Here is a 144,179-nt window from a genome sequence, read left to right on the forward strand (position 1 = left end):
CCATAAGCTTTGCCAGCCGCCCTTTCCCATACTTATTGGTGTATTCCAATATATGTCAAGCATTTTATGTCATTGTGCTGGGTAATGAATATCATCTTTTCTTCTAATGTTATAGTGTCTGGCATTGTTGTACCTCGAAAATTGTACAGTATTATGACAAATTTGATTAGTGACTATAAATGTAGAGTGCTTCTGAGATAACATTCAAGCGATTTTTCTCGAAAAAGGTGCATCCTATAATTTCGTTTTTAAAGCGTTTTAGACAAACAAAAAGGACGAATAGAATGGTGGACCTTATATTCCCTTGAAGGTGCTGTAATATGTAGTAAAATTAACGCTACTACAATTACTCATATCATTACTCATATCATATTGATCAAAAGTTACTAAATTTAGCTATTTGAAGAGATCAGTATCATATTATTTCTATTTCAGTTTTTTCAGTCTATAGAGTCAAAAATATAGAACATTGTACCCTATATTTTGCCTCTATTTTATGTGCTAAATTAATTCTTAGCGTCATTGTATTTGTCAAACAGAACAGAAACTGCTGCATTTTTCTAAATTAATACAAAGACCATTTGCAGAGAAACAATTAATAATTGTTTGTAAAAATGACAAAATTTTTCCAAAAACGATTTGGAACATTTTGCTCTATTCCTAGAGTTCAGTTCATTTGCTGCATTCTGTTATTCCATCGGTTGTACAGAACTGAGTATATTGTGTTTTTTGGAAAGAATTATATGGAGTTCTCAACTTTATTCAGATACACTTCCAAACTATTCTTCATGATGAATAAAAGTCTATAAACAGCACCTCTCAGGGGAAACGGTCGCATTAATAGTGGCTCTTTGGAGAAATTTCACATCATTTTTCCTAACAAAATCATACATGTAACCCAGTTTCAAGTTCATCTTAAAAATGAGTAAGAACGTACTTACATTATTCAGCGTTCCTTCTGTCTTTGTCAAAAGGATTAACTATACGTTTGTGGCATCTGCAAAACGATTGGTGCATAAGTTCGTAGCGCTTTTGTTTTGTGTATCGGTATTCCAGTGGCTATGGTTTTATTCATCGATTTTAATTTTTTCTTTCTAGTTCACTGTTGCTATTTGAGGTCGCATATTGTCATTTCGCCATTTGGAAATGGTGGTGCTGTGGGCGCTAAAAAACATAGTGCCAAGTGGAGAAATCGGAACATTTCCGACATATTCTTCTGTTTGAGTTCAATAGAAGGGTGACATCAGCGGAGACAGCCAGAAACATTTTCACCCTGTATGAAATTAGTGCCACTGGACAGAGCACCGCAAGAAAATGGTTCTCTGTTTTAAGAAGAATCGTTTTGACATTAGTGACTCTCCACGTTCAGGAAGATCTTCGGGGTTTGATGAAGATCGTTTAAACTTATTTATCCACAGTGATACAGGGCAGGGTACTGGAGAACTATGAATGTGATCAACTGTGATTATTCCACCGTCGTGCGACTTCGCATGCCATGGGGAGGGTTCAAAAATCGGACGCATGGGTGTCGCATGGTCAGAGCCAGAGTCACACAAATCAGCGAGTGGCCATATGTGCATCTCGACTTGCTTTTAATCAATTGGCTTGTGAACAATACCGATCATTCCTTTTCTGTATCGTTACTAGTGACGATAAATGGTGTCTTTACGCTAATAATAGGAAAATAAAGGAATGGTTGAGTCCACACAAAGCAACAATTCCTCATACAAAGACCTGCGCGCATCCACAAAAGTCATTGTTATGCATCTGGTGGAACAGCGACGGTGTGGTGTACTAAGAACTGCTTTCCCGAGCTGTAACTATCACCAGTGACAGTTATTGCCAACAACCAAGACATCTTGCAGACACATTCCAACAAAAATGAGCAGAAAGACAAGAGTGAAGTGGTGCTACTCGACGATAACGGCCAATCGCGTTGAGCAACACTGCGAAAAAACTACTGTACAGGAGCTGGGTTGGGAAGTCATTCCACACTCACCTTATTCACCTGATCTTGCGCCTTCAGATGTTCATCTTTCCCACTTTCTATTGAAAAACCTTCAAGTAACTTCCTTTCCGGATAAAAATGCGCCCCGAACACGGCTCGACGAGTTCTTCGCAACAAAACAACGTGGTTTCTACTACCACGGAATCGAAAAGTTCCCAACGTTGGTAGAATGTTGTAAATAAATAAGGGGAATATATCACTAATGACTAAAGTTTCTGTTACGTGTACCTGTTGTGTTCATTAAACTTATGGAAAAACGGACTTATGCACTAAGCTAACACGTCTGTTATGAGGAAGGTCATTCACATATAGGATACACCCAAAACTGGACCCCGCGGGACACCGTTAGAGATTTATCTACTTGTCTCTAAATTTAAGCTGTTTCTGTTTTGTCATTTAAAACTCTTGTTGTGTCCTTTATTATCCTCTTTATAAACTAATGTTATAACAGAAAAAGTACGAACCTATGATGTTATGTTGTTAAAGGCCGCTAATACTTAGTGAGTAAATACTTAAATGATAATCCCTCTTGAGAAAACCATCCGAAATCCGAACTGGTACAGAATGGTTAGGTAAGTTGTAGAATGGCTTACCTGCAGAGAACAATAAAATCCTCGTCTACGTCTACATGTAGTGAAATTACTAGTTGACAGAAAACCTGAGACCGCGCGACCGCTACGGTCGCAGGTTCGAATCCTGCCTCGGGCATGGATGTGTGTGATATTCTTAGGTTGGTTAAGTTTAAGTAGTCCTAAGTTCTAGGGGACTGATGACCTCAGGAGTTAAGTCCCATAGTGCTCAGAGCCATTTGAAATATTTTTGAAGCCCTGAGAGCAATAGGTATTCATGAATTGGTTGCAACACTTGAATTATGCCAGCGTATAAAAAGTGAATCAGACAGTTACTGAATTCGCAAGTGAAAAGGTCACTGTGGCCTAGATTTAAATTTGAAAGTTACACAAGAGACCTGTACGATCCGTTTGTCCAGGTTGAAACAACTACTGTTTGCGGATGTGTAGCAGGTAAGGATGACTAACAATGAAAGCATTTCTTATTAATGTAACGTTGGCAAAACTCACGCTCATTACAGAATTAAAGAATGAAGTCAATGTAACACGTTCAGTTTTTAAGTCCTGACTTTGTAATATACAGTATGTTCTTATTCAAAACCTTTCCTCTCGCAGTTGAATAATTAATAGTAACATATAAAATGAGCTGTTTTATATTTGAGCGTGTATTATGCAACGCCGGTGGCGCTATCCCACGCAGCGCGGCAAGCACCGCTTGCTGCCTTGTATGAACTGTTACGTATCATAATACGCTCATCGCAAGAGTAAACTTCAAAAGTTAATAGTTACGGCAGTGCCACGATCCCACGCGACGTGGCAAGCAGTGCTTGCTGCCCTGCCTGAACTGTTACGCGCCACAATCCGTTCATCGTAAGAATAAACCTAAAACAAATAATTACTAACGTGATGATTTACCACATGCACACCGGTGCCGCTACGCTCCTAGAAGCAGACCCCACTTATTTATTAGATATTCTATTGATAAGTTACGTTAAACGAAACTTTTAAGATATTCAAATGCATGGACAGCCGTCAACGCTATTCTTAATCAAGCTTTAGCAATGTAGTTTTTATTTCAGAAATCGTTTAGTCACTGCAGCGTTGTGCTCTGATCGTCGCGCAGTATAAAAATGACTGAGGTTGCTTTCTGTTACGTAGTGAAACACGCGCGTAGATGCATGGACAGCCGTCAACGCTATTCTTAATCAAGCTTTAGCAATGTAGTTTTTATTTCAGAAATCGTTTAGTCACTGCAGCGTTGTGCTCTGATCGTCGCGCAGTATAAAAATGACTGAGGTTGCTTTCTGTTACGTAGTGAAACACGCGCGTAGAAAACGCTTATAGAGTGCTGAGAAATAGGCTGTTCTTAATGTTTTTCATAAATTTTCGTAGATAATCGGCTTTGAAGTTTTCCTACCATTCTACATAATGCACACGTCAAAGAAAGTCACACTGACTGTTTAGCATGCCGGCACGGTCCCTCAGCGTGTTCGGTCAGAGGGTTTCCTGCCCTCTGTAATGAAAACAACTGCGATAATGGATCAACGACGAACTTGAATGGGTGTCTTGCGACGTCCACCCCGAGCAAATGCAACGAACAGAATCACATTTTTAAAAAGCGGAGTCGGTTGCGCAGTGGAATGTGAATCAAATTTATTATTCGTCCACGAGACTCAGAGGGCCATAGACACGGGTTCCCAGGTAGATGCCGTGTTTCTTGACTACCGCAAGGCGTTCGATACAGTTCCCCACAGTCGTTTAATGAACAAAGTAAGAGCGTATGGACTATCAGACCAATTGTGTGATTGGATTGAAGAGTTCCTAGATAACAGAACGCAGCATGTCATTCTCAATGAAGAGAAGTCTTCCGAAGTAAGAGTAATTTCAGGTGTGGCGCAGCGGAGTGTCGTAGGACCGTTGCTATTCACAATATACATAAATGACCTTGTGGATAACATCGGAAGTTCACTGAGGCTTTTTGCGGGTGATTCTGTGGTATATCGAGAGGTTGTAACAACGGAAAATTGTACTGAAATGCAGGAGGATCTGCAGCGAATTGACGCATGATGCAGGGAATGGCAATTGAATCTCAACGTAGACTAGTGTAATGTGCAGCAAATACATAGAAAGAAAGATCCCTTATCATTTAGCTACAATATAGCAGGTCAACAACTGGAAGCAGTTAATTCCACAAATTTTCTGGGAGTAGGCAATAGGCATAAAGTTGATCGTCGGTAAAGCAGATGCCAGACTGAGATTCATTGGAAGAATCCTAAGGAAATGCAATCCGAAAACAAAGGAAGTAGGTTACAGTACGCTTGTTCGCCCACTGCTGGAGTACTGCTCACCAGTGTGGGATCCCTACCAGATAGGGTTGATAGAAGAGATAGAGAAGATCCAACGGAGAGCAGCGCGCATCTTTACAGGATCATTTAATAATCGCGAAAGCGTTACGGAGATGATAGATAAACTCCAGTGGAAGACTCTGCAGGAGAGACGCTCAGTAGCTCGGTACGGGCTTTTGTTGAAGTTTCCAGAACATACCTTCACAGAGGAGTCAAGCGGTATATTGCTCCCTCCTACGTATATCTCGCGAAGAGATAAAATCAGAGAGATTAGAGCCCATACAGAGGCATACCGACAATCCTTCTTTCCATGAACAATACGAGACTGGAATAGAAAAGAGAAGCTATAGAGGTACTCAAGGTACCCTCCGCCATACATCGTTAGGTGGCTTGCGGAGTATGGATGTAGATGTAGATGTAGATTCGTGAGTTGGGTCGAATGTCCCGTGTACCATTTTTTTCTCTTTCAACTTGAAATACCTACTTCTCGTAATTATAAAACTTATAATCATTTTTATGAATAATGCACGTCTTCTTGTTTCTGATTACGTATTGGACGCGAAATTCTTGTTTCCGTTTCAAATACAAATTCTTAATTATCGGTGTTTTATGAAAGACCGTGCATAAAAGTTGTTTAAATTAAGAAATCATAACAATTTCATTTTTAGGGCAAAAAAGAAAAACCAAATCCTCATTACTTGGACTATGTACATAAGTACCGTAGAAACATGAAAAACTATCATTTTCACAGTATCGAGCACATCTTACAAATGCTGCATTTTTACATTTGCTACTGTACCATTACAATATGAACCCAACAGAATTGATCTGGAGCCAAGATGCGGGATTTGGCCCGAGAAGTAACAAGACTGTCAAGCTGTCAGACATACTGGAACCAACGCACGCAGCTTTTTCACTCGTCACTGCCGAACGCTGGCCGGATATAGAACGGCTCGTCATAAAAGAAGAAGAGAAAATGTTGCGCCTGGTTGGCTTCGTGGAGTCCGTTGTTGATAGGCTCGTTATCAACGTAGCAGGTGACACTTCCAGAACTGAAATGTATTTGTCGGATTCGGATAAGGAAGGAGCTAAGAAATTACCAGACGACTGACTGTAATATCTTCAGTGGCTTCAATACTCTCTTACGTTACACACAGCTTATGCAGAAAAATTAACCTATGGTTAAGTCAGGAGTTTTCATCATTCTTGTTTTTAATTACAATAGTATGTTAGCTAAAAACGATGATGTGTTACGGATTTCGTCTAGTCGTCTAAGGAGTGTATTGTGGGAGATTTGCAGTGTATTATTTCATTCTGCTTAAAAATTAAATGACATTCGAAGCTGTATTGCTCCTTTGCTCGTCTCTTTTTACGTGTGAACTGCAGCTTGCCACGTTACTGCAGGCCAGCTGTACCAGCTGACCGACCAGTGCTGTCAAAGTTAAATGTGCTGGTAAAGCTGCTATCTCACATTATCGAGAAGTCGATGTGCGCATAACACACAGCACAAAACGTACTCTTATTATCGTACTGAACAGTACTCGAGACAGCTTGGCTGCAGTCCCACGTGAAACGGAAATCCAATGAGGTTCCAGCAAACGTGGAAGAATACATAGTGCAATGTTTACATCAGGTTTATTCTTATGATGAACGGATTATAGTTTGAGTGCGTTCCATGGCCAGCTGAGTGTTCAGTTGATAAGCAGCTTGTTTTGTGAATTTTTTTGGAATGCTGTCCACAAATACGTCGTGTTGTGCAGTTGTTGAATGTTACAATAGCGGAAGTAAGACTGAAGGCGTAATTTATCACGGTTTTCTAAAAAAATGTCGAACTACAGCGTAAGTGGATTGCTCGTTATAAATGAGAAGATAAAATTAATGTTAAAAATGTAAGAATTTGTTCTGAACATTTCTGAGAAAGGTATTATAAACGAGACTTGCAGAATGAATTCTTAGGTCTACCTAAAAGGATTTTGCTGCAGGATAATGCTGTTCCGTCTCAAAAACTACCAAACTGGCACAGAAATAAATTGGAAACTGCAGGTCTGAGCATCTCGAATGTTACCGATGGCTTTGTAAGAGAGAGAGAGAACGTCATCGTGACGAAAAAAAAAAAACCCTCAACATTGAAAATTCTGTCTCCGAGAAAAAGTAATCTGGACAAGTCTAACAACTCACAATTTTGTAACAACGTACACTTTTGTACTAATCCGATAATTTCACTAAAAGACTAGGAAATTCAAGAACAGGAGAAAGAATTGGCTAGTTTGAGGATTGCAAACGCTCTACTCGAACACAAAATTAAGTCTATGAAAAACGATGTGGCACTCGGACCGCACAACAGCATGGTTCGCAGCTTGTTTCCAAAGTGGAAGCAACCTGTGTATTATGACTTTGATGTTGCAACGTCTAGTGATTTGTTGCAGAATATCATAAAAGAAGTCGAAAGTGCAGGAACCCATATCGTAGCCGTTGCTTGTGACATGGGAGCAAAACATTTGAAAGTGTGAAAGCAGCTTGGCTTGTCTACGTCGAAGAGATTTTTTCGAACTCTGTTGATCATACCAGACAGTCTAGATTTTTTTTTTTTTTTTTTTGGTTCCACATTTGTTGAAATTATTAAGAAACCATTTTGTTGGTGATGGTGCCACTTTGGCTGATGGTAATTTGATTACAAAAACTGTGATAGAAAATCGTCTTCGACATCAGAAAGGTGATCTTTCGATCACTCATCACACCTTAACGTCAGAGAACGTGATCGTCAGAATGTCTGAATTGCTGCTCAATTACTTTCACACCGCACTGCCCAAACTGTGAAGTATATTCTGGATGAAGATCGTGAAGGAAGCTTTGTTGAGCTGGTGGTCTATATTTTGGATGTGCTGAACTCGAGATATCCTCAAGATCATAAACCTCCACTTACAGGCTGTTATTCGTTTAATATCACAAGACTGGGAAAGTCTCTAAAAAGATTTCGAGAAATTTGTGCTAATGTGGGAATAGGGAAAAGAAAAGAATTCATTATATCAACAAATTCACTTTTCGGACTCTATGATGATGTGAGGAATTCTGGAGCAACTGACATGTTGACAGCCAGACTGAATCAAGATTGTCTGGAAAATTTCTTTTCTAGAATTCGAGGCTTTGGTGTATTTTAAAACCATCTCACACCTTTCGAGGCGAAAAACAGGATTCGTTCATTAATACTGACCGGAAGTGCAAGTGAAATACCTTTGTCTCTTCGTGCTTCGGCTACAGAGGACAGACATGATAATTTTGCTGTTGAAAACCACCTCACACTTTCTGTTGAAACTGAGGAAGACTTTGCACGTTTTCTCTCAGGTGATTTATGCGTCAGAATAACTGATAAATCATTTGTCGTCGCTACACTTGATCAAAAGTTGATGTTAGATTTCGTGCATAGTGATTCATTGTGTAACAACGAAGACGTGAGCAATCACGCTTAATAATATCTTGCCGGATTCATGGATTGTAAGTGCGGAAACATCGACAGCTCTTTGGGAAATACAGTAGGAAAGTGTGTAATTAATACAGAATTAAGTCTGAAGCAAGACTGGATTACTACTATTTCAAAAGGCGGCCTAATTTCTCCCTCTCATGATCGGTTGGCTAAAATATGTGATCTAGAAAATATATTTGCTGCTTTTCATCGATCAAACGTTCTCGTTATAGTAAAGTGATGGGAACCTTAGCAGATCAAATACATGTGAAAATTCCCCAACGTAATAAAAAAATAGTTCAACTATGCGTCAGAACAAGAACTTTTATTCGCATTAGGCGTTTAAACAAAAGCGCTAAAACTGATCCAATGAAATGGAACTCGCCAAGAAAGAATGTGCTCTGGACCGCGTCGCCTTCAGCATCTTCGACGTAGCTTCAGCGTCTACTTTGTGAGGTAAGTTTGGAAATTATTGTCATTTTATTCACAAAAAATATGTCTCAAATAAGCAGTAAGCAATTGTAAAACATTTACAGTACTTAGATGCCTAAAACACGAGCGTGAATGCGAACTTCGCCCACTAGTTTTGCGTGGCGATATATCGCCATTGTTGCTATAATCATTGCCGCTGATATTTACGCATTTCTTTCGGGAACTTGTGTGTAACATTAACACTAAGTGCTGTAACCCCTGTCAGCGCAAAACTGCTGAGTTAAATGGGAAGAGAAGAGACGTGAAAAATTTATTTTGTAATCTCCCGTTCACTACAAGCGGAGACGGCTGCCGGGTGACGTACCATGTCGCTGACCGATGAAAGTGCGCAACCCTATCTGGCATACCCATCTTATTCTACGTTCCTTGCTGAAAAGGCTCTTACACTAACCCACGTTAAGAGAGTAAAGAAGAAAGATTAAAGAACAAACAAGTTTTATTCTTGCGATGAAAGTTGTAGGGAGAAATCGGGCAGGTACAGAGAGAAATACAGTTTAACATGGAATCCAATGCACAACTGAATTTTTGTCACATTTCACATACGTAAAACCTGCCAGTGATGAAAACCATGTTCAGTGTTGGAAATGCCCGCGATCGAACCTTGAACCTTTCCAGTTGCGTTTGTACATTTAGCTAAATAGCTTCCTATATAGCTACTATGCTATATTCTTGTATGAAGACGCAGGCAAAAACTAATAGAAGAAGGTAATTGGAATGACTATTACTATCCTTATGACTACACATTGTCTATCAACAAGAGCAAAAAAAAAAGCAAGATGGCTTCTATTATGTGACAGGCCCTCCTAGTTCACATTCCCCTTATTTTCTAGTCATTCTTTTGCTTTTTATCATTTTATTGTGTGCCTCCACAACCATTGAATTAAAACGCTACGGCTGAAACACGACATAGAGAAAAATTTATTTAACGTTATAATATAGTTTCAAATGTGAGTAATAATGCTTGCCTTGCTACAAAATCTTGCTACAAGGAAACTTTCATGATATTTGCTCTATGATGTATATATTTAAAATATTGGATTTGTTTGCTGTGTGTGCTACTTTGCGCATGACTGGTCATTTATTTGTGCAGAGAAGGATCGGCTATCTCCATTTTCTAGAATAATCTGCGACCCACGCGTCTTCGCTTCTTTCACCTTCAAATGAGAAATACCTACATGGAATTTATACTTGTAAAAAGAAACAAACAAGCAATGTCTTTGAAATAACCGACAGTTGTTCCGCCCACAGTGATCGCATTCGTGGGCGGACATCATATCTCAGAGATAAAAAAGAAAAACATAAATGAAAAGCACCAGTTTGCTTTTGTTCTACAATATTGTAGAACAAAAGCAAACTGGTGCTTTTCATTTATGATTATAATGTTGTTCTACCAAGAACCGACGGAAGATTCTGTTAATATAAGAAAAACATACCTATGGAAAGGTCATCCGCGACAATTTTCCCAGAGCGGTCAGAAATATCTTCCGGGAACTGATTCCTTCGGCCTGGGGACTGGGGGATTTTTGTTCATTACGTAACCAGATAGTCCTTTCGACGTAAGTTCGTTCGTGCCTCTAAAGCGTGCGACGTTTGTTTTGCGTGATGAACATATCCGTTTCTTCGTCTCGTCCGCAAAAAAGAAAATAAACAAGCGAGAAGGCGCCAGCGCGAACAGTTCATAGTCCGTCACTCTTCGTCCATCAGCAGAGGACTTGCAGGTTTTCCACACTGCGTCAACGGTTTTGACGTCCGGGGAACGCCCAGACGGCCACTACTAATATAAACAGTGTCGCTGGAGAACTGGCGTGATGTGAAACACAGTACACTGTGGTTTCTACAGGCAGCGTGTGAGAATCTAAACTTATTCATGTGTTGGAGTTTTAGCCATCAGATAAATTTCTCAGGGACAAGGAACTATCTCCATTGCCTCAAAATTTAAAAAGTATATCTCCCCGGAAAAAAAGCAAATGACAGAACGGAAAACTTTCCTTCCAAGCATTAACATTCCCATATTGTTTGGATCTGTCTGAGAAGAATCGAGATTCCTGCAACAACTCTTTTTCCCACTTCGTTTTGAGCGTGAACCGTGAAATTATCAGTGGCAGAAGCGAAGAGTAACATCCACACCTACACATTCTTAATATTATAAACTACCTTACAGTTGCTTGCAAAGTGCAATACGTTCAATTTAATTTGTGGTCACAGGGGACGAAAAGCAATTGTGTATTCTGGTATCACAGGATCCACATATTTCACATCACTTGCTGCAGCAGCGGTAAATTCTATCTTCCATAAAACAGTTCGGAGACGATCAGCGTTAGTACGTAACTACAGCACGATGTTTCACCGATTCCTGAGCACCTCTCATTTCCATCTTCTTCTCTGTCATTGTCCCTCCCATTTCTGATGATATAAAATACGGCTTGAAAAGTGCGAGACTAATTAATTTTGTTGTTATTCTATATTATTACTTTATTATTGTTATTATTATTATTATTATTATAGGAATTATCAATAACTTATTATTTGCGATGTAGTTATGTCTCGAAAGTATACGTAAGCGAAACACATACACGTACAGAAATTGTGAAACTTTATAAACAAGGTTCAATAATAGTTTCTTCTATGTCCAGTGTAGCAGAGGGCGCGAAGACACTAATCTAATCAGGCTAAGTAAAACATAACATCATATTAATAAGTATGAAATTTACCGCGGCTGATCGACGTGTTTACAGCCATAATATGGTTACCGTTATGTTCCACACATTTTGACGTCAAAATATCAATTGCTTTATGTACGGTAACTACGTTGCAAATTTAATCATCCGGGAAACTGCTTACCGTGATGGATTTATAGGAAAATCGGGTAATTTTGGGTCAAATGTAATAAAAAAATATCGAAATAAAAATCTGATATAATCCTTTTAGTTTTTCCGATAGATGCAACAGGTATAAAGGTCTTTGGCTTCCATGGCAGTCGGTAACGTTTTGATACCATTCACTATCATCCTCTTCATGTGAATGTCATCGATGCTATAAATGTTAAAAATTACTCGCATACTTCAGAAAATTCGTCACATTTTTCAACATAGCCGCACCTCGATAGTTTTTACCCTTTCAGGTTATGTTTCCGTTGCCTGTCATAGCTGCTTCACCCTGTAGAATCTGGATCGTAGAATTGGCTTTGTGTGCGCCCTTAAAAACAGTTTTCAACCCCTAGTGGAGTGTTTTAAGACGTATTTCACTATAAAAGCGTTTTTAAAATTTAATTTATGAAAATCTGAATTTGGCTCCTCGATTAGAAATTAATAAAGAAAATGTTTCACTGTTTTTGTCAATTCAGTCCCGATGGTGGTGAAACAGGGGAAATAATTTGTGAGAATGTTTTATTATGCACGTATTTTTGAACCAAAATGTATGAGATTTTGTATTTGACTTTTCTGTTAAAAATTAAGAAATACGCATTTCACTGTTTTAGAAGACTCGGTTCCTAATTGGGTCAAATGTTTTATGAAAATATTTGATTATGAAAGCATTTTTAAAGCTAAATCTATGAAAACTGGTATTTGGCATCACCCTTAGAAATGAAAGAAAATGTATGTTTCACTGTTTTGGAAATTCAATCCCTGCTGTATTCCCATCATATGTCATGAGAGGGCTCAGTTTTCAATATCTCATATACCATAAACATATTTAAAATACTCAACCACCCTAACTCGCTCATACCTTCCGTATGGATATTCAGTGCACGTGGCGCATAAGCAACAGTCATAACAAGGCATCTGTCAAGGTAAAGTTAAGTGAACTCACCTAGTTACAAAGATAATATACACCAAACATATACCTACTCATATGTATAAGCTTCTTGGTTTTTGGCAAGATCAATGTGTAGTATCAAGGAAGGCCCCTTGAGTCGCATAATATGCTATGGCGAAAATTATATGTGAATTGCATGTCAAAACCTTATGTGTATTTCATCACATATGGATATGTATATTACATCACGCTATAAAGTATAACACTAAGAAAAGCATAGCCAGTATCCAGATGACTGTAACGACGTTTCGGACTTCTGCTTTCTTCGTGGGATCTGTATGTACCACAACCAGTAGTAGACACAGAGTGATTCCCCCCTTCCAGCCTTGGATACAGCGTGGCAGTCTTTCCGATCCTGCTTCGGAAAGTTCCTGGATGTCAGTCACCACACAGCATGTGAATTCAGGCGGTGTTCACATACCATTTCTCACTGCGGCTACCACCACTTCTCCTGGCAGGTTGCGACTGTTCCGTCTCGTTGTAGTTACTTTGTCCCTCCTCCTTAGGAATAACCTTAATCTGACCGTGAAGCATCGGACTCTGTAGCGATACGAGCGGCGTGCAGCAGTTGCTTAGAGATTATTTTAGCGGGGTACTCGTCACCTGTGGTCTATGTATAGCCGGCACAGTAGCTCAGCATGTTCTGTCAGGGGGTTAACTGCCCTCTCTAATAAAAAAAAACTGAGTAAACGTATAACGAGGCACTTGAACAGATGTCATGGGACATCCACGTTGGACAAATGCAACGAACATTAACGAACAAAAGGAGATAAGAAAAAAATGGGTAGCGCCTTTGATTCATAAACAGAACGTTTTCGGTCTCGGGTTCGAATCCTGCCGCTGCATAAATTTTAATCAATAATCAGCATTGGCGGCCGAAAAATTCCGGCATAAGCAGTCACCGTCTTTCTGCCAACAGCCTTGTCAAAGAGGGCGGAGGAGCGGACGGACGTTCAGGACACTCTCTTGACCTAGGGGTGGGAAACTGCCCCGAAAAGCGAAAGAATCAGCAATGATCAACGGCATGAGGATGCAGAAAACAATGGAAACCACTCCATTAAAGACACGTAACGTGTATCCACAGGACATGTGGCCTGTGATTGAAGAAGTGTCAAGGTGTGCTTTATGTATGACCAGAATCTCTTTGAAATTTCTGTCAGATTTCGAGACAGATATTCGTTGTGGAAATTACTAAAAGCATCTCACACTGAAGGACGTGCTATATTTCGAACTTCTGCAAAACTTTGCCAGTCTTGGGGATTTTGCATTCTTTTAAATTTGGCATGCTTTTTTCGTTGCTTCTGCTACAACGATGTGACCGTTTTGTTTACCTTGGGGGATCAGTACCATCACTTATTAGTATATATGGTACATATCTCTCAATTGCTGTCGACGCTATCTCTTTGAAATCATTGCACAACTTTCCTACGCTTACATGATCAAATCGGAAGGATTGAAGACTGTCTCTTACAAAGGCGTTAAGAGCATTTTTATCAGCTTTTTTAAATAGATGTACTCTGCGTTTCTTTTTGATGGTTATAGGTGTTACAGCATAAGCTCCATTGGCAAAAGAATCCGGAATAGTTCACCATTCGGATCTCTGGGAGAGGACTGCCAAGGGGGAGGTTACCATGAGAAAAAGATTAAATAATCAACGAAAGGATAACGTTCTACGAGACTGGGCGTGGAATGTCAGAAGCTTGAACGTGGTAGAGAAATTAGAAAATCTGAAAAGGGAAATGAAAAGGCTTCGTATAGTAGCAATGATTATATACTAGGGGTCAATGAAGTGAAGTGGAAAGAAGACAAGGATTTCTGGTCAGATGAGTGTAGGGTAATATCAACAGCCGCAGCAAATCGTATAATTGGAGTAGGATTCGTTATGAATAGGCAGAGAGTGTGTTACTGTGAACAGTTCAGTGACAGGGTTGTTCTCATCAGAACCAACAGAAAACCAACACAGACAACGATAGCTGAGGTACACATGCCGACGTCGCAAGCTGAAGATGAAGAGATAGAGAAGGTGTATGAGGATATTGAAAGGGTAATACAGCTTGTAAAGGGGGATGAAAATCTAATAGTCATGGAGAACTGGAATGCAGTTGTAGGAGAAGGAGTAGAAGAAAAGCTTACAGGAGAATATGGGCTTGGGACAAGGAATGAGAGAGAAGAAATACTAATTGAATTCTGTAATAAGTTTCAGCTAGTAATAGGGAATACTCTGTTCAAGAATCACAAGAGGAGGATGTATACTTGGAAAAGGCTGGGTGATATGGGAAGATCTCAGTTAGATTACATCATGGTCAGACAGAGATTCCGAAATCAGATACTGGATTGTAAGGTGTACCCAGGAGTAGATATACATTCAGATCACAATGTAGTAGTGTTGAAGATTACACGATAGTCAGGAAGAATCAATGCGTAAAGAAGTGGGATACGGAAGCACGAAGGAATGACGAGATGAAGTTCTCTGAGGCTACAGATACAGCAATAAGTAACAGCTCAGTAGGCAGTACAGTTGAAGAGGAATGGAATCAGTAAAAAGGACCATCACAGAAGATTGGAAGGAAAACGTAGGTACAAAGATGGTAACTGCGAAGAAACCATGGGTAACAGAAGAAATACTTCAATTGATCGATTATGTAGGAAGTACAAAAATGTTTCGGGAAACTCAGGGAATACAGAAATACAAATCGCTGAGGAATGTAATAAATAGGAAGTGCAGGGAAGCTAAGACGAAATGGCTGCAGGAAAAATGTGAAGACATCGAAAAGGAAATGATTGTCGGAAGGACAGAACAACCTTCCGTGACATTAAAAGCAAGGATTGTAACATTAAGAGTGCAACTGGAATTCCACTGTTAAATGCCAAGGAGAAAGCGGATAGGTGGAAAAAATACATTGAAAGCCTCTGTGAGGGGGAAGACTTATCTCATGTTACAGAAGAAGAAACAGGAGATCCAGTACTAGAATCAGTTTTTAAAAGAGTTTTGGAGGACATAAGATCAAATGAGGTAGAAGGGATATATAACATTCAATCACAATTCCGGAAATCATTGGGGGAAAGTGGCAACAACTATTCACGATGGTGTGTAGGATGTATGAGTCTGGCGACATACCATCTGACATTCGGAAAAGCATCATCCACACAATTCCCAAGACGGCAAGAGCTGACAAGTGCGAGAATTATCGCACAATCAGCTTAACAGCTCATGCATCGAAGCTGCTTGCAAGAATAATATACAGAAGAAGGGAAAAGAAAATTGAGAATGCACTAGGTGACGATCAGTTTGGCTTTAGGAAAGGAGGGAGGCAGTTTTGACCTTGTGGTTAGTAATGGAAGCAAGACTAAAGAAAAAAAGGACACGTTCATAGGATTTCCCGACCTGGAAAAAGCATTCGACAATGTAAAATTTTGCAGGATGTTCGAAATTCTGAAAAAAAGTATGGGTAAGCTATAGGAAGAGACGGATCATACACAATATGTACAACAGGCAAGGGGAATAATAAAAGTGGACGACCAAGAACAAAGTGCTCGTATTAAAAAGGGTGTAAGACAAGGATGTAGACTTTCGCCCCTACTGTTAAATCTGTACATCGCGGAAGCAATGATAGAAATAAAAGAAAGGTTCAAGAGTGGAATTAAAATGCAAAGTAAAAGGATATCAATGATACGATTTGCTGATGACACTGCTATCCTGAGTGAAAGTGAAGAAGAATCATATGATATGCTTAACGGAATGGACAGTCTAATGAGTATGGATGGAGAGTAAATCGAAGAAAGACGAAGGTGATGAGAAGTAGTAGAAATGAGAACAGCGAGAAACTTAACATCAGGATTTATGGTCACGGAGTAGATGAAGTTAAGGAATTCTGCTACCTAGGCAGTGAAATAACCAATGACGGACCGAGCAAGGAGTACATCAAAAGCAGACTAGCAATGGCAAATAGGGCATTCCTGGTCAAGAGAAGTCTACTAATATCAAATATCGGCCTTAATTTGAAGAAGAAATTTCTGAGAATGTACGTCTTCAGTACAGCATTGTATGATGGTGGAACATAGACTGTGGGAAAACCGGAACAGAAGAGAATCGAAGCATTTGAGAGGTGGTGCTACAAACGAATGTTGAAAATTAGGTGGACTGATATGGTAAGGAATGAGGAGGTTCTGTGCAGAATCAGAAGGGAAAGGAATATGTGGAAAACACTGATAAAGAGAAGGGACAGGATTATAGGATATCTGTTAAGAGATCAAGGAATGACTTCCATGGTCGTAGAGGGAGCTGTAGAGGCCAAAAACTGTACAGGAAGACCATCCAGCAAATAACTGAGGACGTAGGTTGCAAGTGCTACTCTGAAATGAAGAGATTAGCACAGGAGAGGAATTCGTGGCGGACTGCATGAAAATCAAACCAGTCAGAAGACTGATGACAAAGAAAAAACTCTTCAAAAAAACAGTAGTCCAAACAAACTGTTGTTATTGTGGTCTTCAGTCCTGAGACTGGTTTGATGCAGCTCTCCATGCTACTCTATCCTGTGCAAGCTTCTTCATCTCCCAGTACTTACTGCAACCTACATCCTTCTGAATCTGCTTAATGTATTCATCTCTTGGTCTCCCTATACGATTTTTACCCTCCACGCTGCCCTCCGGTGCTAAATTTGTGATCCCTTGATGCCTCAGAACATGCCCTACCAACCGGACCCTTCTTCTAGTCAAGTTGTGCCACAAACGCCTCCCCTATTCTATTCAATACCTCCTCATTAGTTACGTGATCTACCCATCTAAACAAGCAAACTACCACACATGAAACAATTGATTGAAATTTTAATATTAAGAGATGAGGAGTTACTAATTGAGCTGATAATTACTTTACCACTTTGAGGTGATGTGATGGTGGAATATTAACACAACAAACGGAACACATTAGGAGAAATATTCTAAACCTTCTGCGTTTACGATTATTAAATATTTTAAATATAAAACACTTTAGACTCAACAATGTGTAAATAACTAATATTCAGTAATTAATTTTATAATTAACCTACACTGGGCTGACGGCACAGTGTGCTCTGTGGTAGTTGGGGTTTAATTATAAGTGTAAGAAACATTTATTTCTGATAAATGACAGTGTGCAGAAATTCACTGTATACTAAACATATGAAAGACAACGTTTACTCGAAAGTGGTGCAAACCCTGTGCTGATGTTACTAATAAAATTCTCTTTCCACGCAACGAAAGTAGTGTTTTCGCTCGACTTTAGTCACTACAACAGCCAATGGCGTTGCCAGGTTGCTAACAGTGGCTCCTGCCCGATCAATGAAGTTAAGCAATGTTGAGCCTAGCTAGTACTTGGAAGGATGGCCATTTGGAGGAAACCTGGCGCCATTGGGCACGCATATCGCCGCCGTGGCATCCAATTGGAAGACTTGCACCAGACTGAGCTGCAGCACGACTTTTTTTAGGCACCACGGTACCTTCCCACATACTGCTTAGTAATGGAAATGGCTCTTGCCTTTTGAAGTCTGCTTCAATGTACATTCCACAGGCAGATGATATATTTAGTAATAAATCTGAAATCTTACTTTTAGCTGATTGAGTCGCATTAGTTAGTGTAAGAACATACTGACTTTAGATAGTTGACAAGTTGATATCGATGATAATACATGTATCGTTACAGAGTGCCCTAGCGGCTTCCAAGCGGAATTTGCTTAAGAAAACTGTTGAGAATACCTCCAGGTGTTTTTCAACATTCCTGAGTCGCCAAGAAGTCCAAACATTAACAACAGCTCATTTGTTCTTTAAACCCCCGCACAAGTACCTCAGGTGTTTGAATTCAGTAGCGCACATCAGCTGTCGGTCAGCTTTTAAGCAAGATAGCCCTTTCAAAGCAAAGTACAATACTTGTAAACTGTATCTGTGGCTTTTGGAAAAGCTTCATGATAAAAAGGTGCGATTTACATGGACCCTTCTGTACAGAATTTCAGGCCATTGATTTGTGCGGCTCACCTGCACCCTTTTGTCCAGAGTATCAGGCAGTTAAGTAATACAGATGTATCTTACAATGATCAGATAATGCTCACCATTCTATCAGTAACAACAACAACATCCTCACGAACCATATGCTAGATAATCCTTCTCCAGACACATCCATACGAAATGGCAGTCCACAATATTCATCTATGACGGTTGTGTTGCTTCTGCTTATTATCTACTTTCGCCTACTCACATTCCATTAGGTTGTCGTATTATTTTCGTATTTCTTGGATTCCAACAAAAAACTCTCTTTGCCCAATTACCATCCACTCACCTGGTTGTGTCCCACTCATTTTCATTTCATATTCATTATCATTACAGCCACAAACACGTCTTCCTCTCCAGTCTACTTCATGATCCATTTGTTTATTTTTTCTGTCTCCCTAATAACTCTCAACATACAACTTCATAGTGTTCACTTAGTAAACCTGAATTTTAAAACGATTTTCGCATTAAATATCCATGCCCCACAGCTGTAATTAAAAGTTGAAATATACACTGATCATTATTATTTCGTTTCAGACAAATCAGAAGGTTAGTTTTAAAAGCGTGAGGCCAGTTTCACCCCTCTGTTTATTTCTTTAGCCTTTAATTGAGTTGTTGTCTTCAAAAGCCCTAAACACAAAATCTCAGCACCTTCATCAATACCTTCATTGTAAATCTATTTAGCTACCTTCTTCATTATTTTAGTATCATCATAACTGATTCTAATTTCGTCTTTAGAAACTTGGTCTAAAAGGTTTCTCCTCATTGTCCAAGTTTATGATGAGTTTTTGCAAACCCATGTATGTGTGTAAAATGTTGCCCTGACCCAGAAAATTAATTAAGAGCCGGACACGCCTTTCAGACCCAAGCTGTAATTAGTGTGCACAACTTTAATGGTGGATGTGGCTGATTTACAGCCCCAGCTACAGCTATGGATTCTAAAGTGAAGGCTATGGATCCTAAAGTGAACGATTGCATAGAATCTTTTTTTAATTTGGCTGTAAGGTGATAACAAAAGCAATCTTTGCCTAAACACAAGAATTTATTCAAAGTAAAAACATAATTAATCCTACCAGAGCATCATGAAAAGATATGAAATATCGTTATGTAAACTAGCGGGTTTAGTGGTTTTTCAGCGTTACTTGAACCACCAAGAAAGATGCCCCTCTGACACAACCGACACTCTGAGAATTATTTTCGAATTTTTTAATCCAAAAGGAAAAACAGTGACTGTTGTCCTGACAGTTGTACTGAGAAACTCATATACGCACCAAAGCAATGCTAGAGCTGAGACAGGTTATCGCAATTACTTGACCAAATGTGGACCAAGAGATACCTTATTGTGATGCCGTTGCTAATTATGCTCGCCATAACTATTCACCAACAGACTTGCAGAATGCCGTCATCGTGAGAGTAGCTCTGTGGTAGAGGATGATGGTCGCACTCCCACCCAGTTACTCTGCATCCCCTCATCTGCTAAAATATGCACTACTGTCCGTCTCCAGTCATACTCACCTGATATGCACAAGATGCGCGTAACTTCCTTCTTCGAAATAACTCTTTCAGCGTTCAGAAGATACGTACACTTCACCATCTCTGAAGTAACTCCTTCGGTGTTCAGGAGATGTATATGTTTCCCTGTCTCTGAATGAAAGCCTCCAGTGTTCTGGAGATGGGTATGCTTCTACGTCTCAGAGTGAATTTTATCTTCCTAGCTGAATCTTGCACGGTGCTATTTCCTCCCACCAAACAGGACACGTCGTTAATAACAAAATATGCATACTCGGTTGGCCAATAGCAAGGTTTCTTCAAGCACACAAAATCCCACCAAGACAACGCATCATGATAGAAACGCAATGTAATACTCCATTCCACCAAAAAACTGCCGCTTTGGCTCCATCTCCATGACGTCACCAATATTTTGACCAATTGTGTGTTTATGGACCTAGCAATTAGCCTTGCATCAGACGTCCTCCGAAAGTAGGAAATTGTTCACGAGAAGAGGCCATTATTTTCTGCAACCTGTGTTTCTTCCGAGAAGCATAAGAGATTATTTCCTGACAGTACTTTCCAGAATAAGAGAACGTTCCAGCTTCCTGCTGATAGAGTCACTCTTCAGCCTCAATGCGAGCTCCCCCCCCCCCCCCTCCCTCCTTGGCTCTGCCAGCATGCCAACTTGCATGGAACCAAACCCCCGAGGCTCCCACCTGGACTAACGGCAGAGAGCCGCTTTATTTCGCTTCAGTCTCTGCGCTGCCTGTCCCAAATCCAGTATGCTTTACTTTCCCATGCACTCACAGAATGCATACCGATAACAAGAAGTTCCTGCACCATGTTAAATACAAAGCTAAGAAGCTAGAAAGAGCTCAGTATGTACAGTTACTGTGATTCGATATATTTTAATAAAAAAAAATTGCTGTCGTGTTCTGCACCACTATTAGTCCCTAATTACTGAATCGCCCTCATATCAAATGGAAAAATGATACAAAATGGCGTGCCATGTTTCAACGTTATTACATTAAATCGAGTTAATTGCCTTCTTACAAATGTGATATTCAGTTGTGCAGTCAGCATGGTTGGTTTGTCATAAAGTCAAATTTTAGTGGTTGTAGCATGGTAAGTAAGCACATTGGTGGGAAAAAAATCGCAAAACCAAAAAATAATTAATATAGAATAATGAAATTTTGGGAATACATTTGTGTAGGTGACATATGTAAGTGAGAAACATTGCAATATCAGAGGTTTAAGAAATGCGTGAGATAAGCCATTGGAAATATGAAATGCTGGTGTGCATCCTTACACCTACAAATTTATGAATGTCATGAACATTGCAATTGTATGTTTTTTCGGTCTTCTGTGGGTGCTTCTGAGAGTGCTTAACTTCACCTACAAATTTTGCTATTAATTCACCAGTAAATTTTTTTTAAAAACTGATATGACATACATAATTCTAACATTGATTATGTCAGAGCAGTATTTCCTTCGGATCTAAAAAGGTTGAAGCAGGAGAGTGTATGATCGCCATTGACAAGTTAGTGGTGCAGTGGGCCAGTTTTATTGCCACATCCATACACATCGTTCGGTGTCTAGGCCATGGTGATATTAACTGACCAGGAATCTGTCCACACAATGATACATTTATTTGTGGTAAGGGAACACACTACCAATTAACAGTGTTTTTAATAACAAAAGTCTGTGCTCTCACAATCATGTGACAGCAGTAACAGGCATTGTACAATATATCTTCTTGAACACTGTTCACAGAGAATGTACACTCACCAGTGATAGAGCATGTTGCTTGATTGTGGGAAGGCTAGGAAATAGTGGATGCATGAAACCGATAAATGTCTTCCCAAAACGCAGGTTGCTGTGCACTTCACAGTTGCATTAAAACAATATGTACAAACAGACAGCTGTAACTAAAGGATCCCCTGTGCATTTTGGGTAACTCTCATTAAGCTCGATCCAAGTGGCTTGTAGCATGCAGAATCAGACTTCCATTGCACAGCTCATACCAGCATCTGCATTGTTTCCTGCTCGCCCATTCCTGCTCGCCCGTGTGCATCGCACAATTCAAAAATTTGGTCTAATGGTAAATCGGCAGGCGCGCCATTGGATAACAGGCACTGCTAGCATTTATTAACTGTAACTATGACTCTGGTGTTAATGCATTCCTCAGCTCAGTTGCCACACAGATCCCCCTTTGGGGAACAGAGCTCTGGAGCTGCGAGAAGGCGCCAGCAAACAGCTTGTGACTAGTTTGTTTAGAATTCATGCACTTTGTGGTGCCGTCACATGAGTGCGATAGTGGTGGGTTGGTCCATGGTGGCTGGGCAGTGGCCGTAGACATCAGCACGCAGGCTGGCAGAGCACGTCGTGGTTGTGTACGCATGCAGCTGGCTAGTGACAGTGGCAGCAGGCTACACGTGGTCCATAGCCATATACGATTCATCTTGGAGGACACTAAAACACAAGCAAAGTCTAGTTAGCGATTAATATAACGAAACAAAGCGCTCATAAGTTACACAGTTAATGCAAGGTAAAGATATAAAACAGTCACTAATTAGCACTGTTTTTAGTCCACTGACACAGTCCAACATGGAAGCAGGGTGTGCTACTTGATCCAGCCTCGATGCTCGAGACATTGGAGAACAGTCTTAACTCACATAAGCAGTGTGTTATTGCAACACAAATGTGGGTCTCATAACTGGGATGGAATAGCCCAGCGACACAGTGGTCGAAGTCTAGAGTTTGAAGGGAATGCAAACATGGAAACCAGCATGGCAGTTGATCCAGCCTCAACACCTAATGCAGCAGAGGCACAGGGACAGACCCATGTCCAAGAGCTGCAAGAGACAAGCTGCAGACGATATGGGAGATGATGACTGGAGATCAGCTGATGATGTGGCCTGCTGGGGATAGGGTCTCTACAGCAAGTGGTGGCTCAGGGGTTATATTCTACATCTGCTGGGCCACATGTGGGCTGTGTCACATAACCTGACATTGTTAGTTGTGAGACAATGGAGGTCTGAGGCCAAATAATACGAGGTGTGACAATAAAGTAATGAGACTGATTTTCTTTGCAAGATGTGGTACCTATGCAGGCTTGTGTAGGCACAATATCTTTGATCTTGGTCTATAAGCTGCATCTAGTCCAAGCGGCACATCGATGCAAGTGCTCAGTTGTGAGTTGTGCTGTAATAAGCTAACATGTGTTTTGTGTCTCTTGTCATGGAAATGGAAACGTATAATAAAGCGCAACGGTATGCCATTTCTTTTTGTGTTAAATTGGGTGAAAACGTGACGACAACTTACATTAAGCTTCAGAAGGCTTTTGGAGAGGAGGTTATGTCAAGAGCTCAAGTTTTTCGTTGGCATAAAATGTTTAGTGAAGGCAGAACAAATGTTGAAGATGAAGACCGCAGTGGACGACCATCAGCCTCACGGACAGATGTCGACTTGGTGGGTGCGTGAACTCGTACGATCTGATCGAAGATTATCTGTGAAAATGATTGCAGAAGAACTGAACATCAATCGAGAAACGGTTCGTCTAATAACAACTGAAGATCTTGGTATGAGAAAGATTTGTGCAGAAATGGTACACAAAAATCTCAGACCACAACAGCGAGAAACACGGAAAAATGTTGCAGCCAATCTATTAGAGCAAACGGAAATCAATCCAGAATTGTTGAGCCGTGTTATCACAGGTGATGAAAGTTGGTTTTTTCAGTACGATCCAGAGACAAAACGCTCAAAAGGATCACCCACACCAAAAAAAGCTCACATGTTTAAGTCAAAAGTGAAATGCATGCTTGTGTGCTTCTTTGATTCCAAGGGAATTGTTCATAAATAGTGGACAAACAGTTAACCAATATTACTACAAAGAAATTTTAGAAAGACTTCGTAAAAGAGTTCTTCGTGTCCGTGCCAACATTGCTGATAATTGGATTCTGCATCATGACAATACGCTATCCCATACTGCTCTGTCAGTACAGCAATTTTTAACCTCAAAACAAATTTCAGTATTACCGCAGCCACCTTATTCACCAGACATCGCTCCATGCGACTTTTTTCTATTTCCAAGAGTCAAAACGGCGGTCAAGGGACACCATTTTCAAACAACACAAGATGTCTAAAAAGCTGTGACGAGGGTCTTGGAGGATATTACAGAAGATGAGTTCCAGAAATGTTACCATCAATGGTAGAAGCGCTGGAAAAAGTGTGTGCAATCAGAAGGGAAGTACTTTGAAGGAGACAACACTACACTTGACTGAAACGGTAAGCAACATTTTTTTTCACATCAGTCTCATTACTTTATTGTCACACCTTGTATATTCAAAATGACGGCTGAGTTTTCCCCATACCCCTATGATGTCACAACCACTCCACTGCCGGGTGGTGGTGGGATATTTTTATGGGAAAAACGTCAATTGGGTACCTCCACTAACCTAACTCCCCCACCCCTCCCCCCACTCATACGACGTCTCCCACCCACCCCCTAGCCCCTCCTATGATGTCACCTCTGTAAATGGCGAGAAACTGTCAGTCTCTGTCCAGCTGAGGAAGGTTAGGTTAGCGTACTTTAATTATTTTTTATGGGAAACGGTAATTCTGTTATTGAAGAGGAAGGCAGGGTATTTATTTCTTTCCTTATTTATTTATGTATAGCTCAGTTGTCTACCTCCAGTAACCTACCTCAGAGTCGTGCATGTTCGCCTTGACGTGCATTGCCTGAGTGAGCTAGTTCATACAACACCCACCAGAGGGAGCTGTTAGCATCCCCACTTATCCTGCCCATTCCTAAGACAATCACCAATCCCACCTCTACCCCTCCCTGGATATAGCGGAAAATAGTAAGTATCCATTCAACTGCTCGAGAGAAAGGTTAGGCCTTAAGGGAGGTATAGCTTTGACATGAAAAATTTCGATTTCAGTGCGTGTCGAGTTGTAGAGGTATGAAATATTTTACGTGGAAAAAATTAAGTCCATTCTTAAGGAGGACACAGATTTACGTGGGAAATTGATATTTACAGATCTACACTCGTCATGAAGAGATGTTTCCGATACTTCGCTCATTATCAAATACTATATGGTTATGGAATGAGGCTTGCTTCGCTTTCGACTGCCTAGTTTCATACCTATTTGAGATAAGCTGTTGCATGTCTCTCTCTCTCTCTTTATCAGCCCAACAGGCCCAAGAGTTCCACAAGCCTGTTGTTCAACTGCGAGGTATACTGGCGCTCTACATATTTCCCGTCTTTATTTGGTTGAGTGAACATCGATTGTAAAGTATTGTTTGTACCAAAATGGTGAAACACCGCTAGAGGTGTTTTAATGCCTTAGATGACTTTGTAAAGTTTAAGGATGATGTGGAATCTGTTATATCATTGACATCGGAATTCGTTACAAAATATGAGTGAAACTACCAGTTTTCTCTGTTTTCGAGTTTTCATGTACAAATCATCACAGACAAAATAAACTTCTGATTACTCAGTGGCATATAGCGTATGCCACACCAAAATTCTAGCTCTCTAGTGATGTATTTTCCACTCTTTACATTCTGAATTATACTGTGCAGGTGACTGGTAGCACACTGCTAAGCGGTTGGTATCGAGAACAGTACGTAAATGGTATGATATTCCAGAAGACCGTGTGAAAATACATTAAATCTGAGAATTGTCATATGCTGCTCGATGATTTCAATATAAAAGCATCACAAATATATATATATATATATATATATATTATTATTATTATTATTATTATTCACGTTTGGGCCCTACTGGACCACGCGAAGTACAATCACGGGGCATTCAGTTATTTTCTTTTAGACTTTCTCTCTGCCCAAATTGTTTTCATTCTCTCGGAATGAGCTCTTTTCCTTTCATCAGACCATGTGGTTCCAGTTTTCTTTGGTTTTTCAGCTTGACCAACTACCCAGTCATTAATTTTTTGCCCAAATAATTTTCTGTCTTGAATTTCATCTTGTTTTATATCTGCCTCTTTCATGTCCTCTTTTATAGCAGCAATCCATTTTATTGTCTCAAATTTAGCTTTACTTCGATTTTCGTAGAATTCCACTACTTGTTTAGTTAGTCTGGTAGCATCCATTCTTTTAATATGCCCATAAAATTTTAATCTGCGTTTTTTCATATCCGAATATATGCTGGTGTATTGTTGAATTTCACTATTTGCTCTTAGCCTGTATGTTCCTTCTTCAGTATATTTTGGACCTAGAATTTTTCTGATTACTTTTCTTTCTCTTTTTTGGATTTCTTGAATGTCCTTTTTTCTGTTTAAAATTAGCGTTTCAGCCCCATAAAGGCACTCTGGTTTTATGACCGTGTTGTAATGTCTCAATTTAGAGTACCTCGAGAGACATTTTTTGTTGTAGATGTCTTTTGTAAGTCTAAAAGCTGTCTCCATCTTTTGACAACGAATTTCATTTCCAATTTTTTCTAGACCAGTCTCTGAGATTGTTTCACCTAAATATTTGAATTGCGAAACTCTTTCGATTTTTCCATACTTAGTTTCCAAAAGTTTGGGTGCCACTTTGTTGCTAGTCATATACTGTGTTTTTTCAAATGAGATTTGGAGACCTACTCTTTCTGCTGTTTCTTTAAGAATTTCTATTTGTTTCTGAGCAATTTGGATGTCCTGCGTTAGAATAACCAAGTCGTCTGCAAAGGCCAAACAGTCTATTCGAATATTTGTTCGTCCTAATTTCACTGGTTGGTCAATTTTGAACTCCAATTTTCGTTCGCGCCACTCTTGTATTACTTTTTCTAGAACGCAGTTAAATAGCAACGGAGAGAGTCCATCACCTTCCCTCACGCCTGTTTTTATTTCAAAGGATTCTGAAATTTCTCCTCTGAACTTTACTTTTGATTTTGTACCAGTTAGCGTGTCTCTGATAATTGCCGTGGTTTTAAGATCCAGGCCTTGTTCTTTCACAATTTGGAAAAGAGATTCACGATCCACTGAGTCATAAGCCTTTCTAAAATCTACAAAGGTACAAACTAGTTTTTTATTGTAAATTTTTTAATGTCTGAGAATTAGTTTGAGGACTAAAATCTGTTCTGGGCAAGATCTATTTGGCCTGAAACCTGCTTGATATTCGCCAATTTTCCATTCAAGTTGTTGTTGTGCTCGGTTCAGAAGACATTGCGAGAGGATTTTGTATGTGACTGGAAGAAGAGAAATTCCTCAGTAATTATTAACATCAGTTTTGTCTCCCTTCTTATGAAGTGGGTGAATCAAGGCGGTTTTCCATTCATCAGGAATTTTTTCAGTTTGCCAAATGTTTTGCATGATTGAAGTAATTTCTTTAACGGTTTTTGGACCAGCTGCCTTTAAAAGTTCTGCAACAATTCCATCTTCACCAGATGCTTTGTTGTTTTTCAACCTATGAATTTCTTTAATGATTTCCTCTTCATTTGGTGCAAGTGAAACTGGATTGCATTGTTGGGGAATTTTTGGTGGAAATCTTTCTGTGGGCTCGGGGCAATTTAGAAGATTCTTAAAATATATATATATATATATATATATATATATATATATATATATATATATATATATATATATATATACTGGACTTGTCGTTCGTCACAAGGCACCCCATTCAGCTGTGGACAGGGCCGACGAACCCTCGCGCAGTCTGCAGTGGTCCCGGTCTATTTCATAAAAGTCGCACAGTGGCTGGACACAGTATTCGAAGCTACTCCTGGATAATTAGGTAAATTTCGTGATTGTCATTACCATGGGAATTTTTTTCGAGTAGGACAGCGTATTGTTTTCGTTCACAGTTTTCTAGTGTGCCTTTTGATACACGTAGCCTAACAGTGCAATGGGTGTGCCAGTGCTGAGACTCGTGGCACACAGATGGCGCGGTGTTCAGCCCGGGAGCAGGAATTGGCAGTTGATGCTGTGGGGAGCGGGGGAGCGACAGCCAATTCCTGGGGGGGGGGGGGGAGGGGCATTGTGAAAGTATGCTGCTGTTCTAGACCAGTGACAGCTTCTCTTTGCTGTCGTTCATCTGTACACAGGAGGCTGAGTGCATATTGTGTTTGGATCCTGCAGAATGGACCATGTCACTCTCGTGAAATGTTAAGATGCCTCCTCCTGCTGTCTCACATGGGAGCCACTTGGAGCGCCACCTCTGGTGGCCGTCAGGTATCATGACAGTCGGCACGTGCGTTGCAGCTCTTCTACAAGCCACAGGCACATGCAGGGCAATGAATAAACTACACCACCACCCAAACAGGATGTGTCACCCCCCCCCCCCCCCCAGGCAGTCTGGAACCTCATGCTGCGCCATGCTGTGTGTTAAATATGCAGTTACAAGACAAGCATTGTGTGTAGTAGTAGCTTTTAACCGCCACTGCTCTAGCACCCTGCAATTTACAAAGTTTTTTTCATGTTGTTTTATTATATCCCATAGCATATGATTGTAATTTACATATGATGTGGTGTTACTCTTTGTGCAGCATTGATGTTATTATCAGTAGCAGGTATGTGTAGTCCTATATTGTGTCACCCTCTCTCTTATACACCTAACATCTTCTAAAAGACCATTTCCTTACAACAAAGTCCTCTACAGTAGCACATACCAATTCCTGCAGACCACGTATGTTCATGGCACTTTGTTGCTTTAGAAATACTGCCTGTGATGCCTCTCAAGCTGTTAATTTTGATGTAGGAACATCAAGCACAGTGAGTAGTTGCTGCATTAACACTGCTGCTGTCAAGGAAGGGAATGCCAAGACAGGATGTGTCATACTTAGCCGTCAGCTGTCCTCAATGTATATGGCAGTTTGCTGCACAGCTTCCCCCACTCTATTTGAACGGGCCTCACATTCGAACCTCACTAATACATTCTCAATGTGCACTATAACTTTGGGGTCATTGTCAGATGCTACCCAAACATTAACATGCAGGGACCCATTTGTGGTTAAATGATGTGTACTGGTGAACGTTAACATCAATACAACAGTCTGACATTGCATAGTCGTTGTCTACCAATCCTGTGACCCTTTTTTCTTATGACTAATGTGTGAAGCAAAAGCATCATAAGAATGCTGCGAGGACCGTGTAGGGAGGCATACTCCATTCGAAAATATGATGGAAAAAATCTCTGGGAAATTCGACGTACTTCTCCCAGAAAAACAGAGGTATGTTAGAGTATTAGGAATGTATACAGGCAATATTTTACTCGGTCGGCGTTTGAGATTGGGATGGAAGTGTAATCTATAATACTGGTTTCATGTACCCCCAACCGTGCACTGTACAGCCGCTTGCAGTGTATTTGTTTTAGATGTGGAATGTTCATCACAGGTGATGACGTTGTCTGCAGGTTGGGGAGAAGACCTGTGGGGAGGGGGCGGAGTTGGTTGTTGAGCTGAAGCCTACCTAAATGTATCGCACATTAATAAGATTAGAAATACCGTACACTGTCATCGGAAGTGTTGAGTGCCCTAAAATGCTTAGCAGAAAGCATCAGGATCAAGCAGAGGTAAATGGATATGTTGGTTTCGGATTCATTTGTTGTAATCGTTAAGGAGAGCAACCCACGCACTAGGAACTGAAAAGTCGGTGAGCTAAAGCAGAGTAATATGTTAGGATCAAATTCATTAGCGTGAATCGTTATTGGACAAGTGATCTATAAACTAAGAAGTGACTGTCAAGGTAGTGAGTAATCGCGATTGCTACGAGTATGTCACCTAGAGACTATGGCACTACAATTCGGATTGAACTGTGGCTACAAAGTGGTGGTATATACTTGGGAAGGGGTGGTCAGCAGACAGGAAGTTTGCTATTGTTCACAAGACCAGTGTGTTTCGGTTTGCAGAAATATTTCTCCTCAGCACTAAGGAATGCCATTGAAGTTTAACGATTCATGCAGTGTTCTAGACAGGAATTTTGTCTATAAATAACTGGTTTATATAGTGTAGGCTCAGTACTTTGTTTACTTTTTGTTTCGTCACGTAAACAATACAGGTTACATAGTTTTTGTTTCTCCAGAAGTTTTGAATTAGTATCCGAACTTTAGGCCTAAACTTCCTTAGTAATTTAATATATTAACTGAGTAGTCTACGAAGTTATTCTTGTTTTAACTCACACTAAAACTAAAATTTGTTTTCCATGAGTGAGATGTGTATGACTTTCCGGGATTGTTAGTTCCGGGGTGTGATGTGAGGGTTGTTGCAGTTTCTTTCATGAGGGTGACTGTAGTGGCGTGGGAATTAGGGAAATAAACAATGCTCATTGGTTGTGTAGGGTTTGCTGTAGAGATAGCAGGAGGAGAAGATTTCTGCCCTTAAGACGGAACTAGATAAAGCGAAACAAGATCTGGAAATGTTAAGGGGGGGGGGGAGAAGGGAAAAGAGAGGTGGAAAGTGACAACAGTTTATAGAATAAATAGGAATACAACATTCTCAGACAGTGTAGTTGTGAATGTGGAAAACAGGTTTGATCTATTGTCACAGTTGGAAACTGATGAGCCACAAATAGATGTAGAAGTGTTTGAAAAGTAAGAAGTCAGAGAAAGCTGTAAAAAAGAAGAAGGTTTTGTTGTTAGGTAGTTCACATGGTAGAGGTGTTGGACAACTGTTGCAGGACGAGCTGTGGTCAGGTTACCACGTCACAAGCTTTTTTAAACCTAGTGCAAGTCTGGGTCAGGTGATAGAGGATGTAGGTTCACTTTGAAAAGACTTCACAAAGGAAGACACCGTCTTAATAGTGGGTGGGGCAGTCAACAACATAGATAGGACCCTAATTATTCAATTGAGAGTGGCCTGGTGAAGATAGCTTCAGCAACAAGACATACTGGTGTTGGCCTTGTGTCTGTTCTGAGGCGCCACGACCGGCCTCATTTAAACTCTTCTGTTAGGAGAGTTAATTTAGAGGTGGAACGGCTGCTTGGATCAGATATGGGGTCTCATATCAGTGTGGTTCCTGTTGACTCTATAAGCAGGTGGGACTGTACAAGGCATGGCCTTCATCTCAACAGGAAAGGTAAGGGAAAACTGTCTGGGCTAATACAAATAACTTAAGAGGGGGGGGGGGGGGGGGACTGTCACAAGTGGTAAAGTACCAGTGGTTACAAGTGACAGATCAGCAGTTTCTTTTAGGATAGAAACAAAAGATGTTCAGAGACAGGCTGAAAATGAATTCACATTGATAAAACAGGAAGCCAGAAATGAGATTTTAATGTACACAATTCATGCAAACAGCATCTGATTGAAACTAGAGTTATTCAAAAATTGGCAGGAAAATTAGGTTCATCCAGTTGTAATTCAGCCAGTGCACAAAATCAGTTATCACTGTTGCATCAGAATATCTAAGGACTAAGGGGTCAGCTTAAGGAGTTGCTTATTTGTGTTGAAGAATTAGAGTTGAGCTGGTCGTAGATTGTATTCCAAAAATGAACAGCATAGACACAGAGGTGATGACACTTTCTGCAGGACCTGACTACCATGTTGCAGGACAATGCTCAAGCTGGTCGTAGATTGTATTCCAAAAATTAACAGCATAGACACAGAGGTGATGACACTTTCTGCAGGACCTGACTACCATGTTGCAGGACAATGCTCAAGCTGGTCGTAGATTGTATTCCAAAAATTAACAGCATAGACACAGAGGTGATGACACTTTCTGCAGGACCTGACTACCATGTTGCAGGACAATGCTCAAGCTGGTCGTAGATTGTATTCCAAAAATTAACAGCATAGAGACAGAGGTGATGACACTTTTTGCAGGACCTGAGCACCATTTTGCAGGACAATGCTCAAGCACGTATAGTGCAAGCTGTTACTGATTTGTTTGACTGATAGGGCTGCTAAGTGCTAAACCATCTATTGTGCTCCCCTGACTTAAGCCCTCGTGAGGTCAACTCGATTTCTAAGCTGAAGGAAACACTTCACGGCATTTGCTTCAGAACTGCTACAAATTCGTCGGGCAACAGACCGCGCAGCTTGAACTGTCAACACGACTGACACTGCTAAGAGTATCCTACGACTTCCACATCGCTAGCAGCGGGTTATACACAATGCTGGTGACTACTTTGAAGATCAGTAAAACTTTGAAACTCATATCTATTTTGTACGAGCTGTAAATAAATAGTTGCCACTATTAAAGTTCCAACCCTCGTATATGGGAAATTGATATTTCCAGAGCCACAATCGTCATGACTGGCGTTCTATGCATTTACTGTCTTTATTTGGTTGAGGGAACATTGATTGTGATGTGTTGCTTGCGTCAAGATGAAGAAACACTCGTGGAAGAGACATTTATTGGTCCTCTAGACATGAGAAACGATTTATAAGTATTAAAACCTTAGATGATTTTGTAAAGTATAAGGATGATCTTGAATCTGTAACGTCATTGACATCGGTATTCGTTAAAAGATATGAGTGGAACTACCAGTTTCCTCTATTTTCGAGTTTTCACGTAAAAATCTTCTCAGGCAAGGTAAGTTTCTAGCTACTCAATGATCTGCAGCATGTACCACGCTGAAGTTTCGTCTCTTTAGAGACATAATTTCCATTCTTTACCTTCTGAATTATACTGTGCTGGCGATTGGCAGCTTACTGCTATGTGATTGATATCGAGAACAGTCGCGTAAATTGTGTGATATTCCGAAAACAATGTGAAAATACATGAAATTCTGGGTATTTTCATAAGCTACTCGATCATTTCAGCATAAAAGTATCACAAATATCGTCATTTTTTGTCGTGTAAAATTAGATATTGCAGTTGATATCGCTAAATTAATTCACGATTGATGAAGCAAAAACGTAGTTTTTTGACATGTAAAATCCCTTGTTCGACTGTAAGGTGGTGTGAACCGTGACGTCACACTTGTCTGTCAGAGTGAGACAAATCTCTCTCTCTCTCCCTATCTCTCTCACACACACAGTCTCACTCACACTCTCTCACCATCCAGCAGGTCTTTTCCCTGGACATGTTGTTTGTTACAAGATACCCCACTCAGGAGTGGACAGAACCAGCTACCCCTCGCACAGTGTACAGCGGTTCCGTTCCATTTCATGAAAGGCGCACGGCAGTGGGACGCAGTATACGAAGCTTCTTCTGGATAGTGAGGTAATTTTCGTGATTCTTGTTAACATTGCAATTTTTTTCCTCCCGAGTAGGATGGTGCACTGTTTTCGTTCACAGTTTTCTCGTCTGTAGGTTTGTGCCATGAATTCCATTGTCTTTTGATACATACGGCCTAACGGTGCAATGCGCATGCCAGCGCTAAGACTCGTGGCACCTGGATGGCGTGGTGTACGGCCCAGGAGCTGGGACTGGTGGCTGACTCTACAGATGGCATCAGCTAGTTATGGCGGATATGTGGATAAGTCGGGGCGTGTCTGTAAGTTTCTTACTTTCCCGGTATTTGAATTTCCCACAGCGTTCGTGAGATGTTCTAGACAGGACTTTTGTTTACGAAGGACTGTTTGGTATTGACAGGTACACTACTGGCCATTAAAATTACTACACCACGAAAATGACGTGCTACCGACAGGAAGAAGATGCTGTGGTATGCAAATGATTAGCTTTGCAAAGCATTCACACGAGGTTTGCGCCGGTGGCGACGCCTACAACGTGCTGACATGACGAAAGTTTCCAACCGATTTCTCAAACACAAACAGCAGTTGACCGGCGTTGCCTGGTGAAACGTTGTTGTGATGCCTCGTGTAAGGAGGAGAAATGCGTACCATCACGTTTCCGACTTTGATAAAGGTCGGATTGTAGCCTATCGCGATTGCGGTTTATCGTATCGCGACATTGCTGCTCGCATTGCTCGAGATGCGACTGTTAGCAGAATATGGAATCGGTGGATTCAGGAGGGTAATACGGAAAGTCGTGCTGGATCCCAATGGCCTCGTATGACTAGCAGTCGAGATGACAGGCATCTTATCCACATGGCTGTAACGGATATGCGACTGCTCGAGATGCGACTGTTAGCAGAATATGGAATCGGTGGATTCAGGAGGGTAATACGGAAAGTCGTGCTGGATCCCAATGGCCTCGTGTGACTAGCAGTCGAGATGACAGGCATCTTATCCACATGGCTGTAACGGATCGTGCAGCCACGTCTCGATCCCTGAGTCATCAGATGGGGACGTTTGCAAGACAACAACCATCCGCACGAACAGTTCGATGACGTTTGCAGCAGCATGGACTATCAGCTCGAGGACCATGGCTGCGGTTGTCCTTGACGCTGCGTCACAGACAGGAGGGCCTGCGGTGGTGTACTCAACGACGAACCTGGGTGCACGAATGACAAAACGTCATTTTTTCGGATGAATCCAGGTTCTGTTTACAGCATCATGATGGTCGCATCCGTGTTTGGCGACATCGCGGTGAACGCATATTGGAAGCGTGTATTCGTCATCGCCATACTGGCGTATCACCTGGCTTGATGGTACGGGGTCCCATTGGTTACACGTCTCGGTCACCTCTTGTTCGCATTGACGGTACTTTGAACAGTGGACGTTACATTTCAGATGTGTTACGACCCGTGGCTCTACCCTTCATTCAATCCCTGCGAAACCCTACATTTCAGCAGAATAATGCACGACTGCATGTTGTAGGTCCTGTACGGGCCTTTCTGGATACAGAAAATGTTCGACTGTTGCCCTGGCTAGCACATTCTCCAGATCTCTCACCAACTGAAAGCGTCTGGTCAATGGTGGCCGAGCAACTGGCTCTTCACAATACGCCAGTCACTACTCTTGATGAACTGTGATATCATGTTGAAGCTGCATGGGCAGCTGTACCTGTACACGCCATCCAAGCTCTGTTTGACTCAATGGCCAGGCGTATCAAGGTCGTTATTACGGCCAAGGGTGGTTGTTCTGGGTACTGATTTGTCAGGATCTATGCGCCCAAATTGCGTGAAAATGTAATAACATGTCAGTTCTAGTATAATTTATTTGTCAAATGGATACCCGTTTATCATCTGCATTTCTTCTTGGTGTAACAACTTTAATGGCCAGTAGTGTATTACCCCTCTCTCTGCTGGGAGAGCCTTTAGCATTAATGTCAGAATGCTCTGGAAGCAGCCATGTTATTGAACGTTGCTGTTGAAAGTTTTGACACTGGAGAGTTTAGAGAGCTGTGTCTCTGAAAGGACATTGTCTGAGAAAATGATCGACAGCGTCCCTTATTTATGAACGGAGAGGACCACACACACACACACACACACACACACACACGCACACACATAGGTGTTGCAAAAGTGTGCTATTGTTCTAGACCGGTGACAGCTTCTGTTTGCTCTCATCCGTTTACAAAAGTCAGGTTGAGTGCATATTTGTGTTTGGATCGCATAGAATGGACCACGTCACTATTGTGACATTGTAACCGGACACTTCATGGTGTCTCATATAGGGGCCGCTTGGAGTGTCCCGCAATAATTCTGCCAGTGGCAGTCAGGTAGTGCGAGAGTCAGAAACTTGTGTGGCAGCTCCTCCACAGGCTTCAGACAAACACAGGGCATTGAGCGAGTAGCAGCACCACTCAAGATGATGCGTCTCCATACGGCAGCGCAGGACCTCACACTGTGTCACATTGTGTGTTAAATACACGATTATGAGTGTTGTGTGTAGTAGTACCTTTTAAAATTCACTGTGCTAGCACCCAGTAATTTACAAAGTATTTTGTGTTGTTTTTATATCCCAAAGCATATGGCTGTAATTTACAGGTCTAATGGAGTTACTTTTTGTGCAGCTTAGCGTTATTACCAGGAGCAAATACGTGCAATCCGATCTTTTAATAACACTGCAGTTCTTATTTCTCCGTGATTTCTATTTGTATACCACTTTTGGGGGTTGTTTCAGTTATCGTTTCAGACCAAGTCTTTTTCTCGACAAATCACAATTTGAGGAAAAAGATTTATTTCGATTTTTAGATCAAGAGAGCGTCCTATGCAGGATTACTATTTATTCTGAGTCCATCTGCTACCATTCTTGGGTAGTACTGTGAATTTTTTTCTAGCAGCATATACTAGTTGTGTTATATCGTCAATTTTGAGACGTATGGCGAATTTAGCCACTCATTGTGTAGCACTGACGTATAGATGTGTAATTGGGAGCGATTTTCAATTCAGTTTTCCACCAAAAATAAATAAAGTACACTAGAGTAACCTAACCTGCAGCTCCTGCAGCACAACACAGCCTGACCATTTCCCACCATTTCCAGGGGAAGAGTGGTGGTGGTGGAGAGCAGTTTAATGTCATATGAATGGAGGGAGGAGGGAAGGCCAACAGTGCACTCTGGTGGATGCAGTGGGAACTAGTTCAGTTGGCCCTTGCAGGTCACGGAGAACACACGTCTCCAAGTTAGGTTGCTGGAGGTACCCCAATTGAGCTATAAATAAATAAATAAAATACCCTGTCTTCTCTCCAGCACAGAATTACCATTAAACACTAAAAATAAATAATGTACACTAACCTAACCTTCTTCTCCAGCAGCTAGACACAGATTGTTTTCCGGTATTTCCAGAGATGACATCATGGGACGAGTTGGGGTGATGGCATCTATGCACCACCAGCGAGTGCAGGTATGTGCATGGGCTTTGCTGGAGGGCCTCCCTGACTAGTAGAGGGGCAAGTGTTGTCTGTCAACACATCATCTTCAGCTGTGTTGAAGAAATGATCAGCTGCTGGAGTGGACAAGACGTAAGCTGGCCTGACTTGGTTGATCAGGGCTTTAGTCAGCATTCTGTTTACACTAGATGTCGAATGTTGCTCATCATGGATGGTCACATCTTGTGGGTCCGAGTTGAGCAGCTAAAGTGGTGACAACATTATGTATGTAATCACTGTAGATGAGTATGTACAAATATTTTGCTGGTCTCATGCCATATCGGTGCATATGGTCAGAGGCCAGCCATATGGGTGCACAGACATTCTACCAATAGTGGGTTTATGGGCTCATGTGATGGTAGTACTTCCAACATGAAATCCTCTGGAATGGCGAGTTGTTGTCTGTAGTTGAGATCAGCAGTTTATTCACAACCTGAGTAGTACCACTGGGAGTGCTTCTGTCCAGATAGTGTCAAGATAAGTTAGGGTGGCTTTCAGCCCCTTATGGAGCCGCTCCACCATGCTATTAGACGCTGGGTAGCAGCTAGTGGGTCTGTGCAAATGAACGTCACACTGTTGTACGATGTGTGTCAACAGCACTCACTAAAATCAGCGACTTTGGTCTGCTGTGATGTGACTGGGGCATCCAAAACATGTTATCCACGTGTCAATAAGGGCAATGACGATGCTCTCGGTGGTGATGTCCGCTACAGGTGCTGTCTCCAGCCAATGAGTGAAATCGTCCATTGTCATTAGCAGGTACCACTTCCTATGGGGCAAAAGAAGCGGGCTCACAGTATCAATGTGGACATGCGCATGGACATGCACAGAGGGAACATGCAAAAAGTGATGTGTCACATCAGGCAAGGCGCTACAGGTGCATGGATGTGCCTCCTGACTTTGGCACAATAACATGCAGTACAAGTGCGTGCCCATTGACAGAAGTCTTTCCAGAATCCTGCCCAGATGAAACATGCAGCGATCAGCAACACAGGATGTGACATTCCATGGGAGCAGTCCAAAGCACTGTGCTAGAATTTGTCTGGGAGAAACAGGCAGTGCGTGCCTGTGGATACGTCGCATCTTATCTTACAGGTGGAGCCATGAATGAGCACTAGTTCAAATCGTAGGCCATTTGAGGCCTAATGCCAGAGGTTGTCAGATGTTTGTCTGTCTTCTGTTCTTGGTCAATGTCCTCAAAATTCACAGGAGGGGAGACAATGGCACAAGCATGGGACAAGCAGTCGGTGATGGTATTGTCTACCGTGGAAATTTGGCGAATGTCTGTGGAGATCTGCGACATATACTCCGACTGCCAGGATTGGTGTAGCGAACATTTGCTGTTGTTGACACATAACATGTGAGTGATGGGCTTGTGATCGGTGTAAATAATGAAGGAAGGGGCTTCTACTGACAGGTGGAAGTATTTTACCGCCTCCACAGGTATCGATTTCATAAGAAGAAGCTGAGTGGCTGCCAGCTACCAGTGATGCACTGCTGAAGCACTGCACGTATGGCGGTCAGGCTAGCATCCACAACTATGTCCACTTCACGGTCATACACTGGGTGAGTGAGCTGTGCCACTTCCACTTCCACTTGTTTTCAGCAAAGCTTTCTTCCACTGCATCCGTCCAGCACATGGGAGTCCCATCGCAGGAGGGCCGTGTTGATCAGCTGTCAGCAGTTCCCGCATAGTGGCACTTTTAGGGATATGATGCCAATAATAGTTCAGCAAGCTGAGGTAGCGGTGTAATTCTTCATGTGTCTATCGATCTGCTCGAACACTGTTCCTGGTGGATGTACACTCCTTATGGAGCCTCTCCACCTTGCCATTGGACGCTGGGTGGTAGCTAGTGGTTCTGTGCAAATGTACGTAACTTAGTTGTACGATGTGTGTGAACAGCACTCACTAAAATTGGCGACTTTGGTCTGCTGTGATGTGACTGGGGCATCCGAAACATGCCATCCACGTGTCAACAAGGGCAGTTACGATGGCCTCAGTGGTGATGTCTGCTACAGGTACTGTCTCTAGCCAATTGTCCAATTGCCCAATCACGCAACTTCATGAACTCAGTAGCTCATCCTAGTAGCAAATCCTTTTCTGTTACTTTCATAAAGCAACATTTCAAATCTGCAAGGCAGTTTCCAGTTTTAATCTTCAAGGACAATGATGAAAAAGGAGTTCGAATTTTGCTTTGCACATCTGCAAAGCAGCAGAGTGAAGAATTAATTTTTAATAGTGTGTATTACTATAAAAAAAAAGCAATCCGTCTTCAGGCCACAAGTGGCCCATCGGGACCATCCGACCGCCGTGTCATCCTCAGTTGAGGATGCGGATAGGAGGGGCGTGTGGTTAGCACACCGCTCTCCCGGTCGTTAGGATGGTTTTCTTTGACCGGAGCCGCTACTATTCGGTCGAGTAGCTCCTCAATTGGCATTACGAGGCTGAGTGCACCCAGAAACATGGCAACAGCGCATGGCGGCTGGATGGTCACCCATCCAAGCGCCGGCCACGCCCGACAGTGCTTAACTGCGGTGATCTCACGGGAACTGGTGAATCCACTGCGGCAAGGCCGTTGCCTGTGTATTACTATACAAGAATATAAAGTTTTATCTAAGTTGTCGTTACAAAGTCTACTGCAGAACTGTCACGATCGCATTCTGTTCTTGTCGTTTCTGGCTGTGGGTGATTTTCTCTGATTGGACTGAACTGGTAACTGCCTTCCCGACCCGCAGGGCGCCGTGTACTTCGCGGTCGTGATGAAACGAGACGGACAAACGGAAGGCGCTGATAAAATTATCCCATAAGCGTTGTGAGGAGCCCGAAATAAGCTCGACCCACGTGGCCTGCGTTCAAGCAGAATCAGACTGTTGAAGAAAATGGAAGGCGCTGATAAAATTATCCCATAAGCGTTGTGAGGAGCCCGAAATAAGCTCGACCAACGTGGCCTGCGTTCAAGCAGAATCAGACTGCTGAAGAAATTTCTACACCATGCCGTTGCTGAGCTCGCACTGGCCCCCCGCTTTGTGTCCTGCGCACCTGTGCACATCGCACCGTTGCAAAAATTTGGCCTAACGGTAAACCAGCGGGTCCGCCGGCGGATGCCGGGCACTGCTAGCTTGTGCTGTCTGTAACTACGGCTCTGAAGTTCATGCATAGCAGCGCAGCTCCCACGAGGTCATTTACAAACGAAGTACTTCATTTTTCCGAACCCTTCGATTTGTCTTTATCTTTCTGTGTTTTTCATAAGCTTGTGCTATCGGTACATCAGCAACAAGTTCCTATGGTAGTCTCCAGCTCGCTGTCGCTACTTGCAGATTCCAGATCATTTACGATTACATCCGAATCGTCAAAATCTAACCCTTCTTCACTATCAGACGGACAGTCTAGGTCCATGAATTCTTCATAAGTCATCGCATTACGTCATCAATGGAGGTATGAGACCAAATAATATATTGAAAATGGGTTTTCTCCATACCCCTATGATGTCACAACCAACTCCACTGCGGGAGGTGGTGGGATATTTTAATGGAAATAGGTCAATTGGTTACCTCCACTAACCTAACTCCCCCACCCTCTCCCCACTCATATGACGTCTCCCACCCCCTCCCCACCTATGATGTCACCTCTGGAAATGGCGAGAATTGGTCAGTCTCTGCCCAGCTGCCAGAGAGGAAGATTAGGTTAGTGTACTTCATTTATTTTTGATCGGTAACGGTAATTCTGTTATTGAAGAGAAAGGCAGGGTATTTATTTATTTATTTATAGCTCAGTTGGCTGCCTTCAGTAACCTAACTCAGAGCCGTGGATGTTCGCCTTGACGTGCATTGCCTGAGTGGGCTTGTTCATACAACACCCACCAGAGGGAGCTGTTAGCCTCCCAACTTATCCCTCCCATTCCTAAGACAATAACCAACCCCACCACTACCCCTCCCTGAATATGGCGGGAAACAGTAAGTCTCCATTCAACTGCTCAAGAGAAAGGTTGAGCCTTAAGGGAAATCTACCTTTGACATGAAAAATTTCGATTTTAGTGCATGTCCAGTTGTAGAGGTATGAAATATTTTATCATCATCATTTAAAACTGATTATGCCTTTCAGCGTTCAGTCTGGAGCATAGCCCCCTTCTAAAATTCCTCCACGATCCCCTAGTCAGTGCTAACATTGGTGCCTCTTCTGATGTTAAACCTATTACTTCAAAATCATTCTTAACCTAATCCAGGTGCCTTCTCCTTGGTCTGCCCCGACTCCTCCTACCCTCTACTGCTGAACCCATGAGTCTCTTGGGTAACCTTGCTTCTCCCATGTGTGTAACATGACCCCACCATCTAAGCCTGTTCGCCCTGACTGCTACATCTATAGAGTTCATTCCCAGTTTTTCTTTGATTTCCTCATTGTGGACACCCTCCTGCCATTGTTCCCATCTACTAGTACCTGAAATCTTCCTAGCTACTTTCATATCCGTAACCTCAACCTTGTTGATAAGGTAACCTGAATCCACCCAGCTTTCGCTCCCATACAACAAAGTTGGTCGAAAGATTGAACGGTGCACAGATAACTTAGTCTTGGTACTGACTTCCTTCTTGCAGAAGAGAGTAGATCGTAGCTGACCGCTCACTGCATTAGCTTTGCTACACCTCGCTTCCAGTGTACTTCGCGGTCGTGATGAAACGAGACGGACAAACGGAAGGCGCTGATAAAATTATCCCATAAGCGTTGTGAGGAGCCCGAAATAAGCTCGACCAACGTGGCCTGCGTTCAAGCAGAATCAGACTGCTGAAGAGATTTTTACCCCATGCCGTTGCTCAGCTCGCACTGGCCCCCCGCTTTGTGTTCTCCGCACCTGTGCACATCGCACCGTTGCCAAAATTTGGCCTAACGGTAAACCAGCGGGTCCACCGGCGGATGCCGGGCACCGCTACCTTGTGCTGTCTGTTACTACAGCTCTGAAGTTCATGCATATCCGCGCAGCTGCCACGAGGTCATTTACAAACGAAGCACTTCATTTTTCCAAACCCTTCGATTTGTCTTTATATTTCTATGTTTTTCATAAGCTAGTACTGTCGGTACATCAGCAACAAGTTCCTATGGTAGTCTCCAGCTCGCTGTCGGTATTTTCAGATTCCAGATCATTTACAATCACATCCGAATCGTCAAAATCTAACCCTTCTTCACTATCAGACGGACATTCTAGGCCCATGAACTCTTCATAAGTCATCGCATTACATCATCAATTTCCAAAGTACAAGAATGACTCCACTAAACACTTGAACTGGGACAAGAAAGTAGAAGAAAGCAGAATGAAGGAAACTCTAATCTGTAATCATTCGAGTGTGGGTAGGGGCATTACTACTCACTGTTACACATATGAAGACAACATTTATTCATATAGTATGCCTGTATTAGTAGAAATAGAAGTTGATCTGGACAGTACACTCTCCAAGGGCTACAGAAGCATTATATATAATTTTTACGTTCGTGTGTTCTTGCTTACAACTACCAACAGTCATCAAAATAGAGCAAGGTGCTTCAGACTGAGAATGCTGCACAGAGCAACACACATTGTCGCATCATGAACTCATTAGCACATTCTAGTAGCAAAGTCTTTTCTGTTACTTTCATAAAACAACGTTTCCCATCTGCAACGCAGTTACCAGTTTTAATCTTCAAGGACGACGATGAAAAAAAGAGTTAAAATTTTGCTTTGCACATCTGCAGAACAGCACACTGAAGGGTTAATTTTTAATAGTGCGTATTACTATGCAGGAATATAAAATTTTATCTAAGTTATCATTACAAAGTCTACTGCAGAACTGCCATTATCGCATTCTGTACCTGTCCTTCCTAGCTGTGGGTGATTTTCTCTCATACACTGTGGTGTATTTGAAGTAATCAGCGGAACTATATTCACAGTTCATCCTTTTCCTGTTTTCCTGGTGGACATTACTTATGTTTTTGTGTTATTACCAAGTATGATTCTTGCTCTCCTACATTCCTTTGCTGTTGTAATTACCTACAAGAAAGCTTATTTATTTCTTCCTTCCACTAATGAAATGAAGAACACATTTTGTGGAGTCTCCCCTGCTCATACCACTTGCTCCTAGATATCTCACAGTTTTATGCTCAGGATAGATTCTATAGAACTAAAACTCCGTCCTAACAGGCTTCGGAAGGCACATACCGTCAGCACACCGCACTACTGGCCGCTAATTTTCAATCAGATAATTCTCAATTGGGGTCTCAAGTACACCCCCCCCCCTCCCCCTTGCCAACAGCACTCAGCAGACTCGGATTCTCAATTGGGGTCACAAGTACACCCCCCCCCCCCTTGCCAACAGCACTCACCAGACTCGGACAGTTACCCATCCGAATGCTAACCAAGCCCCACCTTGCTTAACTTCGGGGAACTGGTGTTACCACTTCGGCAAAGCCACTGCAAGATTCTGTAGAGGTCATGGTTAAATTATCTTGCCTCTTTGTCCTCACAGGAACGGCTAGGGTGGACATTTCTTTTTGGTACTTTACTATCAGTTACATTCATATAGATGTAATACAAGAAGTAGGCGATCTCTCTCTTAGAATTTTCCACAGCCTGTTTCTTTTTTGAAAGTAAATGTGATTGGTACGCCAGTTTAATCTAGATGTTTCTTTATTTGATTAGTTACTGTTAAGCAACTGTACAGATAGAATCGCATACATATACTAATTTGAAATACCTCCTCTAACTTTAATATCAAAGTAGTATGAAGACACTGAAATATATTTCTGTAATTATAATATTTTTGTCATAACGGTAGATTACGAACAGCGTCTATGGAAATTCAGCATCCAGTTTTATTCGATTTGCATTCCATGGTCTATCCAATCATTCTCCTAGCTATGCAGCATTTGATATTGTGACACGTGGACTCAATTTAATGCTCTAAGCCGCGTACGATGACGCAGAGTCTGCATGTGTTACGTCACATGTGATTACATTACGCTCTGAACGAAAAGCGTTTTGTAAACATGCTGTCAGTAACAAGCTTCGGAACAAAACAGGACTGCCCTGCTCCGCATATGCTCTGGCTATGACGCGATTTCGTTATGGCCTCGTGTCTCGACTGCGCATGCGCTACAGGCACACGATAAACTATCTCGCAGTGAAATAGGGTGTGCGGTAGCGATTCAGGACAGTGTTCGCTACCAGAGCGTAGGTCTGTGATTCCTGTCAATGTCTTTGACGCTCAAGCTATATATGTATAATCTTTGATACCGGCGAATCTGTGATGTAAACAAGAAGTCGTCTGTCAAATATTGTATTGTTCGTTGCTTTTGCTGGAAGAAGAATGGACGGACACCAAAAAGAAAATGGAATGCCATACAGTAAAACTGGTGAAAGAGACCAAGATGAAGTGAGTTTGGCTGAATGCCTCTTTATTTATTTATGTTTATTTATCCAAATATCAGCTCACAATGATATAGGGTTTGTCAAGGTAATAACAGTGCCAATCAGTAGGCCAAAATATGACATACAGCACACATAACATGCGTTAACAGGATATGACAGTATGATAATCCTTGATGATGGTGACAACAAGTGTGTTGTCATTCTGTAGGTCTTATTGTATCGCGAGGTATTGTGTCATAACATCAGACGCATCTCTGTGTAAAAGAAGTAAACAACCGCTTGTAACCGATCACATTATAGCCAAGTTTACAGATAAATTTGCAATGTGAATGTAAAGTGACTTGTTCCGCACTACGATTAATCATGTAAACGATTCATGGAACATGAAACTAACCAGCCAGTCTTGCGTGACGCGTTGAATGACTTTAGAATTTTTAAAATAGAGACTTTATTTTGTACACACAGTATTATACACAGCACCATGGTATTAAATACTCACAGTGTTAAATGATGATCTCATCGTTCATAAATTACTCAACTGAGTAATGGCAATTTTGAGCCAGAGGTTCATATACCTTTCGCTTCAGTCAACCCATCTCCAAGCTTAGCATGTCTCTATCCTTGAGTTTATTGTTGACGTTCATTCCCCATGTACTTGGGTGTATGGTGATAAACAGTTTTAGGTGATGTGTAAGGAAGCATGAAAGTTTCCGTGTGTCTAGTGTTGTATGTATGTCTGAAATAGTTTTCTTCCATTACCTCAGCACTAGGGTGTGCAAAGATGATAATCTCAAATAAGTGCAATGCAGAGATAGGTAATTATTTTTAGGTTCTTGAAGAGTGGGAGACAGGATGTTCTCGGAGAGGCAGAACACATATTTCTAATGATTCTTTTCTGAAGTAGTAGGATTCCTGAGTGTGACATGAATTCCCTCCTCCTACCCCCCCCCCTCCCCTTCCCCACACACACACACACACAAAATTAAACCATTTCTAATTTGGATTCAAAGTAACTAAGGTAAAGCATGTTCCTGCTGTTTATGTCTGTTGCACCAGACACCATGCCCGCAGTGAAAGCAAGGCTGAATAGAATGAGCGAGCTTCTCCCATAATTTGATTTTTATGTATGATATTGATGTCACTGATTTTTGGTTAATTGGTTTTAAATTGAGTAAACAGGGGGTAACTTTTTGAAATGTGGATTAGGACTTGTGTTTTTGCCCTTGGAAGGTATGGAAAGTTTTGTTTGTTTAGAAAATTCATTTGAACTGGTACATAGTAACGTTCTTTCAGTAATAAAAATATGAAGGTACTGGCATTTCTGTGTCTAACAAAGACTTTATATAATTACTAGTGTTTTTATTGGGTCAAACAATTTTTAAAAAATAGACATTTATTTGGCAGCTATTGTAACCCCACATTTTCATTTAACTGAAATATGTTGACTGGAGATGATGATTGCAGAATTTTATTGATGAGATTCATTAAGGTGAGGAAATGGCACTGATAAGAATCTGAGGATGAGGAAGTCCCATGTTTTATACTTTCTAACATTTATGGGAAGAACAGAATTTTTGGCAGTAAAGAAGTGTCAGATTCCACCTGTCACCTTTGACCTATGACATCTTCAAGGTGGTGGACACCCCTGTTCCCAGTGTATACAAAGTGGCAACTGTAAATTCACAAAATACACCCATGAACAGAGATATTTAACTGTGCAAAACATTTCACTTCAGCCATAAAATGAAACTAATGGGGCAGAAAGTAAACGGTCCTGGGTGGGGACAATCTAAATATAGAGTAATGATGTCACCATTCTAGAACAATACTGAAAAATAAACACAAAATCCTCGAGAATAAACTGAACAAAAAGAACACAAAAAAATCTGGAAGCAAATGTTTCATTTGACCTGTATAGCTCAGAGGAAACCAATAATATCGGGTACCTTCCCCTGGGCCTTCTCCACCCTCCCCCCCCCCCCCCCCACACACACACAAATAAAATAACCATTACTGAAATCCACTAAAAACATTGCCACCTATACTTGTAGCCAGTTCGAGCAGCAGAAACTTGGCTCTTGTCAATTTGTCTGTTTCGCCAAGTGGCCAACCAACCAATGACTAGTGAACTTCGTTGTACCATCCATGGAAAGGGGGGAAAGATGGAGGGGGCAGCTTTCAAACCATTAACAATGCCACGGACTAATGATTTCAAAACAAAAAATAAATCAGTCGCCTATAACTAATGACACTGAAACAACATACTGCCAAGGAAACAAAAAACGAACACCCACAACATCAAGTAGCACACAACACTAAGGTTAGTACCTCACTAACATCACTGACAATTTATAAATAAGCACCACACTCTTAGAGTGTGCAACCGCTTACTCCAATACATCCTTTGCAAACACAATCCATTTCTAATGCACTGTGCCTCAGTGTCATCATGCAACACAACTTAGGTATGTCACTGTTCAAAGCAGGTGGGTGGAATTGCACCCATTCATTGACCCAAATTTCTTATTAATTATTGTTTTGTGTGCATATTATGTACATTTTTGTGTTTCTTACAAAGCACACACACAAAATTTTACTAAGAAGTTTTATCTAGGCATTTGTTGTGGGTACTTTTATTTTAAAACCATGACAGTCATTATGATAGGCCACATGTCATAAAAGAAATTGGCACCAGAAAGTTTTGTAAACGTTTGGAGTCGTCATGGTGCTTAGCAATAAAAGCTGTATCATAGTGCTTAGCAGTGAAAGCTGTATCAATCATAAGATATGTAACTGATTTATACCCACATGAAAATAGTAGATAAATTTATATCACCATATTCAGAAAACTGTGAAACAAAATAATTGAAAGTACGGCCTACTATTTTAAAGTTGAACTTACACCATTGAGAAGTAAGTGAAAGATAATTTATTGTATTTCATACCTTTGCTTCAAAGTTACTGAAACTGGTTAAATTGTTGTTTAATAAGGTATTTTCCTTTCAGAAATTATTGCAGCCCTTCAAGTACATCCTACAGGTTCCAGGGAAGCAAATAAGAGCAAAATTAGCTCATGCATTCAATTATTGGCTTAAAATACCAGCTGATAAATTGAATGCTGTTGGAGACATTGTTCAAATGTTACATAATTCAAGTCTTCTGTAAGTATACTTTAAAATACAAAATGCAAATGAGTCAGTGTAAAGTAGTATTCTGTAAAAACTTTTCTAATATTCTTTCAGTATTGATGACATTCAAGATAATTCTGTACTAAGGCGAGGAATACCTGTTGCTCATTCAATTTATGGGGTAGCTAGCACAATAAATGCAGCAAATTATGTTTTCTTCATTGCTCTGGAGAGAGTATTAGGGCTGGGTCACCCAGAGGCAACCACTGTTTACACTGAGCAACTTTTGGAGCTTCATCGTGGGCAAGGTATGGAACTTTATTGGAGAGATAATTTCACCTGCCCTTCAGAGGAAGAATACAAACAAATGACTATCAGAAGTAAGCAATATTTATATTTATTGTTTTTAGTATTAAACATAACTTGCATGAGTGTAGTTTGCTCAACACTTTCATTGAACTGTTGTAATTAGTTGAAGAATTCTGTTAGGTAGTGCACACCTCTTCAGGTCAGCTATGACAGTAGTACGTAGAGTAGCAAATGCAGATAATGGGAGAATGCTGACTTTTATCGGGCATAATATTTTTTATGCTATACCTCTTTATAATACACAATCTTCTAGCCAAAGATTTGTTGGAACACCACAGTGCTTTACTATGCATGGTGCTACTAGAGATAGAAAGCTGTTGCCTTCCTCCAACCTTTGAACTGTCTTACCCACCCTGTTATTGACTTTACTCATTACTTTCTGTACTAACAACCGTTGCCAAAGGTGAAATAAGTGATAAGTCAGACAAATATCCTGGTATCGTCAAAACATTTTATGTTGAACAACTATACAATGGTGGTCCAAATTCTTTTTATTGTAGCTTCATTTGTGGCAGTGGCTGACCTCTGTCTGAATTCTAATTATTTTCAGAAGAACAGATTCCTTTTTTCAACTTTTTTATTGAACTACAACTTTCATATAGGTCTGATATGTATCATGCGTTGATTGTTCTCAACTACTAGAGCAATAACAAGTCATTCTATTATACTTCCCTATTAACACACTCACTCACTCTCTCTCTCTCTCTCTCTCTCTCTCTCTCTCTCTCTCTCTCTCTCTCTCTCTCTCTCTCTCTCTTGATGTTCACACTTTCAAACTGTGGAAGAATTTTCTAAAACAGTTCTCTGCTGTACTACTACTATATGGCACTTGAGGAATAATATCCTGAAAATTCAATCTTTGATTCATAATCAGTTCTCATCTCCTTGATTTGTGAACATGTTTAGGTATGCGTGGTTCAAGAGCAGATACATCACAGAAAAACCTGATAATTATTTCTTTAAAATTGTGATACATATTGTAAACTGTGGAATAATATTCCAATAATCAGGTGTGTGTGGTGCACAGTGTGTTTGTGTATGCAGCACATCTTTGCAATAGATAATACAACGTCCCCTCATTATTGCACCAACTATCAAAAATAATGCAACACAACCTAAATATCATAAAATAACAAAATAGATGTCAAGCAGCCAAAGAAATTAAACAAAACAAACAACAAACCTTTAATACAAAGACCACGAAAAAACTAAACGGTAGTAGCTTCTCGGTACCTTCACATTGGTTATACCCGGACTCAACAGAGAGTGAGACCTTATTTTTCAATTAAATTTTTCAGGAGCCCATCTTTTATGGTTGCACTGTGAAATTGCAACCAACACTATATTTCCATGTGTGGCAAGTGCCATACGGTGGTGTACAGAGTGCACATGTCCTTCCAACTTATATCTGACTACTGCATCTTCGGGGTGTAACTTTATCATATGTGGTTGAATTTGTTGTCGGATATACTGTTAGGTTTACTACACATGAACTTTTTACCATTTCAAAAACTTTGAGGTGAGAGGAGGATTTCGAAATATTTCAAAATGTTTAAAAATGTGATTGCACAGTTGTAAAGTACAGTAGCAACTTGTTATATCTCCTACTCTTTCAACTGTATGCTCAAAAAGTTAACAACTGCAGTTTCTTTGGGAGGGTTTTCACCATTTCAATGGCCATATTGGCACATATAAAAAAATGTGTGCCTCATATTTTGACCTAGACTGTAACATATTTGCAGTGTATCGGAATCAGAGAGTGGCACTTGGATAGTGTTACTTGCGAGTCAAATGCTTTTCAGAAATCAAGAAATACTGCATTACCTATTTGCTCTGATCCGAAGCTTTCAGTATGTCATGTGAGAAAAGTGTGAGTTGGTTTTCACATGATTGATGTTTTCAGAAGCCATACGGGTTGCCATTGAGGAAGTCATTCTGTTCAAGATATCTCATTATGTTTAAGTTCAGAATATTTGCTAATATTCTACAACACATTGATGTCAAGGATATTGGATGGTAGTTATATGAATCATATTTGCTACCCTTCTGGTAGAGGTGTGTGATATGTGCCTTTTTCCAAGAACAGGGCCATTTTTTTGTTCAAGACTATAGTAGACTATAGTTAGAATAGGGGCTACCTCAGCCACACATTCATTATAGAATTTGACAGTGATTCAATCAGGGCCTGGAGCTTTGTTCAGTTTTAATGATTTTAGCTGTTCATCAATACCACTGACACTAACACTTATTTCATTCATCTTTTCAGTGGTAGGAGGATTAAATTTGGGCAGTTCTTCTGGGTTTTCCTCTGTAAAGGAACATTTGAAAATAGAGTTAAGCAGTTCAGCTTTTGCTTTGCTACCTTCAGTTTCAGCTCCTGTCTCATTCGCTAGGGACTGGACGCTAACTTTGGTGCCACTAACAGCCTTCACATATGAGCAGAATTTCTTTGGATTTTGTGAAATGTCATTTGACAGTTTTCTGCTGTGGTGGTCACTGTAGGCAGCACACATTACTTTCTTGACAGCCAAGTGCATTTCATTCAGCATCTCTACCTATAGCTCTATGCTTCATTTTACACCTTATGCAGTAACCTCGGTTTCTTTAGAAGTTTCTTTACAGAGGTTGTATATCATGGAGGTTCCCTCCCATTATGAACTTTTCTACTGGGTACATATTTATCCAGTGTGTGGTCAACTATTCTTTTAAACTTGAGCCAGAGTTCCTCTATATGCTCCTGACCTGTGCTAAAAGTTTCAAGTTCCTTACTGAGATATAACATTACTAATTTTTTGTGTAGTTTACTGAACATACATATCTTTCTGCTTGTTGTGTACCAAGGCCCCTAACGTTGTCATTGTAGGGCAACAATTTATCAGGTAGCGCCAGAAACACTGTGAGATGCTGATGAAACTGTTATATGAAGAGAAATTTTCTCATTAGATATTTGTAAGGTAATTCAGAAAGACAAGGAAAAAATTTCTGCTTAGTGTAATTAATGGTGGCTCTCTTTAAATGTTAATAAGTGCAGTACAGTGTGAACCTAAACTCTATCAATAACAGTTCAGAGATTTTCTGGGGATATTTTCCGAATATTTTGGTGTGAGGGACTCTTTGATCTCACATGGCTTGTTATAGAGTAATTGGAATTAATTTGATTTCTTACCACCGTTTGTCTTTGCATCTCTTCTGCATTGAAACTACTGTGTGTGCACAGAAGTTCAAATATTAGTGGTATGTGCTCTGTATGTTCTTTGGAAATAGTCTTGTTCTCTTCACTCATGATACTTACTGTTGACAACAGTAATACCCACTTTACTTTTTACTCTTTGCTTTAAAGCTTGTAATTAGTACTGCTCACTTCTCATCTTGGTTTTTTTCCCATGGAATGCTAGTTTTAATTAAGTCATACAGACCTATATGAATAGGTTTATTTATGCAGATAGGCTGCTCCACACCTTATTTATAGGTTCTCTAAAGGCAATAGAAGAATAGCAGAACAGCACTATACTGAGCTGTTCCTGTGGTAATGGCAACAACATCACACTACTTTTGTATCTGAACTTATTCTGTTTTGTGTTTTACATTTTGATGTTGGCATACTACAAGGTTTTTCACTATTGCGTGGGTACTTTCACAATAAGAAAGGTAATTGGAGCAAAAAACCTAATAAATCAAAATTATGTTGTTATTCTGCTATGAGCCTCTGCCAACCATGGGATCGTTCTACCAAAATGCTCATATTATATTCCTGAACAGTTTCCAAAATTTAGTGACTGTGTTCAGGTTCACCTTGCATTGTGCCTGTAACAAAGAGAAAGGACCTAGTAGTATTTGATTACAGGTTTAGTGGCAAACATTTGAAGGATGTCCAACTTTTTAAATATATAAGAGAAGGCTGGCCAACCATTTAAATGTGTAAGAGTAATATTAACAAGGGCATGCATCACACCTATTCGTCATCAACGATTTTGTCCAAATTTACAGTAATTGCACGGCTTGGCCAGAAGTGAAGTGACAGAAGTGGAAGCTCTAGATGGTCAAGCATTTAGAAAAAAATGCGTTTGTGATGCGAGTTGGGCAAGGCATGACCCATTTACCCTATTGGTCAAAAGTTTTTGGTCATCTATCACAACTGTGGCTTTGTGGTTAAAACTGTTTCGAATATTCTATCATATTCCCATTATGATGATAAAATACTTTAAGTAAAAACATGTAAAGACTGTGCACCTGAGTTTTGTATTTGACTGGTTGTGTCTGTGTATTTGATCAGGTTCATACAATATTGCTTGCTAATCGGGCTGAAATTGAAAAACATGCTGTAATTGGAGCTCTGCACCCGCAAGGTTATTCTACTAGGATCACAGCAACAAAAGTTGGCATAGCCCAATCTAGTGTCCATGGTTTGCAGCTCTTCAAAGAAATTGCTGCCAATGCAAGTGTTTCACAGCTTGGAAGACCACTGCTAACATCATACAGGGGAAATCAATTCATATGTCTGCAGAGTAAATGTCAGAGGACTCAGACTACTCACGAAACTCATGAGGATGTAAATAGTATACAAGCAGCTCCAATTTCTGCATCTTTGTGAACAAGATTTATAGTGGTACATATGGAGTTAAAAGGAAACTATATTATGCAAACAAAGTAGGGTGAAAAGATGTCATTGGGCACAGCAACTTAAAAATTAGTGTGCAACTATGGTCCAAGATGTTCTTCATTGGCAAATCTGCATTTGAAATATTTGGAAGCCATTGTTGGTTGTTTGTCCACTGCCTTCATGGAGAATGTATGAAGAGTCAGTGTGGGACATCTATGGTGAAGCATGATGTAAGGTTGATCATGCTGTGGGGATGTTCTGCAGGTAATAAAGTTGGTGATCTAATGAGAATAAATGGAACATTAAAGAAGAAAGGTTATCACAGGATACTGCTCAACAATGCAGTTACATCTGGCAAGAGACTTATTGGTCACAGGTTTGTTCTATAGCAGGACATCGATCCCTAACTTGCTTTTAAATGTGCATATGGTCTGTCAGCAGAAAAGAAGGAGGTGGGGAACTGAAAAATATGATTTGGCCAAATAATTCACTTGACTTAAATCCCATTGAACTCATGTTGGATGAACTTGACAAGATCTGTGGAATAGTTTACAGACATTGTGGACTGCAAAAACACTACAAAATCTTATCTCTAGAATGCCAAGAGTTTGTGCAGCTGTTCTGAGGACAAAGGGTGGACCTTCCGAGAATTCCTGATGTTATTCTAAACAATGGATCCATTTTCAAAACTTCATATTTATTCAAGTACAAAGCCAAAATGAACAAGCTCTATACCAATGAAAAGAGAAAGTTTCAAAGTTTTTTTTGTAATGTTTTATATCAGTTTAAGAAATTTAATTCTCTGTAATTAATTAGTTTTTAATAGTTATTTAATAATTAGAAATGTGATACATTATAAATGTTCAGTGTGGCCACCACTGGCTGCACAGTAAACATCTATGCAGTAGCCAAACTCGTCCCACACACACGAAAACATATCTGTGTTACTGAGTGCACGGCAGCAGTGATCCGGTCCCGCAGTTCATTCACAGTGATTGATAGAGGCTTCCTTCACATAACTGGCTGCTTCTGAAACTATCACCACCTGCCTGCCAAAAACTTTGAAACTTCGTCTTTTCATTGATATAAAGCTTTGTCATTTTGGATTTTTACTTGAATACGTACAAATTTTTGAAAATGGGTCCATCATTTAGAATAACCCTGTATTTGTTGCTGTCTACTGGGGGTAGGAGGGTGATTTTTTTAAGCCTATCTCTCCAAGATGAAAACATTTATTGAGGTTTTTGATCAAATTCTTTACCTAATAGTAAAAATATGTATCTCAAGATTGTACTAGCATAGTGCATTTGGGGCAATCACTTTAAAACTGCATGATGGCAATCCCAGATTTTTATTTCCCTTTCCTTTTCATGCATTTTTGTGAAAATATTAATATCATAATACAGTATATTGAGAATTACTTTGGTTTATTTGCAGTGTAAGTAGCGTAAAAGCAAAAATAAGAAAATATTTCCGCAAAGGGAATCAATCCCATGATGCTTAGGGTACCACTCAATACTCTTTTGGCTGTGCCAACCATTGCCTGGAGTCTGTACACTACCATAAATGACTTATGCCTTGCCCAGCACTCACTAGACCATCTGGGGCTCCCCCTTTTTTCACTTTCATTTCTGTCAAAGCCCTTCATATACCATAAATTTGGCAAAATCAGTTATGCCAAATGGAGATGGTCCCCTAGTAAGAAGTGACATGAAATGGGATGAACATGTAATCATGTAACAGAAAACTTAGATCTATTGGAAGGGCCCTAGGAAGGTGACGTGCATCTACAGTATTTCTCCAACATTTGGAGTCCTTATAAAGTAGGCAAGACAGCAGTGCAGGGGCATATGGAGGTTAATTTTTTCTTCATACTGTATACATATGTTGTAGGACAGAAGATCACTAATACAGGTATGAACTACTCTCCACAGTGCAATGTACAGTGGCATGCGGAGTATATAAGTAGCTATAGATTTATAAAAATTTCTAAATAATTCAGTGTTTTTCGAAAAGATTTAGACAGTACAGATGAAGAACAATATGGAAACCCTTAATGTAAGGAGTCAAGTTAATGGCACATGTACATAAGTCACACAAGACAGCAATTTGGCTGCAGAGAGAACATTAGAATAACAAAAAGTTGAATATTTAGAGTTTTGAGGGACTTACCATAGCAAGTAGTCAATGAGAAAAGATTAATACCAGATGGAAGGAAGTGAATGAAGCCATCAAACCAGTGTGAACAGTGATGTTGAATTATATTTTGTTTTCAAGGAAAGTGGTTCACTGCTGTTCTTTAGTTGAGAGTGAGGATGGCTTGTGATTTTAAACTAAACTGCTTGGAAGACACCTTATCAGTACATGGTCTAATAGTTTTCCTTGATTTGGTGCAATACCACACTGAAGATCTTTTGAATCTGAAGAGATCTCACAAATATTGCTTTCATCCTTCAAATTAAGTGCAATTCATGCAATTTCACTTAAATGAAACCAACATGTTACATTGTTCATTCATTCAATGCATTAAAAAAAGGAAGCAAAGTTCTGCAGACTAATCTTAACTGGCCATTCAGCATGGACCAGCTGCCATGTCAGCCTCCACCAATGGCACCATTTCAATGTGATGTGGAGTGGTACAGGGTCAACTCACTGCTCTCCCAGCTATTGCCAATTTCCAAGCCCTTTGAGCCAGCCTCAATTTTTTTCTGCCCAAGTAACTCCTCAGTTGCCATCACAAGACTGAGTGCACCTCGTTCCAGTCCTCCTGCTGAGAAAAAATCCCTAGCAGTTGTGGGAATCATACTCAGATCCTTTTCATAACAGTCACACTGACCACTTAACTACAGAGGTGGGCATTCAGTGCATTGGGCACCCCTTGAGTTGTCATTGTGGAAATATTTTCGCTACAGAAAAGTTCCAGAGCTCATGTTACAGATGAAAGTCAGCTGTAGCAGTAGATAACAGCGTTTCAATCTTTGTTGTAATTTTATATCAACCAAAAAAAAGAACTGACAAATTTCTCTTTATGTGTCAGAGATGTAATCTGATTTGTTCTGGCCTGGTTAATTAGACAAAACTGAAATATAGGCTGTCACTTTTTTGCAGGCACTACATCTACACTCCTGGAAATGGAAAAAAGAACACATTGACACCGGTGTGTCAGACCCACCATACTTGCTCCGGACGCTGCGAGAGGGCTGTACAAGCAATGATCACAAGCACGGCACAGCGGACACACCAGGAACCGCGGTGTTGGCCGTCGAATGGCGCTAGCTGCGCAGCATTTGTGCACCGCCACCGTCAGTGTCAGCCAGTTTGCCGTGGCATACGGAGCTCCATCGCAGTCTTTAACACTGGTAGCATGCCGCGACAGCGTGGACGTGAACTGTATGTGCAGTTGACGGACTTTGAGCCAGGGCGTATAGTGGGCATGCGGGAGGCCGGGTGGACGTACCGCCGAATTGCTCAACACGGGGGGCGTGAGGTCTCCACAGTACACCGATGTTGTCGCCAGTGGTCGGCGGAAGGTGCACGTGCCCGTCGACCTGGGACCGGACCGCAGCGATGCACGGATGCACGCCAAGACCGTAGGATCCTACGCAGTGCCATAGGGGACCGCACCGCCACTTCCCAGCAAATTAGGGACACTGTTGCTCCTGGGGTATCGGCGAGGACCATTCGCAACTGTCTCCATGAAGCTGGGCTACGGTCCCGCACACCGTTAGGCCGTCTTCCGCTCACGCCCCAACATCGTGCAGCCCGCCTCCAGTGGTGTCGCGACAGGCGTGAATGGAGGGACGAATGGAGACGTGTCGTCTTCAGCGATGAGAGTCGCTTCTGCCTTGGTGCCAATGATGGTCGTATGCGTGTTTGGCGCCGTGCAGGTGAGCGCCACAATCAGGACTGCATACGACCGAGGCACACAGGGCCAGCACTCAGCATCATGGTGTGGGGAGCGATCTCCTACACTGGCCGTACACCACTGGTGATCGTCGAGGGGACACTGAATAGTGCACGGTACATCCAAACCATCATCGAACCCATCGTTCTACCATTCCTAGACCGGCAAGGGAACTTGCTGTTCCAACAGGACAATGCACGTCCGCATGTATCCCGTGCCACCCAACGTGCTCTAGAAGGTGTAAGTCAACTACCCTGGCCAGCAAGATCTCCAGATCTGTCCCCCATTGAGCATGTTTGGGACTGGATGAAGCGTCGTCTCACGCGGGGTGCACGTCCAGCACGAACGCTGGTCCAACTGAGGCGCCAGGTGGAAATGGCATGGCAAGCCGTTCCACAGGACTACATCCAGCATCTCTACAATTGTCTCCATGGGAGAATAGCAGCCTGCATTGCTGCGAAAGGTGGATATACACTGTACTAGTGCCGACATTGTGCATGCTCTGTTGCCTGTGTCTATGTGCCTATGGTTCTGTCAGTGTGATCATGTGATGTATCTGACCCCAGGAATGTGTCAATAAAGTTTCCCCTTCCTGGGACAATGAATTCACGGTGTTCTTATTTCAATTTCCAGGAGTGTATTTCAGGTTTAGACAAAACCTCGTTCCCTGGACATGTATTTCCTAATTCTTTTTTGTTTAAATAATATGACCATCTGAAAAATTATCATGTTAAGTGAGAGTTCACTTATGAATATTGAACCAGAACTTTTAATTCTCAGTCTATATTAGAATAAGTTTGTGGCAGTCAACATGACTTTCACATAGAGTAATCCTTTGCTAGTGTGATAAGTGGAAAGTTATAATGGTCTTGGAGTTGCTGGGTATGCTGCTTCTCAGATCAGAAGAGAGGAAAGAGGTTATTCCTTCAGCAGGACCATTGCTAGTGAAGTACTTAACTTTACATATTAATGTTTGGATTTGTAGCTGCTGTGCTTTCTGGTGTAGATCCACATTTTCCATTTATAGCATCTACTGTACTAGATAAGGTTTTGTGGAGATTTAGTAGATTTCTGAAGATGTTTTCTTCACATTCCATGCAATATGGTGGAGAGCTGTGTAGCTGTTTTCAGGTTGATTAATGTGTCACTGTCTTTTTATATCTTATCCCAGAAGTCGTGAGGTGGGTGGTGGGTCGAGACCATGGTTCAGAGTCCACTATTTGCATTCATTTTGTTCCATTTCAGCAAGCCCTATACTTATTGTATTCATAGAATATTTGTCATATTGAAAATTAACAGGACCCGTCTCCAAGCTATAGCATTGTGCGTTCTTCCATCCATCCTTTTCACTGAAAATTGAATGACACTTGTGTAGTGAATTATTGTCTACTACTTTATGACTAGAGAAAAGCAGCAGTCATGCCTAGTTGACTAAAGTGATGCCCAACTGAATCTTTGTTGTTATATATAAGATTTGTCCCGTAACTGCTTTGTGGACTAGCTTGAAGCAACATCAGAGTAAAATGTATGAATAAAAATGCATGAATTTTAAAATGAGCATTACCTTTAGGTAGGAAAAAACATAAATTCTCTCTGAATCTAAGTCTGTTTCATGTGTACATAGTGTTTATAAATTGTGCTATACAAAGAAACAAAATTAAGTTTGTTCTGTAATACTTTGTGTTACTATTTATACATTTTAAAAGTTGACCTTCATTAGAGTAATAGTTTCAGGATGAAGCTAAATATTTTTTTTTATTTTACAGAAACTGGTGGATTATTTATGCTTGCAATTAGGTTGATGCAGCTCTTTAGTGAAAACAAAGCTGACTTCACAAAACTGGCTGCTGTATTAGGATTATACTTCCAAATAAGGGATGATTACTGCAATCTGTGCTTACAAGAGGTAAGAGGAATTTATGTGTTTGGATTGTAATAGAACTGTCACATAACTACAGTAAAGAAAAATATGACTTTTGTTGATGTTCATTGCCTAAATTATGTAACCATTTTCTCCTCTTTATAATGACACACACTTATCAGAAATGTGTATCACAGCAACATACATTTTCATAGTTATGTAACAAATCCCATTCTCTCTTGTTGTCTGTATGTCATGATCAAAAAACATTTGTTAGTGTTTATTTATTTGTTTATCTATTTTTTAATCTCATGAAATGGTGTGTAAGCAAAGAAGTTGTCTTTTGTTTCCCTGATAGAGAAATAAAACTTGACATTTGAAGGAAAATTCAAATTATCAACAATTGTAAATGTACAAGTATTGTGAAATCTCATTTTTAGAGCACTGAGCTTCTTTATTCATATTTTCAGGCTCATATGTTTAAGGCTGTCTCGTAGTAGGAAGATAACAGATATAGTGCCTAAATAGGCTGTTCCAGCTCACATGCCCACCAGCAGACACAGGCCCAGGTGGGCAAGGGTGGGTAAACAGCTAATGTGCGGGACATCTTGCAGCTGGACCATAGCGTATACAGTTGTGTACAGTCAAGGATGGCCACACTGCTTGCGCAAAATGTGTTCAGTACAACCATCTGGCAGCTAGCCTACACTACCTGTCTCTTCCTGCAAGCACATTGAGGGGCAACCATGGGGGCCCTTGCCCCATGGAGCAATGTTGGAACAGCCTAGCCAGCCTACAACATGTTTCTAATCGTGAATAACTCAGTAACAGTTAAAAGTACTGTTATTGCATCCAGCACCATCATTGAACATCAGTGATCTAATACATGGTCTAATAGACAGGCAAGCAAACAAGAATGGACTTGCAGCTAAGCGTGTTGGTGATGTTATTTCTCAAAGTTAAAAACAAAAATGCACTACGGAGCGAGGTGCCTTAGTTGTTAGCACACTGGACTCGCATTTTGGAGCACAACGGTTCAAACCCATATCTGGCCATACTGATTTAGGTTTTCCATGATTTCCCAAAATCAGTTTAGCCGAATGCTAGGGTGGTTCCTTTGAAAGGACACAACCGACTTCCTTCCCCATCCTTCTCGAAACTGAAGGGACTGATGATCTCATTGTTTGGTCCTCTCCCCCAAACCAGCCAACCAACCAAACATAATAATAGTAATAATATTAATAATAAATACCTATCAAGACCAAAACTAGCTTAGTAAGGCAATACATTGTAAGTTTCTATTCAGAAAAGGCAGCTTGCAGTACAAAGAGAGGAGGATAGTAAATGCCATATTTTCAGAGTCATTGTCACTTAGTCAGAAACTAGGTAAGGTGAGGGAGAATAGAATTCTCAGTGAGGCCAGAGTAAGGGAGTTGACTTTACAGTAGCTAATGAGGAGAACTGGGTAACAACAGACATTTGAAAGGGGAAGTTCTGTACACACGTGATTGTTCAACATTAAATATGGTAATCTTATTTTCCTAAGGAAACTCCAGTACAGTTGAACTGACTGAACACTGTTCACATTCACTATATAATTTTGAAGTTGTGGCTGACATTAATAGCCTTTCCAAATTAATCTTTTCTCTCTGAAATAACCAACGTGCTTGTTTCCAACAAGTCAAGACCCAAAACTGTTGGGAAGCTTCTTGCTCATACCACACTGCTTCCAAATCACCATATAACTGGCTAGGGAATAATTGACTACTAAGAAAAATCTCTTGAAATAATAAACATCACCTATAATTCAAATTTTGATCTGTTGAGAACTAATATTTCCACATTTCATCCACGAATCTATTTTATTGCTGTAATTGCAGTAGGAATTGCCTCTAAAGGACTGTTCACACTGCATCCTGGGCCAAGACATGCTGGAGTGGGCCATGATGCACTGGGCCAAGACATGTTGGACTGGGCTGTGATGCACCGGGCTGTCAAACCTGTTGTTTTGCGTTGCAGTGTTCACACTGACGACCAGGCCATGAGCGGATGTCAAGAGCTGTGCCATGCCCAATGACATTCACAATATTTAATATTTCCAGTGCAGGCCAGTGAAGCTATGCTTCAGCTTCTGCAGTGAACATGTCAGATGTCTCATGTCTGTTTTCATCAGAAATGTTGCTGAACAAGTTAATCTTTTTAAAGTTGTTCCTTCTCATTTCACAGTCAGTGAGGTAAAATTACAACTGTTGTAATGATACACGAAAAGTTAATTAGCCCATCTACATTTACTGAGTCCATCTACTTTCATACATCTATAACAATAGGAAACTAAAGAACCATATTTTCTTACTCACTGTTATTAATCATTAAAATGATGAAATTGAAATGTAAAAACCTTAATGACAGGTACAGAGAACAACTTAAAACTTACCAAACTGAGGTCAGGTGGTGCAGGGACAAGCCCATCGAAACGCAGTTTCACCACATGAATTTCGTAATATATCTTAATTCTAAGAGCTGTCCACAGTTCCTTGTCAGTGGAAACAGAAACAGTGACCCAAATGGCATTATCTCAAGAATTTTCATCTATCAGTCTGCGCGCCTCACAGTATGAAGCAAATCATTCTGAGAAGTTGTTACTGGCACCAGTCGAATCATGAATAAGAAAGGAAAAAAATAGTGGGACTCAATAAACTCTCTTCCTCTTCAGAGGAAACCATTTGTTAAAATAGAAGTGCTTGACTATAATGAATTGAAGGCAGTTGGTTCTGTACAAAGTTCTACTTGCAAACAATGATTGTTGTACACTAATTTGTCTTGCAGTGTTGTTATTTCGAACTTTTCTTTTGCTGTTATACTCCTGTGAAAATTTGCATTCTGTTTCGAAATGTAAAGAAAGGAACTCACCTATATTTATGTATCTTTCTATGGGCGAGTCCATAACTTGATGAGTCACAGCACTGTGAAATCAGTACCAGTAAAAGAATAGTCATTGATCTGTGCAGTAGCACAAACTGACTGATGGTGAATAACTGAAGGCTGCACTTTATTATGTATGACCTTGCACATCAGCTGTCGAAGAGTGGGTGCCCTTGCTGGTGCAGGTCAGCCCGTTGGTGGGGGGAGAGGAAGGAACAATAACATGCACACTTGCATCAGTTGATCAGTCAATAGTAAATTGTTCACCTGCTCTGCAGTGTTTGAGAGTATGCTGAACCCGGCCATTATTGTTTCTAATGACCTCAAGGTTGACAGGCATTAAACCATAATTTTCCTTCCTTGATTCTGTTAAAATAGAAAAATCTAAATGGAATCTCCTTAGAGAGAGAGACAAGATTTTAATAATTTCGTAAGATGAGATCAAGCAGTTCAGAGAGAAGGCCATTGAAATACAGTTCCACTTGCCCATGGTTCATAATATGAACTTCCTATTAGAAATATTATTCATAAGAATATACATATTTTTAGATTGAAGGAGACCACTCACCAAAGAGCAGAAGCGTTGAGTCTTTGATAGGCAAACACAAAAAGAAAGAAAACTTGCTATCTTTTGGAGTAATCGTTTTTCAAGCTCAAAAGCTAGCAAGTTTTCTTTCTTGTGTTTTTCCTAGTCAACAACTCAATGCTTGTGCTTGTACTTTCCTTTAATCCAAAAGTGCATACACTCTACCAGAACTTTCCTACATTTGTTATTCCTAAGAGCTTTCCACTGTTCTCTAAAAGTGGAGATAGGGTCTGCCTAAACCACAAAATTATTTCACCAGCTGCGACATAGTCACACATACGAACAGTCATCTAATACTATGAAATGTTTTTTTTTTTTTTCTTATTTTTTTTATTATTCCTGTCTTTGATAACAATATCAGTACTTTTGACGATGACCGGTTTCAGTCCGTAATGACCATCCTCAGAGCTTTTCTAAACCATGTCCTAAAGTGATAAGGCCATAATGGCATTGTTAAAATATATAAATATAGTCAGCACAGCATTGTCACATAGATCTAGGCTAAGGTGTAGAATAGGCAACATCGTCCATACAGTCATTATTGCTACTGGCTACTTCAGTAGCCAGTAGCAATAACGTGGCCTATTCTACACCTTATTTTGGAGAAGAGAGATTAAGCATTGCACAGTGTTTGCTATGAGAAGTAGACAAAATTGAAAGAAAGCTTTGCAAGTTTTTGAACGTTTTCCGTGAGTTACAGCTGTTGATTTTCCTTAAGGTCATGAGAAACATAGGCCTACTTAGAAAAAGATTAGAGGACATGAGGGCCACAAATTGAACTGCACTAAAGGGAGACAGTGATTTTTTTCCAGTTGTTAAACAGTGTCCATCAATTTTCTATTCTGCAGTAACTTATCTCAGAAGTTGCCTTTTGCCAATCATATAAAGATTGAAACTTCCGGGCAGATTAAAACTGTGTGCCCGACCGAGACTCGAACTCCCGAGTTCGAGTCTCGGTCGGGCACACAGTTTTAATCTGCCAGGAAGTTTCATATCAGCGCACACTCCGCTGCAGAGTGAAAATCTCATTCTGCATATGAAGATTGTTAGAGAAACCATATAACAATTTTCCACAGGAAAACAACTCTGGAAAACTGAATTCAGTATTTTGGCATTCTTTTTATTATCTGTTTCAACACCAGTATTAATAAGCAATTGAATTGATGATTTTGATCCTGTCTAAGTTAACGTTCTTTCCTTTACTGTAGCAGATTTTAATCACAATCCACATATATAAGATTCTGTATAGATCATATGAAAGAACACTCCTGAGAATGACGTTCTTGGATAAACATTTTCAGGCTTCATGACATGTCAGTTCAAGATAAAACCTCAAGATTTCAATGACTACCACATTTTCTTAGTCAAAAGCACCTAGCTGCTCCCTTGGTGGCCATATAGAGCGCATGGACAGCTTCTAAATGTTTGGTGTATGTTATACTTACATCAGGCTGCCATAGTGGTGTCAGTGTCTGTGCTGATGGTGCCACAGCTCCCATAGGAGTGTAAAAAGTTTGGCGAATTTCTGTTTCTTTTCAGTTTCGAGAGCTCGTTTTCATGCACCACTGCTGTCCCAGATAAACTTAGTCTTAGATGTTCTAATTTCTATGCATCTTTAATAACAGAAACACAGTATGTATAAGCCTGGGACAAAAGTGTCTTCAAACAGTATCTTGTGCTTATTTTTGAGGTATGTTCAGCAGCTGCTGATTTCTCAAATTCGTGATTTTTTTTTTTTTTAAATCTCCTGTTGATGCTGTATAAAGCACTTTCAAATGATACAGATGGGCTTCCCAATGCTTCCACACGCACAGGGGGTATTATAAATCTCAGTGACCCCGAGGCTGAGACTGGCCTTAACCAGTTGTAGCATTTCCCAAATAGATCTTAATTCTAGGACTATTCCTAGGACCCTGCCTGTTTTACTATATGTATTATTGCAGAAATGAAGGATCACAGTAAACGAATCATCATTTGATTTTTCAGTGTTTCCACATTTATGTTTCTTGGAGAGTGCCAACTTTATATCACATGCCCCATAGGAATTCTGTCATAATACATACTACAGATGATTCATTTTGGAATCCAAGTGATCCTCATCACAACCAGTTTTATCTTTGTATGCCAGTACATTTAAAATGGCTTTCTTCTGGACTGGATGGTTGGAGGCTTACACTCCGAGGTATGGATCAGTGTATGTCAGCTTGCAGTACAGATTGGCTGAGTTGCCCCTCTCATGTTTGTTGTTCCGGAACATCTAAAAATGGCAACTTTCCTTCTCTCTTTGTCACCCCAGTCTACTGGATGTTTGGGCATAAGTACCGTATTTCATGGCTCAAGGCACTGCTGAAGAGCTTTGACACCATGTGGTCATTCCATAAACATGTCATCTACGTAATGATAATGTGAAGATAGACAAAATAGAGCCAAATTTAATTAAAAATTAAATTAAATTAGAATGTGAGAGAATAACTTCATCTGGGATAGTGGAAACAATCTTGGTGATGTGTGGACTGAGCTCAATACTGGGAAGAAACAGAGAAACAGACTGAGTTTTTTATGTTCCCATGGGAGCGGTGGTGCCACTAATGCAGACATTGACACCTCTGTGGCAGCTTGATGTAATTATAATGTCTGTTGACCAGTTAGAAGCTATTGCTTTGCTACATAATGCCACAACAGCAGTAGCCACAGCACTCAGCTGCTCTTGGCGAAGACAGTGATGCTAATCATTGAAAGCTTGAAGTCTTATTGGGAACTGATGTGGTCAGAAGTTCAAGAATGTCATTAGACAGAAGAACCTGTTTATTCATCTATGCTTCTAACATCGATCTGTTGCTGGATTGTGGAACGTGTTTTTTTATCCTCACGCGTTAAGACCCCTACAGAAAAATTAACACTTATTTTTCAAACAGACATCTTGGAAACCCGGTGCCCTCTGTTCATCCTTGAGAACCAGAGCACTGTGGATAATCTAAATTTACATAATGGTTTATGCCAGGTTCCCTGAATTCTTGAAGGTATTTGATAATGGCCTGCACTGTTAGTGAACAGAATGAAACCTAGTGGAATGTCAGACTGGCTTTGTGATTGGATTTAGGACTTCATGGCAGATAAAATTCAGCACATCATTTGTAACCACCACCAGAACTATACTGCAGCACGCACCAATAACTGTCTTGTTGAATATAAGTGTAGAAGTGAAACAGTCAATATTGTGAAATATAATTGATGGAACATTGATGAATTGAAATGATATAACAATAATTGGACATTATAATACAGGATGACACAGAAAAACGGGAACATTTCCACAATTGAATAAAACTAGAAGTGATGAAGGAAAGAAATTGCATTCATAGTAATTGAAACCTTACATTCTGAAACCTTACAACTTTGCCATGTACGAAACATTGATGGCATTTATCATTTTTTAAAATTAAATGCTTTAGGTGGCGTCCTCCTGTACGAATACATTCGTGAAATCTCCTGTTAAGATTCCTCATTGACTGCTGCAACATCTCAGCTGGGATACTGTGAATTGCATCCTGAATTCTCTGCTTTAACTCATCAAGGGTTCTTGGTCGAGTCGTGTAGACTTTGCTCTCGAGGTAGCCCCATAAGAAAAGATCACAAACAGATAAATCCGGTGATCTAGGGGGCCAGGGACTGTTATTGAATCATGAGATCACACAGTTACCAAACAATTCTTGCACATGTGCCATTGATTACCGTGCAGTGTGTGATGTCACTCTGTCCTGTTGAAACCAGTCTTCTTGAACGTTTGGAAAGTTGTACAATTCAGGTATAGCAAAAGTTCGTGACATCTCCGCATAACAGTCAGGGTTGACAGTTATTGTGTTTCCGTGTTCATTTGCAAAAAAAAATATGGTCTGATAATCACATGTGATGGAACACCACTCCATAGTGTCTCTTTACTAGCATGTAAAGGACACTCATGAATGTCATTAGGATTTGTGTTTACCCAGTAATAGTAGTTCTGTTTATTCACATAGTCTGTGAGATGAAAATGTATCTCATCTGACATCCACAACTTTTTAGAAATTCATCATCATTGTTTATTTTTGTTATCATTTGTTGACGGAATCCTAATCATAACCAGTAATAGCTGTCCTTCAGTTGTTGCATCATCTGTAGTTTGTACGAATGAAATTTTAAATCAAGGTGAAGAATGCTGCAAACTCTCTTCTGGCGCATTCCAACCACTGTTGCTTGCTTACAAATTGAATGCCGTGGGCTCAGTAAGACAGACTCGCGCGCAACATCAGTGTTCGCTGGAGAATGCACGCTTCTTGGTCATCCTGTTGGTTTCTTCACAAGGGCAGACCCAGTCTCTTCAAAGTTATTAATCCAACATTTTATCGCATGTTTCAATGGAATTGCATCATGATGTCCAAAATTATAAAAACATCAAAACTCCCTCTGTGTTGTTACCAAACTATCATTGTTTTTATAAAACATTTTAATGCTTGACGCACAGTGTTGTCCGTTACACTGATCCATGATTACTGAAGTGGCAGGCATTTTACTCGCTGCCATGAACCTGCAGTCCTACCACCTGCCCATGGCTGCCACTACTCATTTCAAACATTCCCCTTATTCTGTGTGTCTCTGTACATTGTCAACACCTTTGCACATGAAACCAGTGCAATTATTTACAAAGAAGTGACACTTAATGGAAGAAAAAAGTAGATTTAAAAGGAACAAATGCTTAAAGGAAAGGAACTGGGATATTGACTCACCTGTCAGAACAAGGAGTGCTGAAAAAAGCATATGATGAATATTACAAAATTAGTAGCATCTCAAGAGCTATGACAATTCCACTGCACAGCAGACTGTATGTCTTTGTGACAGTTCCTGAAGTTGTAGCCATGTGCTGACATATGACCAAACTCCAACCTGTCCTTTCATGTTCAGCTGTGGGGAAATTCATTGCTTGGCACATAGTACACAGCTTATAGTAACCATGTTGACAGCAAATTTGTATGCCTTTGTTTTTTAGATGTTGAGAGAATGTAAAATAATAATAATAATAATAATAATAATAATAATAGTAATAATAATTCTCAAACAGCAATAAAAGTAAATGGAGCAGGCTGTTGTAAGCTATAAATAACAAAAATTCTTATTATGGGTAAATGTTTTGTAGCATCCAATGATTGCAGATAAATCTTCCAGTATATGTTACAAAATTTGCATTCAATTATCCATTGTATTTACTTTGAATTTCCGCTTTAATGGTCTACTGGCTCTCCATTAGTATTATTTTTAATGTTTTTTTTTTTTTCCACCTCATAACATGCAATCTTACTTATCAATTTCGTGTTCCCATTTGTTGTGAATAGCACCACATGCTTGCAAAATCTGTAATCTATTACATGTTACTGTCAGTCTAGTCATACTAGATACAAATTTGTATGATTACGGTGGTGTATTATTTTTAAACCATTAAAAATTGTCATTCTTTTTTAGTTTTGTGATTAAAAAACTGACCATTCTGTATCAGTATAATATTGTTATCCACAGTATTCAGAAAATAAGAGCTTTTGTGAGGACCTGACTGAAGGAAAGTTCAGTTTCCCAATAATTCATGCTATAACTAGTCAACCAGATGATAGACAAGTCATTCGTATCCTTTTTAAATAACGGTATGTAATTTTTGTTTTCATGATAATTTTAAACATATTAAAAATAATTGTAAGTATGTAAGTTATACTGATAATGGAAATGTTGATGTTGGTGTTTGTCACCTTTGTTGCTTAAAAACTTCCTTATGATCACTACTCACTAAAATGGCTGTCTGAATTTACAAAAATTATTTTGACTGTAAAATTTGAAATATCTCAGCCCCACATTTCACGGGAACTCCTACTTGTGTAAGTGCATGGTAATCCAAGGCCTTTACAAAATATTGATACAGTACATATGCTGCACTCTGCTTCATTTATTTTCAGCATTAGCCTGGGGAATTTTCCTGATGTGTACGTATAATACAGGGTTTCCATGAATTATCTTTACAGTTCTAGATTTCAATAACTGTAGAACTGTTTCATATATTAACAAATGGTTTTTAACAAGTGTCAAGATAACTTTTAAAACTTTGTTCCCTCATTAATTCATGTCATTGTGTTCTTTGGCAAAGGCACAGGCAATGTTCAATTGGTATTCAGTTTCTGCCCATGTACAACCCACGAACTCCACAGTGACATAAATGTGTTACAGATGCATGCCTTCCAGCCCTGTCAGTAATGTTGGTTCAGTACACTAGAGCATATAAAACCCCTTCGGAAGCAGTCTAGTGGCATGAGACCAAATGATGGTGGCAGCTACCAAATAGAACCATTTAATTCAGTCTGTCTATCAAGAAACTTATCCTTCAGAAATTGATAAGAGTCAAGAATGAATGAGGTAGTGCCGCCATCTGCTGAAGTATGACTTCAAATAGATTGCAGGTGTTCCAATTGTGGCACAGCACACACTTGTAACATGCCCAGGTAAATAGTGTTGACAGTAGGCACATTGAATAAGAATGGACAAAGCAATTGCATATAACTTTGCACCACACATTGGCAGTCTCCATTTCATTTGTAAGATGAGGACACACTGATTCCTCCTCCTCCTCCTCCTCCTCCTCCTCCTCCTCCTCCTCCTCCTCGGTACTTAGATTGCCAGCAACAGTTCTTTTCCCCAATTTTTCACTATCCTCTGCAAGTGTCTTTATTTCCAAGTTTGTTGCATGTAAGTTTCAGATCTTGTTCTATCTGTTCAGTTTGCCAGATACATGAAAAGTTAACTTATCACAGAAACAAGTCTTTTCCAAAAAGTCATTGTTTATGTCAATTTTGGATAACTTGTCCACTGGAAACTGTTCACTCTTAGGTTTGTCTGTTACATTTAGTGCTTTGAGCAGCTGCACCTCATAGGCATAAGTATGTAACACTTTATGCAAGACTTTGTGCAGTGTTAGCCATGGCATTTACAACTGTCTGGTTGTCATTTGCAATAATTTTGTTGTCCTTGTAAACTCCTGCCATACCCCCTTTCCATGGTGGTCTGTGAGGCAGTTGGGCAACCCACCTCTTGTTTATGGAAAACACTACCTCATGTCCATAAATGATGTCTGCTAAGCTGAAATAGTCAGTCAGGGTGGTGGTTATACTGTGTCTGAAAGTATCGTTGCTTGGGTACTGGACTTCATCTTTATAGACTAGTCTACATATTGGGCTTTCTCCTGTACTATCAACATTTTTTGAAAAGTCTGTAACACCGAGAAAGTAAAAGAGAACTTTGAGTTGTGTATTGCCACATGTTCAAAACAACTTGCTCTCATCATGTATAATTTTAAAGGCTAAAGTCATAGAGATAACTGAGGCTTTAGCTTAGTGTGGAAAAAAATCTTGAGCTATAGGAAGAAGAAAGCTACAGAGTTAATAATTTCACATCCACTATCAGTGATGCTGAATATAAGGCAAATAAAATTTTATTTTCATGAATTTTTCAGTGCCACCATCATCCATTGTTATTTACTGCTGGATGAGGGCTGCCTCTGGACCCTTCCATTCATTGTATTCAGCAAATCCACCCGTGCTGTTCCTACATTCTTCTTGATATCAAGTTCCATCAGGTTGTCATCTTTTTATCCCATTCCTCTTGGAATGAAGCAAAGATCTTCATTGGGTGTATCGTCCACCACCATAGCTGAGTGGATAACATGCCACTTGTCATGCAGGGGGCCAGGGTTTGATTCCCGGCTGGGCTGGAGATTTTCTCCACTCAGGGACTGGGTGTTGTCTTCATCATCATCATCATTTCATCCTCATCGACATGCAAGTTGCTGAAGTGGCATCACAAAGACTTGCACCATGCAATCAGGTCTACCTGCCAGAAGGCTCTCGCCACACGACATTCCATTTCCATTGGTGTATCTACATATATTTGACAGGCTTCAATGTCCTATGGCGTGCCCCCCTCTCTCTCTCTCTCTCTCTCTCTCTCTCTCTCTCTCTCTCTCTCTCTCTCTCACACACACACACACACACACACACACACACACACACACACACACACACACTCTTTTTTTTTTTCTTTTACAATATCTGTGTACTTCCTAGATTTTTCAAATACCCATTAATGTGCTTGGAATAAGTTAGTGTCAGTTCTAAACATGTCAAACAGTTTCAGATATGAAATGTCACAAAATGTGACATTAAAAGTTGCTGTAAGATTTCAGTTGCAGTGGTGCAGGCTTCAGGAAGCTCTTCATAGAATACAGCTATGAGTTACTTTTCATATCTGTGCTAAATGTTTGATAAAAATCTTTAAGTTCCTCCCCAAGGGCTACTCAACTCTTTTGTTGGTATGCTGTTGGCAAATCCATTGGGACCGAACCTTTGCAGGACAACATTCTTTTTTATGCTGTAAGTGTAAGTGCTTTTGCTATTCTTAGACTCTTCCCAAGTAGCAGTTGCTAGGTATTGGTCTGTAAGTGGTGACCAGTCCTTCACTATTGAAATCTTTCAGCAAGCACCAGTGATGATGACTATTGGTCACAATTGTGAAACGTTGTATATCACATTTTTGCCTAACTGCCTGTACTGTGAATAAATTACAAGTCTCTAAAATAATAAATAAATTAATAACACTCAGTGTGCTACTTTAAGGTAGTCCTTATTTTTTCGAATTTTATGTTTCTTCACACACATCCATATGCATTTCCTTTTGTTTTAAGAATTATTTTAAAACCTATTTTGTTGAAATTAGAAGTCATGGAACCTATGCCACAGGGGCAGAGAAGTTGTGTCATATCACTGCATGTTGTTTATTACTGCATATGCATGTGCTTGACTGCAATGAAACTTCCTGGCTGATTAAAACTATGTGCTGGACCAAGACTCAAAAGTCGGGACCTGTGCCTTTCACAGACAAATCTTCTATCAACTGAGCTACCCAAGTACAGCTCATGACTTTTCCTTACAGCTTTACTTCCATTAGTACCACATCTCCTACCCTCCAAACTCCACAGAAGCTCTCCTGTGAAACTTGCAAGACTAGCACTCCTGGAAGAAAGAATGTTTGGGAGACATGGCTTAGCTCCAGCCTGGGGAAGTTTCCAGAATGAAATTTTCACTCTATAGCCATATGAGTTCATTTCAGTCAATAGTTTAGATACGTTGAAGAAGTTAAGCATAGATTTACATTTATTAAATAAGTTTTCTTTTTCTTGGGATTCAAATATTTTCTATCTTAGTGCCAAACAGGCTGTGAAAAATCTTAAGGTGACATATAATACAGTGGAAAGAGGGGTAATGTAAGATTTGAATGGGGTATTAACAGCCAATGGAGAACAAAAAGAATTAATTTTGTATTATGTGCAAGATCACTAGAGACAATAGCATGATTGTTAAAAGAAAAAAAGGCTAAACTAATATTGATTTATGCTTCATTCATACATTTAATATTGTCTGTTGCACAGTAGTACTTAAATTTCTCACGTTTAAATATATTTTTGGTAGGGGTTAATATTAATTAATTTTAATGAAATTTAGCCCATTATCAAAACATGCAAAGAAAAGGGGGGGGGGGGGATGTTCAAACCATTTGACATTTCTATGTAACATTGTATGAGGATCACTCTTAATGACAGCAGTCTACAGTCTAGCACATGCATAAGCAGCAACAAACAACACATAGTGATATGACAGAACTTCTCGGCCACTGAGCATGGGTTCCTTGTCTCCAGTTTCAACAAAATAGATTTTAAAATTCTTCATAAAATAAAAGGAAAGAAACGAGGGTGTGTGTATGAAGAAACACCAAATTCAAAAAGATAAGGACCACACTAGCGCTAAATGTGTGGATAGCTGTTGAAGCAAAAATGTTCTTAGCAAGCAACCTATGGGAAACTTACTGTACCACACCTCATTTGTATAAGGCTTTCCCAGGCACAACTGGACGTACTATATAGGTTGCTGCAGTTCAAATGAACTAAATATTCAGTTATTGCATATTTATTTTGTGGGAATAACATTGTCTGGATACATCACAACTAAAAATGCTCAGTACAGAATGGGTGTACCGTGATGGAGTAGAAGCACCCAAACAAATGAGAGCTTGATTAGGTACTCACCTGAGCAGAACACACCCCATGTTACAGAATGAATTTGTAGGAATAAAATGTGAAGAAGAAACATCTGATAAAGTGTCATTATATGTAAGCAATGTTTTAGAAGATTTGTTCATTTGATTGGTACACTTAACTTCACCAAATTAGTGATGCCCTGGCAGCCCTGGCGCCGGCTACGAGCGCTTTTCGTTTGCTGTGTTGCAAGATAAGTAATTTAGCTAGTAATTAATCATTTTTGCTGTGTATTCTATAGTATTTATTTGTATTAGTGTCAGATACACAGTTTTTATTTGCATCTGAATAAGATAAGCAAAGTTTCTATTTAGGACAGTTTCCGGGTGTACGCAAATGTTTGTTTACATTCTTAACGGACGTTGAATATGCGGGATTATCAATTAATTCAGTGCACAATACTTAGTATTTGCGATTATTAGTGCCATTTAGGCTCAATACGTTCAAGGTAGCAGTTTTTATACGTTTTATTAGGTTATTTTTCATGTGAACATAAACGTTTGTTTACATTATCAATACAAGGGTTAATCAGTTTAAGTTAGTGTACAATACTCAGTATTCACATGTATTAGTGTCATTTACACTCAATATATTGAAGGTAGCAGTTTTTATATGTTTTATTAGGAATAGTGATACTGACAGTGATTTCTAACCTCACTAGTATACGTTTGACTAGCGCAACCTGCGACCATTGACAGTTAAACATATAATATGTGGTAAATTAGTATTACACTACAATATCTGAGTAAATCGGTGTTACAATAAAACTTCGGAGCCCTTATTACATACTGTTTAGTTAGCAGAAAGCTAAAACTCACCTCTCCGTCTGCTTAAATTCCTTAGCTTGTTGTGGGCTTTAGTGATAGTGTACTGTAAGCCCATCGGTTCTTATAAAGTAGAATTTGTATTTATGCTTTACATTCTGAATTCTTATTGTTAGCTAAAGATTTTGTTTTGTATCTGCATGTGTCAGAGTACAGTACCCAGTGTTTACATTTATTAGTGTGATTTAGACTGGGTACATGTGAGGTAGCAGTTTTTATAGTTTTATTAAGTCACTTTCGCGTGTATTTAAACACTTGTTTAAATTACAAATACGAGGGATAATCAGTAGGGGCAGCTTACTGTAGGTCACTGTTTAATTCATTTACAATATTCACTAGATAGCCCCTAGCAGTTTACTGTAGGTAACTGTCTTATTCTTTAAATAGCCCCTAGCAGGAAAATAAGCACCAGATCTCGCTTCTACCATAAATTTTTATTTTCATTATTGAGTGTCCTTTCTGCCAACTAGAGTGTAGCTGTTAACCTTGTGTGACAGTAGGTTTCCTTAAGTTTTTTATAGTAAATCAGTTACTAGCTACATGGATAGGGACTGTGTCTGTTGTGTGTGGATGCAGAAGGAGTTGGCCAAAGTCCAAACCCAGCTGGAAGCTTTGTTTGCCACAGTCAACAAGCTCCAGAGTGCCACCTTGAGGTGCGGTGGGGATGGGGTGCCTGGGGCAGCCTCTGCTGTACTAGATGTGCAGGATGAGGGGGGGGGGGGGGAAATGTCACAGCACTCTGTCACTGAGCTGACCTCAGGTGCGACAGAGCTGGCTGGCCCACTCTCACCTCAGTGTGGGTGGCAGACTGTGTTGAGGCCTCAAGCCTCAAAGTGAAGGCTGCATGGGGGAAGCAGCCTCCTGCCAAATCCCATGCACTTTGATAATAGATTCAGTGTGCTATCTGATGCTGGGGGGAGTGGGGGGGGGGGGGGAGGCTGAGCTGGATCAGACTGCACCTTCTGCCAGGATAGTGACTGCTCCTTCAGCAAGGTCCAGACCGGCACGTAGGGGTAGGGGTTTGTTAGTTATTGGAAGCTCCAATGTTAGGCGGGTCATGGAACCCCTCAAGAACATAGTGGCTAGGGCGGGGAAGAAGTCCACTTCACTCGGTGTGTTTGCTGGGGGGCCTTGTCTAGGGTGTGGAAGAGGCTCTTCCGGCAGCTATCGAGCGTGCGGGTTGCAGCCAGCTGCAGATTGTTGCGCATGTCAGCACCAACAATGCCTGTCGTTGGGGTTCCGAGGAAATCCTTGGGTCTTTCCGATGGCTGGCTAAATTGGTGAAGGCGGCCTCCATCTCTCGAGGAGTGGAAGCCAAGCTGACGATCTGCAGCATCGTACCCAGGGTGGACCGGGGTCCTCTGGTTTGGAGTCAAGTGGAGAATCTAAACCAGAGGCTACGTTGACTCTGTGATGAAAATGGTTGTAGATTCCTCGACCTACGCTATGGAGTGGAAGGTTGTAGGACGCCCCTCGATAGATCAGGGGTGCACTACACACAGGAAGCAGCTACGTGGGTAGCACAGTACTTTTGGCATGCACATGCGGGTTTTTAGATTAGGTTCCTCCCCATGGGAAACAAACTGCTGGCCCAAAAAATTACCAGTTCATGACACTGATGTGGGTGTGCCAACTGTAAAAATTGTTAGTTCGCCTAAACAGGTCATTCCAAAGGATTTAAATACGCTTAATCTCATGTTAGTAAGTTGTCGAAGTGTCTGTAGCGAGATTCCCGAGTTTATCTCCAAAATAAACAGTAGCAATGCCAATATTGTATTAGGTATCAAAAGCTGGTTGAAACCAGACATAAAGAGCAGTGAAATTTTGAACTCTGATTGGACAATGTTTAGGAAGGATAGGACTGATGCTATGGGATGTGGTGTGTTCATTGCAGTTAAAAGCTGTTTAAACGCAGTTGAGATTGATACTGCGTCGGACTGGGAAATAGTCTGGATAAAGCTGTCAATCAGACAAGGATGTTTTTATAGACCAGCAGCATCCGCAACAAATGTCGCAGAACATTTCAGGGAAAGTCTGGAGTACATAGGAAGTAAATATCCAAATTATCCATTAGTTATAGGTGGAGACTTTAATCTAGCATCCATTGACTGGGAAAATTACACGTTTATCACAGGGGGCAGAAGCAAAGATTCGTGTGAAGTTATTCTAGGAGCGCTCTCAACATACAACCGTGAGCAATTGGTTAGAAAACGAACTCGAGATGGGAACATATTAGATATCTTGGCGACAAACAGATCTGATCTTTTTGAGGAAGTTAATCTAGGAGAAGGTATTAGCGACCATAATGTTGTTGTGGCTTCTATGTCAGTGGAAGTTGAAAAAAAGAAAAGGAAAAAAAAAAAGCAGCAGCATAGAGTTTTCTTGTTTGGGAAAGCAAATAAAAGTATCATTAATGAATATCTTCATAGTCAGCTCCAAGCATTCACTGCGGGACACAAAGATATTGAGCATCTTTGGTCGCAATTTATAGGTATTGTCCACCATGTGCCAGAGAATTATGTGCCTAGCAGAAGTATAGGGGAGGGAAAGGATCCACCTTGGTACAGCAAACATATTAGGAAGTTGCTGAGAAAGCAGAGAATTTTGCACAGTCATTATAAGCGAAGTCACTGCCCCGCTGACAAACAGAAATTATGCGACATGAAAGCACCTGTCAGAAGGACAATGAGAGACATTTTTAACAAATTTGAAAGCAATATTTTATCTGCAAATTCTAAAAATAACCCCAAAAAATTTTGGTCGTACGTGAAATCTATGAACGCTACAGTAGGGGTAATGTAACTGATGATGATAAACAGAAGGCCGAAAGTCTAAACCTAGCTTTCAAAAACTCGTTTACGATAGAGGACTGGAGCACCATTCCCCCTCTGAATTATCGAACAAACAAAAGGATGGCTGACATAATGTTTAGTGTATCTGGGATTGTAAAAGAGTTAGGATCCTTAGACGCTAGGATGGCATCTGGCCTAGACGGTATCCCCGTAAGATTTTATGTTGACTATGCTACAAATATAGCACCATTCTTATCTGTCACCTATCAGAGATCATTGGAACAGTGGAAAGTTCCACGGGACTGGAAGAAGACCCAGGTAATAGCAATCTATAAAAAGGGTAGAAAATTGGATGCACATAATTACCGGCCATTTTCACTGACATCGATTTGTTGTAGAATCATGGAACATATTTTGTGTTCTGACATGATGACCTTTCTAGACTCTGTGGAGCTAATCTACAGAAACCAGCACAGTTTTAGGAAACAGCGGTCATGCGAGACAAAGCTGGCCCTCTTTGTGCATGATATACAACAGGCTCTAGATACCGGCTCCAAGGTTGATGCCATATTTCTCGACTTTCAAAAGGCGTTCGACTCAGTTCCCCACTGTCGCTTGCTACAAAAAGTGCGTGCTTACGGTCTATCCAATGACATATGCGCTTGGATAGAAAGTTTTCTAACAGACAGGGAGCATTACGTCGTCCTGATCGGGGTAACTTCAACAAAAACAAGAGTAACTTCGGATGTGCGCCAGGGCAGGGTAATAGGTCCTCTGCTTTTTACGATTTACATAAACGATCTGGTTGATGGTATTGACAGCAGCCTTAGACTGTTTGCCGATGATGCTGTAGTCTACAGAAAAGTAGTATCACACAAAAGTTGTGAACAAATCAGTGAGTATTTGCAGAAAATAAATGCGTGGTGTAATGACTGGCAGTTATCTCTCAATATTAGTAAGTGTAACGTACTGCGTGTAACAAGGCAAAAATCCCCATTAATGTATGAGTACAAAATAAATGATCAGTCTTTGGAAGCGGTAACATCAGCCAAGCATCTGATCTCAAATGGAATGATCAGATTACACAAGTAACGGGTAAGGCGAACTCTAGATTGCAGTTTATTGGTAGAATCCTGAAGTGATGCAGTCCTTCAACAAAGGAAATAGCTTACAATACGTTTGTTCATCCAGCCTTGGAGTATTGTTCGTCTGTGTGGGACCCTTACCAGTTGGCTCTGATTCAATAGATTGAGAAGGTCAAAAGTAGAGCGGCAAGATTCATTACTGGTACATTTAGCCATCGCGAGAGCGTTACAAATCTCATAGAAAGTTTGAAGTGGGACACACTTGCAGATAGACGATGCGCTAAACAGAAAGGGTTGCTCACTAAATTCTGAAATCCAATCTACGCTGAGGATGTAGAGCATATATTATTACCACCAACTTTCAAATCTGTAATGATCATCATTCAAAGATAATGGAAATAAGAGCTCGTACTGAGGCGTTCAGACAGTCGTTTTTCCCTCGCGCGATCCGCGAGTGGAAGAGAGAGGGGCAAATATGACTTCAGCGCGAATTGTGCCCTCCGCCACACACAACTTGGTGGCTAGCGGAGTATATATGTAGATGTAGAAATAACTAAGAAATTGCTCTTTTTTTCACTGAGGTAACAGCAGCTCAACAAGTTAACCAAATTAAGGAAAAGCAAAAACTTAAAGACTACCCAACAGTCAAACTAAAGTCAGCTCAAGTGAATGCGTCAGGACATCATGAGATGTAATGGGGATAACGGGATCAGAACTGCAGTAATAATGGTAACTGTAATTTGTCTCATAGATAAGGAATCTAATGAAAAATGTTGATGGCACATTGTAGAAAGCTGTTCATTTGTGCGACCTTTCTGTAGATTAGTGTTACCTGAGAAGCATAAGACACACTTTATATGGCTGAAAATAAGTCTTTTTCTTACCACCTCCTCTAAGGCATTTTAAATGCTAGAGGTTTTGACATAGTAGTGTGGAAAGTAACAGTTGATGAAAATTGCAGATGTTATGTTCAAGCCATTCGTTGTTCTCCACTACAGATCTCACAAAATGCTCCCCTGCCTTTGCAGATGCTGCTTTGTGGGAAGTTGTAGTGGATGTAATTCCAGGGACTGATTCTTGTCTTAATCTATCTAGTACAGAGACCAGTAACTGAATGATGACCTAAAAATGGGGCCCAATCATGTTAACTGAATGTTGTACATCAACAGACTGTGACAGAACATTGTGATAGTGACTAGAAGTGGGTGGACCATGTGACAGAGGTCATCCACAATGCCTCTGATGCATTCACTCCAAAATTTGCCTCTCACTGTTCTGTGGTGAACAGTAATGGTTAATCTATGTTGAGGGACAGGAGGATGACACTGCAAAACTTCAGAAGCAGTCCATCTGCAGGAAATCTGTTTTGCATAGCTGGGACTAAAGCCAGGAACATGTTGAAGGGGTGAAAGAAAAGGTCATGGTGTAATTTCCTGTGCTTTATGAACTGTTCCACCTCATCAAAGTACTTGTACCTATAAGGAAGGAAAATTAGGGTTGTAACATCATATACTGCACTCAAAAAAAGCCTTTCGCATTGTTTATGTCACTCTGTTTACCAGTCTCTGTTGTCTGTTATGAAAATGTGCACTGTTCACTGTTTGTAAAAGTTCTTTGGCCTTGGCTTCCCTTGCTTTCTTGGACCTAATGAACCTCATTCATCAATTGCTTTCATACAGCATAGCCTACCACATTCATCCTATTAAATTACAGATTATAAAAAAATTATAGTTCTGTTTCATTTCTATACAATATTAATCTTATTTCATAATGGAATAATGATGAATAATTTCTTGTATTTCTTGCACACCCATTTTTGTATATTTTTATCAGATGTTTCCCAGAAATTGCTCATGAATCTCTTCATTTCACTCTCCGAGTTTTCCACAACCTATCATTTGCAATGTTGTTATCATACCACCACCTTCTGTCGCAGCACATATTAATTTATTTAATAGGTGTCATCTGTTTTGTCCTTAGTTTTCTATCTGTCATGACTCCTATGTACAAGAATGTTACAATGTTTCTGATTTAAACTCTCATCACTCTCGTTATGGGAACCCAGCAGCCAGAGACAGTGGCCATGTATGTGTGAGAGGTGTTTGTGTGAATGTGTGTGTGTATGTTGTCTATTTCAGATTAAGGCCTTCTGGCCAAAATTTATCATTTTTAGTACTCTTTTTGCTGTGCCTGTTGCGGCAGTGCGGTTCTTTCCGTCCCTTTACGTCGGACCTGCACCTACCTGTGAACATTGTCTCAGCAGATCATCAGTAGGAAAGCCGAGTGAAACCTACTGTACTTCGACGTGAACCAGGCTGCAATTTAAGTCACTAATCTACATTTCAGGAGAAACACGAAATGAAAGGTTGGAAATTTTGTCCTCAATTAATATATTTTGAAACTTAGGTGAACAAGTATCACTGCCAAGCCCGTGCTAGTCTTAACACAGTCATTCACAAACCCTTTCACTCACGTTAGCAAGTTTATGGTGTTGCATTTCCTGAAAACGTAATAGCTACAAAAATACTGATTGTTTTTGATTGATAATGCTCGCCAAATATTAAGTCTGTCGGTACCTAATGCAGTCACAGTTTTTAGCCACCGACCTGCTCAATACGCCACGCGGAATTCATGTCTTTTCTCTTCACAAAATTCATTTAAAAATTCTGAAGTTTCTACACGCCCATCGGAATAATTATGCCATCACACTTTTGATGTATGAGACACTGCTGGATTTGGCAATTTACCGTTTCCATCGGAACTACTACTACTACACACGTCCGAACTGTTTCATGGCTAGGCTCCCACTCTTCTCTAGAATACTCTATGTCTTCTCTACCAGCAGAGAAAGGCATGCGAAAAATATTGCTTCACCATTGTTCAGTTTACTTAACAGCCAATAGCAAAACAACACTTTCCCATGTCAGTCCATGCTTTTCATCAATAACCAATCGCAAAATAGTAAACGTAACGACTGCACTTTTTATCGACATAATTATCTAGTATGCTGAAGTTTTGCTTATGCATAAAGTTATTTACTATTGTTATTTATACCTGAATTAACTGTCCCTTTACCATAAACTTACTTTATAAATCTATTCTACAAAAATCCCCTTTGTCCATATCCATACTTCTTCGAAATGCTCCCACACTAAATCCTACTACATAACTCATTAAACAATTATCTTCATATTAACCTTAAACCACACTCATGCATCATTTATACTCCTAAAACACATTTATAACATTTTACATACACACAAAGACATAACACTTTATGAAAATACTAGAACAGTTTATGAAAAACATTCTATTACTATAGTGCACTCTAGTGGGCACAATCGAAACTAAAATCACCGTCCCCCTATCCAATATTGACCTCTATCGGCTGACACATAAACTACGTGCGTGTCCAGTCTCGCGTCACCATCTGTCACTGTCCAGCTCTGAGACACATCTCCCATCTGCCTCCAAGGCAGGATCGTTATATGGCGCTACGCCTCACTGTCTACAACTCAGCATTTGTGCAGTGTGGTGAGTAGCAATCTGTTCTTTTCGTATTATTGTCTTTGATGAATGCTATGATTGTAAAATAAGTACTCATCTTTCCTTTGTTGAAAATGCAGTGTTCATCATTTTGATAGATGATTAGATCCTAGAGTTTTAAATTCTCCAGTGAAAACACTGTTTTACAAAATTTCTTCTTATTTTATTTCACGTTTTGTATGGCCACAAAATTGTAGTACACCATACACATTTTTACACAAAAGAGCCGTTGTGCAGCACGTTTTGGACCAAAACACATATTGTGTGCAGAGTACAGGTGCTTACAGAAACAGGTATGATTTTCAGACTGATGTTGACTGCAGAATCCCTTATTTGGCATGCACTCAGTTCTGTATATCATATCTCTGTTTTCCAGAATGTTCTAGAAGTTGTAGAGTCAAAAATGTTTTGTAATCGCATCCAATTTTACAGACAGAACACATACAAATAAAAAAAAATATGGTTACATTAATGAAAGTTACTTGATGTAATCATAAAATAGAAAGTAAAATATAAAGATATGCCACATCAAGAGGTTTCTTGATATATTACTTTTACAGCATTTTATATATATATATATATATATATATATATATAATTTTTTTTTTTTTTTTTGAAGAAACTGAACATGTTTTTGATATATAATAATAGTTCTTAATTTGATGAATGATAATGTTTCACTTGGCATTAAGTAAATTAAAATTGAAAAATAGTAAAGTCCTTGTGGCATTAGTTATCTATATAAATAAAAATTTATATGTTCAATTGCTCAAAATTATTAATCTCTAAAAGTTCTTGATGGATTGCTTTAAAATTTTGACACATGACATTCTAATACGTGCGAGTTTTTAGGTACTTACTTAATGTTACACATATTTGAAAATAGTTGTATAAAACTTGTATTCCAACGCAATATTATGTCAAAATTTTAAAGTATTCAGTCAAAAACTTACGAAGATTTGCGATAAGGAACGCTTACAGTTTCTGCATAAAATAGGCCTTGGAACAAAGCAGTAAACAGAAACTATATACAGAGTTATTGATCACCTAGTGTAGTGTTAATGTGGTAAGCAAGATTTTCATTGTTAGCACGTGGGGTCATGGCCACCTGTATTATAGGTTCGCAGTGTTTGGAGTGGTGGAGAGGTATGTCTAGTCACTGTATTAACAATAATCACGGTCTGACAAATGTGACCATAGTAGCAACCTTCCTTCTGCTCTTTGTGTTGTATTACAGCAGCTGTAATTTAATTTCAGTTATTAGTACAAATGAACACTGCTTTGGAAGACAGCCATCTCTATAAGGAGCTGTCATGAATCGTTCTTACATCCATGTGAAACACACTGATCCATACTACATACGCTTTCGTAGGTTGGTATGACCTGATTTCAAACATTAACAATCCTCCTCAAGATGGTCCATAACATTATGACAATTTGCACCCTTTTTCTCACCCAGGACATCATCAAACCAAGTGACCACCGTTTTGGTAACAAGTTGTAGATTTCGTGCCTGTTGTTTTCTGTTTACAAAGACTGCCAGCTTTAATGTTTTAATCAATATTGTGTTACCAGTTTTATTTACCATAATTTTATAGTGGTTATTAATAGTAAGTCTCACACCGGAACACACAAGGTTTTTGCTGCATGTTGTATTAACACCATTGGACATGATCGAAACAAAGAGGGAAACCCACATGCGTGTGTGTGTGCAACAGCACTCAGCCACTGCCTTTGTGATTGATGTTTCATGTACTATAGAGAGAAGTAGAGCTAATTGCTGTTAGGAAGAAACAAAAACAATTAATTACTTAAGATTTTTTAAAAAAAGACAATATTCAAATTGTTTTAATTTCATATTTTGAACAGTATAAAGATAATGACAGTAATTCATTCATTTTAACATATTGGGTTTTTCCTGTGCTTTCCTGTACTTCAAGCTCTTTTGGGTCAGATTGCTGAAAAGTGTGAAAAGGAGTATTACTGTAAGTACAAATATACATGTTCATTTCTTCAAAATCTCCAGTATACGGAAGTTCTTCACTGATTGCTTTGAAATTTTGACACAACATTGAATTTTAATATGGGACTGTTTTTAGGTACCTAATTCTTAATATGTAAAGGGAAAAGTTGTTACCAAAAACCTCGGTGTACTTTTCCAATGTACTTCAAGTTTGTGCATGTTACTGAAATAAACATTTAGACACATGTAGACCAGATATTTTTAACAAATAAATATAAATATAAATTAGTGAAATGTATATTTAAAATATAAATGTAAAGTAGTGAAATGTTAGCAAACAGGAAAGTTGTATTTATGCTGTATTGGTTTATGATTAGAAAATTAGAAACTACTACTGAACATGATTTTGCAGTAACAATAAAGAAGGTTGATGGTCAGAGGGGATGGGAGGGGGAGGAGGGGAGGTGGATAGAGGAGTGGGAAGAAATGTACGGGGAGAGAGAGAGAGAGAGAGAGAGAGAGAGAGAGAGAGAGAGAGTGGGAAGGAGGAGGATATGTACAAAGAAAGGGGGAAGAGGAGATGGACAGAGACAGGGGACAGAAGGAGATTTGGTTGCGTCTTCCCATTCCCATTCATATTAGAAACATGTGCTTTCCCTTTTCTTTCTTTACCATGTAAGTAGACTCAGCCACAGCAAAGCCTGGCTGGGAACAGCTTGTAACTGATAAAAAGAAATAGAAAACAAATTACATTTTTCATGGACCCAAAATCATTTGGCTGTGACTATTCATGGGATGAACAAGTTTTGTTCTGTAATAATTCCACAAAGTAGTTACCAAAAACATGTGAAAGTATTGTAAACAAATATTACAAACAAATATGCAAAAGAGTATAATTACATAAATACTTCACAGTATAGCGTACTTTAGTGAAACATGGACTGTGGGAAAACCGGAACAGAAGAGAATGGAAGCATTTGAGATGTGGTGCTATAAACGAATGTTGAAAATTTGGTGGACTGATAAGGTAAGGAATGAGGAGGTTCCACGCGGAATCGGAGAGGAAAGGAATATGTGGAAAACACTGATACGGAGAAGGGACAGGATGATAGGACACTGCTAAGACATGAGGGAATGACTTCCATGGTACTAGAGGGAGCTGTAGAGGGCAAAAACTGTAGAGGAAGACAGAGGTTGGAATACGTCAAGCAAATAATTGAGGACGTAGGTTGCAAGTGCTACTCTGAGATGAAGAGGTTAACACAGGAAAGGAATTTGTGGCGGGCCGCATCAAACCAGTCAGTAGACTGATGGCCAAAAAAAAAAGGCGTACTTACGTAAAGACCATGAATCTTGTATGTTACAACTGAAACCAGAATAAACATTGGCGATCACAGGTGGAATCACAAATTTTGGTAAACTAATGATGATAACATAAACTTTGGTTGATCTAGGAGCCCAGAAATCTTGGTTTGTTATAAGTTCCTATACTTAGTTTTTTCCTCCAGGCATGCTCTGCAATAACATGAAAGTTTTTAGTATTTGAACCGCACTGCATAATACCCTATTCTTTAAATACATTTCATCAGAAGCATGTTTATATGTATTGTTTCATTCGTCACGAAGTTGCTAATACCTCATGTTGCTTGACACAGACTATTTTTCTTGAATAGTTATTCGTAGCAACTGTTTCAGTCTGTAGCTGATAAGTTGCAAATCAAATCCTGTAATGTAGTGATTGCTGTTGAATGCTTACAAAACTAGCTTTAACATTAAATGCCTAGTTTAATGTGTTCTGCTAATCCATATAGTTTCCTTATGAAAAATTCAGATATATTACGGCAGAGAACACACGATGTTGAAGTAAAAAAGTACTGTATTACTTTGCTTGAAAAGTATGGATCCTTTGATTATACACGACAGACGTTGGAGCAGTTGGATATTGAAGCCAGGGCAGAAGTGGAAAGGCTGGGAGGCAACCCCTTAATGGAAGCTCTTCTTGATGCGCTGTTGACATGGAAAAATGGTGCACAAGCAAAGCGACGAGTTTCTATCACTGAATAAAATATCAGAGTTGTGTTGTGTAGTGAACTGTTGTTTGTTTTTCCCAGAGTTTAGTAAAACTGTATAAGTTATTTTATTTATGACTGTTGTGATGTGTCAAATGAAATTACTTTTTTGTTAAACCGCAGAAGCCTAACGTATAAGTCTTAAAAATATATGTAACTTGCAAACTGTATGTTCCAAAACTCTACTGAAACATTATAAGAAAGTTGCAACCTACAAGGCTGTGAGCTATGAAAAATGACACCAACTTTCTTATCAAAATATTTTGCAGTGAAAGAGGCTATATCGTGAATACATTTGAGTTGCAGCCTATTTACTATACCTATTTTGGAGTTTTGGAGCATAGTTGCGGAATATCAGTATTAAATGCCATTAGTGGTGAATCAAAGCGTGTATAAGATGACAATATTGAAAACATTCCATTATATATACAGGCTTGTAGCAGTTTAGAGGATAGATTAGGTAGCAACATTGTTATGAATAATTTATTGTTTTAAAGCATTAGTTTCAGACAATAGCAGCTGTGAGAGCAGCGTGATCTAAGTGTGTGCAAGGTCACTGCCTGTGATAAACAATTTGTCAATTTTACTGCAGTAGTCATGTCGAAGTCGAGATTTTATATTAATTTCCATTCTTTCATTTGTGTGTCCTATTTATGTCTTTGTCATTGTATTTTTCTTATATTTCTAAATTATACTGAGATCTGTTAAGAGGGAAATCTTTACCTAGCACTTCCAATCTTCACAATACATTTCACTGCACTCTTATGCACATCGCTGCCCTTCAGTTCATACAGACCCTCAATACTTCTTCAGAGAGCTTCACATCTGTCAGTTTATTCCTGAAATTGTGTTCATTCTAGTAAGTGACTTATCTTCTCTGCCGACATTTCCACGCACTCTGTAATAGTCTGTTCATTTAATATCATTGTCTCTTCGACATAACTATTTTAACAAATATCATTATAGTTTTTCTGGTTTGTTTTGCTCATTTTGTAAAAGTTTCAACATATTTTACTATGCTTTTTATATACAAGAATGTTTGTCTAAAATTTTGTAAATATATGTTGGTGCCATGAGACAACTTAACATGCCCACTGACTCAGACATGTCTTGCAAAAGCAAGCTTAAAGGCAGTCGTTAATGAAATAAGGTTGTTGATAGTGGCAAAACACCTTTCTATGGTGCCCAATGACATGCCTCTTAGATTTGTCCACAACCTTTATTGTAAAGGTGGGAAGCTCTGTGACACTGGGTGCTTTGAGTTTTAGTGAAATTCCATTTCCTACACTCTTAATAGTGTGTCTGACTATGGCAGAAAAATGAAGACCATAATCTTTCCAAAGATAAATTGTTTCCTCAAAATTGTAGTCACCATTTAAAGAGCAGTGTAAAGTGTACAGTTTGTAGTTTTGCTCATGTTGCAAGCAGGCCTCACTGTCCACAGTTAAGAAGGAAATTAAATTTAGAATTTACTGTGCTCCATACAGCTCATATTAGAGACAGTGCCCATATAACAATATCCATCTATGCTAGTGGTGTACTAATTTTACCTCATTATCAAAACCACAGGTTGATTGTAAAAATTTTCTTTGTATATAATTTAAGGTTGAAAGAGAGAACTCATCAAGTAGAAGTGTTGAAATGGCATCAGGCACACAAAAAAACAATGAAAACCTCACTTTACTGTTTTCTGTTTAAAATATTTAATAGTTTTAAAACATGTCAAAAAAATATAAGAAATATAAATATACAATTGCTTTGTCAAGTTCTAAAATCTTAATCACTCTGTTTATTTGCCTAAGTTTTAGAAAATGTTGATTCTGGTACAGTCAGTACTTTTGTAGATTTTGCTACTACAACAGGACCATATTTCAGAATACTTTGGGCCTTATGTTTAGCCTCCTCTCTTTCCTGCTCTTCATTAAGTTGTCTCCTGCATTATTTAAAAAAAAAAAAAAATTGTTAGTCAATTACCCAACACTTCTACTATTGAGTGAGTTGCGTGCTTTACTCCTAAGGTATTTGCATTTTGCAAGAATGTTCCTTACCACATTTAAAATTTTGTTGTAATGTTTGTGTTAGTAAAAAATTAGTGTCTCGGTTTCCAAACTGAATTTGTAAAATGCATGTAGCTTGCAACTTTTTAACGTGAGAGTAATTTAGTGTTGCTTATTGTGGCATTGATGTCAATCATGTTTGATAGTAGTAGCTGTGTTAAAACCAATGCTTTACTTCCAGAGGGTAGTAAGTTTTGTAAGGCGGAACATGAATTGGAATAAAAGTAGATAGTTAATTTCAGGTACAGGTGCATATCACGTTAGTAAGAAAGCCAGGACTTTTCACAATTGTAGTGTTAAATGTACCACACAATTTTTTCCATATATTGAATAAACAAAGGAACACTTTGTATGTTTCTGGAAACTTCTAGTTTAGTATTTTGTTAATTTAATTCTTCTGCCAACATTCGTTTGACCTGTAACTTATGCTCTGTTCTGCTCCCCATGTGCTTGGTGTTTTTGTAACTTTCCCATTCACGTCTGTCTCGAAAAAGAAATGGGAATATCAAATGTTATATTTCCTGGACCCATAAAACAAATGCAGCATAGGATGACTGGACACACAGAGGCCACGTTGACCAAAATGCCAGAAGACCACACATTGAGGTGTAAGGCAAAGCAGTCAGAAGCTTTTTGTCCAAATATCCAATGTATAATTAACGTAATGATATGTGAAATCAAACGGCTAGTGACATCTCAACTAGGTTAAGTAAAATACGAAGTAGCTTCTTAGCTCTTATTAAAGCACTTAATACAGTTTTTGTAATTTTATCTAAGAGAGAAATTACACTTCAGCAAACCATTCTCTTGTGAAGGCATTTATCAAAATATTGCACAATGCACACAGGTTCGTGAAGAGAGCCAAATTCAATTACTAAATCAGCCATCAGTGCCAACATTTCACGTTTAACAAATTTGGAGAATAATCGGGTGGTGATGGGGCAAAGCATATCAACGAGATCAAAATTGTATTTTCCTATTTGTCAGTCAAGTGGACTGTTTGCTGCAGACTAATCATGTACTGTTGCCAAAAATGCACAAGTGGTAAACTGATGCTCTTATTCATAATGGAAATTTATATGAAGAATTTTCTCTATTCATTTTCAGCATTTCACTACAATTCTGATTGGAAAGTGTTCCAGGAGGAAATACTACGGGACTCAGTATTACTTAATCATTGAATACACAAGAAGCGAGATAATGGGGTTTGATGCGTTCCTACCCATTTAAGCAGTATTAGAATAATTCATTACTAAATACAAAGCTAAAAATGATTATAATTTCTTCTGAGGTTTTGTACAGTTCTTGTGGTTCAATATTCCTTATCAGTGTATCAGTGCAGAAGAGTATTCACCATCAGTGGAAATGTAACTACACACATAGATGAATTTCTTCGCATCTCAACTCCATTATATATAAAAATAGTATCAGCTGCCCTGCTACAAACCTAGTACAACACACTAAGTTATTAATGTCATTCAGTTTTCCCAATTACTAGAGCATCTTGTGAGCCTGTATGTTGGGTCTGTGATTTTTACCTCTGTTAACATATTTTCAGTTGTCAGTTCATAATAATCACAGAATATCATTGGCTCTTAGAACATGGTCAAAATGTGACTCGCTCTACATTAACATTAACCTATTAAATAATATGAAGCTGTTTCATATACCCACAAACAATATCAAACCATTTGAAAATTTTCCCCAAAATGCTGATAGTGTGTCTGCATGTGGAATGTTGATTGTATGTATTGATTCTTCTGGCTGTCTCCTCAAACTAATAACTAAAATCTTTAAATTGCAGTAACACACAGTCCATGAGACTGGTTCTTACCTATCTTAACACCTGTCATTAGATTTCAGTCGGTGGAGATACCAACATTGGCATTGAAATGTGCTACACTCATCATCCATAAACCTCAGGATTATTGTCTGCCATCACAGACACATTATGATAAAAGCTCTGGAACATTTCAGCAATAGGTCGACTGTCAATTTTTTTAGCATAAAGAAAATGTTCTTTCTATAACAACTCAGAAACCAACAATTTTCAAAACACATTCAGTTGACATTTCCTTGGCTTACTATAAGAATGTGTCCCTCAAAGATTAAAGTATTGTGATAGTCTCTGTATAAAGCACCACTCTATTGTCCCAAAAAATAGAGTCCTTGTCCACCACGTTTACACTGTTTCCACAAGTTGATATTCAAAATGGTGTTGTGGTTTCTGCTGGGATCACTATTTGCTGTCATATTACTGGATTAATTTCTCCCCTATATAGACCCCGGTACCCGTTTCCTCTTTGCAATTTTAAGTTGGTGGCCAGCCCACTGGATGACTTATATAGAATCAAAATTATAAATATAGACTTAAATTGAGAAAAATGCAAGTGGCTAGTAAGAAACTGCACATGTTTTCTGACAAACATCTTTTATTTGTGAAGGGAACTGAAGCAAATTTCGCAGTTGGTCTTAGTACTCGACACAGATGGATGATAACTTGACTTCTTATTGTTCGGTGTAGGGTTGCAAAAAGTAGTGCAACTGCAACCACTTTGCTTCTGATAGTTCAAACATGCTTCTTCAGTAGTCCCTCCTGGGGCAGTAATGGTGAGCTGCAACAGCAGCAGGTGAGGCATCACCCAACCTCGGTGTCCGATATAATGTGTCTGAATTGCATGAAGACCATTTGGTATTGTTAATGTTGTCGCCGTCATCATCTTCAATTTTTGAAGGTTACCCTTGTGGGCCTTGAATGCTGCATCCAGGCACACATTGCAATCATACGTTAAACATACACAAGTCAGGTGGATCTGTGTGGTTTTGTCAGTTATACAAAATCACTAATATCTCACTAGGCAACTGTGGGCACAACTGTCAAATGATGAATAATACTTTCCTCTTCAGTCTGCAAGATTTTTAATTCTTTGGTATCTCCTCTCTTATACTCCCTCTTACACCTGCATTCACCATTATTGCATTGTAACACTAGACTCACATTCGAGAAGACATTGATTCAAACCCACGTCTGGCTGTTCTGACAGGTTTTCCGTGATTTCTCTAAATCACTGCAGGAATGGCCAGGATGGTTCCTTTGAGAGGGCACTGCCGATTTCCTTCCCCATCTGTCCCTAACCTGAGCTGGTGCTCCGTTTCTTATGACCTCATTGTTGATGGTATGTTAAACACTAATGTCCTCCTCCTCCTCCTCCTCCTCGCATTCTACTCTTCCACCAAAAGTCACTATTGTTATTAACTTCAGTTTTGTCTTTTTGTCATGTTCCTTTGTGTGCTTTGCTTATCCTACCTCCCCTCATAGCATGCTGTAGTTTGGCTAGGCATGTATAAGTTACTTGGTCTGTAGGTGTAACCTTTCAGAGTAGCAGTGCAAAAGCAGCATCTCCCCCAAGCATTCAAATTTTCCTGGTTTTGTCTTGTGGCTTCTGCATTGGTTCATATACTTCTCTTGTGTTTTGTCATTTTAGTAGCAACCTCTTTGAAAATAATATGTGGTGATTGTGTTCAAGACAAATGAAACATGTCTTCTAGCCTCAAGCAACTATGCAGTGCATTGCTTCCATTGGTATGCTCCATGAAAAGACTATAATGTTAATTGGCTATAAAGTTCCTATATGGAGACTTGTAAGGCATCCACATTTCCATTGACAGCAACCCTTGAAAATAAAATTTTTAGTGGAGATTGATTTCACTGGTGAAAGTTGAAATTCTATTTGAACCTTACTTGCCTCTTCTTCACGGATAGTCCCACAGCCAAATATTTATTGAATGAATTTGGCTTTTTTTTCTTCACTTAGGCTGTTACATAGTTATTTTTACTAAGAGTTTCAGCTTACAAAGCCATTGATTAGTGAATATCTGTACAGAAAAGCATACTTCCATTATATACACTAAAAAAAAACACAGTTATGTGAAGGTAAATTAGTGGGAAAAAAATAAATGTCAAAACTGTTAACATGCCTAAAACAGTTGTAAACCAATATGAATTGAGATACAGATTGTGAATATGTTGTCAATTTAGACATTTGGCAAATTACAGGCAATCGTTTTTTCTGCTAGTGTACTGTCACACAATTGTGTCTTATTTCATGTAGTAACATAAGTAGGCTTTTCAGTACAGGTATTCACTAGGTAGTGGCTTCTTAAGCCAAAACCAGTGGTGAAAATCCAAAAAATAGTGCCCTAAGTGAACAAAAAGTTCCACATTCATTCAAAAACTTGTCTCTCCATGGAAAAATAATGCACTTTTACTGACTTCCAGTTACTGATTACAAACTGAAGAGATTCAGCTTTTGTTCTTCACAACCTCTCTGTTGCATACCTTAGCTCCAGTTATAAGGTGAATCGCAATGGTGTTCTCCTGACAACTTCTCTCTTCTCAGTGTATACTTAAACTAACTAACAAATTACAAGGAGACAGAATGTGTAGCCCATACTTACCTTCAAGTGGCAAGATGTAAAGTAGGCACACAAATGGAGAAGAAATTATCATAGCTTTTAGAAGTGCTAGTTCGTTCCTCTGGCAAGAAATAGGGATAGGTTGCTGAAGGTTAGAAAGGGGAACCAGGTAAATCAGGTTGAAAGGTACCCATCTGTTTAGAGGAAGGGGAAACAAGACATATACACATCAAAAAAAGGTTTTTTATCATCTTATTTCCAAGAGTTCCAGAACCTGTGCAGAAAATTGGAACAGAGATCAACATAAACATCATTTCTACACTTTTTATTGCTCATGAAAACAACATATTGCATGTTGCACCACCATACAGCGAGACCTTCAGAGATGGTGGTCCAGTTTGCTGTACACACTGGTACCTCTAATACCCAGTAGCATGTCCTCTTGTATTTATGCATACCTGTATTCGTCGTGGCATACTATCCATAAGTTCATCAAGGCACTGTTTGTCCAGATTGTCCCACTCCTCAACAGCAGTTCGGCGTAGATCCATCAGAGTGGTTGGTGGGTCACGTCGTCCATAAACAGCCTTTTTCAGTCTATCCCAGGCATGTTTGATAGGGTTCATGTCTACAGAACATGCTGGCCACTCTAGTCAAGCGATGTTATCCTGAAGGAAGTCATTCACAAGATATTCATGATGGGGGCATGAATTGTCGTTCATCAAGACTGATCTGTCGATATGGGTGCAGTATCAGTCGGAGGGTGGCATTCACGTATTGTACAGCCATTACAGCGCCTTCCATGACCACCAGTGGCGTACATCGGCCTCACATAAATGCCACCCCAAAACAGCAGGGAGCCTCCACCTTTCAGCACTCGCGGGACAGTATGTCTAAGGCGTTCAGCCTGACCAGGTTGCCTCCAGACACATCTCTGACGATTGTCCGGTTGAAGGCACATGCAACACTCATCGGTGAAGAGAACATGATGCCATTCCTGAGCAGTCCATGCGGCATGTTGTCGGGCCCATCTGTACTATGCTGCACGGTGTCAAGGTTGCTAAACGATGGACCTCCCTATGGACTTTTGGAGTGAAGCTGTGCATCATGCAGCCTATTGCACACAGTTTGAGTCATAACATGATGTGCTGTGGCTGCATAAAACCATTATTCAACATGGTGGCATTGCTGCCAGGGTTCCTCTGAGCCATAATCCGTAGGTAGCGGTCATCCACTGCAGTAGTAGCCCTTGGGCGACCTGAGTGAGGCATGTCATTGACAGTTCCTGTCTCTCTGCATCTCCTCCATTTCCGAAAAACATCACTTTGGTTCAGTCCAAGACACCTGGACACTTCCCTTGTTGAGAGCCCTTCTTGGCAACAATGCAGACACGATTGAACCATGGTATTGACCGTCTAGGCGGGGATGAACTACAGATAACACAAGCCATGTACCTCCTTCCTGGTGGTATGACTGGAAATGATCAGCTGTCAAACCCTCTCTGTCTAATACGTGCTGCTCATGCATGGTTGTTTACACCTTTGGGCGGGTTTAGTGACACTTCTGAACAGTCAAAATGACTCTGTCTGTGTTACAATATCCACAGTCAATGTCTATCTTCAGGAGTTCTGGGAACCGGGGTGATGCAAAACTTTTTTGATGTGTGTGGAACAGCCTTTGTGGAATTTTTCTTGTTTTTTTGTGTGTTATCCACAATTGTTGCCTAGCACCCTTCTTCTTCATTTGGTGTTACTTTGTTTTCTATGGTTCTTTGTTTCGCCTTGTCTTCCCAATAGATTGCTCGTATTCACCCTGGGGTTTGAGTGACCTATTTCTCCTTACCAATTGTCACCAACCACTGTATCTTTCATCCCTGGGGAAGGAAGTTAGTGACTTTTCATCTCTGTAGCAATTCAAAACAGCAAGCAATTATTAAGAAGCACAATAAAAGAATAGGCACCATTTTTCACCTTGTGAAGGTATTGTGACCAAGGGGTGCAGGATTGCAAAACAGTTACAGATTTTACAGTAGAACAGAGTGAAGCTTGTAAAGTGGTGTTTCTGAGAGTACCTCTAGACAATACAAATTGTTGGACCAGTAAGTCAGGTTCCAATATCTTGCCATGTGTATACTAGTAAGCCAGTTAAATAAAGGGCCTCATGATACCTGGTGTTTGGAATGGCCAGATCTCCCGATCAAAAAAGTCGACACTTCTCTCTGTTGACTGACATATGCGTAGTATCAGTATCTCAATATGAAACCAGCAAGATTGAGAAACCTCTCACTCCGTACTGACAATGGCGATCAGTGCTACATTCCTGTTGGGTGTTAATTTGCATATCTTCCTGGTTATTTCCTGCTATCATAAAAGTGACTTTTTTTTCAGTGCTTGGCCTGACCATGTGGGTAAATTCCTTGGTTATTTCTGGTTTGTTATGAATTTCATTGATTCTAGTCTGGTCAGCAGTTGTATTTGGGTGTACTTTGGCTACTTCAAATACAATTGGTTTGCCCAAGCCCCACCTTTCTTTCTTTGCTTTATTCTCAACAAAACAGTAACAATTTATACAGTTGTCCCAATGCCCCCCTCACCTCCCGCAAACAGCAACCCTCCTCATCGTTTTACAGAGATAGAAAGCAATCTTTGGTGCTCAAGAGGTCCATGCTGCTGCTCATATGGTATGGCCATGGTGTCATAGGTGACTTGTTTTATGTAACTGTCATGGTGTAATATCCAAATTCTCTCCCACATTTTTAGTAATAATGACGATTGAATTCCTTACAATGCATGACATTTTCTGTAATTTCATTCCTTCCTTCCTGATGATGGACAAAAGATTAAAATGCAAAACCTGTTGAAGATTTGCTGGACTTGTGGTACCTTTATTTTGCAGTGTGTAGCAGCTTACAAAAATACTGACAAGACAATTTCTTTTATTTTGAATACTGTGTCTTCTGAGGACTCTGCCTGTTTTGTTTGTTGTATTTTAAGCTAAATGGTTTTTTAAGGGCTAATCATCTATGCTGAGTAATATTCAGCCTTGGTCTGTGTTCACGGAATTTATAAAATTCTTGTGAATGCGGCAGCACTGCATTCCAACTAGTCCATGTTCAAAGTCACTGAGCTCTCCTGACTGACCCATTCTGCTTTTACTTCTTCCCTACTGACAGCGCAGTACGCTCACCTCCTTTTTTACTGGCAAGAGCCACTTCTCATGGCATCCAGTGATCAATTCCACATTACATACGGGTGTCCAGATACTTTTGATCAGATGGTGTATGATTTCAGAACAATGCACATTTTTGACAAATATGCCATTGTCAAACACAACTTCATAAACAACCATACAGTTATGTTTGATGAAGCTCTAATCTTATCCTGTACACATACATAATCGTATTCTGACATTGTAAAAGCTGTTAAGATCAGAATGTGCAACAAGAACAACCACTAACAGAATCACCATCACTACTAATGTTGCTCCATCATAGATGTTGACATAATCTTTGGAATCGTATTCAGGTTCCTTGACTTTGTGATCTCGATGATGTAATTGAGCCAGCTAAATAAATGGTGACAGGTAAGTCATTGAAAGCTTGATTTTACATACAAATCTGATGTGCAGGAAATCCGTAAAATATTTATCCAAGGATGTCACCACAAAGAGTTGTGTTCTCCTTTTAGTATAGCTTGTTTCATTTCATGTGTAAAAGACAAAGTAATGATATGCTTATGATGAAATAGTAATATGTGCACAGTCAGACTTACGTTGAAATCTCTATGTTGTCTGGGAAATCATATGATGTGTACAGGCAGCTGCATGGTACCAGGACGAAAAATAGTACCATCTCTAGGATCCTAAATAGACAACACAAGGTAACCAACTGGGGTAATAAGGGAAAGGCATTGTGTACTAAGAAACTGCTTCATAAGTATTTGTGTACTGGCGTCAGGAGATCAGATAAATGTCACTTCTGTTAGTCAAATAAAAATTACCGTGCTACGTTTCAAGTCACTGCAGGCAGCTCAGGTGCATGTAAGCCCACATCTATAGTTGCATCACTCGATGTACTATGAAGTGGTCCCACGCAACTTTTACATTAAGGCTGACATCTATCTAGGTTTACATTCTGGCATACAATTGAACCCATGTCAGTTAGATACCCAAACCCACAACTATTGTGGTTGATGCCATTTTTCCCATTGTTACGGATTCATGGATTCACATGTCATCTGAGGTGGTATTAACATGCCAGTGTGGAGAGGAGGGATGACAGTGACAGTCGCATTGTAATAGCTTTTATTTGTTTTGTAACAAGTGTGGTAGTGCAAATACATGTCTAAGTAACTACAGGGCTTTTTTTAGTTTATCTTCCTATTATTTTCATTTAGATGTTAGTGATAGGATGGACCAGAAGTGCGCTTGTTGTGTGCAAATACAGAAGAGACTGGCCTCAATTAGCAAACATCTGAAGACACTGTTGGACATGATCAGCCATCTGCAGGTTGCTGCCTCAGGGTGTAGCAGCAATGGGCAAGCTGGGTCATTGCATGTAGCACCTCAAGTGTCTCTTGTTTCTCCCTTGGGACTTGCTGTTTAGGCACCTTCCACTGCATCCAACATAGGGAGCCCTGTTCACCACAGGGTGATTCGTGGGTCATAAGTCTGCAGCTCATGGTCACGTCCTCGTTTCTCGAGCGGGGTCAGGGATTTTCACCTGCCTCAAGATGACTGGGTGTTTGTGCTGTCCTCATCATTCTTCAAAAGTGGCAAGATTGGACTGAGCAATGGTTGGGAATTTGTATGGGCACAGATAACTGCACAGTTGAGTGCCCCCCAAACCAAACATCATTATTGTGGGTCATAACTCATTCGCACTGCTCAGTGTGGAGACTGAATGAGGGCACTGGCTACCTAGCCTTATCCATTCACCCTGCGAGGGGCCTTCAACAGGACGTCAAGGCACCCAAGGGGAGGGGGGGGGGGAGGGGGGTAGTCATCGGAGCTCCAATGGTAGCTGCGTTACGGAGCCCCTTAGAGGAACTGTCTAAGGCTGGAAAGGAGTCCAATCAGCACTCAATATGTCTGCCTGAGAGCCTCATATGAGATGCGGATGAGGCTATGCCTGCAGTTATCAGGGCTGCAGTCATCTAAAAATTTCAACTCGTGTCAGCACTAGTAATGTATTTGCTTCAGTTCTGAAGCCATTCTCAGTTCATGTGGACAGCTGGCAGAACTGGTGAAGAATGTTAGCCTCACTTGTGGTGTACAAGCAGAATTAACAATTTGCAGTGTTGCACCCAGAGTTGACTGAATCCTTTGGTTTGGAAGCAAATAGTATGCCTTGACCAGAGACTCCACTGATTCTATGACGGTCTAGGCTACAGATTTCTGGACTTGTGTTAATGGGATAGAGCATCGTAGGACTCCATTGACTACTCAGGGGTGCACTATACAGTAGAAGCAACTACTCAGGTAGCAGAGTACTTGTGGAGTACACATTGCGGTTCTTTAGGCTAGACAATAATTTGAGGTCCTGTGATGAATGCTCACCATTCGACAAGCAGAGAGTGAAATCAGATAGTGTGAAGACACCTCAAATGTCAATGAGCGAGGTCGTGCAATGGTTAGCACATTGGACTTGCGTTTGGGAGAATGGTGGTTCAAACCCCTGCTGGCCTTCGACATGATTTCTCTGTTGCACTCAAGCAAATGTGATTCTAGTTCCTTTGAAAAGGACACAGACAATTATCTTCCCATCCTTTTGAAATCCAAGCATGTGCTGCATCTCTAATGACCATGCTGTCAATGGTGAGTTCAACTCTAACCTACCTTCCTTCCTTCAATTGTCTAGATTGTAACAGTAAATTGTCCCTCAATTTACTGCCCTCCAGGTAAGCCGCCATGCTCAAATTATACTTTGAAAGAAGAGGTGACTGAAACCTGAAGTAAAGAGCTCTGAAATACTGAACAAGGCTTGTAATGTGTATGGAAAAGACAGGTTAGACATCATGGGAGTGGGAGTGTTCGCATTTGACAAAAATATTGTCTCTGTCAAGTTAAAAATTGAGTTTTTACTGCGGAGGTGTCTGGACAGGATTAACTGGTTTAGGAGAACTAAAGTTAATAATCAGATGTTTTGATCAGTCAACCGATTCCATATTGAAGGTTCCAGAATGATTCAAAGAAAGTTTGCATTGAGTAGAGTGGAAATTTTCCGATTATGCAATTTTAGTTGGAAGTGACTTTAATCTACTGAGTATAGACAAGGACATCTATGGGTTCACTGCAGGTGGAGTAGTTGTGAACAAATTCTCTGAAAACTATCTTCAGCACCTAGTTCGACAACCTACATGTACTGGAAATGTTTTAAACTTTGCGGCTACAAATAGACGTGAGATTATCCACATTGTCAGTCTACAGACTAGGATTTGAGACCATGATGTCATCACACTGATGCTGGTTAGTAAAGTTAATAAATTCATGAAGGAGGCTAGGGAGTCTCTTTGCTGGAAAAAGCCAATCGGCAGTTACCATTCTACTTAAACAATGAATCGACATCATTTAGTTCCAGTAAGAAGCATAACTCCAAAGTGATGAGTATAGTTGGACAGAAATTCATTTTTAGATTGTGATGCAAAAAGAGACAGCCAAAGTTACATCTAAAATGAATATTTATTCAGTCAGTGACCAGTTTCGGGATATGCCCATTCTCAGACCAACCAATGATTGCCAGTTAAAATGTCTGTCCAAAATAGCAGGTGATTGGTCCCAACTAATTTTCATTAACGAAACCAATGTTTGCCAGTTACCAAACATTAGTTGGGACCATAATACATATATACGCACTTTGTTTGTTGCTGTGGTTGACAGAAGTTTTAAGTGGGAAACATTAGTTGGTTTGAGAATTCGGGTTGCCCAAAACTGGTCATCAACTAAATAAACATCCATTTTAGTTGCAATCCTGGCTGTCTCTTTTTGCATCACAATCCAGTAAGAAGAAAGGCATGGAATTAGGGGCAAAATTTAAACTGATGGTAAATCACACTGTGGGTAAATATGTGCCGAGTAAGTGGATTAGGGATGGAAAATACTCACTATGAAATACAATATTAGTGGTGTGCTGCTTAACAGTCAGGTAAATTAAATTTAAACATAAAGGTGTAAAATGATATGAAATGAAATGAGTGGTAGGGAAGGCGAGTGGATGATTTTATTTAATGGGAAAATTCTAGGAAAGTGTCACACATCTGTAAAGGAGACCATGTCCGGAACACTTATGGGGAATCTCTTGAGTACCGCTCAAGGCTTTGGGATCCCCACAATGGCAAATTAAAGGTATACTTAGAAGCTATTCATAGGCATGCTGCTAGGTTTGTTACTGGTAGGCTCGCTCAACATGTGATCACAGAAATGCTCCAAGTACTCAAATGGCAATACCTGGAAGAAACACAACATTCTTTTTGGAAAACACTGTTGAGGAAGATTATAGAACTGGTATTTACGACTGATTACTGAACAATTGTACATCCACAAATGTACATGTCTCATAAGGACTGTGAAAATGAGAATTTATAGCTCTTTCTGAGGCCTGTAGACAGTCATTTTTCCCTCATTCATTTTCCAAGTGGAACAGGAAAGGGGGAACAACAAGCAGGTGTACTAAGTACCCTCCCCCATGCTTTGTATTGTGGCTTGCAGACTATTTATGTAGATATATATGTACAAACATAAACTTTTCAGAACATTTGATATAAGCACCCACCATAGCGTCAATCAGAAATGAAAATATAGTGCCATCTGAAGTGGAACACAGCTGAAGCTTCAATCACATGTGGCTCCCATCTCACTGCCAGTGATTGGGGTTGAGGGACAACAAGCTGCCATCAGTGAAACTAACATGACTGTAGTGTTCCCCCTTCTGGCTGCTGTAGGACAGTGCCCAACCTCTGGATGGGGCATTGTTCTCTGACGCATGTATTCCTCCTCCAGCAGGAGAATACACCATGTTTGCTTGTGGTATACAGGTATCTGTATACAAAATTCTAATAGAATGCATTTTATACTAAGCCATGAGTGCTGCAACCAACTTACTAGCTGACCTGCGTGCTACTTTAGCAGATAATGAGTCAAATGTGGTCTATGTTTCAAGATTCTGTGCAGTGCCTGATCTTCTCAATAGTATCTTAGGCAGAAAATTTTAATGTGTTTCCAGGGTGAGTGCTTGATCTGTTATTTTCCCATTGATCAGCTAGACACAATTCCCACTTTAACAGTTTTAGATGTTGTGTAGTTAGAAGATGATTTAGACGAGTGTAACCCCCATGTTTGCGTGGTAGAGTAATGGTGGTGTACACGTACGTGGAGAAATTCTTTGCGCAGCAATCGCCGACATAGTGTAGCTCAGGCGGAATATGGGGAACCAACCTGCATTTGCCGAGGCAGATGGAAACCCGCATAAAAACCATCCACAGACTGGCCGTCTCTCCGGACCTCGACACAAATCCACCTGGCGAATTCGTGCCGGGGACCAGGCGCTCCTTCCCGCCCGGGAAGCCGTGCGTTAGACCGCACGGCCAACAGGGCGGGCCCTGTTTATTCGTTACTTATCTCTCTAATTCTTAGGAATAAGTACAAAAGGTGCTTATACTCTGAGATGCAGTAAGAGATAGACACAAGATAGGAGGCGATTCGTGGCTCTTATTTTGAAAAATTAACGTTGAAAATAGCAGCAAAGATTATTGTAGAAATATGGTAGTGACAATATATAGTTTTATCTTTGAAAATCGAAATGATTAATTGCATTACGAACAATAAGCGGCCTTAGAACATAAGTGTTCCAAAAAGAATAAACGAATTACAAAGTATTACGCTGTCAAAACCATCGATTGCTACGCCACGGCTACATTATTGGAGGAACGAATACTTTGTCCAGTTTATATTCAATGTCGCTAGATGTCGGTTGTCTCCTGTCAGATTATGTAGCAAAACGGCTACGTCGCAGCAGAAATATTTTTTGTTCTCGTGTTTTCGATGTGTAAATCCGTGATTACAGTGCAAAGACGTTTCTGGTTAAGGTACCAAGATGATCCTCCGAATGGATGGAACGTTCGCAGATGGTATCGACAGTTTGTAGACACAGGAGGTGCTTGTTTGTAAAGGAAAGAGTCCTGACCAGCCTTGTGTTCCATAGAAAAATGTCACACGAGTTCAGACTGTTTTCTAACGTAGTTCTATAAAATAAACTCGTCGTGCCAATCGAGAGTTACAACTGCCTACTACAGTTTGGCGTGGTTTGAGATGTCGGTTGGTTATGGTGCCGTCCAAGTTGCACCTGTTACAGGCTCTACGTCATTACGACAAACGCAAATGCCTGGCTTTTCTGATGAGCTTCACAATGTTATTCACAATGAAAACACTTCCGCACAACGCATAGTTTTTAGTGATGAAGCGACTTCCCACCTTTTTAATGGGAAAGTAAACAAAAAGCAATGTTCGAATTTGGGGCCTACAGAACCTAAATGCACACATTAAATATGTACGACATTCACGCAAAGACAATGTGGTTTGTGCGACATCCTGCTCATCTAATTACGGCACTTTATTCTTTGATGGAAACATGGTTAACGGTCAGCAGTATCTTGCTTTGTTACAAAACTGATTGTTTCCGAAGCTGAACGAGGACAACTTCATTTTTCATTAAGACAGGGCACCGCCTCATTGAAGTCCAGTGCGCGAATATCTGAATGACACTTTACCGATCCGTTGGATTGGTAGTCAAACAGCCAGCGACTTAACTCTTCTCCGCTGGCCTCCCCGGTCACGAGATTTGTCGCCCTGTGACTTCTTCCCGTGGTTTTTCATTAAGGATAACGTGTATACCAACACTACCACAAGTAATAGAAACGCTGAAGAACCGAATCCGTACTGCTGTAACATCACTGATGAACGACGTGCTTACCCGAATATGGGAGGAATTCATGAAGATAGATGTGATATTGTTCGTGTTGCTGGTGTAGGACATATTGAATATCTGTATGCCAATCTTGAGAGACTCGTAAGTATGCGTCCCAAGTTCCATAACGGTATGTTTTACAGTTTAATAAACATACGCATTCGAAATACGTGTATCCTCTTTGAAAGACTCTGTACTTGCTCTTGGGAGATGCTGATGTCATGTCTGGTGACTGCGTTTAAGGATAAAATGCTAGGCTTTTTTTTTTTTTGTTCATTCATGCACAGAAATCTAAGAGCTGAATATTTCTGGTGTGTGAATGTGCTGCTTTATAGGCGGTTAAACGCTCCGAGAGGCACAAATTGTTGCACGGTAGTGATTATGGTTAGAAAAGAGACGCGCAACTGTTGCAGTAATTTCGGTAGACGGCGGCTCTGGTGACGACCCATAAACACTGTTTATGTGTTGCAGGCGCATAGCGGCGCCAGAACTGGCAGCCGCAGACTACACGTTCAATGCGCGTGACAGCGCTGACCGGTGTGGTTCTCTGGAACCGGCAATCGAGGCAACTAAAGCGCGATCACTGCCAAGTGCGACTGGTGAGAGAGCCAGCAGCATCTGAGTTGTAGAAGAAAGCTTCACTCTGCAGTGCAGTGTGCGCTGGTATGAAACTTCCCGGCACACTAAAACTGCGTGACAGACCGAGTTTCATATCACTACAAACTCCCCTGCAGAGCGAAAATTTTGTTCTGGAAACATTCCCCAGGCTGTCGCTAAGCCATGTCTCCGCAGGATCCTTTCTTCCAGGAGTGCTAGTTTTGCAAGTTTCGCAGGGGATCTGTCAGGTTTGGAACGTTGGAAACGAGTTACTGCCAGAAGTAAAGCTGTGAGGAGGGGTCCTGAGTCATGTTCGGGTAGCTCAACGTGTTCGGTACTGGGGGTAAAGGAATCAACGATCGAAATGAATAGATGTCATGTGACGTCCGCCCAGACCAAACGCAACGAACAAAACCGAACAAAATGAAAAATAAAAGTCGGTAGAGCACTTTCCTGCGAATGGCAAAGGTCACGAGTTCGAGTCTCGATCTGTCACTCAGTTTTAACGTGTAAGGAAGTTTCAGCTGAGTTGGTTTTTCACAAGCGGAAACGGACTGGGCTGGAAAGAAGAAGAAACATTTTGTTGAGGTAGTACTTAAGTAGTGGATAAAGAGGCATTCTTATGCTGCAGAGATTGAATTACAAATACTAAAAATCCTGTTCATAATTTTGTAATATTTGGTCAAAATACTTGATCTCTGCTCAAATTTTAAGATGTGTGCTAGTTACAATCAAGAAAGGCTGAGTTTGAAGGTTTTGCTGTAAGAATAGTGCAACATATTCTCCCTCCTTTTATGTCTTCTTCTGTATTCAATTTTTTCATATGGAATCGCCGTTTCTAATAACCTAACTCGTTATTTTGGTGATATTTTCTATTTCTGAAATCATGTTTGACGCCACTGTAATCTATAATAGTGGGAAGCCATACTTATAATTATAGCTGAAGAGGTTGGCGAAAGATAGTGCTAATACTTAACTTAGTAAGGATTAGCCTGATTACTTTATCAGATGTGCTTCCGCATTACTACATGTAGATGACAACTAGTTCCACAAGTACTGCTAGAAAGAACTTTGTACTATACAAATCTTTTGTCTAGAAACTTCTTGACTTAGAATTACCCAGACAAATAGTATGCAATAACTCAATATACACTCTTCCCTCGACCACTTCAACGCTATTAGTCGATTGGTCACTCATTTATGCCTCAAGGAGTGTAAATGGTAAATCATTAATTATTAAACATTAAAATATTATAAACATAACAGCTCTGTATTTCGCAGACCTTGCGTATAAATTCCATTGTACAGGGTGATTCAAAAAGAATACCACAACTTTAGGAATTTAAAACTCTGCAACGACAAAAGGCAGAGCTAAGCACTATCTGTCAGCGAATTAAGGGAGCTATAAAGTTTCATTTAGTTGTACATTTGTTCGCTTGAAGCGCTGTTGACTAGGCGTCAGCGTCAGTTGATGCTAAGATGGCGACCGCTCAACAGAAAGCTTTTTGTGTTATTGAGTACGGCAAGTGAATCGGCGACAGTTGTTCAGCGTGCATTTCGAACGAAGTGTGGTGTTAAACCTCCTGATAGGTGCTGTATTAAACGTTGGTATAAACAGTTTACAGAGAATGGGTGTTTGTGCAAAGGGAAAAGTTCTGGACGGCCGAGAACGAGTGATGAAAATGTAGCACGCATCCAGCAAGCATTTGTTCGCAGCCCAGGAAAATCGACTCGCAGAGCTAGCAGAGAGCTGCAAATTCCACAATCAACCGTATGGAGAGTCCTACGAAAAAGGTTAGTTATGAAACCTTATCGTCAACTACCCGAGGCGATGGATCGGCCGCCAGGCAGCCCGTGACAGAGCACTTCATCACTGGCCTCCAAGAAGCCCTGATCTTACCCCTGCAATTTTTTATTATGGAGGTATGTTAAGGATATGGTGTTTCGGCCACCTCTCCCAGCCACCATTGATGATTTGAAACGAGAAATAACAGCAGCTATCCAAACTGTTACGCCTGATATGCTACAGAGAGTGTGGAACGAGTTGGAGTATCGGGTTGATATTGCTCGAGTGTCTGGAGGGGGCCATATTGAACATCTCTGAACTTGTTTTTGAGTGAAAAAAAACCTTTTTAAATACTCTTTGTAATGATGTATAACAGAAGGTTATATTATATTTCTTTCATTAAATACACATTTTTAAAGCTGTGGTATTCTTTTTGAATCACCCTGTACAGTCTGTGCCCTCGTTTTACTAAGGAAACCCATTCCAGTGAATTCATGGGACACCAATGAGAACGAACAGCCAGTTTTCTGCCTCTCATTAACGAACTTGAATTAACAAGTTTGAGAAATTCCAACTACATGCTATATTGAAGCAAATGTGTTTTCTCAAAGTGCTCTGCCTATGTGCTATTTGTGTCGTAAGTGGCCTGATGGGGTATTTCAGTTGCTTTTACTGTCGTTTTATTAAAACATCCGAATGTTGAAACATATTAACGTATTTTTAAAGTTCTTTGAAATATATTGTTTTATATGCATAATTTTATGTGCAACGTGTAGCCTGTTATACACAGTCCGGTCACATTTACGTGACCATCGCCTATGTTCGACGTCAACGTGCAGTAACCACACACGTACGGAAGGTGGCAGCACTGGCAGTGGACTGTATATAAAGCATCTCGAGGGGACGCGGTAAACGGTGCAGTCGTTGTCGTAATGCGGAAACGGAGCGATTTATCTGACGTCTAAAAGGCCATGTCAGTGGCTTTCGAGTCAAGGGTAGAAGCATTTCTAAAACGGCTAATAAGTCTGTGTGCCGCCGAGCTTAAAATATACCGTGCATGGCAAGATGGCGCTATCGAAAACTGGTGCCGAGTGCGGGCTTTCAAATAAAAAATGTAATGAAATAATATGGTGATGGTGGCCCTCAACTACATTCCCTCTGACTCAGTGTTGAAATATTAAACGTTTTGGCTGGTTTCGTTGTCTAGAGGCTGGGATACGTAGTTGCCGCATGACAAGCCAAATACTGCTGAGTCTACAGTATACAATACGAATATACACATGAATCGAATGGTCGAAGGTTCCTATAATTCAGCAATTGCGAATGTAACGTAGAAATTTATAAAGGAAAGATTACAATTTAAAAAAATCTGCAGGTACTATCTTAATGACTTTAAATGATGGGTACGATAGTAGAAGTACTTTTGAGAACGTGTTATATTTCTGCAAAACACTTACTGGTGACGATGGTTCAGCAATTAAATAAATTACAAGTTGAATAACAGGGAAACAATAGATTCCTACTTCACGTAATTAGTTATGAACGACAACATAGTTCGTGACATATTCACTTCTAAACGCATACTACGTCTTCACTGTAGAGACCACGGAAATCTCACACGTTCACAAGTCGGCACTCCAAAGTATTTCTATCTGTCGCGTCCAGCACCTCCCGTGCCCTGTCCGTACCGTCCCTCGCGCCACCCTGTGCAGAACTCCCCTCTCTGTCCTCTCTGGAAACAATGCTCTTCTCCCACTTCCGTCCAGTCTGCCCAATCACGAGCGCTGTGATTGGCTAAAGTGCTCTCGCCATGTCTTCAAGCCATCTCACTTTCGGAAACATAATGAAACACTTTCGAAATACTGGATTTACATGTAAATAACTTGAAATTAAATAAATATTCCTACGACTGGACCATAAACACGCTCTAACACACATTATTAAATACATAAACAAATTAAATAAACATATGTCAAAGAAATAGAACAGAAGTAAGCCAGCAGCCTAATGTCTGTGTGCTTTCTAAAACACAGTAAATAATTAACCAATTTCTTCATGAATAGTATCTATCGGATATAAACAAAGACATAGATGAATAAATATATTTATAAGCATGTTGCTACGGTTTTTTCGTGTAACTGTGGAGTACTTACGGCCTGACGCGATCGATAGTAATCGGCCACTTTGACCTCCAATAACTCGTGTACTATTTAAGTTACATGCCTGTAATTTATACCAATTTAGGTTTACACTAATAGCTTTCTAAAGACACATAGATCGACGAAATCGGATGAACTGTTTAGCTTTTGGAAACTCGTTGCTGGGTGTTACTTGTATAATTTATCGTCAGATACTAAACTTTAAACTAATAAATATAGTGAAAATCTGATTACACCATCAGAATCGTCGTGCAAATAATGGTAATGTAAATGTTTCTTTTTGAGGTGTCTTGATTCGTCTGGCTACTATTAATTTCTATACGAACTGTGAAATGTCTGTCATTAAGGTTTCACAAAGTCCGCCATTTTTGGCATTCGCTGCATGTCTCCTTCATCAACACAGCATCACCATGGAGTTCCCAGCCATGCAGCCAATTGACCCCGGATACCGTTCGGCACCACATGGCCGCCGACGAGCCACAGCCGGCCCGCCGAGAGGCCCCAGTGCAGCCACCGCCAACTGCGAATTTAGAATATTTCCAAGGCGCCACATATCGCCCGTTACATTAGGCAACTGTTGAGCACCTCAGAACATAGATGACAAGGGTGAACAATGGCTATGGGGATGTCTAGCGGGCGAATAGATGTGCAGCTGCTGAGAAACTGATTGCCCAGATGAACCAAAGAACTACCAACGGCATCTCCTCAATGACTGTTCAGCGAACGTTGCTGCATATTGGCCTCTGCAACTGACGCCTGGTTCATGCACCTGTGCTGACTGCTGTTCATTAGCATCGAAGACTGGAATTTGCACGCTACAACGGCAACTAGGTGTCCACTGACTGGTGACAGGTGGCCTTTTCAGATGAATGTCGTTTTATGATGTTTCAGACAGATGGCCGCTGGCATGTATGGTTTGAAACATCTGAAGTCAAACAACACACATCGTCAGGCGGGGCCGGGCCAGAGTAAGGAGCGTTATTGTCTGTGTAATGTTTTTGTGGCATTCCCTGGGGGATCTCGTCTTCTAAAAGGCGCAGTATATCAAGTATGCATCTATCCTTGGGGACCATATCCAGCCCTACCCTGCATTTTCATTTTGTTCTGCGCGATGGCATCTACCAGCAGCAGAATCCAATGTGTCACACAGGTTGTGTTTGGTTCGAAATGCACTAAGATTGTTTGCCGTATTCCCCTGGTGGCCAAACTCCCTGGATTTAAACCTAATCAAGAGTCTGTGGGACCACTGTACGTGTCAAGGGCCCTCAACCGAGAAACATACCATAGCTCGCCATTGCACTGGAGTTGGTATGGCTCCACATCCTTTGTTGGTACCTTTCAGATCTCATTGAATCTCTTCCTGTGTGCCTCACAACGGTCCACACAGCAAAAGATGGTTATTCAGGCTTTCGAGAAGTGATCACGTTAATGTGACTGCACAGTGTAATATATAGATAACACACTAAATGTGTATGACAAGATTAATTATTAGTTTAGCTGCTGCCAATGAAACATAGAGTTTCGAATTCTAGTCTCGATTTTTCCACGAGTGAAGTTAATTGCAACTATAAGACTTATAATACCATTTAAGCTGTGGCCATTAGAGATTTGGGTTCGAAAATTGGTTGAGCACCCTGGTTGAAAGTGGCATGGGGACGCATACACAGGGGCGCCGGACTCTGAAAGTTAATATCGGTGCTCTAATTCACAGTTCACAAATGCTGAAAACTAATCCCCCTGAAAATCCAGTTTCAGGCGGGTTAGTATGGGCAACAGTTCATAAAAGTAAACAAAGTACTGTTCATTAGGTTCTTTTCTCATATTAATTAATACAAAAACTAATCCATAGTTCGCATAGAATAGCTGTATTTTTTAAAAAACTTTATGGAATTTCTAATTCTAATACGTTAGGAATGTGTTTCTACTGAGCCATGCCGGCTTTCCAGCTGTCGATATTCGTCCAGAGATGCTAACTTTTCTGCGGTTGTTGGTCGGTCGCGAGGTGGCGCGGCGATGAGTGGATCGACGGGCGAGCGCGAGCGGCTTTTTGGAGGTGGGGAGGGAGACGGTGTGACTGCCCGAGGAGGGGAGGTAACCCGGTCGGTGAAGAGGTGTTTCGAAAGGTCATTGTACAGGAACAGGCGTAACGGCTGTGTCTTGAGATGGTCTGTGCAGCCAAGCAGTTCGGTGGCCGTAAAACCGGTTACATTTTATTGGGAGATTGTACTGGTGACCTACTCCTCTGATACTGTTGGACGATTATTTCTCTGACCTGATAAGGTGACATCATTCTGTTTATGTCTTTCACTGGCCATACACTTTCTGCCCCCCGTATTTCAAGTGTACCTCACCTGAGACAAACTATTAGCAAGTGCTCAGTTATGAAACTCTGTTAGTAATCCATGTTGTCGTCCAACGCTACGCAATTTGTTGCATCATTCCGATCGAACTGTTGTTGCCTGGAGTCTAGCAGCGTCGGCATTCTGCCTTACCATCCAAGCCATGGGGCTTATTGTGTATAGTGTTTTAAAACTGAGTGTTTAGTTTGTTCCAGACAATACTGTGGATCTTGAACTGTGTCATGTACCAAAGTACGCTAACTCCGTGAGACACTTGTGCCGAGTTTTGAATGTCGGGATCCACCAAGGGCTCGATTACCGTAAGGATAAAATATAATTTGGTGTTTTTTGGGGGCGTCACGTGTGGAAGTGAGCTCAATCGGTTACTTAAAATATCTCAACCCTGGGTCTTGTTTAATTGTTACTTGTAAATTTAGCAGTTGCAATTTGTTTTAACTCTTGCGATACTGTTACTATGCTTTTTTATTTAAAGTAGTTTTAAGTGAGCCGGCCAGTGTGGCCGAGCTGTTCTAGGCGCTTCAGTCCGGAACCGCGCTGCTGCTACGGTCGCAGGTTCGAATCCTGCCTCGGGCATGGACGTGTGTATTGTCCTTAGGTTAGTTAGGTTTAAGTAGTTCTAAGTTATAGGGGACTGATGACCTCAGATGTTAAGTCCCACAGTGCGCAGAGCCATTTTTTAGTTTTAAGTGATTCATTTTGGTTTTATTAACATAGCACTGTTTGAGACATTTGGTTGTAGCGTGTTGCTGCGTCAGCACGTGCGATTTGTTGGACTATAATTGTTGATAATTTGTTCTACATCTGTGCCTAGGTGATCGGTCTGGGCTACACCTTTCAGTTCTCGCTTGTTCTTGCATCTGACGGAACTGAACGCTCCGTTAAGGCCCAGGTGCACCCAATGACAGCCCTCTGAGTTATCCGCTCGGGAGAGGGGCACCCGGGGAGTGAAGTTGGGCGCACCTACTGTACTTCGTGACCTCGGTCGGGCCGATAAATCGGGCCTCAGCGGTACAACCAGGTGTGGCCCGTCTTGGCCGTCCGCTGGACGTTCATGTCCGCGCTAGGCCGATGCCGTGAGCTGGGAATTATTTGTAAGAGAAGTGTCTGATTCATATTATTACCTGTCTAGTTGGGAGTCCGTATGTAAGGTTACTGTTTCTTTTAAACGATTATATTTGGGCAAGATTTCAAAACTGTCTGTAAATGAACTTACGATAGCCCTTTGGGCTTGCAGTGTTTTCTATTTTCTATAAAAAAAAGGTATTACATTTTTCATTTGAAAAGTTGTTATACATTCATTGGTAATTAAAGCCAACTAAAAGGCTTCATGTATAAATGTTCTTTGACTGGAAGTTTATTATTATGAATGTTATTTCTTCACTATTTGGTTAATACAAAATATAATTATTTACAGTTCATGTGTAATGTTACCCTTAAAATTATATATATATATATATATATATATATATATATATATATATATATATATGGGGTTTTAAAATTCTCTGTAAATGATCTTAGGTAGCCCTTTAGGCGTTCAGTGTATTCTACGTTTTATAAAAAGGTATTACCTTTCTCATTTGAAAAGTTGTTTTACTTTCTTTGGTTTTTCAAGTCAACTGATGGGCTTCATGTGCAAATGTTCTCTCACTTGAAGTTTATGATAATTGTTATTTCTGTTGATTGACTTCAATAAATATTGTGAACAATAGAAAGTGAATGCTCCCCTGCCCTAAGGTCCAGTCCTTCCACTTAGTCCTTTGAGCGTTTTATGATACGCCGAGGTAATACCGGTAACATCTACGAATAGTGGGTCGTCTGATGGAAATGTTCGCCACGGACGCACGTTGAAGGTTTTTACTGCTTGTGTGAATCTTCCACACTTCCAACGAAATTATTTTTAGATTTACACACATCTAACATATTATTGGGCACAGTTAATCTTTCTCGGTCGAATTCTTCTAAAATTCTATTACGTAACGTCAGTCTTTAGTTTTGGAAAGAAGAAATGTTTCTGTTTGCGTGAAATACGTCGTAGCACCGTTACAGAATCATCCTCGAAACACTGGGTCACAATATCTAAAACCTCAAAATAAATTCTCCCTTAATAACCTCGAGGGCTGGCGAAAGTATAGGGTAGAACGGCGTCTTCAGGTTTTCGGGAAATCTTTCGACTTTTTGAAAGTTTTGGATCTTCGAAGTCAAAACTTTTGGTCAAGCAAGAGCTCCATACTTCGCCGAAACTTTCATCGGTTCGAGAATATCTTGGACACGGTTAATATTTTTGTTGTTGTTGTTGTTAAAAATGAAACTCCTCCAGCTGTAAGTTACTGCCCGCCATCCATGTGGAGCACGTATTGATCTCACCGCGGACTTCTAGTACTGAGCCACACACAATTGATTTCATCAAAATGCACGGGCCTGAACATGGCGTTGACGCAACGTCGAAACTAGTAGCCAAATAAAATTAAAATCTGGAGGAGTTTCATTTTTAACAAAAATTATACCAGCTGTGTCCCACCTTCATCCAATTTAAATATGAATGTACGAAGACTGTTAATATTGTCCACGGCTTTATCGAACTGTAGAGAGAAACTTTGCAGAAAAACATTGTAAATATCAAGTGGCTCTAAAATTTCATTAAAAAGTATAGTGACAAAGAGAAATTCAAAAGAACACGGAAAATTTAAAAAAACCTTTAGCCTTAGCAACGGCACGGATTTCCTCAAAGAACAAAATTAATTAATCGTAATTCGGGAAAATGGTTATTCTAAAGCATCACGTGACACGGCAAAAAGACCGAAGAGCCACAGGATGTAGAGGCCAAATATTGCTAGTCGCTGTGGAGACCCACGTAGAAAATTGGTCATTGTTTTCACATTTGAAAGGTAATCTCACATCATAGTCTCATTTTGCAATGCTTCTTGGGTCTCAATATTCAAAGAATAGGCCAAACAGGGAAAATATGGAACTTGCTGCTCAACGTCTTTGAGTTTTGTTGCAACACAGAAAAAGCGCCTGTCGTATATGCCGCACCGTCGGCAATACCTCTGCCTGTCTTGAAATATACTCAAAAACGAGTGAGGACGTCCATCAAAACTGTCAACAATACTTCAGATGTAGTAGACTCCGTATTACAGAAACCAAAAAATAATTCATTAATTTGAAACTGACACATCGAAAGCAAATTGAAACATGCTCGTGTTGATACTCGTCGCTAGTTTCATCTAAACGATACTGCATTAGGCAATAAAAACAATATGAACTAAAAGTTACTGCTCCACAAATAACAGCACTGCATGAGTGAATTTTTGTCGGCGAAAAGTAGGCCGTTGAAATCTCTGCCGGCTGCTGCTCTTGGGGCAGAACGTTCAAAAACTTCCGTGACGTTCCTGCGAGAGAGTAGCGCTGAGCACTTGTCAGCTGTTTCTGGAGGACTGAGAAGCGCAAGGCAGTGTTGCATGGGCCAACGCGAGAGCGGGACGTCAAAATCGGTGTGATTGACAGCTTCGACTTTTTCCCAATGTTTCCGTATTTTTTAAATTTATTCTGCTTTAGTTCCTTTCACCAAAAAAATTCAGGGAGGGAGCGCGAGCACTGGAGCAACCATAGAGTCGGCGCCCCTGCTCATACGTGAATATGTGCCTGCGTGCACGCATTTGTTTTTCGTTGACGTACAGTACTATTTACGCATCTCAAAACTCTTTTTTTTCAGACCACAAAACAATGGTATTTGTACACGAGTAGATGATCCCCTGCTAACGCTTCCAGAATTGTAGTTGATTAATGCACTGTTATGCTCTTCAAAACAACACATTATTTGAGGACCATTCGCCACTGTCGAAGGAAGAACTGTTCTTATTTGTGAAGGTTAACGTTTCATGAATATTGAAGTTGTTACAGATGGAGGACCGACAACGAACCAAAACCCTGAACCACAATTAGAAGTGCGGTTGTATTTGAACTTTGCTTCTGCCGACTATTGTCAGTACACTCCAGCTTTCGTTCCTTCAAGTGGATCTTCATGGTTCTACAGTGTTCCAGCAATAGCAGATCAGTTTTGTCATGTGGCTTATCCGTGCAACACTAAGTTCACTACTATTTTTGTGAAAATTTTGCCCCTCCCCTAGCTCCACTCCTTCCCACTTCTAAGGAATGCAAAAATGATAAAGCGACGACGAGTGTTGCGAAATTATTTCTGGAACCATTACATCTCCAAAACTTAGTTTTTTCCCTTCCTACCGTGTTATGTCTCACAAAGCGTCAGATGGAATTCAGCACATAAACAGGTAAAACAGTGAAAGTCCCTGCATCAAGCACCTGTATGAAAGCCATTTTCCTGCATGCTCTAGTTGATACAGAAAGTGCGATGGCAACCATACTTGTTTTTTGTGAAAGTACTTCTTAAGCCGGTTAATTTCGACGCACACATCGTTTGGATGCTGAGAACTATTATGTACAAGATCATGGTTTTATATTTTTAAAAAAATTGTAGTAATGGGACTGGCAAAACGGGGGAAGGGGATGTAACTATGAGGAAAAGATAGAGCAGTCAATGTAATGGTAACATACTACAAATCGTAGCGGAATGTCCGAAGTTTGAACGTTGTAGGGAAAGTAGAAAATCTGAAAAGGGTAAGTGCAGAGTCAGTATACATATACTGGGATCAGCGAAGCGAAATGGAAAAAAGGTAAGGATTTCTGGTCAGACAAATATCGGGTAATAACAGCTGCTGCGGAAAAGGTAAAACAGGGGTAGGATTTGATATGAAACAGCCAAATAGGGCAGAGAGTGAATTACTGTTAACAGTTCAGTGATGGAGTTGTTCTCATCAGATTCGAAAGCAGACCAACGCACGTACTGTCAACACAAGCAGAAGATGAACGGACAGAGTTATTAAATGAGGATATTAAACGGATAATTATGTATGTAAAAGGTGATGATAATTCAATAATTAAGGGGAATTGACACTTGTTACTAGGAGAAGAAACGTCGAAGAGTTATCGGAGAGTATGAGCTTGATAGTAGGAATGAGAAGGGAGAAAGACTAATGAGTCGCTCAGTAAATTTCAAATAGTCATAACGAATACACTGTTCAAAAATTAGAGGACGAGGAGTTACACTTGGAAAGGGCCTGGAGGTGAGGGAAGATTCAAGCTTGATTACATCATGGTCCGACAGAGATTCCGAAATCAGTTATTGGATTGTAAGGCGTACCCTGGAGCAGTAATAGACTCGGATCGCAACTTAGTAGTGATGAAGGGTTGGCTGAATTTTAGGAAACTCGTCTGGAAGAAACATTGTGCAAGGAAGAGTGATACTCTAAAGTACAGAGGAACGATAAGGTGCGTTTGAAGCACTCTGAGACAACTGATACACAGATAATGAACATCACAATAGATGACCATACGATGAATGGACATCTCTAAAACGGGCTATCATAGGAGTGTGTCAGACAAAAACCTTGGTTAGGAGACGAAATACTTCAATTCAGGACGAAAGAAAGACGTAAAAAAATATTCAGGGAAATTCAGGGATATAGAAACGGAAGTCACTTAGGAATGAAATAAGAAGAAAGTACGGGAAAGCCAAGTATAAATGGCCGCAGGAAAATTGTGAAGAAATCTAAAAATAAATGGTCATCGGAAGGACTGCTTGAGCATTCACAGAGAAGCCAAAACAATCTCCGGTGAAATTTCAAGAAAAAGTGTCAACACTAAGTGTGAAATGGAAATTCAACTCTTAAGCCTAGTTAAGCGGACGGATGGAGAGAGTACATTGAAGGCTTCTGCGAGTGGGAAGACATTTCTGATGATGTGATCGAGGAAGAAATGGGAGTCGATATGAAAGACATAGGAGATCCATTATTACGCGTAGAGTTTAATACAGCCTTAGAAGATATATCATCAAATAAGGCAGAAGGGATAAATAACATTCCTTCGAAATTTCTGAAATCATTGGAGGAAGCGACTATTCAAGTTGATGTGTGGGATCTATAAGCCTGAAAACATACTATCAGACTTCGGCAAAAATATCGTCCACACAATACCGAAGATGGCAAGGGCAGTTCTGACCTTGCGATTGATAATGCAAGCAAGCAAACAAAATCAAGAGACGTTCATAGCTTTTGTCGACCTAGAAAAAGCGTTAGACGATGCAAAATGGTAGAACATGTAGAAATTCTCTGATAAATAGGGATAACTTATAGGGAAAGACGGGTCAAATATGTACAACAACCAAGAAGGAACAATAAGAACCAGGTACGAAGTGCTCATATTGAAAAGGATGTAAGACAGGGAAGTAGTCTTTCGACCCTATCGTTCAATCTTTGCCACGAAGAACCAATTACGAAAATAAAGTGGTTCATGCGTGAGATTACAGTTCTGGGTGGAAGCATACCAAATAACATTGCTGTTCTCAGTGAAAATGAAGCATAATTACAGGACGTGTTGAATGGAATGAACAGTCTAATGAGTACAGAATATGGATTGACAGTAAACCGAAGGAGCACGAAAGTAATGAGGAATAGCAGAGATGAGATTAGCGGTAAATTGAACATTAAAATTTGGGACCACGAAGCTACGGAATTATGTTCCCTTGAAAGCAAAATAACACATAACGGACGAAGCAAGTAGGACATAAATGCAGATTAGCACAGCCAAAGCGCGTATTCCTGGCCAAGAGAGGTCTGCTGATAGCAAACATTGGCCTCAGTCTTTTGAAGAAATTTCTGAGAATGTACGTTTCGAGTACAGTATTGTATCGTAGTGAATCGTGGGTTGTTTGAAAACTGGAAGAGAAGAGAATAGAGGGGTCTGAGATGTGATGCTACAAAAGGATGTTGGAACTTAGTGGAGTGATAAAATAAAGAATTAGGCGGTCGTCCGAAAAATCGGCGTAGATAGTTACCGATTGAAAACATTGATAAGAAGAAGGAACAGGATGATAGAACATGTCTTAAGGCATTAGGCAATAACTCCCATATCACTAGAGGGATCTGGAAAAGGTAAAAACTTCAGGGGGAAGACAAAAGTTGCAGTACGTCCGATAAATGACTGTGGACATAGTGTGAAAGTGTTCTCTACCATGAAGAGGTTTGCACAAGAGAGGAATTCCTGCTGGGCCGCATCGAAGCAGTCAGAAGTCCGTTGAATTGAGAAAGTAAAATTCGAACTGAAGCACATGAAAGTTGACGTAATCTGAACAGAAGGTCTTATGCCACATGGCTACTACTTATGGGCACGGAAAACTTTTTTGTATCGAGCACTTTCATCTCGATCTGTTTTAGCCCCATCACTATTCAATTTATACATTAATGATTTACCAACCACAATATCAAATAAATTCATCTATGCTGATGACATCGCACTGGTAGCACAGAGCAGTAATTTCGAAGATGGTGAACGAATTCTTACGGAGGATCTGGAGAAAATGTCAACTTTCTTTAAGACCTGGAGACTGACCCCAAGCACATCAAAAACTGAAGTCTCTTGTTTCCATCTAACGAAACGTGCAGCGAACAACAAACCAAGAGTTCTGCTCAATGGACAAACGTTGAGGTACAATCCTTTCCCAAAATATCTCGGAATCACTCTAGATAGAACCGTGAGCTACAAAGAGCACATCACCAAGCTTTCTCATAAAGTTGCTGCAAGGAACAACATACTACATAAGCTCAGTGGTACCACCTGGGGAACCTCTGCTGTCTGTCTGCGTTTAACTGGTATCATTCTTGTGTACTCTGCTGCCGAGTACTGTGCACCTGTCTGGTTGGAAAGTGTTGTGTCTAGACAAGACAGCCTAGACACAATGAGAGGAAGCCGAAAGGCACGCGCTTAAACTCACGCAGGCTGGCGTGAGGTCTGAAACAGGATACGTAATGAATGCTATAAAGAAAAGTACGTAGCTACTGGAATACTTAACTTTAATCCATAATTTTATAACATCGCTCTTGATGATACGTGCTTCATATAATAAATTTTAATTGAATACGGCGCCTTGCTAGGTCGTAGCAAATGTAGCTGAAGGCTATGCTAACTATAGTCTCGGCAAATGAGAGCTTATTTGTCAGTGAACTGTTGTTAGCTACGTCGGCTGTACAACTGGGGCGAGTGCTAGTAAGTCTCTCTAGACCTGCCGTGTGGTGGCGCTCGGTCTGCTATCACTGACAGTGGCGACACGCGGGTCCGGCGTATACTAATGGACCGCGGCCGATTTAAAGGCTACCACCTAGCAAGTGTGGTGTCTGGCGGTGACACCACAGAAAGTGTACACGTGAAGAAGGCAGACACAAAACATAAGTACTGAGTCACATCCCTCTCCCTCACTTAAGGCGGAAACAAGCTATACTGAGGAAGGCCAAGAAAATCTCTGCATCACCCTCTCTATCACTGCACCAGGAATTCTGTCATCCACCACAGCAAGGATTGCGATCAAAAAGACCAGCAAGTGTTATTGCAGGACAGCTCATCGCGGATGGTTTTGATCTAAATGAAAGCTGGAAGCATGAATGGTCAACAAAAACATAGGGAACAAGAGCCCATCACCTTGATTCCACAAAGAAGCCAAAAGGTTTTGACCTACCGAGGGACTTCTGGTGCCGCCTCAACAGGTTCAGGACTGGACATGGTTATTGTAGCTACATCAGGTACAAATGGGGCTGGATCAGTTCACCAGTCTGTGAATGTAATCAAGAAGAGCAGACAATTGAACGTTTAGTCCAACGCTGTCCACTTCATTCGTACCCTGGAATTCCCGACGACTTGTTCACTCTCACACCCAGCTTAATTAATTAGTTGAAAAACACAGACTTCAAAGTTTAATCGTGTCTTATATCATATGTATATTGTATAAAATCACTTGCCTTGTATCAGCTGTATATTGTATAAAATCACCATACGACTGAATAAATCTCGATTCGATACTTTTTTTACTCGATACTTTTCAACAGGTGCTTTTTACCATATCGGTACTTTGTAGCAGGTAACGTATCAGCTGACCGTAGCAATGATTTAATACGTTTTTCTTGTTTATGCAGATTTTAAGCCTCGTATATGGGAGCAACAGAATGGGGTGTGCGAAAACATTTGCGTCGTGTCGCCAACCTTGTCAACGTTTCGTTTACAGTTCGTTCACTTGGAATTCCCTTCTTTTTACGATCCGACTTTCTTGTTTATTTGTATTGTTGTCTATGTTGTGTACATGGAAGAATTATTGAAACAGCAGACACAATGACGCCTATCGAAAGTGAAACTTACCAGTATTTTGATAAACTAGAGAATAATCAAGTAAGGTGCGGAATCTGTTTCAACAATTTGATATCTTCGGCAAATTCTTCAAATACGAAAATGCATTTAAGCAATTATCCACCGTAGCAGTAAGATAAAATTATTTATCTAACAAGGTAATCGAAAAGAACCATTACCTGCTTTAACGCTTGTACTAGCTCATTAAGACTTGTGAAAATCGACTGTCTCTCTCCATTACAGAAAAATTTTAAAAGCAGAAATAGAGAGGTGTGAGCCTACAGTGACCATCCATTCTTATCTTTTTATCAAAGAAAAGTATCGATATCTCAAGACACTATTATGAGCACAATACTTAACTTACGATTCTGCTCACCAGTAATCGATAGTTTTCATATAATACCGTGTCCCTACCGACGCCCAAGTAACAACTAGGTATCGAATTCGGGACCGGTAGGAGAACATTGTTCGACAAAAGCGACATAGCACTTATTGCCCCTCCCCCCTCCCCTCCTGCCCTCTTCTGTCAGACAGTTTCCTTTCCTTGGGCTATTTGTACGATCTTTAAAAATAAATCTAAATCTAGTGACCGTGAGCAGTTTTTCTTTTAAAAAGGTACTACGTAGAGATTCCTCTATCATCCTTACTAACTTGGCTCAAATTTCACCCACGGCCCATCTTACCTCGCATAGAATTGGAGAATATAGTACATGGTCTATGGAATCACAGGCAGATTTCGCTGCTGATATGAGGCGACAACTGACGCGCGAATATGGTCGAAAACTGTATTGGTCGGCAACAGCCTGTAACTTGGCTCCAAGATCACTTGACCTCAATACACCAGATTTTTCAGTCTAGGTTCGCGTCAAAAATGGAGTGTGTAACAGTCCTGTTGAAGAGCCTGCCCCACATTCCCAGGCGAAAGGAAAAAGCACCGGTACATCCTGTATATAAGAAGGTAAAAGAACGGTTCCACAGATTTACAGACTACTACGCATAACATCGATGCCAAGGACAGGCTGCGCTGATGCTCCATATTCTAATTTTAGAGTTGGATGGCGTTCTATTGCGCTGAGCACTTTGCGGTGGTGATATCTGATACTTGTGATATGGAAATGAGGTTTCGGCGTCTTTGGCAGGGAGATCTCTTACAGGGCAGGTCCGGCCGCCTTGGTGTAGGTCTTATTCGACGCTACATTGGGCGACCTGCACGCCGGATGGGGATGAAAAGACGTATAGACAACACAACACCCTGTCCCTGAGCGGAGAAAATCCTCGATACAGCCAGGAATCGAACCCGGTCCCCTTAGGACGGCATTCCGTCACGCTGACCATTCAGCTATCGGGGCGGACATACTTCTGATGACTGTGCCAGACTGGCCGCTGTTAAATGCTATAGGTCTCCACAGAGGAATGGCTTACACTCCTTTTACGCCTGAACGTTCCTCGGCATTGAGAATAGGATGACTTCTGCTAGAAACTCTTCAATCTAACCAGAAATCTGGTCTGATGTTCCGTATTTAGTTCTTGTGGCAAAAGCGGGGATTTTCACTGAACGTTGACAATTAGCCAAGGAGCACAGTATCAGCATAGACAACAGTACTTACCGCCATCTGGCGTCGTGAACGAACACAGCGTGTTTTCACACTATACTATTTGACAGGAACTCTTCAGTACAATCATAAATCTGGTGTGATATTTCATATTTTGCTCATGTGTTGACATCATAGAACAGTATCGAACAGTGGCCAGAAGCTGAAGAACATGGCATCTACTGCCTTCTGGGTCTCGCGGACGAACAAAGTGAGCTGACTAACACAGGATTAAAAGAGCCTGGTTCCAGACTCCTAGAGTCATCAGGACAGAATCGGGCGCGATGCGCCTAGGACCTAGCTACTCTCGAGAACACCAGCAAAACGTTGTTGACAATAACACATTTATTAAGCAGCAGTACAGGATTTGTCTTCCAGAGCTCCACGCCACAGCTGGGGCAGAAGAGCAGCAGCCTCATCAGCAGAAGAGGGTCGGTATGCGCTCAGCTTGTGGTTCCGTCAGTGCAGCGAAGCGTCGGATGGCACCAGTTATGTCACGGGGCAGTCATCAACTTATGGACGCCGGTGACCACCAGCTCTGCATACCGATCTCAAGAGTACTCTCGTTGATGTTGAAGATTTGCACCTGGGAGTCACATCCTCCAGGTCCACCTTAAGTATTCGCAGGGGTCAGTTCTCAGCCCCCATTTAGAAGGCGGAAATCGGTAGAACCGGTGTCGGCCTCAGGAATGGGATTAGCAGCAGTTGTGGCCCTCCCTCTCGAAGGCAGATGCTAGACACCATCCTGGTCATGCAGGCCTGCAGAATGATGACAGACTTCGTGCCACATCAGTCAGCTTTGTAGCTGGTATCATCAGTGTCCTTACAGTCTGACATGTGGCTTCATAGACGACTGAAGACAGCTAGGCATGCTGACGGTCGACCTCCATTGCCTCAACTCTCACTGGATAACTGCAACTGACAGCCGGCCGGAGTAGCCGAGCGGTTCTAGGCGCTACAGTCTGGAACCGCGAGACCGCTACGATCGCAGGTTCGAATCCTGCCTCGGGCATAGATGTGTGTGATGTCCTTAGGTTAGTTAGGTTTAAGTAGTTCTAAGATCCAGAGAACTGATGACCTCAGAAGCTAAGTCCCATAGTGCTCAGAGCCATTTGAACCATTTTTGCTACTGACACAAGGGCTGAGGCAACGCACTGGGCAGTCAGCAATCTAACAATCTGCACTCAGCAAAAAATATGAAAATGAGCGTATGGCATCGTTGGCCGGGAGGCCCCATATGGAGTAGTTCGGCCGCCAAGTGCAAGTCTTATTTCAGTCGGCGCCACGATGGGCAACTTGCGCGCCGGTGATGAGGATGAAATGATGACGAGGACAAGACAACACCCAGTCCCCGAGCGGAGAAGATCTCCAAACCGGCTGGGAATCGAACCCGGGTCCGCTTGCATGGGAGGCGAGCACATTACCACCGTTTTTATCTCATTTTGTTCCATATTGTTCGTTGAATTTGTTCGGGGCGGACGCCCGATGCCACTCGTTCGGGTTCTTTGTTGATCCGTTCACTCAGTATTTTTATTACAGAGGGTAGCTAACCCTCTGACCGGGCAAGCTACCGTGCTGGCAACTATTAAAAATGGTTGAAATGGCTCTGAGCACTATGGGTCTTAACATCTCAGGTGAGCAGTCCCCTAGAACTTAGATCTACTTAAACCTAACTAACCTAAGGACATCACACACATCCATGCCGAGGCAGGATTCGAACCTGCGACAGTAGCGGTCGCGCGGTTCCAGACTGAAGCGCCTAAAACCGCTCGGCCACACCAACCGGCACCACCCAGCTAAGCACGTGGACTGTACTCAGCAATCAGACATTTGTTGAAAGGTGTGGGGTGTTTACACTGATAAGCCAAAACGCTATGACCATTGCCTACCGCCGGCCGGTGTGGCCGTGCGGTTCTGGGCGCTTCAGTCTGGAACCGCGTGACCGCTACAGTCGCAGGTTCGAATCCTGCCTCGGGCATAGATGTGTGTGATGTCCTTAGGTTAGTTAGGTTTAAGTAGTTCTAAGTTCTAGGGGACTGATGACCTCAGAAGTTAAGTCCCATAGTGCTCAGAGCCATTTGAAACATTGACTACCACGACGTTGGATGCTCTCTGGTGGCGTTGCGGGCATGCGAAACGGTAACAAAAGTATATAGGCTAAGCAGACAAGGACGGCGAATCAACCTAGTGAAGATGTGGGCTGCAACTGGAGAAATCCATCGACATAAGCAACTTTAACAAATGACAGATTATTACTTTGCTGAGCATGTGAACGAGTAAATGGCGAAGCTGGTCGAATGTTCACATGATACTGTCGTGAGCATCTGTCGTCAGAAAGGTAAGAGGACAGAGAAACTACCGCTAGGCTCTAAATGGTTGGACGTCCACGACTCTTCACAGAATGTGGGATTCGGAGGTTTGTCTGCTTGGTAAAATAGGGTTCATGGTGATCTGTGGCATCTCTACCGGAAGAGCACAACGCTGGTGCTCGCACAAATGTTTTGGAGCATACCATTCATCATAAACTGTTGAACATGGAGCTCCACAGCAGACCGTCACCAAGTATTCACTCGTTGACCTAACAACATAACCAATTACGATTGCAGTCGGCATGGGACCAATGGACTTCGACCACCGATATCTTTGGGTGAATCACATTTTTGCTATACTAGGTCGATGGTCATCTCCACAAAAGCCGCCATCGAGGTGAACGGCGGCTGGAAATGTGCAGCGGGCCACTGACACAGGCTGGTGCGAGCGGTATTATACTATCCTCCGCTTGCATGAGACCTTCGTTAGTAACCAAAGACACACTGACAGCTGCGAATCACCTGCATCTCTTCACGCTCAACGCTTCCCTAAAGACGATGTCATCTATCAGCAGTATAACTGTCCGTGACTCAGAGCCAGAAATGTGCTACAGTAGTTTGAGGAGAATTATATTGAACGCACGTTGATGTCTCAGCGACCAAATTCGCCTGTTGTAAATCCTGTAGAACCCAATTAGGTCGCTATCGGGCGCCATCACCGCGTACGAAAATCAGCGACCCATTATTTACGCGAATTACGTGACCTGTGCATAGACATCTAATGTCACATACCTCCGCACACCCTAATAAACTTTTAGATCCATGATACGTGATGTTTATCGCTCCAAAGACGGACAAACAAGCTATTACGCAGGTGGTCATAATGGTTTGGCTCATCAGTGTATGTTCACGTATTCCGTGCACTCTGTGGTGGTGGAGATGCCAATGAAATCACGTGCCGTGGTCTTCCCCCCCTCTCAGCTCTCCTAGTGATTTCAGACTTTCGCAACTTCATCTTTCAGCAGCTCTTTTCTGTGGTTCTGTACCTGAATTCTTATTGTTGCACTGTGCCGAGGCCTCCTTACGACATTGTGCTGTGTCACTAGTACGACGGTATCTCTCGGCTTCCATGATGGCGTTATGATTTGTCTACAACTTGGCTGTTCAGTCGTTCCTGTGTGCTGCAATAGCTACCATGTCTGCTGCAACTCGCTCAGGATTTCCCCCTAGCTGTCTGTCTACTGGTCACTGATATAGGCCAGTTGGCTTTCAAGAGCTGCCAAGCTAGAGCTTGCCCCAGTTTTTAGTGTTCGCCGGGGATACTAAATATCTACCCCTTCATTCAGAAAATTCATCTCGACTTTTTCAGTTTGGAATACCTGTAATAATCTCCTCTTACATATTTGCCACGAATAGTTATACATTATATAGTTATATAGTTTTAATTATACTTCCATTACGATACAGCTGATGTACTTGATTCTCAACGGCTGATAGTGCGAATCGATGACATAGGTCTTTGCAGAAGTCATTTCTTGTAAGCTAACACAATTATTCATACACTTGTAGGTTCTTCTACTAGTTTTCATATAATTACCTTATTATGTCTGAGCTTTATTTGCAAACCAATGAGTAGGTATTCGGCGCACAGGTAAATATGAGCAGTGTGCTGACTTTCGTTTAAAACAGAAGAAGATTACACAAATCGCAATCATAACCACTTCCGCGGTGGTAGACGTCATGCTCATAGTCGTGATACTAAGATGTTGTCAATCGCGGTATTTCTGTATGCGCTGGAACATTTGTTTTGCTGTAATTCTCCCTTCTTGCATTGCTACTAGTTCGTGTAGGGAGCATAGACTGTCCGGATTCACGATGTTATTTAGTAAGATTAAGTTTTGGGTAGGCAGCACCTTTAGCGGCTTCTCGGGTCAATACAACATAAGTTGTTCCCACTGTAAGAGGTCCATGACTAAGGAATTTATTGCTAGCGCACTCGAGCAGATGTAATTTCGATGGATTGCTCACGCGCTGCCTGTGATGTGTAACCTCCCAACAGAAAAAAATATATATAATTATATAACATTCACATTTAGTGTAACCTCGTCAAAGAATACTATTCCGTAACCTTGCAGTAATAACGTGACTAACCTCCTAATAAAAAATGTAACTCATATATAACCTTTCAATAATTAACTGACTGTGAATCTAAACTGGTAAATTTGGGCGTCAGCAGTGCTGCGTCATGGCCCTGAAAGATCATTCTGAATAAATTGAAAGTTCTTACCTCAAAGAAGTCGCCGGATAACGCATATACAGGGTGAGTCACCTAACGTTACCGCTGGATATATTTCGTAAACCACATCAAATACTGACGAATCGATTCCACAGACCGAACGTAAGGAGAGGGGCTAGTGTAATTGGTTAATACAAACCATAAAAAAATGCACGGAAGTAAGTTTTTTAGCACAAACCTACGTTCTTTTAAATGGAACCCCGTTAGTTTTGTTAGCACATCTGAACATATAAGCAAATACGTAATCAGTGCCGTTTGTTGCATTTTAAAATGTTAATTACATCCGGAGATATTGTAACCTAAAGTTGACGCTTGAGTACCACTCCTCCGCTGTTCGATCGTGTGTATCGGAGAGCACCGAATTACGTAGGGATCCAAAGGAAACGGTGATGGACCTTAGGTACAGAAGAGACTGGAACAGCACATAACGTCCACATGCTAACACCTTTTTATTGGTCTTTTTCACTGACGCACATGTACATTACCATGAGGGGTGAGGTACACGTTCGACGGGCGTTTCATAGGACGTGGAGGACGCATAAATTGGCCAGCCCGTTCTCCTGATATTACACCTCTGGACGTCTTTCTGTGGGGTACGTGAAAGGAGAATGTGTAACGTGATGTGCCTGCAACCCCGGAGGATATGAAACAACGTATTGTGGCAGCCTGCGGCGACATATGTACTGCGGCGTGTACGACATTCATTACGCCAGAGATTGCAATTGTGTGCAGCAAATGATGGCCACCACATTGAACATCTATTGGCCTGACATGTCGGGACACACTCTGTTCCACTCCGTAATTGAAAACGGAAACCACGTGTGTACGTGTACCTCACCCCTCATGGTAATGTACATGTGCGTCCGTGAAAAAGACCAATAAAAAGGCGTTAGCATGTGGACGTTATGTGCTGTTTCAGTCTCTTCTGTACCTAAGGTCCATCACCGTTCCCTTTGGATCCCTACGTAATTCGGTGCTCTCCGATACACACGATCGAACAGCGGAGGAGTGGTACTCAAGCGTCAACTTTAGGTTGCAATATCTCCGGATGTAATTAACATTTTAAAATGCAACAAACGGCACTGATTACGTATTTGCTTATATGTTCAGATGTGCTAACAAAACTAACGGGGTTCCATTTAAAAAAACGTAAGTTTGTGTTAAAAAACATACTTCCGTGCATTTTTTTGTGGTTTGTATTAACCAATTACACTAGCCCCTCTCCTCACGTTCGGTCTGTGGAATCGATTCGTCAGTATTTGATGTGGTTTACGAAATAGATCCAACGGTAATGTTAGGTGACTCACCCTGTATATCTGTTCCTATAAGAAATTTTTCTGGCACAGCCCAGTGCAATGATGGCCGCTAGATTTGTCTTGTATAAAATGAAACAACTGATTTTTCTTTACGATAATCGGAATTACCATGGATTGCAGAAATTAGTAAATTCTTTAAATTCGGATGAATGATTGCCAGAAGTTAATTTTATAAGAAAGGTTATTATTAAAAGATTTTAAAAAAATATTTACATGGGACTTGACATGACAATAGTACAAATTTAGTTGTATCAAATTAGATATGCGCGCTGCTGCTTTTGCCTTACACTACATCGCTCAGGCACGGCCGGCCCAACCGCCCGACTGCGAGCTACCACTACCACTGCCGACACAGTTCCTACTGCAGCCGACACTGCTCTCTGGTCTGCGATTCTGTTGTAGCTTACATATCGCAGGCAGCGCGTGAGCAATCCATCGAAGTTACATCTGCTCGAGTGCGCTAGTAATAAATTCCTTAGTCATGGATCTCTTACACCACTTAAGTATGGACATACCAATGATTGAAGCTGGTACACAAAATGTCGCGCCCGTTAAGTCGTAAGTCATATCGTTTATTTTTATTACGCTATCCCGTAATTGTCCACCGCTCGTGGTCTCGCGGTAGCGTCCTCTTTTCCCGAGCAGAGGGTCGCGGGTCCGATTCCCGGCGGAGTCAGGGATTTCCATCTGCCCCGAGATGACTGGGTGTTGTTGTGCCGTCTTCATCATCATCATTCATCCCCATTACGGTCGGAGGAAGGCAACGGCAAATCACCTCCATTAGGACCCTGCCTAGTACGGCGGGGCGGGTCTCCCGCATCGTTCCCTACGCTCTGTCAAGAAGCATGGGAGTTCATTTCCATCCCGTAATTGTACTCTACTCATACCTGTTGGTTTCCCGTGTTAGTAACAGTTTACTATGACCACTTCTTCCGAAAAAAACTGAGTAGACCCACTGGATGCCTAACCTTTGAAATCTGCGATTTGAGATAGACTTGCTCCGGCTTTTCCCAGGAACAACTGGACCGCACATGCCTGTATGCCAGTGTGTATCATCCTTGTTGGGCAGATCGTAAGTCTTCCAAAGACATTAAGGCATAGGCATCCCTTTTCTCTGTAATTATTAATACATCTTTGTTCCATACCCTTACACATTCCCCCCCCCCCCCCCCATTTCCCACTTGACTGGATAGGAATATATGGTAAAGCATTGACACCACACACTGACGTCTGTTTCGGGGAGTCGAATTAACATGTGTAGCCTTGCACCATCGGACTCATTTTAATAATGGACATATGACAGAATAGTGACAAATTTTCATCTTTTGGTTCCACTATGTGCTGTAATTCTGCTGTAAATTCTATTTGCGCCTTGCGTAGGCTGGTTAGGATTGCTGTGGTGGTAAAAATGTAGAACTTAGCTGTCCATGGATGGCGTGATACACTGCTTCTTGTAGCGCGGTTACTCCAATTCTTGCATCATTTCGACTATCTATTAGTGCCCGTAGCAGCCTGGCTATGACCACTCTCCCATCCAATGCGTTCAGTCGCTTTTGCACTGTCTGTAAGTCACTGCTTAAGGCCTGCACCATATCTAGTGTGTTCTGCGCTGGTTCAGCAGTTAATTCTCGCACTATGCTGGTAGTGTTTTGTACACGTGATCCTAGGTTTGTCAACTGAGTGGTATGCCTTTCCACGATGGATCTATTAACATGCGCTACGTCTTATATTCGCCCCATCGTGTCCTTCAGTTCTGGATTCTTTGCTATCACTGTTTTCAGTAGTTTTCCACCAGAGTCTAACCAACCCCCCTTCTTACGCACCAGCTTAGTAGTACCACGTCCATTGCCACTTGTTCCTGTAGTTTTTCATACCAGAGTTGTAAACCTCAGTATTCCCCCCGTATTTTGGTTAAAATTCCATCTTTCTGTACTTCTTTATGCAACTCCTGAAACCCTTCTTGCAATCTACGCACGTCATTCCTAACCTCCCATGCACTAAACGCAAGTCAAAGCTCCCATCCATGGTCTGTCAGCAAGATGTCCAGTTGCCTGGAAAGCAGTACTCCAGACTCGAGGGGCTGGGTCTGCAGTGCAGTTGTTACTCTTCTCCGGGAGAGGTACAGTATCACCACGATCACACACTCTTCCAGGGCCCCCATTACAGCATGAGACCTGAGAGAAAAGAACCTTTGTAGTTACTTTTCCATGCCTCCAGAAGGCAAGGATACCTGGACAAAACAATACCCCCATATGCAAAAACAATATTATGTCGATCCCTTGATAATGAAAAATAGAAAAACTCTATAAAATATACTAGAAATGGAACAAAATGAAACTGGGTGACTGTGTAATAGTCTACACGAGAATAAACAAAGTGCAGTGTGAGCTAACAACAATCTCAGACCTTATCTATCGACGCGGTAGTCTCGTCAACAGAATGGGGCCAGTATGTGCTCGACTCGCAGTTCCGCCAGCACAGTGTCACTGGGTGGACGTCGACTTGAGGATGCCGGTGGCCTCCAGCTCTGTGTATCGATCTCCAAAGTGCTATCGTTGACATCGGAGATTTGCACTCAGGAGTGATGCCCCCCAGGTACACCTGATGTAATCGCCGACTTGCAGGGGTCAGCTTATAACGGCTCTTCTTCTTGATGATTTGGTTTGATTTGTACTTGGCCTCGGCTAAAGTTCGGCGACAGTCGGTAGAGTGTTGAGATCGTTATAAAGTTACGAAGACGACGTTACACAAAATGACAGTGCTGAACCGAAATGTCGACGTGCGTGAGATATTTACTGCACCAGGAATTGTAATTAATCGTTCGTAATCGATGTTTAACTGATTAATGATGAAATATTAATGACAAAACCAATACAGTCACATCCACAACAAATTCCCTACAAGCTGGTCGTAATTTCAAGTATCTAAGAAATCGTAACAGTGGGCTTGTTATTTGAGTCAAAGATTCTACACAAGCGCCGAGCGCTACAGTCAAATATTATCGCTGCGCGTAATTATTACTCGGGAGTTTCATGTCAATAATTTGATAGAATTTTAAATCGCAACTGCACGACTTGGCACGAGAGGGTGTTCTATTGCACAATATCAGTCACTTCCTAACCGAGCCTTGAGAAGAAAACTTTCCCAGGTGTTGGGGGGATTTAAATTATATGCTTCGGACCTATCACTGAAGTTCCACAAACCACTGGCTATTATGGATGAAAATTGTCTATCAGTGTTCGTTGCCTAAATCACTGTCTAAGTAGTGTTTAGTTCAATTATCTAGCTAAAAGTTCACTTTATTCTAGTAGGTAAAAGTCCTCCGTTCGAATTCTAATGCCGTGATATTTGAAGTCAGAAGATCGTATTACTGCGTCATAATAGATCGCAATTATTCAATCTCAAAAACAATCTAAGCGCGCCTACATGTACGAGCATTCAAATATATGACCTGCTTCGGCTAACTCTCGTAACGTAGTGACAATGCATTGAATTATACTTAGTCATTACTCACGATTCCCAAAGAGTACTCACACGGAGTATTCTTTGCGATCGTTGGCTCTACTTTGCGAATGTTAATTTATGCTAATTTTGCGATTTATTATGATTTTGATTTTAATTTTACTGAAATTTAATCTTTCTTTCGTAGATTGCTAAATTGTCAAGTCTTAGATTCCTGATTTAATTATTTGTTATTGTCCTAATAATAGTGATAAATGGAACTTCGTTCGCTTATTCACTTTTCTAGGAATTTGGGACTTGGGGGGAAATCTTTGGGGTATTGGGAGCTAATTTTTGATTTTTATTTCTCGTCCGAGGAAGTGGCATTACAAGCTCTCAGACCCTAATCAGGTGACAGGAGCCAGCAGTGTCGGTGTCGGACTCAGTAATGGGATGAGCAGCAGCAGTGGCCCTTCCTCTCGAAATCAGATGACAGACAGCGTCCTGGTCACACATGTCAAGCCTCCAGCAGGCCTGCAGCGTGATGGCGGCCGCTGCACCCCATCAGCATTGCCCTAAAAGTTGGCAATGCAACTGGTATCAGCAGCGTCCTTCCAACGAGACTCGTGGCTTTATAGACGATCGAAGACAGTTAGACGTGCCGAGGGTCGTCCTCCACAGCCTCCCCTCTCACTGGATACTTGGCGCTTCCAATGCTGCGCCCTACGGCAGTGGGGATGGCACTGACATGATGTGTCTTGGTTTTCTCTTGCTGTCGGCTCTCCTAGTGACTTCAGACTATCGCTGCTTCACCCTTCAGAGGCACGTTGCTGCTGGTTCTGCATCTGAATACTTATTGTTGTGTTGTAGCTAGGCCTCCTTACGACACTCAGCTCTGTCCCTGGTATAATGGTATCTATCGGTTTAGTGATGTCATTATGCTCCGCTTGCAGACTTGGGCGCTCGATCATCCCACTGTGCTGCAAAAGTGTTCATGTCCACCACGGATACTATCCTGGGGCACAACAGGATCAATGTTTATCGAAAGCATGCTGATATTCAGCCCCTCAGAAAGCTCCCAATAAGCAAACACAAGACGTATGTATAGAATTCCACAGCCAACCGATGTAAGTGATATAAATCTAAAGCTGTATGCATCAGCTCACTGACAGTTATTAAAAATGGGGATGGCTACTTAATAGTGTGTTGCTCATTCTTTTTGGCACACAATACAGCTTCACAGTTCTGTATCACATAGATTGCATAAGCCTTTGATAGGTTGAGAGGGATTGAAACGTGTAATTTTAACACCGATAAACAGTTCTTGGCCTTCCTTGAATGAAATATATTCAGATGAAAACGTTTCCTGTTGAATCTGACATATGCATAGAAGTGGAGAATGCTTAGTGATAATTTGAAGCCATCCAACAATCCTTAGCTCCACACGTTAAAGTAAAATCAACAGAGCGGTACTGCATGGGTCTACTGGGGAACCACTTACAGTCAGTTCCACAAGAAAGTGTACCCCATAATTTTAAATGTAACGTCCGCAATGACATCTCTCGTAGTGGTCTCAAATCTCTCATCAGCGCGCTTTTGCACATTGTATAGATAAACAGTGTGGGAGTTGAATGTTTTGTTTAGTTAGTTGCAGTTTAAAATGAGTGCAAAATATCTGAAGCGTCACGGGGCAATTTTACTTGTAAATCATCCAAAGAGCCTGGTATCCTCTTTCAAAAGCCTGTTGTACGAAGCCTGAAAGGTTGCTTTACTGGACTGCCAGATACACGGTACAAGTGCATGTTTGGGGATATTTCTCTAAACACGGTTTTGGCTATTTGCACTTTTTGCAGCCAATTTAAACTGTGAAAAATGTCAAATATTTATCAAGAATGTCTTCTGAGGTTCGTTAAGAAACTATGTGGTACGAACGAGGCAAATTGGGTGCTTCAAGAGGATAATGATCCGAAACATCACAGCCACTTCTGTACAGTGTGGAAACAAGACAATGGAGAGTCCACGATGGATTGGCCTGCAATGTCTCTGGACGCAAATCCGACCGAAAATGTTTGATCTTATATTAAGATGAAGCTTAAATTAAAGCCAATATATACTTAGAGGTAATTGTCATATAAAATCAGGGCAATATGGAGACCATTACCGAGAGAATATGCAGAAAATCTCGTGAAAAGCATGCCTAAAAGGTGCCAAGCTATAATCGATAATGGCGGAGATTGGATTAACTATTAGGTAATTGTGCAGTTAGTAATGACATGTATTTTCACGAAAACATACGAGGTGCGACAATAAAGTAATGAGACTCATTTTCTTTGCAAGATGTGGCAACCCTGCAGACTTGTGTAGGGACAATATCTTTGACCTTGGTCTATAAGCTGCTTCTAGTCCAAGCGGCACATCGATGCAAATGCTCAGTCGTTAGTTGTGCTGTAATAAGTTAACACATGTTTGTGTCTCTCGTCATGGGAATGGAACCGCATAATATTGCACAACGGTATGCCATTTCTTTTTGCGTTAAATTGGGTGAAAACGAAACGCAACGACAACCTACGGTAAGCTTCAGAAGGCTTTTGGAGAGGAGTTTATGTCAAGAGCTCAAGTTTTTCGTTGGCATAAAATGTTTAGTGAAGGCAGAACGAATGTTGAAGATGAAGACCGCAGTGGACGACCATCAGCCTCATGGATGGATGTCAGCTTGGCCAGGGTGCATGAACTCGCACGATCTGATCGAAGATTACCCGTGAAAATGATTGAAGAAGAACTGAACATCAATCGAGAAACGGTTTGTCTAATAATAACTGAAGATCTTGGTATGAGAAAGATTTGTGCAAAAATGGCCCCCAAAAATCTCACATCACAACAGCGAGAAACACGGAAAAATGTGGCAGCCAATCTGTTAGCGCAAACGGAAATCAATCCAGAATTGTTGAGCCGTGTTATCACTGATGATGAAAGTTGTTTTTTTTAGTAAGATCTAGAGACAAAACGCCAAAGTTCGCAGAGGTGCTCAAAAAAACCAAAAAAAGCTCGCATGCCAAAGTCAAAAGTCACCTACATGCTTGTGTATTCTTTGATTCCAAGGGAATTGTTCATAAAGAGTGGGTGCCTCCTGGACAAACAGTTAACCAATATTACTGCAAAATGGCTCTGAGCACTATGGGACTTAACATCTGTGGTCATCAGTCCCCTAGAACTTAGAACTACTTAAACCTAACTAACCTAAGGACATCACACACACCCATGCCCGAGGCAGGATTCGAACCTGCGACCGTAGCAGTCCCGCGGTTCCGAACTGCACGCCTAGAACCGCTAGACCACTGCGGCCGGCAATATTACTGCAAAGAAATTTTAGAAAGACTTCGTAAAAGAGTTCTTCGTGTCCGTGCCAACATTGCTGATAATTGGATTCAGCATTACGATAATGCGCCATCCCATACTGCTCTGTCACTACAGCAATTTTTAACTCAAAACAAATTTCAGTACTACCACAGCCACCTTATTCACCAGATGTCGCTCCATGCGACTTTTTTCTGTTTCCAAGAGTCAAAACGGCGGTCAAGGGACACCATTTTCAAGCAACACAAAATGTCCGAAAAGCTTTGACGAGGGTCTTGGAGGATATTACAGAAGATGAGTTCCAGAAATGTTACCATCAATGGCAGAAGCGCTGGAAAAAGTGTGTGCAATCAGAATGCAACTACTTTGAAGGAGACAACACTAAACTCGACTAAAACGGTAAGCAACTTTTTTTTTCACATCAGTCTCATTACTGTATTTGTAAGTAGCCTGTTTATGTTTTCTTATTGGCAACATTACGTAGCGCTCTGTATGAAAATCACTGGCTGTGCTGTGTGCAGTCTGTGGCTAGTTTGCATTGTTGTCTGCCATTGTAATGTTGGGCAGCTGGATGTGAACAGCGCGTAGCGTTGCGCAGTTGGAGGTGAGCCGCCAGCAGTGGTGGATGTGGGGAGAGAAATGGCGGAGTTTGGAAATTTGTAAGACTGGATGTCATGAACTGCTATGTGTCTTATGATTTTTCAACACTATTAAGGTAAATACATTGTTTGTTCTCTATTAAAATCTTTCATTTGCTAACTATGCCTATCAGTAGTTAGTGCCTTCCGTAGTTTGAATCTTTTATTTAGCTAGCAGTAGTGGCGCTCACTGTATTGCAGTAGTTCGAGTAACGAAGATTTTTGTGAGGTAAGTGATTTGTGAAACGTATTGTGTGTCAGTTTAAGCACAGTAATTCAATAATTTTTCTAAGGGGACGTTTCATATGTCGACCCTTAGCCGAGGATACCTCACTGGAATCTTCTGATTTTTTTCTTGTAGTTTGTGCAATTAGTGCAGCCTTTGTTAATTGCTAGCGCGTAATTGTAGAGAGAATTTCCTTTTTAGTTGTAGTTTTTCATTGTTGTACAGTAAAACAGTTGTGGCATGCATGTAGATTTGCACCAAGTATTTCGCAGCTGCGCTTGCAATTAACGAGATATTATTTTCAATGCTATGTTAATGTGTTTTCTTATTTTACTCTTCAAATTGTGCTTTTCTGTGTTGTCGTGTGAAATATTGTGACAATAATGGCGTGTGAAAAACGTAATACTAGGCTCCAAAGTAAACTGAGAAATGACAGTGAAGACGAAAGCAGTGTGTTAGCGCCACCGTGTAATGAATTAACTAATGTTCGAAGTAGTAATTTGGTAATTGTGCATAGGGAAATGGAGCGGGCTGCAAATAATGCTGTAGGCAGTGAAACAGTTAGTGAACAGGGAAGCATTATCGATCGATCGGTCGGCAACAGCTCGCCTGAGGAATCCGAAATGACAGAACACAATATTGCAAATACTGTAGATTCAGGTTTTGCGTCCTCACCGTTTTCTCGAATAAGTCAAGACACATTTCCTGCTTTTCAAAATGCGAATATTGCCGGTTGAAATGCATTGCCTAATAGCACTGACGAACATGTTTCAGACACCAGTGCATTGTTATTACAATTAATGCAACAAATGGGACAAAAGCTTCAAAAGTTAGACACAATGGAACAAAATCAGAGACAAACACAGCAAAAGCTTCAAAAGTTAGACACCACACTTGAACAAACACGTGAAGATTTAACTACTGAGTTACATAACATTGAATCGAAATGTCAAAAAGTCTGTAATGACGTAAAAACACAAATTTGTGAGAATTTTCAACCTATTTTTTCGCGGCATGAAAATGCATTACAGAATCACGAAGCAGCCATAAAAGAACTGCAAACCATTGTTTCCCCCCCAACTGGTCATTAGAGCACAGATTAGAATTTATGTGTGGCTATTTAGAGAATGAACCAGCTGTAAGAATGCGATCGGTCATTCACGATTGTCACAGTGAAGGAGAATTTTACCATGCCTTCCTCTCAGCATATTGGTCTCAAGCTACACAAGACCGAGTAAAACATAGCATCATCATGATGAAACACTTTGAACAATCTGAATTTTCCAGTCTTGTCAAATATTTTGAAGACATGTTGCATAAGAATCAATATCTTTCAAACCCATACAGCCCTTCAGAACTCAGCCGCTTTTGCTTAATGAAATTACCTGAACATTTACGACATATTATTTTGGCAGGGCGTTGCAAAGACGACATTGAAGCTTTTCAGGGACTCTTACAAGAATTAGAAATTGACACAGACAGTCGCGGGATTCGAAAACAGGAAAACAATCACTACAGGTCACATCCGTCACAATTCCGTGACGACAGAAACAATAACTGGACACGACAAGTCTATTCGTATAATGCAAATCGTTACCAAAACAGACACCACCCATATGACAACCACTGGCAGAGTAATAGTTACAGAGAAAGATCGCATTTCCATAGTAATGAATATGACAGAGATAATCATGGAAACAGACAATATGGGAACCAAAACAATTATTATCAAGGCAGACAGAATAACTTCAGACGCAACAATTCGGCGCACAGTTACGATTCAGGGAGAAATTCTCCACCACGTGACGGACAAGGAAAAAACTACGGAATCTACCGACATGACGACAGACGATATATTCGTAACGACAGACCTGAATTGCGTCAGAACTGGCGGGATTTAAACAGGGCAGGGCCTTCTCGGCAAGGTGAATTTGTAGAAGTTAGGTCTCCTAATCCCAATAACGACGCGCACCAACAAAGAGACAGACAATGACTCGCACCGCAGGCAGCCACGTGCGCCGGCTGGCTCAGGGAAAAATTATGTAGATGCTAACCTTGAGAAAAATTTTAGCATTCTTTACCGATGTACCATATACCACATGATAATTCCACTGAAGCTGAAACTCTGCGTACTAGGAAGAGTAAAGGTTGGTTGGTTGGTTGTGGGAAGAGACCAAAGAGCGAGTTCATCGGTTTCATCAGATTAGGGAAGGAAGTCGGCCGTGCCCTTTCAAAGGAACCATCCCAGCATTTGCCTGGAGCGATTTAGGGAAATCACGGAAAACCTAAATCAGGATGGCCGGATACGGGATTGAACCGGCGTTCTCCCGAATGCGAGTCCAGTGTGCTACCACTGCGCCACCTCGCTCGGTAGGAAGAGTAAAGGTTTACACCACATTTCACATGTAAAACCGTTTATTAAAAGATAATCTGCTTTTTAACTTTGTCTTTGCCATATAACTTTTCACTTTACATTACTAGTATGTTCAGGGGGGTACACACTTACTTTGTGTATCATGTGTTTGGCAAGCACAAGGAGCCCTAGCTAATATGGTATTTGCTTATACAACTTTACACATCGGTACCATATTTCTGTAACACAGAATTACACAGCTATCTGATCATTTAACTGAGAGAGACAAACATTTATTTTACTACATCAGTGACAGATGTTTACGTAATTACACCGTTGGATAATTTCACACTTATGAAATTGTATTTCGTCTGTACTTTGCGAACTGTTCATATTTTTTCGGAACCATTGTGATACTATGAGAGCTTTGAATGATGTGTTTGGTATGGGATCATGATTTTAAAGTACGTTTGAGGTAGATTACACTATTTAAATGAGCAGAGAATTTTTTTAGGTTTTGACATTATTGCAGAAAGCTACGATGTTTTGAGATTTGACTGAGATGTTATGATGTTATTATAATGATGACAATGTGTATTATGCTATTGAGGTATGTTTATGATCAATAAGCTGATGCTATATGAGGAATCTGATTATGCTACGTATTTATTATGATGAAATATTGAAGAAGTGTTGGCGAATATGTATATGTGTAATAAGGTAAGGAATAATGAGTAGTGGTTAGGGACTCTGACTTGTGAAAAAGGATGTTGGAAACCAAGAATCGTACTTTAAAAGTTATGAAATGTGTGTAAATACGTGAATGTATCACAATGCCGGCGAAAATCTTTTGGACACTGTTATATTTATAGGATTTTGTTTCTATAGATTTGCAATGCAAACTCTCGACCTGTGAAATTTTTATATGAGACTGTCACTGTAGTGCAAACTGCTGTCATAAATATTTCGGTAGGAAAGTTAAGTGACCTTCACGTAATGCATGGTGGGCACCCAGCTGCGCGATAGTCACCTGGGAAAAAGCCATTAGTGTGTGCCTTTCAGAGGCACAGGTGGAGAAAAAAAAAGGGGCCATTATCCTCGCTATTGACATTCCTTTGTAGAAAGCATCGCAAATACGACACGCTCAAACTTGAAAACATATGATAACACTGTGTAGTTCTTAATTTATGATATTTACTGAAATGCCTAATGAAATGATGAGAAATATTTTTATGTCTATACACCTGATTATGACTACTGTCTTTCTAGTTGAGAGATTTTTTACTACCTTATAAAATGCCGTATAGCTAATGAATTATGTTTCATGCATTCCTTTGTACATATTTGCTCATTTTGTTTAATATCTAGTTTCTAGCTGCACTGCAGCATTGGTTAAAATAAAATTTAATAGATGTACTAATATCACTATTTTCTGTCTACAGACCCAGTAAAGAATACGTTTATGATGTACTTTCTTACAAAAGAGAGCACAAATAGACATTTCCCTTCACAGGAATTGCATAAATAATTTTTTTCAATGACTGGTAACTTTTTAGTGGTGTAAGTTAAGGTGATGCATCACTCTAGTATTAAGATGTGACATAGGTTTTAAACATGGCCATTTTTACTGTAATATTTTTTTCTGTTTGAGCTTTGTCATGTTTAGGTATAAGTTATTGCATTTGCTTCTGCTGTTTGCCAGGCATAGTGCTACTAAATTTCACTTTGTATTACTCTGTTAAGCTAGTTTTACTACTGATTTATTTTTCTTGTTGCTGCACATTGGCTCATATTAGTTGTAATGTTGCATTTTCTTGGTAATTTTGATTTACCGTAGCTTGCTTTGCCAATTTCCATTTTTCTTTCATTGCTGTTTGTGTTAATTGTTTTGTGCTGCTGCATTGCCACGTCCCTTAGTTTAGCATTTGAGCTCGGTAGATTTAAGTTAGCTTAAGATGGTGTAGGCTATATGTGAGAACGAGTTGTGATGAATTGGAAGAAATGCATAGAGAAGCTATAAGAAAATGGTCTGGCCAAAACAGTATTTTGAAAGAGGAATACTGTTATTCTCAAATATAATTTGCATTAATAATATGTTATTCATTTTGTAAAGATGTTTAGACATTATTAATTCTGTTCTGTTTCAATGCTCAAGTGTGAAATTAATGTTTCGAAAACTATTCTCATTATTTTATATATTTACTTATGTCATAATTACTGTAACATTGATGTATCTGTTTATTTCTATTCTTTTGTAAAGCCTGTTTTACTACAAATGTTATCTGTATTGTTATGTTCTTTAATGATGTATTTTGTACCTTTGTTATTGTATTCTTATGTTATCGAATTGTAATTGACACCAGTTCATCAAATTAAGTAACTTGTAAGTTACATTTCACTGCACACGTATCTGTTGGTCATAGTATATGGACTATATGTGAGAAGTAGGGACTGTTAGTGTTTGCACATGTTTTAATAATTCAGCAAGGGACTGGATAACAGCATTGCTGGTTATAAGGACAATTCCAAAAACTTTGTGAGTGCATAAGTGGTGGTTATGGACTTGCTATATTATCTGCAAGACTCTTCAATGGTGATTGTGCACCTGCACAGTCACAACAGATGGCTGCTGGCCATCTCTACAAGGACTACAGTGGGTCTGCATCTTTGATGACCCACCAATACCATTATTTCTACAAGGACTACAGTGGGTCTACACCTTTGCTGACTCACCAGTACCACAATCTTTACCAGGACTACAGTGGGTCTACTCTGTGATGACCTACCTACCAATATTCTTCAAAACTTCGAATGACTCTGCTATGGGTTTGCTCTGTTGCGGCCCATTACCTGTCTGCAAGTCGAGAGTCAGCACTGTCTTTCCGTTGGAAGGACAACACTACTTCTTCAAGACTGCATGGAAATCCACTACTTCCATGTGCATTTTCTTTTACTGCTCAGACTTTGAGAAAAACACAGCAATTTTGCTGTGATGAATGATCAGGACGGTCTTTATGGACTGTGAGAAAATTTTAGTTTTTGACCAACATTGTATCAATAAGTGTGTGCATTTGATATCTTTGTTATTGTAATTATGAAAAATTTTATCAAATCGTTATTGGCGACTGCCCAAAACAAATTGTAAAATTTTTTGTGGGGAGCATGGGGGCTATGTAAGTAGGCTGTTAATGTTTTCTTATTGGCAACGTTACGTAGCACTCTGTATGAAAATCACTGGCTGTGCTGTGTGCAGTCTGTGGCTAGTTTGCATTGTTGTCTGCCATTGTAGTGTTGGGCAGCTGGATGTGAACAGCGCGTAGCGTTGTGCAGTTGGAGGTGAGCCGCCAGCAGTGGTGGATGTGGGGAGAGAAATGGCGGAGTTTTGAAATTTGTAAGACTGGATGGCATGAACTGCTATATATATTATGACTATTAAGGTAAATACATTGTTTGTTCTCTATTAAAACCTTTCATTTGCTAACTATGCCTATCAGTAGTTAGTGCCTTCCGTAGTTTGAATCTTTTATTTAACTGGCAGTGGTGGCGCTCACTGTATTGCAGTAGTTCGAGTAACGAAGATTTTTGTGAGGTAAGTGATTTGTGAAACGTATAGGTTAATTTAGTCAGGGCCATTCTCTTGTAGGGATTACTGAAAGTCAGATTGTGTTGCGCTAAAAAAATTATTGTGTGTCAGTTTAAGCACAGTCGTGTATAATTTTTCTAAGGGGACGTTTCGTATTGTCGCACCTCATATATTTATAACAGCGTCTTTTATTTCATATAGATAACGGCGTACATTGTCTTGTGGGACTGACTATATAAGCACTGTATAGGCACCAGATGTTTTCCTACCCTATAGACCAACCTTCTTGAGAGATAACACTTAATTTACGGAAGCATACAGTCGTCCTCGCATCGCTCCATCTGAAAGTGGAATAGGGAAGGGAATGACTATCACAATACACTTGCATGATGACTTGTGGACCGTATATGTACACTGAGGTTAAAAAAGTCGTAGGATATTTCTCAATATAGTGTCAGACATCCTTTTGCACGGCGAAGTGTAGCAATACGACGCAACATGGATTGATAAAGCCGTTGAAAGTACCCTTCAGAAATACTGGGCCATGCTGCCTCTATAGCGGTCGCTAATTGCGAAAGTGTTCCCAGTGCAGGATTTTCTGTACGAACTAAGCTTTCGATTATGTCCCACAAATGTTCGATGGGATTCATGACGGGCGATCTGCGTGGCCAAATCATTAGCTCGAACAGCTCAGAATGTTATTCAAATCAATCGTGAACAGTTGTGATACAGTTACATGGTGCACTGTTATCCACAAAAGTTCCATCATTGTTTGTGACATGAAGCCCATGAATGGATGAAAAGTGGATTCCAAGAAGCCGAACATAAACATTTCCAGTCAATGACCAATTCGTTGGGCCAAAGGAACGAGTCCGTTCCATGCAAACACAGCTCACATCATTATGGAGCCACCACCTGCTCGCATGGTACCTTGTTGACATCTTGGTTCCATGGCTTCGTGGGATCTGCGCCACACTCGACCCCGAACATCAGCTCTTACCAATTGACATCTGGACTCATTTGACCAGGCCATGGTTTTCCAGTCGTTTAGGGTCCAACCGATATGGTCACGAGCGCTTGAGAGGCGCTGCACGCGATGTCGTGCTGTTAGCAAAGGCACTCTCGTCAGTCGTCTGGTGTCATAGCCCGTTAACGCCGAATTTCGCCGCACTGTCCTAAAGGATTTCTGTTGTTATTTCGCGCAGTGTTGCTTGCCTGTTAGCACTGACAACTCTACGCAAACGCCACTGCTCTCAGTGGTTAAGTGAAGGCCGTCAGCCACAACGTTGTACGTGGTGAGACATAGTGTCTGAATTCGGTATTCTCGGCACATTCTTGAAACTGTGGATCACATGAATCACCTGAGTGCAAATAACAGCTCCACCAGTGCACTGCCCTTTTATACCTTGTGTGCGTGATACTACAGCCATCCGTATACAGTGTGATCATTTATAAAACCGATAAAATGCAGGGACGGCTTCCCGACTGGAAATAGAAGGAAAAACGTCCTATGAACACTTGTCCGGAAATCCGTCGTTGCCACACTAGATGGCGCTGACGAATGACTATTCATCTGACCACGTTGCAGTGTGTTCCTTCTGTGTTGTAGACTATCTGATTGACGCAGCGTGCTGTAAATACTAGAATGATATGGTATTCATTTTGAGAAATAGCCAAGATGGTGTTTGTGTACGGCCAAGCAGATGGAAACGACAGAGACGCAGCGCAGCTATACCAAAACAAGTACCCTAACAGATACCAACCACATCACTCGGTATTTCAAGCCCTTTTTGTGCGTTTGTGTGATCATGGGTTCTTTCAGACAGACGTACGTGCAGGGAGGAAGCGGACTGTGCGTACACCAGATTCGGTGGACCACATTCTACAGGATATTGAGACGAACCCTAGTACAAGCTCCAGGCAAGTGTCCCGCCAACATGGTGTAAGACAAAGTATGATTATACTACCTTTGTCAGGAAAGTTCCAAGGCAGGTTAAAAAAAAATTGAAAATTGCACTTACCAAGTATGATCCAAGTCCTATCGAACTAGTCCCCCTGGCTATCTATACACAGTAGGCGAAGTTTCTGGAGGTCTTGGAAGCAAGCAGGGAAATTTTCAACTGCGATGCTAGTAAGCCCATTTGTCACAGCTACTGAATGTCTGCGGTATCTTGATGAAGCCTTTTCGCTTGTGGAAACAAGAAATAATCGCAAGGTGAGAAGTCGGGCGAATATAGCGGATGTGGGATGGCAATAGTGGAATGTCTGGTCAGATACTCGGATACACCAGTATGGAGTCTTACCTTGTAATGCAGTCAGAACCAGTCCAAAGAATGTCACAAATCAGGGCGGTGACGTTAAAACTTTTCGAGACTTCGAAGTAAAGAGTTTGGTTCACTGTTCGACCTGGAGGAACATACTCATGGTCAACTAATCCTTTATTTTCAGTGAATGCGATCAACATTGTCTTTGTTCTCGAAAGTTGTCGTTTGACTTTCTTCAAGGCTGGTGACCAGGATTCCGCCATTCAGTACTTTGACACTTCGTGTGAGGGTCAGAACCAGCTTTCATCCCTAGCAACAATCTTTAACAGAAATGTGGGACCACGACTGGCGCTGTCCAGTAGTTCAGCAGAAATTCTTCGTCTTTCCTCTTCGTGTTCGTCTGTTAATGTGAGAGGGACAAGTCTTGCATTACGTTTCCGTTTTCCTAAATTTTCGCCTGAAATTTTATGACACATACTGTGAATCAAGTAAGTTCTTCTGATATCACATGCACAGTTATATGACAGCCTTCTTGCAATAACTACCTTGCACAGCTCCACGTTTGCATCGGTATGTGCAGTAGACGGGCGACCACCTCTAGGATCGTCTTGAACTGAACCTCTGCCCTTACAAAACCTTCTGTGCCACTCGAAAACATGACGTCTTGAAAATGCCTTGCCTGCATGTGTTCGCTTAATCATTCTCCATGTTTCATATCAGGTTTTCTCGAGCTTAACACAGAACTGAATGTTCACTCTTTGCTCACAATCGGCATCCATTGTCACTGTAACTGTAGCGACAAGCACCCAGTGTGTAGTTAAGCACAGCCCTGCCACCTACTTAGCTTGCACAGAAACATGGCCAAGGTCACTTCAAGGACGCACACATACCAGTTAACATAAAAACAAAATTTGTTTCTTTTCAGTATTGCAAACTCAGAAATACACTACTGGCCATTATAATTGCTACACCACGAAGATGAGTTGCTACAGACGCGAAACTTAACCGACAGGAAGAAGATGCTGTGATATGCAAATGATTAGCTTTTCAGAGCATTCACACAAGGTTGGCGCCGCTGGCGACACCTACAACGTGCTGACATGAGGAAAGTTTCCAACCGATTTCTCAAACATAAACAGCAGTTGACCGGCGTTGCCTGGTGAAACGTTGTTGTGATGCCTCGTGTAAGGAGGAGAAATGCGTACCATCACGTTTCCGACTTTGATAAAGGTCGGATTGTAGTCTATCGCGATTGCGGTTTATCGTATTGCGACATTGCTGCTCGCGTTGGTCGAGATCCAACGACTATTAGCAGAATATGGAATCGGTGGGTTCAGGAGGGTAATACGGAACGCCGTGCTGGACCCCAACGGCCTCGTATGACTAGCAGTCGAGATGACAGGCATCTTATCCGCATGGCTGTAACGGATCGTGCAGCCACGTCTCGATCCCTGAGTCAACAGATGGGGACGTTTGCAAGACAGCAACCATCTGCACGAACAGTTCGACGACGTTTGCAGCAGCATGGACTATCAGCTCGGAGACCATGGCTGCGGTTACCCTTGGCGCTGCATCACAGACAGGAGCGCCTGCGATGGTGTACCCAACGACGAACCTGGGTGCACGAACGGCAAAACGTCATTTTTTCGGATGAATCCAGGTTCTGTTGACAGCAACATGATGGTTGCATCCGTGTTTGGCGACATCGCGGTGAACGCACATTGGAAGCGTGTATTCGTCATCGCCATACTGGCGTATCACCCGGAGTGATGGTATGGGGTGCCATTGGTCACACGTCTCGGTCACCTCTTGTTCGCATTGACGGCACTTTGAACAGTGGACGTTACATTTCAGACGTGTTACGACCCGTGGCTCTACCCTTCATTCGATCCCGGAGAAAACCTACATTTCAGCAGGACAATGCACGACCGCATGTTGCAGAACCTGTACGGGTCTTTCTGGATACAGATAATGTTCGACTGCTGCCCAGGCCAGCACATTGTCCAGATCTCTCACCAACTGAAAACGTCTGGTGAATGGTGGCCGAGCAACTGGCTCGTCACAATACGCCAGTCACTACTCTTGATGAATTGTGGTATCGTGTTGAAGCTGCATGGCCAGCTGTACCTGTACACGCCATCCAAGCTCTGTTTGACTCAATGCCCAGGCGTATCAAGGCCGTTATTACGGCCAGAGGTGGTTGTTCTGGATACTGATTTCTCAGGATCTATGCACCCAAATTGCGTGAAAATGTAATCAAAATGGTCAAATGGCTCTGAGCACTATGCGACTCAACTTCTGAGGTCATCAGTCGCCTAGAACGTAGAACTAATTAAACCTAACTAACCTAAGGACATCACACACATCCATGTCCGAGGCAGGATTCGAACCTGCGACCGTAGTGGTAGCTCGGCTCCAGACTGCAGCGCCTAGAACCGCAAGGCCACTCCGCCCTGCAAAATGTAATCACATGTCAGTTCTAGTATCATATATTTGTCCAATGAAAACCCTTTTATCATCTGCATTTCTTCTTGGTACAGCACACAGGACACGTGGTCAGAATAACTGTCATTCGTTAGCTCCATCTGCATGTTGGGACATACGTTCATAGGAACCTTTTTCCTCCATTACCAATTAGGAATCCGTCCCTGCAGTTTGCAGGTTTTGTTAATGCTCACCCTGTACGTGCATATCGCCATACCACGTCTTTTGTCACCTCTAATGTAGATCTGATTTTGAAATAGAAATAGTGTCACTTAGATGAGCGCTGATAATATCACGACTCGGAACACTTTAAGAAGACAACTAACTAAGTCGTTTGTCGAAAAATCTTGAGCGAAGTGGAATAGTTTCAATAGAAATCCGAAACATGCTATCAGTCAACCACACGGAGTAAACATTATACGTAGCGTCATTCACGTCATCGTCCTGAACAGACAAATGTATCAGGAAAGTGGACTGTGAATCACCATATGGAGGAAGTGTCGAAGAACTTACTTACGGAAGTAGCTTTGAGCATTTACGTATTTGGAATCTACAGTAAACTGCCATCTTGACATTTTTCACACTTCGTTATCGGTTGTACTAATAAAAACTGGCTGTATCAATACAAAACTCCTTGAGAGAAATACTCGTAGATGCATGCAGGACATCAATGTTTGGGGACTGAACTTAACAGTATACTGCTAGCATTGTATTAATGTCACAAACAGAATACTAATTAAACCCAATCTTTCTTCCTCAATAATTGCCAAGCAAGTGCGGGCTTAGTGCTGAATACACGGCCCCTGAAAACAATGTAGTAGGATTTGACCTGGTACTACAAACAACCATCCGCCTTGGAGCATGGAGCACACATAAAGCAATTTTTACGTTTTTCCTATGTTACTGCAATGGTATTGTGTAGCTTCACATATAACACTCTCAAAAACACATTATTATCAATATGTAGGGCAGCAGCATATGAGGTCTTTACTTAACAGTATACTCACTTTACCCATTCACTTGTTCGTTTGTCAGCCTTCACTTTCATCAAAACATCTTCTTTCTCTCTCTTCTTCTTCTCTCTCTCTCTCTTCTCAGCGATCACAGGCGCTGTAGACCACGCGCTGCATGCTTCCACCGCCTTCTGTCTCTCGCAACCTCTCTCCACCCTGAGGAAATTCCTAATGCTGCGATGTTCTTCTGTATGTCATCTTTCCACCTTGTACGAGGTCAGCCCAATGGGCTTGTTGCCTGGAGAGTTCCTTCAAATGCTTTCTTGGTGATTCTGTTGTTTTCCATTCTGGCCACATGTCCATCCCATTGCAGTCTCCTACTTTTTAATTTCTGGATGATAGTCGGTTGCTTCATTAACTGATAAATTTCATTGTTTTCTCGAATTCTCCACACGCCATTGTCCTACACAGGTCCCCAGATTTTTCTCATTACTTTTGTTTCGAAAACATTCAGTTTTTCTTTTTCATTCTTTGTAAGCTTCCAGCTTTCTGGGCCGCACAGTACTATGGGACATAAAATGTGGTGGATTGACAAAGCTTTAGTTTTGAGTGGGTTGCTTAATGAGTACAGACATCTTGACCCTGAGGCTATTCTTTCATTTATTTCCATTGTTATGATATGTTTACTGTTGAAACGTGATCCAAGGAATTTAAACTGGAGAACTTTTCTGAATTTAGAATGTTGGTCAATTTCAAAGTAAGGATTTGGGTTTATGATTCGACCTATTTCAA

General features: G+C 40.8%; 2 protein-coding genes across 3 annotated transcripts; one reads left to right on the forward strand and one right to left on the reverse strand.

The window, feature by feature from the left end:
• Positions 1–21,914: 21,914 nt before the first annotated feature.
• Positions 21,915–61,079, reverse strand: LOC126415592 (uncharacterized). The gene is made up of 2 exons (XM_050083440.1): positions 60,967–61,079; positions 21,915–22,671 (listed from the first exon to the last, which is right to left on the reverse strand). Exons 1-2 carry the CDS (start codon positions 60,998–61,000, stop codon positions 22,358–22,360), a joined length of 348 nt encoding a protein of 115 aa, XP_049939397.1. The 5' UTR covers positions 61,001–61,079; the 3' UTR covers positions 21,915–22,357.
• Positions 43,947–86,394, forward strand: LOC126415566 (terpene synthase). 2 transcript variants are annotated; one of them, XM_050083439.1, is made up of 6 exons: positions 43,947–44,198; positions 47,201–47,355; positions 47,437–47,630; positions 57,962–58,101; positions 67,112–67,214; positions 83,762–86,394. In XM_050083439.1, exons 1-6 carry the CDS (start codon positions 44,133–44,135, stop codon positions 83,992–83,994), a joined length of 891 nt encoding a protein of 296 aa, XP_049939396.1. In that variant the 5' UTR covers positions 43,947–44,132; the 3' UTR covers positions 83,995–86,394. The 2 variants fall into 2 exon arrangements, with proteins under 2 accessions (XP_049939396.1, XP_049939395.1); XM_050083438.1 differs by having other exon boundaries at positions 43,949–44,198; positions 47,437–47,702.
• The last annotated feature ends 57,785 nt before the right edge of the window (positions 86,395–144,179 follow it).

The sequence above is a fragment of the Schistocerca serialis genome, chromosome 1 (assembly GCF_023864345.2).
Source record: "Schistocerca serialis cubense isolate TAMUIC-IGC-003099 chromosome 1, iqSchSeri2.2, whole genome shotgun sequence".
In the NCBI taxonomy this organism is placed as follows: Eukaryota; Metazoa; Arthropoda; class Insecta; order Orthoptera; family Acrididae; genus Schistocerca; species Schistocerca serialis.

What these genes read in the sequence shown, in the direction of transcription:
- LOC126415592 (XM_050083440.1), bottom strand. Translation starts at nt 61,000, where the DNA reads ATGGACTCGCCCATAGAAAGATACATAAATATAG. An exon ending in AGAAAGATACATAAATATAG is followed by an intron (nt 22,672 to 60,966) that starts GTGAGTTCCTTT and finishes CTTGTGTTTTAG; the next exon opens with TGTCCTCCAAGATGAATCGT.
- LOC126415566 (XM_050083438.1), top strand. Translation starts at nt 44,133, where the DNA reads ATGGACGGACACCAAAAAGAAAATGGAATGCCATACAGTAAAACTGGT. An exon ending in TTACATAATTCAAGTCTTCT is followed by an intron (nt 47,356 to 47,436) that starts GTAAGTATACTT and finishes ATATTCTTTCAG; the next exon opens with TATTGATGACATTCAAGATA. An exon ending in AGATGATAGACAAGTCATTC is followed by an intron (nt 67,215 to 83,761) that starts GTATCCTTTTTA and finishes TGAAAAATTCAG; the next exon opens with ATATATTACGGCAGAGAACA.